The sequence below is a fragment of the Adiantum capillus-veneris genome, chromosome 10 (assembly GCF_014529385.1).
Source record: "Adiantum capillus-veneris isolate H3 chromosome 10, ASM1452938v2, whole genome shotgun sequence".
NCBI classification, from domain to species: Eukaryota; Viridiplantae; Streptophyta; class Polypodiopsida; order Polypodiales; family Pteridaceae; genus Adiantum; species Adiantum capillus-veneris.
Window position 1 is genome coordinate 71,796,964 of NC_140940.1, and position 144,179 is coordinate 71,941,142.

Here is a 144,179-nt window from a genome sequence, read left to right on the forward strand (position 1 = left end):
TGACATTGCCTAAAGACTACCTAATGGACTATGGATGGTTTCGGTAGGCATAGAATCAGTTTCCAAAGACCATCTGCATTTTTCCGTAGAACAACGCAACCGGATTTGACCTACGGCTTGTGTATTTGACGTTTCTTCTGTCCGTTTGACCTACGGCTTGCCATACACGCTCTTGACATTGCCTTAAGACTACCTAATGGACTACGGATGGTTTCGGTAGGCATAGAAGCCATTTCCGAAGTCCGGTTGCGTTTTTCCGTAGAAAAACGCAACCGAATTTGACCTACATGTAGAAGCCGTGTATGAAGTTCGTTTGCATTTTTCTGTAGAGAAACCCAACCGGACTTCAAAAATGGTATGTATTTTGGGCGTTTCTTCTATCCGTTTGACCTACGGCTTGTTATATGCCCCCGCCCAACCTTTTTTGAGGAGGAAGCTTGTCTCTAGGAGCAACGACGGCGCTGTTGTTGCTCCCTAGAGGACTTTCATGTGTAAAGGTGAGAGTTGAGCTTCGAATGTATTTTGAGCTGGTCAAATGAAGTCAAAGAAGCTCAAGAGGAGTGCCACATGTCGGCCAGTTATTAAAAATGCTAGAGGAGAGTGAGAGAGAAGCTCTGTGGAGCGCTGTGATGGTTTTTTGAGCAAGCAATGAGCCACCATCTTTGCCTTTTGTGTTTTGTTGCTCCTCCCTTCCCCTTTTCTTCTTCTATTCTGCTCTCGTACTAGCCGCGGCGCCGACGGAGTGTGTGTATGCCCGGGCCGCTGGTTCTTTGCACGCACACACACACACACACACACACACACACACACACACACACACACACACACACACACACACAGAGATTGTGTGTGCTTTATATGCTGTCACTAAGAATGCCGAATGATGAGTAAGATGCAAACGTTTCCGTTGGTCATGCAGGGCAAGGCTAAAGTGTGGTTCGAAGCACTGGAAGGCAAGCCAAAGTAAATGTGGTCGGCATTACACACGAGGTTTCTACATGACTTTCGCAAGGAAGTGTCCCTGCTCGATATGGACACCAAGCTAAAGGCTTTGAAGCAGGATGTGAGCGAAGATTCAATGTGTTCTTGGATCATTTCGAAGCTTGTCTTCCTTCTCTCTATTTCTCTTTCTTTCTCTCTTTTTCGCTCTCTCTTTTTTTATGTTTAATTTTGTTTCTACTCTATTTTTTTAACTACTTTTTGTTAATGTATTTAAAGCTTTTTTATTTTATTTTTGGATATACAAAACCCTAAAACTAATTAACTTTAACCCTACATTTAATTTCAAGAAACCCTAAAATAAAATTAACAATAACAAATTTGAATATAAAATTAAATAACAATAACAAATTAAAATTAAACAACAATAACAATTTGAATTTTAAAATTAAATAGCAAGTTTAAATATAGAATTAAACCAAAAATAAAATTAATGTATGTGTGTGTGTGTGTGTGTGAGAGAGCAATGAGATTGTGCACTCACATACACTCGTATGTGTGCACAGAGCTTCCGGAGTAGCTTCCACATCTGCAAAAAAAAACACACACACATTGTGCTACACACACACACGCACACACACACACAAAAATAACCAAAAAACAAGAACAATAGGCTTACCTGCAGCAAGTAGAGAAGATGTGATGGTGTTTGACCAAGCCCGTAGTAGTCCAAAGGTGCAGATCTGGCCGCGAGTTGAGCGAAGAGAGAGAGAGAGAATGAGTTTTTGGATACGCACAGAAAATAAGCCCGCGAATTCTTTTTTACCAGTCCGCGTCGGTACACGCTGTTGGATACCCGTCGGTATACACTGCTGGATACGCATCGATATACACTGTTGGCGTCGATATCTGCGTCGGTATACACACTTCTCTCTCTCTCTCTCTCTCCATCTCCATCTCCATCTCTCTCTCTCTCTATCTCTCTCTCTCTCTCTCTCTCTCTCTCTCTTTCTCTCTCTCTCTCTCTCTCTTTCCTACACACACACACATCGCTCTCTCTCTCTCTCTCTCTCTCTCTCTCTCTCTCTCTCTCTCTATCTATCTATCTCTTTCCTACACACACACACACACGATGTAGAGAGAGAGAGGGGGGGTTCGGGGGGGGGGGGGGGGGGGGGGGGGGGAGAGTGACATAATACTTGCGCAGCAGGTTTTTCCAAGATCTGAGCTCACACGTTGCGGGTGAAAATGGCCCCTGCGCGCGGGTTTCCCCTTTTTTCCCCAAAATGTTTTTGCATCGCAATGTGCGTCGATATACCCATGGGAATTTCCGTCGATATAAGCGTAGCAAACCATGCCTTTCCACGCGTATATCGACGCACATTGCGACGCGTATATCGATGGATATATGGACGGGCTGCAATTACGTCGATATATGCGTGGAAAGGCATGGCCGTCGATATATGATGCGTCGATATCTTCATGTTATGTTGTAGTGGATGAAGCTCCACAAACATGGAAAGATTTAAGAGCTTCCATTATGAAGCAGTTTTTGGCTAGCGATGCCAAAGAAAAAGTACTCACCAAATGGAAAATCTTGAAGCTCTCTCCCTATGAATCTATTCACAAATATGTAGACAAGTTTTGGGATTTACATCTCAAAGACACTGTGCACAAAAAGATGGATTTTTGAGAGCAAAAGCAACAATTTTGTGCTGGTTTATCTAAGGATATGGTGGAGTATGTTAACTCCCAAAGGCCTCGCACCATAACTCCCATGGTGGCTTCAAGAATCAACTTCCAACAAGGGGCTAAGAGAAATCTTAAGCCCATGGAAAACAAGGACCATAGTGAGCCTAAGGGGAAGGACAACGTCCAAAAGTCTCCCAAAGGCAACTCCAACAACAACAAATCTAAGGAGAAGGGATTTTATAAAGGCAAAAATACACTCTCTCCTGAAGAGCTAGAGCGTTATAAAAAAGATAGCCGTTGTTTCAAGTGCGGGGAGCAAGGGCATGCCTATCGTGCTTGCCCCCACAAGAATACACATAATGAGCCTCCTAGAACTACCTTGGTCAAAACTCAAGAAGAGGATGCTCATCACAAAGGATCTCCTCTATGTCATGCTTGGGGAAATGTAAGAGAACATGATGCTTTCATTCTCTTTGACCCAAGTTCTACTCACAATTTCATATCCGTAGAGTTGGCCACCAAGCTAGGCATCCAAGCCTATGAGATGGGAGATGTCCTACCTCTCGATGGTGCTTTCAAGGGACAAGAAGCCCCAATCACTCCCTTAATTGGGAAATTGAGACTCCATGTCCAAAGCTATGTGGACAACGAGGATTTATTTAACTATCCTCTCAAACATGAGGATGTAATCCTAGGGTCACCATGGTTTGGTCGTATGGCTGCCAATGTTAAATTCCCTGAAAGACAAATGTATTTAGGTACAAGGAAAAAGATATGTACATAGATGCTAAGGAGTTGGGTAGCACCATACCCATTTTACATAAGCAAGCTTTCATTAAGTCAATAAAGAGCTCTATTTCCGTGTACATGATTTTTGTTTAAGATTCTCAAAATGAACCTAATGTTTAAGTAAAAGAAGATATAAGCAATCAAAAGGAATTATAGTTATCCAATTTCCTCAAGGGATTCCAAGATGTTTTTAATGACAACATCCCTTGTGAGCTACCTCCCAACAAACAAGGGGATGATGACCATGCAATTGAACTTCTTCCAGGAAGCTCACCACCTAATAAACCTCCTTATCAAGTTTCTCAAGCTCAACAAGAGGAGATTATGTGGCAAGTGCATGAGTTGGCTGCAAAAGGCATGGTTAGGCCTAGCTCATGTTCATTTTGTTCACCAATGTTATTAGTGAAAAAGAAAGAACATATCATATATGTGTCGACTATAGAGCATTAAATAGGATCACTATCAAGAATAGGTTTCCCGTTCCACGGGTAGAAGACCTATTTGATAAGCTAGAGGGGTCGACCTACTTCAGTATGATTGACCTAAAAAATGGCCACCATCAAATAAGGATAGGTGATCAAGACAATGTATAACAGTTTGCATTACGTTTGGTCTTTATGAGTACATTGTCATGCCTTTTGGCTTGACCAATGCACCATCTACATCTAACCCTCTGATTGAGAAACTATTCAGGCCTCACCAAAGCTTTACTGGAGTGTTCTTTGATGATATAATCATTTACTCTAATTCATTAGACGAACACAAACAACACCTCCAGGTAATATTTCAAGTTTTACGAGAGAATAAACTTTATATTAATTAAAAAAAGTGATTTTTTTTAACAAGAGATTCAATATATAGGTCACATAATCTTTCAAGATGGCATCCAAATGGATCCATCAAAGTTAGAGGTAATAAAAGGGATGGCCTAATCGAAGGAATTTGCATGAACTAAGGGGCTTTATAGGTATGTGTGCATATTATAGATGCTTCATAGAAAAGTTCTCACAAATCGTTGGGACCATTACATGACCCAACAAAGAAAAACTTTAGGTATATATGGTCCACCAAGGATAACAATGCTTTTGAAAAGCTTAAGGAGAAGCTTATCTCTCAACCTATGCTTACACTGTCGGATCTCTCAATACCCTTTGAGGTCCAATGCAACACTTGTGGTGATTTCCTTGGAGCTTTTTTGCTCCAAGAACAGCACGACATAGCCTTTGAAAGTCAAAGGCTCGACCCTATTGAGCAAGCTCTAGGTATATATGGAAGGAACTCTTAGTAGCTCTACATGCTCTAGACTCCTGGAAGCACTATTTATTGGGGACTCCTTTTATTCTATGAATGGATCACCAAAGCCTTAAGTACTTCATGACGCAGACCAAGATCTCTGACAAACAAATAAAGTGGAAAAATTTCCTTTCGCAATTCCATTTTCATATTGCTCACATTGGTGGCAAGCATAATCAAGTAGCCGATGCACTCTTAGGACGACCGAGAGTGAATGCGGTATCCATATGGTCTATCTTCTATGATAGATGAGTATGCTATCCATCCCAATTTTAAAGATGTGATTTCAGCCCTTGCACTATGGAAGAAGGAAGACCCATTTACCTAACAAGATGGTTATCTTCTCTATGGAAATAGGCTATGCGTTACTAACTCACTACGTGAGAAAGTACTATATGAATCTCATGCTCCTCCGTATGCGGGGCATAGAGGGATTCAATCTACCCTAAAAGGAATAGAAACACACTTCTATTGGCGTGCCATGAAAGCAAACATACAGGAGTATGTTTCAAAATGTGTTGTATGCCAAAAGACGAATTTTGAAAGAGGGAAGAGGGAGGAAACCTAGATTGCTTTAACCTTTGCCAATCCCTAATGCACCATGGGAGAGCATATCCATGGATTTTATGTTTGGATTTCCCAAGTCTATCCATGGGAATATAGGAATATGGACGATACTGGACAGGTTCAACAAACAAGTACATTTCATACATGTCAAAAACACTATCAAGGCCCACCAAATGGAAACCCTCTTTATATCACAAATCTTCAAGTACCACGCCTTGCCAATGTCCATAGTGTGGGATAGAGATCCTAGAATGACCAGTAATTTTTGAAAGGGTCTCTTTGAGAATTTAGGTACAAGGCTAAACTTCTTTGCGGCCTATCACCCACTACCAATGGATGGCCAAAGTGAAATAGCTAACCTAGCAATCCTTGATCTACTAAAAGCTTATGTCACAGAAGTAGATCAAAAGTCCTAATGGGAGAAGTACTTACCTTTAGTGGAGTATGCGTACATTAACATTGTACATACTTCCATGGGAAAAGCACCTTTTGAGGTGATAGAGGGTAGATCGAAAAGTCCTGTACTACGCCAGGTACATGGGAAGATCTTCTCTCTGCAGATGAATATAGCCGAGACCTACAAGAATCTTTTCAAAATATTAAGGATGCTACTTCCATCTCTAAGTAAGAGCAAAAGGATGCTCTTGATAAGCACATAAGATCTCTAGCCTTTAAAAAAAATTATTGGGTCTACTTAAGTTTCCCAAGGCTCGATGAAGGCACACGACAGGCAACAGTCCTACGGGACACCAAAAGTACTATGCTAAGTTAGCAAAAATATAATATGGTCCCTTTCAGATTCATTAGGCCTATCAATGAGATGGCCTATCCACTCAAGTTGCCCAACCATTGGCTCATACACAATGCTTTCCATGTAAGCCTACTAAAGCATTACAAAGGACAGCCACCTCAAGAACCAACCATTGAAGACCCACCGGAGATCGATGACCAAGAAGAGGTGTTGCAACCTAAGTCCATTCTCCAACATGAAGACAAGGTATTGAGAGGCGGTATGACTATCCGTCAATATCTATCAAGTTTAAAAATTATACTTTTGAAGATGCTAGATGGATGCAATGTTAAAGGATCACATAAACCTTGTCAATGCTTACAATGATTCCCTAGAGTAAGCAAATGTAAATATGTGTACAAAAATAAACAAATTTTTTGTCTTATAAGACTCTCTTTTTTAGTTTATTGTGCACAAATGTTAATAAGTATGCATGATTAGGATCATGTTTGTGGAGACGACGTTGGAGAGGGGGAATGGAGGAACACGCCTGGCACAAACACAAGGGCCTCTCTATAGCTCAGGGTATCCACAACACCCCTATCCTCCCGGAAAACACCTGCAAAAACACACTTTACACTAGCACATCACCGCCTGCCCAATTTCTAGTGCTCACAGACTCCACAAACCCACCACACAAAGCACACCTACTGCCATGGTCTGTCTCCACCCTTACACATGCACACAACCACTCAATCTCACTCTCTCACATAAAACACCGTCAGTCCGGGGGGGCACACACATCCGCATTGCCGACATCGAGGAAAAACACCCGAGCAGGAGAAAGAGAATGGGGGAAGGAGAAACAACAACAAGACGGGGTAACACTGGCTAAATTGCACTTCACAAAGCACGTACATAGACTTACACTGCCATCACCATGGTCATTTTCACAAGAAAATACAAAGGGCTTTTATAGGCACACCCCTCTGTCAGAGAGCTCCACTTTGTAGGCTTCAAACGGCACCAAAAGCCAGGAAAAAAGCCCCTAATTTGATGAAAATTTGACTTATATAGGGGGGATGTTCAATTTTGCAAATTGCCCTCTCATTGGTCCATCTGCCATCTTAATTTGGCACCTTTGGGAAGGGGGCAGCACTTTCCTTCATCTGCTCAACTCCTCTCCTTTTTGCACTTGGGGGGAGGCATTAGTGAGGTTGCTATTGCCCCCTAGGCTCCTTATTATTTTATTTTATTTTTCTTCCTTTTTTATCTCTTCTGGGGAGCTTAGCTTACACTGCCATTTTTTGACTTCCCCTTTTGACCACCTTTGTCCGGCTCTCTTGATCTATCCTTCACTAGCCTCTTCTCTCTTTATTTCTCTCTCCTGCTTCACCCTTTTTTGGTGCGGCCTTGCCTTTGCTCTTGCTCTTGCTCTTGCTCGGCCGACCTTGAAATGGCCCTTTGCTTTGCACTTGTACTCCTAGCGGCCCTCGGGCTCTCTCTCTCTCTCTCTCTCTCTCTCTCTCTCTCTCTCTCTCTCTCTCTCTCTCTCTCTCTCTCTCTCTCTCTCTCTCTCTCTCTCTCTATGCTCACTGGCTTGCTGCGGGACACCGCCTTGACTTACATTTTGACTTACATTTGCTCGTGGCTTCATTTCATTGTGGGAACCCTCCCCTAGACTTGCAATAGCGATGTTGCTATTGGGGGGGGGGGGGGGGGGGGCGCTAGCCCTCAAAAAACTGGCCCTAGCGAGCGCGCGCACAAAGCCTTACAGCCCCGCCATGTCATCATTGCACAATGACCACCGGCCAGCGCTCCTCCTCACCTCATGCGGGCACGCCATCGCCCGTGGCCAAAACTGCTTCGCAGCACCCACCAGCGCTCCTCCTCACCTCATGCGGCCGAGCACAGCGGACCCCATAGCCAACGAGAGGGGCAGCTCTCTCCTCCCTTGGTTCATACACGAAATGAGGGCGCCCTCCTCTGGGTCATATAGCACACCAAATCTTCTTGCTTTCCCACATACGGGATTAATGGAATCCACATGGCAGCTCCCAAAGCCTTCAAGCCTTGAAAATTCTCCAAAAAAATTTCATCAACTGCTTTTTTGTCCACCTTCCCCATGCTCCTTGTAATGGCTCCGGGGTCGAATCTCCAAGCCACAAGGCTCAAGCATTTCCACTATGCTGCCTTTGAACCGCCATAGATCCCATCATCTTTAGACCTTGCTGTGGCCTCCAACTAACAGCCCAAAAATTGGGAAAAACATCTGCATTGTCCTCTCTAGCACCTGCCACCAACTTCGACTCGCCATATCTTACTGACCAAGAACCCGATTGATGCGCCGTCGATTTGTGCTAGCTCCCCATGATGTACACTATCACCGAGAACCTTGGCGGGGCCAAAAAAATGCCAAATGGCACATCCTCTAATGTGGGAAAGTGGGCATAGACCCGGCCCCCGGAAAATCTTCAAATAACCATATCTTGCTAACCAAAGCTCCAATCGGCAATCCGAGAAGACAGGCATGCCCCATAACTCGATCTCTACACGTGCATCCACTAACATCATCCTGGGCCATCTGTCCCCAGTTGCCCTGCCCGTCAGGAATCTGCAATATCTGCTAACTTTGAACTACAATATCCTGAGCACCGAGGCTTCGTTTGACGAGCTGTCTGGACTGGCTTCTAGAGCACAGTAAACACTACATTTCAGGACTCCGATAGGGCACTTCGAACACCTTCATATGCTACCCCGACTGAGCCCTCTTTGAGCCTCCTTGGCCTACAAAGATGCTTTAGAGATACTTTTCGCTACCACTAGTCTGCCCAGGACCTTGGTACCTGCTCTAGCCTTCTGCACTGCATTTGCCTATTTCCTGAGCCTGGCATAGACCATTTCCTAGCTTAGAACAACTTTGGCTGCACCATCATTGCCCACCCCCTCGTTGAACACTTATATTCAACCACACATGGGCTTATTTCACTATAAAACTGCACACCAAAAAAAAACTCTCTATACACCACAAAACCACCTAGCATATGTACAAAAACTAGCATCTGCTACCCGCTGCCTTTGCTCATGTGGGTTGCCCAACCCCTGCTTTACCTGTCATCAACCTCCCAGGTCAAACACCTTGCACTGGGCTTCTCCATCCACATGCAGCACCCTTGCATAGTGCCACACCAAGGCAGATATCCAACTTCATAGACAAACTTCCATCATCATACGTCTACCACTCCAAACACTCCTTGGTAAACTGCTACTCGCAACAAAGCTCCTTCAAGAACACCAAATAGAGCACCCTCGTGCTCACCTTGCTGCTCAATTAACACTCTTAACATACCTGAACCAATCTCCCAACCATGTAAAGCTAGATCCTCATCTAGCAGATCCTGCACCTGCTCAACAACACACTCCACAGCTGCTTATATTAGCATCCCCTTCAACCACCACTCAGAGACATGCTTAGAAATCTTGGACACCGTCTTGGAATCCACATCACCTATCATAGAGGGCAATGACTGCACAGGAAGCATCTCTAAATTTGACTCTGCACTGCCTTTCTCACGAGTCATGCACTTAATTCCAGCATCGTCGAGCTCTTCCTCATCAACTGGCCCTTCAAGGTCGATAAGCACCACTTGCTTGTCAACTGCAACTACCTGCTCTTCTACCACTGCATCCTCAATCTCTACCAAGGAAGAGAGAAACTCGTTCTCTATTGCATCACCTCGTCCTCTTCCATCGCACAACTACTTCATGCCTTTTGGCAAAACTTTGCACCTGCTGCACCACTTTTGCATACTCCATAGCTATCTTCACCAACATGGCCATTAGCATGGTACCACATACCAACTTTACCTACACATCATTACATGTAGGCCTTGGCTGCTTCACTTGATCTTCACTAGGCACGTTGTCTTGCACTTTATGCTTCTCCTCGCACATATTCGCTGCCTCTCCACTCACATGTAAGAGGTCGAACTCATCATACTTGGATTGAGATGACTCGGTCTCCCAGCTTGTGTCTACGTCCATAGAGCTATTATCACTCGACTCAACCTCCTCTTCTGTTTCAAGATCAGGAACCTCCTCTAGCTTCACCTCTTCAATCTCATCTGCAAACCCCACTCTTTGGTCTTTACCACACTTCAATGGAGCTTCTACAGTCACCCTCGAACTTGACAGCACCTCCTTTGTCCACTCTGGAACCACCTGCACATCCTCCACAATTGGAACCACTCTAGCCGGCATCTTTGGCATAGGAACCACCCTATCTCTCTCTAACCAAAGAACCCCTGGTTCCTCTTGCACTTGCACTTCTCTTTGCACCACCTGTGGCTCGGTAACCACCACACTACATTGTTTTGGCATCACTGCATTTGGCAAATCCTGCCTAGCCTCACGCTTCTTCAAAATTTTTTTGGTACACCCTCTCGCTAGAGCTACTGCCTCTTCATATGACATTGAGACATCTATTTCCACTTTATCTCGCACTTCTTCATGCAGGCAATCCATGAATTTACTCAATCTCAAAAAACTGGCATTTTTTGCAGCAATCATCTTCATCAATTTTCCCCAAAGGGCTTCAAACTCCCACTCGAACGCTTGAAAATCACCCTCCAAACTTTGCTTCAACCCGCTTTACTTCATCTAGCTGCGCATCCGCTACAAATCTGCTTCGAAAAGCGGCCTCCAGGGCTTTGCAATCTGCCTTTTCTTCTTCACCAAGGCTATCGAACCATAGCCTCACTTTACCACGAACCAGGAGCAGGAACACATGTACCGCACCATCTTCTCTCGATAAACCACTTTCTAACACGAACAAACCATAGTCTTGAAGCCAAGTTTCCGCATCTTCAACCCCACTGAAAATGGGAAATCCCATCCAAGCCATCACTAGCAGTACCTGCTCTTCAAAGTCCGCACCTTTGGCATCACTAAAATGACCGCTTCAACTTCAACTAGGAGCATCACCTTACTCCTTAGTGGGGGCACCAGAAGATGGCAAGGGGGAATGGGGGAATATGCGTGGCACAAACACAAGGGCCTCTCTTTAGCTCAGGGTATCCACAACACCCCCTATCCTCTCGAAAAATACCTTCAAAAACACACATTACACTAGCAGACCACCGCCTGCCCAATTTCCACTTCTCACACACTCCACAAACCCACCACACAAAGCACACTTACTGCCACGGTTTTTCTCCACCCTTACACATGCACACAACCACTCAATTTCACTCTCTCACACAAAACACCATCCGTCTGGGAGGCACACACATCCGCACTGCCGGCACGGAGGGAAAACACTGATGGCGGGAAAAAGAGCAGTGCAATCGGGTGGCCTCTGTACTCGTGCACACTCCCCAAACCACGCCTCATGCAAACAAGCAAATAACAAAACAAAGGGGGCACCACCCTAAATTAAGAGGTTTAGGGACCTCACACATAGTGCACATAGGCAAGTGAGACTTCTAGCATTATGATGGCATCAAAACATATGGCAAAACACATAGAAACGAAGCTTAGGGACCTTATGTAGCATATATATACACAAGACATCAGCTTAACAATACAACGGCATCTGATCATACATAACAAGGATATAGAGAAGCAAGCCAAGGATGGCATAATCCCTTATCAAAAACAATCAACCCAGCAAGTAGGTATGATCCTACTACCAACACATCAATATCTTAGAGAATGATGGCGAGGATGGTGGCCATGGAGCATAAGAGAAGACTCCTTATTTAGGTTTTAGGGCTAGTAATGTAGCATACTAGAGGGAGAGAGAGAGAGGGAGAGAGAGTAGAGCTCCATCCATAGCTCCTCGTTGTGAGCAATGTCGTCATAGCTTCGTTGCTTGGTGAAGTGGGTGAAGTGTTGGTTTTGAGTGAGAGAAGGCCTCCTTATATAGGTTTCTGAGAGGGTTTAGGATTAGGGATAAACATGCTTAAATCCGCCGATTGGGGTTACTTTTTGCTTAGAGTGGTCAACAGATTGAGGTCACCTGATATGTCACCATCAAGATATTCTCTAGAGTGATGTGAGAGGGGAGGGTAAATGTTGATTTTTCTGATTGTGACACATGGGGATAAGGCCTTGACCAGCATTTAAGAGCAGGTAGGTGGCTATTGAAACTGGAGGTTCTGCACATGTTAGGGGGGGGACCTGCTGGGTCCTCCTGAATATCAAATTCTCAAAAAATCCTCAACCATGGCTTCTTTTGACATGTGTTCTTTGAAAAAATCAGCATGTCTCTTTTCAACTTAAAAGTATTTATCCCTGTTGACTCACCTTTACCATAAGATTTTCCCTTTTTCTCCTCCTGTAACTGCATTGTTGATGCCCAATCACTGCTTCTAGTAACAGTGAACTGTTACCTACCAAATACTTGTGGTGCTGTAAAAAATATTTACCATGGGTAAAAAAAGTTACTGTAGATAAAAAGTGATTTGTATTTACCATGTAGGTGAAAAATATTTACTGTAGGTAAAAAATATTTACTGTGGTAAAAAATATTTACTGTCGGTAAAAAGTGAAAACGGAGTATGCTGTGCTGTGAGTCCACACGAACATCCTCGTGTAAATTTCACTAGAAATTCACACCTATAATGGGCTATTCTGTAAGATATAGGTTGTAGGCATGCATAAGAGCTCGTTCCCACGTATCTTCTGTCCATGGCACTTTTTACTCTTTGGTGCTTGTGAAGTAGATTTTTCTTCTCTTTCGAGATTCCTTGGACTAGAGTATCCTCATCTCCCCAACAACTGACTGTGCCTTTATTGCATCTTCAGAAGGGGTCCTAAAAACCATGCATCATATAGCCCTCCCCCTTAAGCTAGAGGTATTTGATGCCTCTAGCTGTAGGTTGTGCTACAATAGGGTTCTCTTGAATACTTACCCACCTGGTACCAATTGAATTTGCCATGTGACTGCTTTCTTGGCTGATGCACCCTGTTTAGTCCTTTCTGATGAATAATTGTATCCATCCGTGACTAACAACTGGTCTCCTAGACCCTTGAAAGCCATACCCCATCCATTGTCAATATCCACTTTCACTGGTAGCATTCTCTTTTTTCTTTTTTTCTTCTCTTTTTTTCCTTTTTTTTTCTTTTCTCTTTTTTTTTTTTGCCCAACCCCTCGTTGAGCATTCATGCTCAACCATAGTATTATTTAGGTAAAAGATGTCTGTATAGAGAGAATTATATAACATAGAGCTATAGACTGTATAAGAAAAATGATAGTATAGTGGCTATATAGATAGGATAGAGATAGAGAAAAAAGCATCTGCTACTGCATCACCCTCCAGGGTCAAATGGAAAGCTCAAAGCTCCCCCACGCATGGTGTAGAATCCACCTGGATCAAAAGTAAAGCATTGCTCATTGCCATCAACCTATAAAACATGTATATCCAAGCCTTCCTTTGCACTTGTAGGCCAATAGACAGGCCACCCTTCCAGCTCTTTATAGCACGGAGCTTCGTCACCCTGCATCCATAATCCTTCGTGTCCACTATAAGCATACTTGCCATCACTTGAGAAACCTGAATCATAAGCAGCTATCCTACCATCTGCTACAGAACCCTCCATGGTATAGTCCACTTCAAAAAAACCTCGCCATTGACACAAAAATATATGTAAAGCAACCTCCAATAACACATGTATCCATAGCATCACATAACATAGCAAGACCCTGCCATTTGCCTCCACTTGCTGCATAGCCAAGCAAACCTGATCACTTTTCAAACCTGTATCCAAACCCTCTGTAAACGTCTCCACAACCATCTCTTTATACTCAGAAACATGACCTACTAGAGCTTCAACCTGTGCAGATACCTCATCACCAACAAGGTTGAGGGCACCTTCCTTTAATTGGATATGGTGTTGGGTTACCGTCACTCCTTTAATGTGCTCGTAATCAGTTATAAAGAGGCCAGCATGCTTCTTTAGTACCTGCAAATAGGGTTCTCTCTCTTCTTCTAGTAGGTCCTTAGCTAGCATCTCCTCTAAGCCTGTGGCTTCTTCCTTGTTTAGAGAGTCTTGACCACCTTCTCCTTCTAGGTTTCGCAGTATTATACCCATGACTTCCAAAGAGCTAGCATCCTCCTCAGATGAAGAGCAGCTGCTTGTGCTCCATTCATCCATAGAAGTCTCCATCTCTAGGTCTTGTTGTCTACCCTGCTTCATGTCATACACAATTTTTTGTTGCTTTCCACCTACCTTATGATTTGGTCGCAACTCAAGGGAACCTCTCTCCCAATCTTTCCTAGCTTTCATAGCCATAAGCCAAGGTCTTCCAAGGATTAGCGGATAGCCCTCCCCCTTAGTTGGGATCACATAAGCATCAATTGAGATTGCAACACCAAAAGCTGAAACCTTCACTCCATTAACCTTTCCCACACAAGCCACCCTTACATTATTTGCCATCTTAGCTTGTAAGGAATTTTGCTCGTTTACTTCCAAACCCAACCTGTGCATTAATTTCTCTGTCATAACACAAATCTCGGCTCTACCATCTACGTACACATTGGAGACTCGCTGACTCTTAATCTCTGCATCAATGACTGGCACGATATCCTTCATGCCTCTTGCACTAATAGACCCAACTGACTTTGCCTTAGCCCTCCTGGTGCTGACCATCTTAGACCAGGTTCTACGCATCTTTGGGGAAAGGTGGAGGAGTTGCTGCCATGAAATCTTTGGTCCTTGCTTACTCACATCTGCTACCAGGTCGTAAGGTATGGATCCTACCCCAAGTGGAAAGTCTTCTACTCCTATGTGCCTCCTTGACCTAATCTTCCTTTTCTTGTCTCCTATCACTTGGGAGGAACCCTCATTCCCTTTATCCGGCTCTGAAGCTTCCATTTCATCAATTCTTTGTCTCCTAACTCTCTTTATTGGCATGGCAACAGCTTCCTCCATTTTTTCTTTCCCTTTTTTGTCAAGACTTATGACAGAGACAGCCCTGTCCTCCCCTCCCGATGGTAGTGGAGGGATCTCTGCTGGTGCTTGTGGTGGTGGAGGGGGTCTCAATATTTGGATTGGTGGAGCCACGTGTGCATTTTGTCCATTTAGTGGCCTAGCTCGAGGAGGAGTGACTTGCTGGCGAGGAGGCCGTCTTTGATTACCATTTCCTTGATAGCGTCGTGGATGGGGGCAATAATACATGCCGTGACCTACCTCTCCACAGTTGTAGCAAATGTACTCACGTGCTTGCCTTTGTCCTTCTTGTCTATTTCGTTCATTTCCTAGCTGGGGAGCCCTTACACCTTGAACCAGATTGATGGACAGGCTCTCTAGTTGATTGGTGATTTGTTGAAGTAATTCTTGTTGAGAGGACTCTTGGTCTGTTACTCCTATCCCTGCTACTACCCTTGCCGTAGGTTGAGCTAGCGGTGGAGGCTCCATTCCCCCTTGTAGTTGAGCTTGGAATTTTAACTTCCTATCCTTCTCCCTTGCATAAGTCATAGCTTTATCAAAGGTATCTGGGAATTTACCTTTTACCTTTTCTCGAAGGATGGGGTAAAGCCCTGCCAGGAAACAGTCCTTCTTTAGGCATTCTGGCGCCCTTTCTCCTTCACCTAGTGACGCACACCATTTCTCCCACAGGTTGGAAAACTTTCCTTCATAGCTTCTATAGTCATTGGGTGATGTTTGGCGTAGCTCTAAGAGCTGTCTTCATATCTCCTCTGGAGGCTCATGGCGGCGAAATTCTTCGATGAAGGCCATCTTTAAGGACTCCCAGTCTCTTCTTTCTTCAGGTGCCAAAGTTTGATACCATAATTTTGCACCTTCCCTAAAGACCAAAGGAAAGGCCCTTAACTTAGTAGCTTCGTCATCCCTTCCCGATACCAGAAAGGCCATTTCCAAATTATCCAAAAAGTCTGGAGCAACCTCCCCAGGCTTACCATAAAAATTAGGGAAGGCCATAAGTGAGAGAGTAAACAATTACACAAACAGCTCCAATTTATTTTAAAATAGAGTATGGTAATTACAATTTGGAGCTTTAGCACAACTTAGCTCAAAATAGGATGAAGATCGACACATCAAAGGAATGGTAATAGTCTGGTAAGGGTAGAATGACAGGATGAGGAGAGCGCAAGATTTCCCCAAGTCTCTCGGCTCCAAACAACAGGGCTATTCTTTGCTGATAAAAGATTTTTCTATCAATACAAATATTCACACGGATATGACGCACAAAATGGAAAGGAAACATGCGGGGATCATCATTCTCATTATTGGCATCCATACTTACACACAAGAGCCTATCTTAGTTGCACCACCTTGGGACCAATGAGCCTGATCATCCACAGAAGGTCAGCACCTTGGATCACTTCGACTCTTCCTGATGCATCTGTGAAGACGTAAGGCGTGATGGCAACACTTTGTACAATGCTGAGCCTTTTAGCAAGCAACAATTGGATGCTATTACCATAATCAGCATGACGAATGAAAGTGACACCATTAATGTGCAGCACATCATCAACTAAGATAGTTTCCTTAGATTGAGATAACTTCTTGAAAATTAGCAGTAAAGGTAGGGCAGGGAGGCTTTTCACCCGGTCTCCAAAGCACTTTGGACAATATCCAAAGTGATCTTCACGCGGACAGGAGGTTGGCTTGGGATTGGTGGTGTCTGGATTCACAAAGTGCACTGGGAGCACTCGCAGACGGGCGGCAATCTTGTAGGCAAGCCTTCGCCTCTTTGCTTCAGGAGGATTTAGGGGTGAGAGTCGTGGTTGCAAGTTGGAGGTTGAAGTTGGTTGCTCACTAGCCTTTTTCTTGCCTGTAGTGGTCATGTAATCCCTTATTAATGAGATTAAGCCAAATGTTACCTTACGCTTGAGCACGCGCTGCGGCCTTGGGCCACTTAGGTGTAGAGGTGATCTTCCTCCTCTTAGTCGGCTCCTCAGGAAAGAGAGGTCTAGTGATGCTTTCTCTTCCCTTAATGTGTGTCATAGTACCTTCGTGTATGTTGATGTAGAATATTTCAAGCTCGTGTGCGTTGGAGGTTTCTGGAGCACTCATAGGTTGAGAGGAGAGGTATATCAAGCTCTTCTTCTTACTCTCCTTCGTTGGCGACGATCACGAACAAGGCATGTAGAAGAACTTACTTCTTGAATTTCAATGACACTGCAACCTGGTAACAAGACCTCGATGAAAGCTTTTAAGGCCTCTAAAGCCTCCTCCTCTTCTGTTCTCCAATTTGCAAACTCCTCACGCCATTCGTCCATGTTGTAGATTGCACCTCTTCATTGCTTGTGGACTGAATGTCTGTGTAGCCCTCCTCAGTGGGGGCACCAAAATGATGGCGAAAAAAAGAGTAGTGCAATCGGGTGGCCTCTGTACTCGTGCACACTCCCCAAACCACGCCTCATGCAAACAAGCAAAGAACAAAACAAAGGGGGCACCACCCTAAATTAAGAGGTTTAGGGACCTCACACATAGTGCACATAGGCAAGTGAGACTTCTAGCATTATGGTGGCATCAAAACATATGGCAAAACACATAGAAACGAAGCTTAGGGACCTTATGTAGCATATATATACACAAGACATCAGCTTAACAATACAACGGCATCTGATCATACATAACAAGGATATAGAGAAGCAAGCCAAGGATGGCATAATCCCTTATCAAAAACAATCAACCCAGCAAGTAGGTATGATCCTACTACCAACACATCAATATCTTAGAGAATGATGGCGAGGATGGTGGCCATGGAGCATAAGAGAAGACTCCTTATTTAGGTTTTAGAGCTAGTAATGTAGCATACTAGAGGGAGAGAGAGAGAGAGGGAGAGAGAGTAGAGCTCCATCCATAGCTCCTCGTTGTGAGCAATGTCGTCATAGCTTCGTTGCTTGGTGAAGTGGGTGAAGTGTTGGTTTTGAGTGAGAGAAGGCCTCCTTATATAGGTTTCTGAGAGGGTTTAGGATTAGGGATAAACATGCTTAAATCCGCCGATTGGGGTTACTTTTTGCTTAGAGTGGTCAACAGATTGAGGTCACCTGATATGTCACCATCAAGATATTCTCTAGAGTGATGTGAGAGGGGAGGGTAAATGTTGATTTTTCTGATTGTGACACATGGGGATAAGGCCTTGACCAGCATTTAAGAGCAGGTAGGTGGCTATTGAAACTGGAGGTTCTGCACATGTCAGGGGGGGGACCTGCTGGGTCCTCCTAAATATCAAATTCTCAAAAAATCCTCAACCATGGCTTCTTTTGACATGTGTTCTTTGAAAAAATCAGCATGTCTCTTTTCAACTCAAAAGTCTTTATCCCTGTTGACTCACCTTTACCATAAGATTTTCCCTTTTTCTCCTCCTGTAACTGCATTGTTGATGCCCAATCACTGCTTCTAGTAACAGTGAACTGTTACCTACCAAATACTTATGGTGCTGTAAAAAATATTTACCATGGGTAAAAAAAGTTACTGTAGGTAAAAAGTGATTTGTATTTACCATGTAAGTGAAAAATATTTACTGTAGGTAAAAAATATTTACTGTGGTAAAAAATATTTACTGTCGATAAAAAGTGAAAACGGAGTATGCTGTGCTGTGAGTCCACACGAACATCCTCGTGTAAATTTCACTAGAAATTCACACCTAGAATGGGCTATTCTGTAAGATATAGGTTGTAGGCATGCATAAGAGCTCGTTCCCACGTATCTTCTGTCCATGGCACTTTTTACTCTTTGGTGCTTGTGAAGTAGATTTTTCTTCTCTTTCGAGATCCCTTGGACTAGAGTATCCTCATCTCCCCAACAACTGACTGTGCCTTTATTGCATCTTCAGAAGGGGTCCTAAAAACCATGCATCAACACCAGAGCAGGAGAAAGAGAAGGGGGGAAGGGGAAACAACAATAAGACGGGGCAACCCTTGCTAAATTGAACTTCACAAAGCACGTACACAAGCTTACACTACCATCACCATGGCCATTTTCACAAGATAATACAAAGGGCTTTGACAGGCACACCCCTCTATCAGAGAGCTCCACTTTGCTGGCTTCAAACGGCACCAAAAGCAAGGAAAAAAGCCCATAATTTGATGAAAATTTGACTTATATAGGGGGGGTCTTCAATTTTGGAATTGCCCTCTCATTGGTCCATCTAGCATCTTAATTTGGCACCTTTGGGAAGGGGGCACGGCTTTCCTTCATCTGCTCAACTCCTCTCTTTTTTGCACTTGGGGGAGGGGGCATTAGCGAGGTCGCTATTGCCCCCTAGACTCCTTATTGTTTTTTTTCTCTTCCTTTTTTATCTCTTCTGGGGAGATTAGCCTACACTACCATTTTTTGACTTCCCCTTTTGACCACCTTTGTCCGACTCTCTTGACCTACCCTTCACCAGCCTCTTCTCTCTTTATTTCTCTCCTCCTTCACCCTTTTTTGGTCCGGCCTTGCCTTTGCCCTTGCTCTTGCTTGACGGACCTTGAAATGGCCCTTTTCTTTGCACTTGTACTCCTAGCGTTCCCCGCGCTCTCTCTCTCTCTCTCTGTCTATCTCTATGCTCATTGCCCTGCCTGCTGCTGCAGGACACCGCCTTGACTTAACTTTGCTCGCGGCGTCATTTCATTGTGGGACCCCTCCCCTAGACTTGCAATAGCGATGTCGCTATTGGGGGGGGGGGGGGGGGGGGGGGGCACTAGCCCTCAGAAAATTGGCCCTAGCGGGCACAGACACAAAGCCTTACAACCCCACCACATCATCACTGCACAATGGCCGCCGGCCCCAGCGCTGCTCCTCACCTCATGCGGGAGCGCCACCGCCCCTGGCCAAAACCGCTTCGTAGCGCCCACCTGGGCCGCCTCACGCCAGCATGCACAATGCCGAGCACCGTGGACCCAATAGCCAATGAGAGGGGGAGCTCTCTCCTCCCTCGCTTCATACACCAAATGAGGGCGCCCTTCTCTGGGTTATATAGCCCGCCAAAGCTTCTTGCTTTCCCACATATGGGATTAATGGCATCCACGTGGCAGCTCCTAAGCCCCCAAGACTTCAAGCCTTGAAAATCCTCCAAAAAACTTTCATCAACTGCTTTTTTGCCCACCTTTGAACCGCCATAGATCCCATCATCTTTAGACCTTGCCGTGGCCTCCAGTTAATAGTCCGCAAATTGGGAAAAACATATGCATTGTCCTCTCTAGCACTTGCCACCAACTTCGACTCGCCATATCTTACTGACCAAGAACCCGACTGACGCGCCATCAATTTGTGCTAGCTCCACATGATGTACACTATCACCGAGAACCTTGGCGGGGCCAAAAAATGCCAGATGGCACATCCTCCAATGCGGGCAAGTGGGCACAGACCCGACCCCCGAAAAATCTTCAAATAACCATAACTTGCTAACCAGAGCTCCAATTGGCAATCCGAGAAGACAAGCATGACACATAACTTGAGCTCTACACATGCATCCACTAACATTAGCCTGGGCCATCTGTCCCCAGCTACCCTGCCTGTAAGGGATCTGCAATATCTGCTAACTTTGAACTTCAATATCCTGAGCACCGGGGCTCCGTTTGACGAGCCGTTTAGACCGGCTTGTAGAGAACACTAAACACTACATTTCAGGACACTGATACAGAACTTTGAAAACCTTCATCTGCTACCCCAACTGAGCCCTCTTTGAGCCTCCTTGGCCTAAAAAGCCGCTTTAGACATACTTTCTCACTGCCACTAGTCTGCCCAGGACCTTGGTACCTGCTCTAGACTTTTGCACTGCATTTGCCTACTGCCTTAGCCTGGCATAGACCATTTCCTAGCTTAGACCAAATTTGGCTGCACCAACGTCTCCCGAACACCAAGTAGAGCTCATCACTCTACTATGAAAGATTGATACAGACAAATGTGCATACATGCTTGCGGCGGCTAAGGCTCTGGAGCACCAAATGGACCAGTCATCCATTTTAGAATGGTGTCATAGAGTGAAATATGGATCCTCTACCCACTAGCAAATAGACTAATGACTAGGCTTTATCTTCTCTACCTCACAGTCAAGGACGACTCTGATTTCAAGAGAGAGGTAATGTCATAAAAACTAATATCTAATTCTCCCAAATGATTTTCTCATGTTAAAATGATCATTTAATATGGGGAGGTACCAGGGGAGTAAAAGCTAGAATATTGGTAATGCTCCCAAATCGGTCTCAACAAGGATCCAAAGGAGGGAAAATAGGGATCCAAAGGGGGACAGTTTGCAAAAGAGCAATGTGCATCAATGGAGATTAAAAGACCTAAGGTTTAGCTCCAGTAATACTTCCATAGGCTAAAGTTCCTAAAAAATATTAAATTGTCCAATGGCCAAAAGTGGGAAAAATTGGATGGTTATGGGAAGACTAAAAAGTCTTCCCACATCCCTAGGAAGGAGGGGGCGGGCCCTAATGGTAGGGGAAGAGAAAGAAACACACACACACACACACACACACACACACACACACACACACACACACACACACACACACACACACACACACACACACACACACACACTCCCAAGCTCTCCCCAAAGGGAAGAATGGACACATGGCAGGCTCCTAGCCCAGCTGCCCCAATCTCCCCTCATGGATGGCCATAGAGGTGGACAAGTGAGAATTAGGCTAGAGTAAAATTACTCTAATCAATTTGAAAATTCTTGATAAAAGAACAAGTAGAAATTAAGCTCCCTAGAAGACTATTGGATAGTCTGCCAAGGGATCCAGTGAGCATCCAGTAGCTCAATGGCTTGTTTGATTCCTATTGGCCGAAAGAATAAAAGGTCCAATGACAGTTTAAATAAATTATTTTAATTACCTAAATCTCTCACAAAATGGAAAAGGGGGACACTTGTCACAAGGCTATCAACTATGCTTCTTAATTGCTATTGGCTAAGCTTTGTAGGAACCAATGGGAAGCTAGCAAGAGCTTTTGGGAAGAGGGGTCGACCAAGAAGAGAGAGGAGGTTGGCATTTTAAACACACTAACTCTGCTTCACACACACACAACTCATTTGTTGAGCAAGAACTCCATCTCCTTCTCCAAGGATTGAGAAGTAGAGGCCTATACCAACAACTCTTGGCTATGGAATGCAAATCCAACCAAGAGCCAAGCTTAAATGGCATGCTCATCTCCTCTACCATGATAATTACTAATCTAAGCTATGCTATTAGAGTGATTATGTGAGGAGAATAATTCTTTTGCATAAGATACATCTTCTTCCTCTCAATCTTTCCTTGTTCCCTGCTAGCTCTCAACATCTTTGAAGGTGTGTGAGGTCTTGGGACTGAGGCTAGGTCCACTAGGTGTGTTTTTCAAGCATAATTTGGTGCATGAAACTTCCATATTCATGGCCCCGATGAGTTTTGTAAAGGAGCACAAAGATTGTATTGTACAAAAGTCTCCTTTGATGGGAGAAGCTATAATACAAAGCCTTCTCTGAGGGTGGACCGGCTCCATGATGTAAATCCGGTTCTCAACTGTTATCAATTGTTCTATTTCTCTCTCTTTTCAAGTATTGTCTATGCCCTAGCTAGGTGTGAATTTCTATGTTGCTTTCTCAAACTAAGTACTCTCTCTATGTTCATTAGGAACTTGTTCTTAATGAAATGCTCACTATGTTATCATTTTCCATTACACACAAGTTACTAGTGCATTAAAAGTTACAACTTCATACATGAAAAGAATTAATCTATAGCCTTTGGACCATACGATATAATTTAGTGAAACAACTCCTTTTCCTATATACTTAGAATTATGTAGATCCTAAGGACAATGGGTGCATTCTATGTTTTTTGGAGCCTTGTTGCCCTTAGACCATAGGGTGGCCAAGGTGCCCATTAAGAGAATAACATAACTTTACATATGAAAATCATCCAATGGCCCCTTGCATAATGGTATACTAAGTGTCCTTCTAGATCATCCATGATGACACCCTTTGGTTGTGGAACCATAGAGGTTACCCTCTATATGATTTTTATGACCATAACAGGCTTCTTTTTTAAATTAAGATATTGTAGCCCTATTTTTAAGTATTGGTATATCAGAACCCTAAGGACCAAGGGCCATAAGGATTCATAATAACATAGATCATAGCTAGACAACCCTATGGACTTATGGCCATAGGGTGACAAAGGTGCCCTTTAACATCCTAATGTACTACAAGAAAAGAGTACTCAATGGTCCCAAGGCCATTGTTGACCTCACTATATTTGTAGGCAATCTATATTGGAACTCTATTGCCAAGGGCAATAGGGTACCCATTGTATGTTTTATGACCATAACATGGTATTCTTTGAACATAATAGCCCGTAGTGTTACATAGATCCTATTTCTCTTTGCTTCTTAAGTGTCACTTGGACCATCACACAAGACACCAAATAAGCTAAAAACATGTGATGTTATTAATACACATCTTGAAGACTACATAAAAAGCTAAACTATGCTACCCTTATGGCCTCAAGACCATAGGGTCCTTTGCAAGTTTATACTATAAGATGAATTTGGAATTGAACAATAACCTATGTACTTATGGAAAGGAAAGGGTACAAATAATACTAACAACAGTTTTTAAATTGCAAAGGGGAGCATTGAAAAGAGAATCAACAATATCTTTGTAGGTGCTCGTTTTAAACAATAGATAGATTGCAAAGTCTTCAATTTCATGTTTTTCTTGAATTTAGAGTCACATGATCACAAAAAATTCTTTTGTATATTATTAAATTCGATAACACATTTATTTTTCTCAATGTTCTTAATAACCACTTATATAAATTTGGTTGTCTGACAGAATCCTCAAAAGTATTGGATGCTAGAAGTTTTAAAAGAATTGAAAGGGTGGAACATCTTTAATATGTTAGAAAAACATCCTCAAGAAAGTAGTCAAGGTCACAAAATTAAAAAGTAACCTTTTTAAAATTGCAAACACATCCACAAAGTTCATTAATAGGTTTAAGGTTTGCGTGTCTTGGATTTAACCACTAAATATACAATTCAATTTACAAACTTAAATAATTCTCATATATTATACAACCATTGCTTTGCAATAAACCTTGATACAATGTTCTAATTGTTGTAATACAAGCTAAAAAACTATACTAGTCCTAGCTTCCCTTTATTAAAACAAATTAAAAATATTCATTTTAATTCTATACATCATCTAGAAGAAAAACAAAACCATAGTTCTGACCAAGATACTCACACACTTTCAATATTTTAATAAAAACATGTTGCAATTGAAGAATTAGATCTTCATATAAACCAACAAACAAATGCTTCATAAACCATGCATGCTTTGATACTTGATGTTCATTGTCTAGGCAAGTACTTGACATATCTAACAAATGTTGAATATATATTTAATCTAGCTATTTGTAATTTTGCAGACAAAAAACTTTTATGGCTTTTTTAACTCATTTTATTCTCACAATAATATTAAAACCTTGATCACAAGCTAGGGAATCTATGTCCCTATTGTATATGACCCCTATGATTCCAAGGCAATAATTTGGAATATCTTCTTTCATAAGTTTGGTCTAGAATCACCACACTATGACCCTAATATATTTAACAATATAGTTAGGCCAAAGGATAATTTTTTTGAGACTCTTAAACAGTCTTTAGTCATGTGATATGCTATAAGGTGTCTCCATAGAGAGACAAGTGATTTTCACCACATGGCCCTAAGGTCGTAGTGTATCCCAAATGCTCATGTGCCCTTCTAGATATTCTATGTCATCACCCTATGGCCTTAAGGTTGTAGGGTAGTCCAAATGCTTTTGGGGGATCATATGGCCCTAAGGCCATAAGGGGACATGTCTACAAAGAACTCTATGATTCTCAAGTCATAGGGTGTTCTAACCAAACCCATAGCTTTATCTGACTCACTATAAATGGATTATAATAAACATCTTATATTCACTTAGCTTCAAAGTACATAATATATCTTCTAACAATATATATGTAGGGTGCTATTTCCCTCAATACACTTTTTGTGAAAAGACTCAAACTCACAAGTCTGCACTTTTCAAATAAATTGAGAAAAAGAACAAACAAAATATCAATGTTTTGAACAACATGTATGGATTTGAAATGGGAAAGATAAGATAAAATTATAAATGTTATAATCTAAGCATCAATGATGTAATATCATGGGTGTCTAGCTTAATCTGTTTCCTCTAGACTTTCTAGAATTGCATCAGCACTTGCATCCAATGGTTCTTCAATTTCTTCTTCCTTTGACTCCTTGGCACCATTTGTAGATATATTCTCACTGCGAAGAGACTCAATGTCTTCTTAATTCTTCAATGCACTTGGTTGTCCATGGTAAAGTGAAATGCAAATTAGAAGTGTCATTCTTTTGTGCAATGATCCATTGCACATATCCCTTGGTGATTTCTAGAAGTGGTTGTTTCTCCTTTGCTTCTTGTAGCTTAATATTAATCCATTGAGTACAGATCGTGAAGATAGATTTGTAGATTTCATCTGTAATGTTAATGAGACTTAAATTCTTCCCATGAGTTAATTTTTGCTAACGGATATAGATCTTTAAACACCGTCAACATTTGAGCCACAAAAACCTTGGTTTGCTTTAAGTTCATTACACGTGAAGAGAGGTCAAGCATGTCTTCTTGATGTGGTTTCCTATCACTATCTTCCAAACCTTTTATGCATCTGAAGGTTTTTATGCATGGTTCTTTCCCACGAGTAGCTATTGCTTGATACTTCTCCAAGATATCTACCCGCTGGTTGTAGATTTCATCATCATACATGACCATGAGTTCTTCCTTATTGGCAAATGATTGATGGTTGAACGTGATGTTTTCCACATTTACAAAAGCCTTCAATTTATTTATTTTTTAAAGAAAATAACTTTATTTCAAGACGTATCTGTAAAGAAAATGAGCATAGGGAAGTGAAACTTACATCCCAAAGTGCTCGCATCACATGACCAATAGGAACTCCTCCCTTGGTTTTTGTTGGTTTAGAGGAGGCAATCCATTGACTACGAACATGCTTTAAGACCTCATAAGGTTGGTGCTTCAATGATGTTATTCTCTCCACGTCCTCCATTTTGGATATTCAAACAACAACCTCTTTGGGAGCATCTACCACTATCCTTGAAATTTTAAACTTGTAGAACTCTTGCCTTGAAGCATACTTAGTGCTCTTGTTGCACAGAAAAGCTCTAGCTACTATGATGCAATGTTGGCCAGAGAGAATCCAATAGTGGTATGTAACCAGCTTGTCTCCATGCACTTCAGCTATTTGGAGAGGCATTTTTATAATTATATTATACGGCATCAGGTTTGATGGAGTGGAGACTGGTCTAGAGTGCCCTACAAACTACTTCAAAAGGTATTTCACATACATATATATCTGACAAGGTTCTGCATTTGTAGGCTTCTAGTGCAAGGTTTCATTGGTCAACTGGGATTAATTGGGTAAATTGCACTCCAAATATAAAATAGTGTGAAATTCCAACATATCCATCCAGCCCACTCTTAGAAGTTTTTGCAACTTCTTTGTCGAGATCTTTTTCTTTTGGTTGGAAAATAGAGTTCAACATAGCTAAGGAGGCTAAGGAGGTTGAGTCCAAGACCATTGCCACATAGGGGGTTTCAATTGTGGGGTTTAAATAGGTATACTAGCATGTCCTTCTTGTTGAGTCTCTAAGGGTATAATTGGAAGATATTCTTGGGCCACATCTTTATTTTTTTCTCCAAGTGAGGGATTCTCACTCTCGTTGAGAGTCTTAGCTTGACTTACTTTACCTATATCGCCATTCTTTCGCTTCTTATTCTTCTTTGTGCTGCTCAATTTACCCAAATACTGAGTGACTTTTTTAAAGCTCTCAATATATATTTCTATGAAGTTCTCACTTGGAGTTTCCTCTGTAAGATCTACCCACCTTGCTTTTGACATTGACAGTCCATCACCTGTAAACTTCACCAAGTCTTGAGCAAAGGCCACAGGCTCCAACAAGTAGGAATCATCGTTAAGTAGATTTACTTTGAGGCATGGAGACATATCAAGATCTAAAAAATCTTTCTTTAGCTCCTTAATAACCCCACAGTCTTTGAAGGTCAATTTCTCTTTATCTTGAAAGAATAAATGGACCCTCTCATCACTTTCACCATTTGGTAAGTGAAAATCTAGATACCAAGAACTTGGTGCTGAGCCTATTGCATCAATTGACTTTGACATTCTCTTAGGTGTCATTTTTTGTAAAATTAACAACATATATTTTGTAAAGATGGATATTAATACACCCCTATGGACCTAGGGACATAGAGTCTCATGTATGTTATTGAGGAGCCTTATGGCCCTAGGTCCAAAGGATGCCAACAAAATGGTTCTACAAGCGCATTCAGACTACCCCATAGCCGGAGGATCATAGGATCTCTTGTGAAATTAAAGGAACCTTGTAGCCATAGGATACCAAAGTAGTAGCCCTTGAATGGCTTAAATGTCTTTATTGGTCAATGCCTATAGTCACGGGTGCGACATATGTGCACACCCATGTCTACATGACAATGCATGTAGTGAAAAAACCCACATTTCCTTCTAGTTTAATTTAAACTTGTGACCTCTACTGTAAGCCTAGACTTACTAGAATTTCAAAAGATGCATCTTAGCTTGGTTATATAGAACTACACATACTAGGAATATATTATAGGTTTCCCTCTATTGTAAAGAGAGATCCTTTGGCCCTAGGGCCATAGAGTGCCCTTTGGTGATAGAGCTTGAAGAGGACATTCTAACATTTGTCAAACCTCCGTCAACTTTGGAGTTTGTTTTAAAAAAATTATCCATGTGCTCGTTTTGGTAGAGAGAGGTAAAGTTAAACTGCTTAAAGGACCCCTTTGTGAGTCCAAATTTCACCTAATGAAACTGGTGAATATACATCATTTTGGCCAAAGACTGTATAGGGAGTCATCGAATGCAACAGATAGAGGAAGACAGAGATGAGTTTCAAGGATATGAAGAATTGAATGATCACTATGTTGGTCCTCAAAGTGCAAGGCCGTAAGAAGCTTTTAGGCCTCAAATTGATGTAAGGAAAGGGATTTTGTTATTGTGAGGCTCGCAGGTCCAGAATATCCGATATGGCTAGAAGTTGCAGAGTCAGATGTTGATGTAGACAACTCATCTCCTAACTACAAGAAAGTTTTCAGCCAATATTGGGCACCAAAACATCGCGGGAAAAAATCCCACAATCCAAGAACAATATGAAGATTGTTGGAAAAAGAATTGGTGTTGTAATCTTGCTGACCCAAAGCATTAGGAGTATGTTTATGCAGTTGTGTGGTCATAGACTCCAAAGGGTGGAAGACTTATAGAAGCAATTAAAATCCCATCCAATGTTGTGGAAAAAGCACACGCTAGCTTGATAGGAGAAACTGAATAGCATTTCATTTTCATATATTTTTTTCTTGTTATTCGTATCTATGTATGATTTTATAAAGTATTAATTAACACCAACATGAAAATAAAATTTTGATAGAACAAAAAAAGGTGTTTCTCAACACCACCATTTTCTTGAGAATCTATCTCTTTGTCTAATGTACAAGTACTCAACAAAAAATGTATCTATAACATTCCCAACTCAAATGAAATTTTTCCAAATAAAATGGGAAATATGAATCCATAGGCATTGAAATCAGTCCCAAAGTTGTGGGATTTTTTCCATTTTATCTAAAAGAGTGTTATTCAAGAAAACTCCTTCAGCTATGATAAAAGTTTCCTTATAAAACTCAACTCCCTCTTGAGAATTCTAGATATTAACTTAAGTATGTCATGTAAACTTTTACACACATAATTTATGCAAATCAAGAAAAAGTTGAGAGCCTTTCATGAGAGCTTTCTTTTGGACAAAGTTTAAAATCTCTTTTGAAAAATAAGGGTAGTTTCAAAAATAATTCCATTACTTAGTTGCCTTTTATTTATGGAATTTATCTTTATAAGAGTAATTTAGGTAGGGAGATAAAGTAAAAACAGGTTCATGCGAGAGATTAAGGGATAATTATAGATATTAGTCACCCTTCATCATGCATATTATTTATGTAAATATGATCTCTAGTCAACTATGGTTAAAGAGAGTGCTTTCTACTCTCTCTATGCCACATTAGTCTGGTAATCTAAGAAACTTGGAATAGCGGAACTTGAAATAACATCATGGTTAGTTGTTAGCAACGTGGCTAGTTATGATTAGTAATGAACCATAGTTAAAAAGAAAGAAAGAAAGAAAGAAATAATATCGTGGTTAGTTGTTAGCAATGTGGCTAGTTATGATTAGTAATGAACCATAGTTAAAAAGAAAGAAAACAAAATTAAGAAGTTGTTCTTCTTCCCAAGCAAGCAAGGGAAAGGCTTTCTTATGGAAACATGAGAACCTAAGTATGAATTTACGTAGCATGAAAGGTAAATCACTTTCAAGCAAGTGTAATAGTCTTCTCCTTGCTTTGGACATTGTCACCTTTCTCTCTCTCTCTCTCTCTCTCTCTCTCTCTCTCTCTCTTCACCTTCACTTGAAGACCAACAATTTCTCTACTTGGATTGAAAGAAAGGAATGAGATAAACGAGATTCAAGATATGAAAAGCTTGAGGGTTAGGAGAGAGGATAGGGAGAGTGTAATGTGAAGAAGAAGATCAATTTAACAAACTTGATTTGGGTTTTGACCATGGCTTCTCTTGGAAAGGATGTGTGTGTGTGAAAGAGGCTTAGCTATGGATTTCTCAAGTTTACTCACAAGTGTGCACCTTGAGAAATGAAGGAAAGAAGTGTAAAATGAGAAGATAAGTCCTCTTTTTATGCACATTTATTATAAGTATCTTCACTTATCTTGACAACGTATATTTCTTATCAATAAGTTCTTTTTACTTATCTTGATAGCTTATAATTCTTTTTAAAACTTCTTCAACAAGTTACTTACTCACCTTATCGTTATCTTCTCTTTTCTTTTTTTCTTATCTTTTTCTTTTTCTTTTTCCTTGTCTTATCTTTTCATTTTATTTTTCTTTTTGCCTTTTTTTTATAAAGATGAAAAGCTAATTTCTCATGCATTGGTTATGCCCATGTTTCCATGGTATAAATATAAAGTGTCTTGTGACTAAACTTTGGAGCTTGGATTTAGCCCGAATCTACTCAATCTTTTTTTGTTTTGAGTCGATGGTTTAGATGCATTGGTTAGGAGTAAGAGATAGAAGGAGGCCCTTACAAAAGCTAACCTGCATCTGATAGCCAAAAGAAAATTACAATTTTTTTGTTATCATATTGCAAGTCTAGCAACCCAAAACTGTTATATATAGTTTCAATAAGTTGCTTATAAAGTTTGGAGTCACTTAGAGCTGATTTGTTGAAGAATTTGCATGTGGACAGGTGAGAGGTCCAAAGAGGAGAATCATATATTTTGGTGGATAGAGTGTACATCGAGTGTCAAAGTGGAGTGTTTTGTGTTCACACAAGATCTTGACGACCTCTTGGCATACCTCCATGCCCTAATCAAGTCACTTGCTTCCTAGGATTATTTTTTTTCTTGGTTCCGTCTCTTTTAGAGATGTGATAGGTGTTGACCCTTGTGGGCCCTAAGACATTGGCGTCATTGTCGAGGAACGAGTGTCTAGACTAGAGTGAACATAGCCAAGTCTAATAAAGTTTCCTTATGTAGACTCTTAGGTTAGATAGGTTACAAAAGGAGATCCGGGTTTTCGTGATTTTGATTTGTGTGTGATCGTGGTGAGTTTCTCGCTACAAAAGTGTTAGACAAGTTAGGATTGGTGTTTTAGATAGGGTTGGAGCTTAGTGAAAGACTTCATTGACTGGTAGAGTAAAGCTTGCACTAAGCGAGAAAAACATAAGAAAATGGAAAAAAAAATCAGAGTTCAACTAGGGAGTGTAGGTCAATCATTTTAAACTTATTTTTTATTGATTTCTTTTATTTTAGGAGTAGGGTAAGTAAGCAATTTTGACAAGTACTCTCAACATCTCATTGGATCTACATAGTATGGAATGGAGATTTTTCCAAAGGTAAAGAAAGCTTAAAGAGGGATAATGCATCCAAGGAAGTGAATGATTCTGAGCATGATTTTTATGAAAAATAGTGTGTGAGTGCTCATCCATAGCCAAAATTCTCAAAAAACTCTTAATCAGCATCTATGAGCAAAAATTGTGATTTTCTTCTACAAGTGAAGCTAAAGGACAAGTTAGTGCATGAAACCTCACCAATATCTTTGACTAATGTGTTTAAGTACTTGTGTGAAGTTTGGTGCAAATTGACCATCAAAAAGTAAGTTTGGGGCCAAGACTTGACCTTTTAAGCCAGAAAAAGTATTAAAATAGAGCTTGAGATCATTTCACTTACCTGGTTGAGGTAAAAATTGACACAAGTACTGAAGAAGGGTAGAACACTTGCAAATTAACTCCGTGCCTTTGTTGGACAAACTTAGTTCTGGTTTGCTCAGAATTAGGTTCAAAAAGTCTTGCTCGGTGTTTGGAATAGTTCATTACTATTAGTGGTAATTTTTAGGTCTGGTTTGCTCAGAATTAGGTTCAAAAAGTCTTGCTCGGTGTTTGGAATAGTTCATTACTATTAGTGGTAATTTTTAGTTCTGGTTTGCTTGGACTTAGGTTTTCTCGAAAAGTCTCGCTCTATGTTTGGAATTTCTCATTATTTGCTTGATAATAACCAAGATGGATACTTTTAGTCAAACTTCGGTTAATGCTTGAATTGCCTAGTTGGCACTTTAGTTCAAGACATTAAAAAAGGATTTCAACCGATGGAATTTTTCCTCTTTACTCTCATAAAGCCATCATATAGAAATGTGATTAGTTATCTAAACATTGTTTACCCAAGTAGTATGTCTGCACAATTTTGGAAAAAGACAAATTGAGTGGAGTGCAAACTAGATGCTCCCGATCCTAAAAAATCTCTCTCTCTCTTAAGCTCTGTGAGGTCCGTGGGCGGTTGCTGAAGGGCGGTCTTTTTCTTATCCAAGGTTGGCTCTCGTTAGCAGTCGGCAGGAGGAGATCGGGCAGGGGCAATAGTCTCTCTCTCTCTCTCTCTCTCTCTCTCTAGCTTAGGAGAATGTTGCATGTCTTCTCTCTCTCTCTCTCTCTCTCTCTCTCTCTCTCTCTCTCTCTCTCTCTCTCTCTCTCTCTCTCTCTCGCAGGTTCGTGACTTGGAGGAGAGGGGGGAGCATATTCAGAGGGAGTATGTTGAGGAAAGGGAAGGAGGTGGCTGGCAAGAACGGTAGGGCTGGGGCAAGAGCAGGGCGTCAAAGCGGCATGAGCAGAGGGGGCACATGGGGGAGGGAGGAGGTGTGTGATGTGGGTTTTTTAAAAGGGGGTTGGGGGGGAGAATATTGGACAAGCATCTAGTAAAGAAATTGAATTTGTTTACAATGTGTCAGTATAAGTATAATAGTGAGTATTAGGTCTCTCCAATCTCGAAAAAGTAAAAATCTTTTCAAAACATCTGGAGTGCATAAGTGAAGGGTGAGTTTACGAAATGAAAAGACCATAGAGGTGGAAAGCCAAAAGATTTTTTGTGTGCATATAAATCGAGATGGTCGAATGTTCTTTATGCATTTGTGCTTTTCTTCTTAGTTTTCTTTCCTCTAGCGTTTTCAAGCCATTACGAAAGCTTTCAATTTTTTTTAGATTTTTTAGAGCCATTAGGTCTCTCCAATCTCAGAAAAATAAAAATTCTTTCAAAACATATTGAATGCATAAGTGAAGGGTAAGTTTAGGAAATGAAAAGACAGATGAAAATGAAAAGTCAAAAGACAGATGAAGGTGAAAAGTCAAAAGACCTTTTGTGCCCATATAAATAGGTCTTTTTCTTTTCTTTCATTATTCTTTTAGCGTTTTCTTTGTGCTCTCTCTCTCTCTCTCTCTCTCACACACACACACACACACACACACACACACACACAATGTTGTATCCGTCCTTTTGAGGTAATATTGTTGCAAATCTATGTGCTTTGTCATTGCCTGTTGTTATGTGCTATAAACTAACGCATCGTTTTTCTTATTGTTGAGAGAAATCTTTGAATTAAGAATACCTTTTAATTTTTTAGAGCCATTAGGAAAGGCTTTTATGAAGCTGAAGTAGTTCCATTACTTCAACTTCATATCTAATTATATATATATACATTAGCTAGTCAGATTGTAGATTGTTTGTGTAGTGTAAGAACCTTGCTTTGGCACTTCATGACTATTTGTTTTCTTGCTTAGGGCTTCATTTAAATCAAACCAATCAAATATGAAATCAAGTAACATTTTAATCATTCAAAGTATTCGCACGTTAAGTTAGTCATCATTTTATATGCACCATATAAACTACTAGGAAACACAAATCATCACAAGAATGCAAAAGAACAAGTCAAATACAAATGGGTTTTTATTAGAGTTTAGTTGGGTGGAAAAAAATCATTCTACTTTTTCATACGCGGTACCGCTCTGGAAAAAAAAGATTGTGGTTTGGATCTAAAGTGCTTGCATTTTGAATAAAAGGAGTAGAGCTAAAAATATTTGTAAAGTAGATGCTCTCTTTATTGTTGCATAACTAGGTGGTGGTGGTACACTTGGGGGTGAAGGGGGGCTATCTGTTGAAGATGGAGGTGATGGAGGAGCCATGAACAAATCACACGATTCACCATTGCATGTAAGCTGTGAATTTCCTCCATACCTACATACATGACATCTCAACCAGATAAGAAACAAGTAACATGAATACCCATATGAATTATTTTCAATGAACAATAAGCATAAGCTATTTATGATACATTAAAAATTCTTTCCAAAAAGAAATATATCTTTATTGATTTTACCTTAACCATCTACAAGTCCTTGACTATCTATAAATGCATGTCATTCTTTAAACTTCTATAGAAATGGACCAAAATCAATATACCTAGCATATTGATTTCGTTTGAATTCTTGTGGGGTGATAATATTAATGTTTGTGTATTCCTTGAGGGATTTGTATTGCTATCTTGGTTTTTATGAGGTAAACTAGTTACAAACGCAAGTTGAGAGGAATAACTTGGAAACAAAGTTCCATATCAATTCATGACTTCAATGCGTGTTTAAAAACAAGGATACATGCCTCATGCAATGCCAAGGGTTCAAACATCAATGCCATCCTCAAAGCAACCTTAAGTATTATTGATTCTCCTTGTATAAAAAATAGTCAATCATCAGCAAAAGATGTTTGCCTTTAAACCGTTGTTCTACCCAAAACCTAAGCATCAAAGCACCTCAATGACAAATAAAGATAGTGGCTATACATTTTAATTAGGCTACAACTATTATTATTACAGTATTATTGTAAAAAATAGAGAACGAGAGAGCTTGAGCCCTTGCAAACACACACACACATACAACCAAGAGAGCACGCAATCGGGATGGAATAAAGTTTCTTCTTGTTCTTCCCTGCTTAGAATGATGCAAAGGTCTACAAAAACAAGTGTGTTTACAACATAATAAAAACATATGTACAACAGTCAAAAAGACAATGACCGAGCTAACAAGATACATGGCAATCACTCTTGATAGGGAGACCAAGTCGGGAAAGTCTAGTTGAAGTACTTTTGGCAATGATCTGCATGTGTGCCAACTCGTGCCTATGATTAATGCACCAAGGGGATTTAGTTTATGAACCACATCTTATTATATGGATATTGACATGACATTATAAATAAATGATACCACATGCAATGAAACCCACAATAAGTGCATGAAGGTGGGTGATTGGGACACTCGGTCTTACAAGTGTGCGCCTACGTTGTTGGACAGTGGCCCCAGCTAGGTGGTGATGTTGGATGGTAGCTAAAGTCGGGTTCGGATGTTTTGTTCCGACGTGTCCCTATAGGTGGTCCTTGTAGCCGGGAGATCCATCTCCTTGTAGCTGTTCCATGACTTCCATCTCCTTGTAGTTGTTTGAAAGGGAGAGGTTTGTCATGACTACTTATTGCATGTAAGGAGTATTCCTTGTTTTTTCATATAGAAGGTATACAAGATACATGAGAAAATGCTACCGACCATCCATAAATAAAGGAAAATGTAGATAAATTGCAATCTCTTCCCAATACGTAGAAATGAACACATCCCAGTTTTATTTTATTTTTTCAACACACCAGAGGGCCCATAGGGGGAGGTGCTTATCCCTTCCAAATATTAGCCATGTTACATGGTCGGGCAAGAGCCACGCGTAGGCATCACCATGGCCACCTAATTGATGCACCACGTGCTGGGAACAACGGAGAGAACTCGTAGCAACCAACTAGGAACCTCCTCTTTTGGTGACCCACCCGAGGAAGAGGATGCACTCCATGATTGGAGAGTGTCTTCCAACTGAGGGCCCATCCCAAGTGCATAGCCAAACTGCACTGGCTTCTCATTCATGATTCAATGATTAAAAGATTTAACAAACTTGGTAGGCTCTTAGGGTACTTGGACCAACCAAGTAACATCTATCCTCTACAACGTTAACACCAGTTGGGCACAAGGTGTCCCTCTAGAGTGTGACCCAACAAGGGATATGAACAACACGCCCCAATTTACTACCCCTCGTTACCAGGATTCGAACCCCTCAACACTGTAGGATTCCAATAGGCCTTTTTGCTAGGCAGGCAGGCCAAACAGATGGACCAAGGAGAATGACTCAAACAAATACATGCGCACACCCTTCTCTTCACAAACCAAACATTCAAGCAAGGTAACTCACGTGAAGTTTAGAGTGCCAGCCTTGAGCTTTGACAAAAGAGATGGTGGTACTTCTCCTTCAAGTTGATTGTTTGCCAAATACCTGCAAACTCCCAAAGGTTGACAGACAAATTAGAAGGAAAAGATGTAGACAGATTTATAGATCATCATATGCCAAGTTGCTTTAGCAAAAGAGACTTACAACTTCTTTAAGCCTGGAAGAGTGCTTAATGCAGCAGGTATCGAACCTGAAAGTCTATTGTTTTCCAGGTTCCTAAACACATGCAAGTTGACAGCATTACTCAGAAAAAGAAAGCCTTACTGACAACTTTTGAGATACAGCTACATCATTTGTGCACACATGCACATGCACAGAGCTTACAGAGTATGTAGTTTCGTCAAGATGGCAAAGTCTGGAATTGGTCCCGTCAAACGGTTCGTGCTAAGATCACTATTTGAGAAAAGAGACAAAGGGAGAGTATAAAGATCAAATCAAGGCATTTGCTTTCCTATTTGTATAGAAAAGAAAAGAAAGAGAGAGACAGAGAGAGAGGGGCAACCCTACAGGACTTCCAAATTACTTAGTGAGTTGAATTCAGGGATCATTCCAGTTAGATTGTTTCCATCAAGATGTCTGAAACAACCAAACTCAAAGCAAAATAAAAAAGCTAGCTTGACAAATTCACGTCTCTCTTGTTTTCTCAAAGAGCTTTTACCATTCCATAACACTAGTTTCACAAGTTTACTTACATTTCAGTGAGGCCTAGCAACTTGTCAAATTGACTGTATATCACACCCTTGAGAGCCCATCTGGACAAGAATCTGAAACACACAAAAATTGTGATTACCTGATCCAATTGCATTCACAATGTTCTTGTGATGAAAATGAACATTCACATCCCATGCCTGCGGTCTCACAAGATTTGATCTAGCCTAGAACCACTCCCCTAGATCCCATGAAGGCGTACACCAAGGCTGGCCATCGCGAATCCTAATTGCCCACAAGAGCAGTGTGGGAGAATGCCTCATAGTGCACGCGGTCAGATCTTTCTTCACGATGGCATGGGATTTCTGAGGATGATAATGATATCGTTTCATATGACCATGATCTCTGCCTTCACGAGCCTACTAGACAATTGGGTGGGCTAGTGAAGTGCTAGGAGGGGGGCAACCTATCCATCTTGAAGGAAGATCTGACGGTGAGCACTACAGGGCATTGGTCACATATAAGTGAACAAAGCATGGGATGAGTGATCAAAGCAAATATCAAAGAATTGAATAGACAGCCTTGCATGGTAACTCCAGCATCCATTAAAACAAAAGTCTGAGAACCATCACTAATTGTACCAGCCATTCAATCTGAGAAATAATTAACCTTTAACTCAAAAGAGACATCATGAACCCAAATGCACCATCATGAATGCGAGGTCACATTAGGGTTTTGATTTCATGATTGCTCAATCTTGGCAGATTTCTTGTCACTACATCTGTCACACTGTCCTGCTTAATAACAGGTGAGAGGACACTCCCAGTTCTTTTTCTGAGAGAGATTTGGACAGTTCCACGGAGTCATGGACAGCCCACACCAAAGATGTCTTGGTTTGCACCCGCTAGAGATCTCCGACTGAGAGAGAGACCTATGTGGAACAACACACTAGTGTAGAGGCCACTGCAGAGATAGATGATGTCTTTCTTTATACCTCAGCAAGATAAGCTGACTACAGGTGGTGCTACTAAACAGAGAATTTTATTTAATAAGGCCATAAATTTACATTGCTCAAGACGCCCAAAGAATTGAAAGAGAGCGTGATACATTGCTATCTGCAGAAAAAGATACAGGTTATGTTGCAAGATTAGGCTCACTTGCTTCTTTGCTATGGAGGAGATAGATCCATTGTGTCTTTTAGGCATGTAGGCCATTTTGACCTTTTGCAAACGTTAATAGTTGCTAGCTACTAGAGATTGCCCTTAAAATTTAGGTGTTTGATTTATACAAGTATTCATCATGCTATTAAAAACACAAGACCACTTACATGGATGTAATTCTAGGGATGCCTTCACTTAGAGAGCAGTAAACCCATGTCCAAGGAAACTTTTCTGGCATGCATGGATCTCCAAATGACCCGTTGATCGTATAATAGTCCCTTATATCACGAATTGTGCGTGCTACAAAAATCAACCAAGTTTTCGTAAGTCGAAATGTAGGTTTGTTAGAGAAACGTATTCTACAGAAGATATAAAGTCAACGACAATAAATACCACACAGCATATCAGAAATCATTCCATAAAACACACGATTTGGAAAAATAAACAAGACTCTCTCAGTCAATACAACATAGCATATCTTTTTTTTTCCCCAAAAAAAAGGTGCTTCCATTAGTTAAGAAAACTGCCCAATGGGCTACAATCTGCCCGTGCTAGAAAAGGTTACATCAACATGTTGGGAGACTCTCCCAATGAAAAACAAGGTATGTACAATGATGGCTAAATCAGGAAATGGGAGGAGAAAACAACCACACTAGTGGACGGTACTGCGGCCTTGGGCACCAGAGTTGCAAGAAAGCCTCATGGCGCTCTCGCATGCGATCAGAGCTGCCCTGGAAACTCTCAAACTGGCCCCTAAGTGTGTGGATCAGCTCGAGCCAAATGTTGCGGGCACTCTCTGCCGGGGGGACAGGTTGAGCCTCAAAGATGCGAAAGTAGCCGGCTCGCCAGATGAGCCGCAGTGTCGGGCTGCAGATGAGCTCTCAACACCACTCCCTATCTCTGCTCCGCTCTTGAGGAATTGACTCGGTGGCTGGCTGGAGTGTAGGCCGGCCCTCCTGTATCACAATCATCCTGCTAATTGAAACCATCTCAAAACAAAGCGTTGGGCATGTAAGTGTTGACCAAGCTCTCTCTCCCCAGTGGGGCCTTCAGTCTCATCCCCTGACGCCCTCCTCAGCCGTAGGGGACTCGACATGCGCCTGCTGCAAGGCGATCTCTTGGTAGTGCTTTCGCTACGAGCCGTGTGGCTCGAGAGGGACAGCCCCACCTGAGGCCGCCTTTTTTGGTGCAGACTTCTCCTTTTGCAGCAGTCCCTCGAGGTTTGACTAGCTTTGACATTCGCAGATGCTGGGACTTCTTCGACTACATCTTCACACGGTTCCTGGGTGACTCTTCTCCCAACGTGGAGTCTTGCTTTCGAGTTCACGTCCTCTTTCTTGCAGCTAGAGGCATTGAGGCTTTGGACACAGCAGTAGGTTTCTCCTTTCCGCTGTGCGGCAGAGATTCCACAGAGTGGACACTGGCTCCAGACTCAGGCGACTGAGTTCTCACACCACACAGGGGATTTAGGGGTGACAGATCTGGTGCAGACACTTTGGCCTCTTGCCAAGTTCAGCGTGACGCCTCCGGATGCAGTGGGTTGCAGGCACATTGTGGTGCATTTGTTTGCTGACACTCAGAGCCCCCCTCCTTGTTATGTATTTGCATGAGGATTCTTAGACAGAGGATGTAGCCCTTCCGGTTGCACGCTCGGCTTGGGCTTGGGCGGGACAGTCACTTCTTTCGCGCTTATCTAGAGGTCGTTTGGATGCGGATTATTCCCCATCCAAACCGGCCTCAAAGATAGCGAGGTTGGCTGCTGTGGTAGCAGCTATTTTCTCCCACTGACTCCATGAGGATTATCTCATGGAATGTGAAGGGATTAAGAGGGCCCCAGTTTCAGCGTCAGAGTGGTTGGCTGCGTCAGGAGCTTCAGAGATGCCATGTGGGTGGTGAGATTGACATTCTTATGCTTACAGGAGCATCATCTTTGTGAGAGCCGCATTAGACAGTTGGTCAGATTTTCCGTGGTCACTATGAGACGTTTTGGTCAGCTGCATTTGGACTTGGAGGCATCCAGGGAGGGGTATGTATGATTATTGCGGATTCTTTGTAGCAGGCCATTGTGGGCAGAGGGATTATTTGTGCAAGGCAGGGCTCACTGGATTACGATGCAGGTTCAAGGTTGCCTCATGGGATTCCTGAACATCTATGCGCCCAATGTGGCGAGTGCACGTACAGAGTTTTGGTCTCACATTGTAGAGTCTCTGCCGCAGGCAGAGCAATGGTGCATTGGGGGTAATTTCAACATGATGGAGGACCCCTCTGACAGGATTGGAGGTAGTCATACTACATACAGTACATGGAGTTGAGTTAGTAGCTAGGGACAGGTTATGTACGACTTTGTGGGTTTCAGATGTATGGCAGCATTCTAGCTTTGTGAGGCCCCCTGACAGCCGGCCTTCTCTCGTTTGAACCGCAAAGTAGGAGGAGTGAATCTATCTCGGATAGAGTGACTTGGGTGGGTCAGTTTGCATTCTGGCTGGGACTTCTTTTTCGGAAAATGCACCAATGAACCTCACACTGACCGATAGGCAGATGAGGGGGAGCACAATGCTTCGCATCCCTGAGAGGGTCTTTCTGGACTCTGCACTCAGAGAGCGAGTGGTGGCTCTTTGGACAGAGGGCTTAGACATGTAGGACTCTCCTGCTGACAGAGTGTCCTCTGGACTTGCTCAGCTTAATCGGCTAGTTCTCCATGAGTCTACGGCCCGCCTGGCTACAACGAGAGCGGAGGAGCAATGTCTCCGACAGGGCGTTGCTTACTTGCAGAGGATGCAGGAGCAGCATCCAAACAGTCCTTGGTTGGAGGAGAAGTTGCAGCAGGCTCGCCCAGGAGCTTGCCAGCACAGAGGAGAGGCGCCAGGAGTTTGCTTTTCATCGACTGGAATCTCAGTGGACCCAGGTGGGTGACAGAGTGACAGGGGACTTCTTTGAGACAGTGGGACCCCGACATGCGCATGCTGGGGCCAGCCAGTTGAGGAGGCCTAACGGGTCAGTTGCTTTAGAGCCAGAAGACATGCGTGCAGTTGCCACGGACTTTTATTGCGACCTGTTGCCAGCAGAGCCTCAATCTGAGCATCAGGATGCATGTAGAGAGCAGTTGCGGGCACAGATGCCTTGTCTTGTGACTGTGGAGATGCGCCAGAGGCTTGAGATGCCTCTTCACTTAGAGGAGCTTCACGCGGCCCTCAGAGCACTTTCCCGTGGTAGCTGTCCAGTTGAGGATGGTTTGACTCCTATATTTTTCTTAGAGTACTCGGACTTGCTTGGCTCAGATTCTGTAGCACTTTTCAGTACATCCTACACACAGGAGAGATGCCTAACAGCATGAGTGAGGGCCTGATTTACCTCATTCCCAAGGAGGGTGGCTCCTTGGATGAGATTCGACAGTGGCGGCCCATCACCATCCTCAACTTAGCCTACAAAATTCTCGCCAAGGCTCTGAGTTTGAGGATTCAGCCACTTCTAGAGAGCATCATACATGGGACACAGACAGGTTTTGTCAAGGAGCGTAGTATCCTTGACAACATCTTCACTTTCTGGGAGGCATCTGCCCTTGCACACCTCCATGGTGAGAATCTGGTGATACTTCTTCTCGATTTTGAGAAGGCCTATGATAGAGTTGACTGGGACTTTTTGGAGGGCACTCTACGCAAGATGGGCTTCTCAAATACATGGATCAGAGGTGTGTCAGCTCTTTACAGACGGGCAAACAGTTAGGTACTTTTGTCAGGTGGTAGAGGAGATCGTTTCATGCTCACACGTTCAGTTAGACAGGGCGATGAGGCGATAAGCAAGTTTTTGGTTTCACAACAGAGTAGGTTGGTCTACGTGGCTTAGCGCTCCCTATTCGGGGAGATAAGCTACTGGATGCTGAGTTTGCATACGACTCAACCTTGTACTTGGAGGGCCAGGAGGCCAACCTTCACAGGTGTGAACAGGCTCTTGAAACCTTTTGTTGTGCATCGGGTGCACTGATCAACTGGAGAAAGATGGTTGATTTCTCGGTTGGTAGTGCTCCTACGCCTGATTGGCTGCCATGGGAGGGTTTCAGATGGATTCCTCTAGGGACTGCACTTCGATACTTGGGTTGTCAGGCTGGCTTGGACTTGTCTACTGAGCAGCAAATTGCTCCCCTCCTCCTGTCCATCAGTAGGAAGTTGTTACATTGGAGTTCTACACGACTTTCACTGGCAGGCAGAGTTGTAGTGGCCAACCAGGCGTTGTTGGCTACTATGTGGTACATCACTTCTTGTTGGATCTTTTCGAGTTCCTGCATTAGCTAGGTAGGAGGCTGATTAGGAACTTCCTTTGGTCAGGGTGTGACACTCAGATAGCCTGGGCCAAAGTGGCTTGGCAAGTCATCATTCGTCCTTGTTCTCAGGGAGGGATGGGATCATAGACCCAGCACAACAGAGTAGAGCCCTTCTTGGGAAGTTTGTTGTCAAAGGATTACTTCTAGGGGAGGAGCCTGGAAGGAGTTTTTGCTTCAGCGGCTTAGTGCTAGAGTACCTCAGGCTGGAGGCCCGTGGCGACCTTCAACCGGATGGATTTTCACAGAGATGCGCAGAGTTGGCCTGAGCAAGAGAGTAGAGGACCGTTTCGCTGCGAGTCTGCTCCGTTCCTGGGAGCAGCTGCGGAGAGGCCTAGAGCAGCATCAGCCTACTTGCATGGAGAAGCGCTTGAGACAGCCCATTGTTTGGAACCCCATGGTTAGCACTCAGAGAGGACACTTGGTTGGTGGTAGGCCTCACGTTTCTTGGGGTCCCATGGCAAAGGGTCCAGCACGCAATTTAGGTGACTGGTTACGGTTTTCAGGCTTATGAGAGGAGCTTCAGAGCATCCAGCTACAAGGCATGAGAGGGGTGCATAGCATGTGTTAGGACATCAGAGAGGCAGTACCAGCTGAGTGGCTCACACCTCTCGAGTCAGCAACCCCCAGGTGGATGGCGGCCTTCATGCGATTGGAGGTTCTCATTGCAGTTCGGGCTTGCTCAGAGACTGTACCCTCCTTGTTTTTCGAGCTATAGGGTGAGGGTCGCTTACACCGAGTCTCGGTAGAGGCCCCACAGGTGGCAGAGTGCTATTTTCAGAGGATCCGGGTTGTGGGCATCTGTGAAAGGACTTGTGTCATAGATCCTGACACTGCAGCTCTTGAGACTGGCCACTGGAGGTTGTGGGCTTGGGAGTGTTGTCCACTGGCACAAGTGTAGTGGGATCTTGGAGAGTGGTTTTGGAGGGATCCTTTCTCCTCACTCGACCATCCAGGTGTCCCTTTCTTTCAATACATTGTTCGACTGGGACGTCACATACTAGCAGCACGGAGAGAGGCCCGTCCTCCTGCAGCACCTCATTGGCAGGAAGAAGGGTCTCAAAGCTGTGTTCTTGTCAGTATCTCAATGGCAGGAGCAGGGTCTCACAACTGAGTTCTTGTCAGCTTTTTAGGAGAGGTTGTAAGACTCTACACAGCCGCGAGGAGTCACCTTGTTCCAGTGGATGGTTGCACATGAAGCTATAGCAGTTTGGAGCTGGCTTGTACACAATGGTCTCTCGCCAACATGCGCATCTTGTGACCATCCTATGGAGAGTTAGCGCCATTGTCTTTGGGATTGTCCTTTGGCACAACAGGTTTGGCTTCATGTCCTTCGGCCAATGCCAGCTCTTTCCACGGCACGGCAGTACACTTGGGGGGTGGCTGCTTGGTCCACTCTCACGGGTTCGGCAGCACTTCAGTTTGAGCTATCCTACACCAGCAGGATGATACTGATGCAAGGGGTCGACCTACACTCCAGCCTGCCTACAGAGCTTACTCCACAGGAGTGGCGCAGTGAGAGAGAGGAGTGTGGGAGCTCATCTACGGCCTGACACTTTGGTTCATCTGGCGGGCCCGCTGCTTTCGCATCTTCGAGACTCCCCATGTACCACCAGCAGATACAGTTTGGGATCTTTGGCTAGAGCTGATCCATACTCTCAGAGGATAGTTCGAGAGACTCTAGGGCAGCTCCGACCGCATGCAAGAGCGTAGAGAGGCTTTTCTTCAACTTTGGCGCCCTGGGCATTTCTTCACCATGGTCTAGGGTGTGCTGAGACGGCACTACCGTCCACCTGTGTGGCTTTTCCCTCCTCCCATCTCTTGACTTCGCCTCATTGTACATATGTTGTTTTTTCATTGGGAGAGTCTCCCCCTTATGATTGTTGTAGCCCTCTCTGCTAGAGGTGGTTGTAGCCCCATGGGCAGTTTCATTAACTAATAGAAGGATCTTTTTCTCGGAAAAAAAAAGTGTTGACCAAGAATGGAAGCAGTCATGCTAATGTACATGGGACTGAGTTGGCTACTTGGGAACGGCTATGTATGACCTTGAGGATCTCAGATGTATGGCAACAAGCTAGCTTTGCACGGCCCTCAAACAGCCTCTCTCTTTTCTGATTTGACCATAGAGTGGGCGGAGTGAATCTATCCAGGATAGATCGCTTCTATGCTAGTAATCACTTCTGTGACTTGGGTGGTTCAGTATGCATTTTGGCGGGGACTGCTTCCTTTGATCACACGCCAGTGATCCTTACTTTGGCCGACAAGCAAAAGAGTGGCAGTGTTATGGTACGCATCCCTGAGAGGATTTTGCTAGATACATAACTCAAAGAGAAGGTGGTTATGCCGTGGACTGAGAGTTTGGATACACAGGGGGACCTTGCTATTAGAGTGGCCAATGGGCTCAAGGAGCTGAGTCGTTTCTTTCTTCAGGAGTCGACAACATGACGCGCAAGAGGAGAAGAAGCAACTACATTGTGGCATTACCTCCTTACAGAGGATGTAGGAGCGACACCCAAGTAGTCTTTGGATGGAGGACTAGATGCAGCAGGCTCGACAGGAGCTGATTGCCATTAAGGAGCGGCGCCATGAGTTTTTCTACCACCGACAAGCATCTCAGTGGACCGATGCAAGCGACAGAGTTACTGGAAAGCTTTTTGAAGTGGTGGGTCCCCGCCATGTGCAGACTAGAGTTCGCCAGTCGAGGAGACATGATGGGACGGTAGCCACAGAGCCTAGAACATACAGGCAATAGCTACTGACTTTTATCGAGGGTTGCTCTCAGCTGAGCTGCAGTCGGAGCGTATGGATGCATGTCACAAATTGCTAATGCGTCAAGCCACTGAAGAACAGAGTGAACTTGAAAATCCCGATTGAGGGGCCTAAACCCTAAGAAGAAGCAAGAAAAGAAGTTTTACCAAATTACAAAGTCTTGCCGAGTGGCCTATTTTTAAAGGAGTGCCCACCAACTTATGGGACCCCGTCCGATGGGGCCCAAATGACATAAAGAGATTAAAATAAAGCACGACCACACTCTTGCATAGAAGATGATGATGTGGCAACTATAAAAACACCCATGATTTGCACTGGCAGTGCCACATGGTAGCTTGTACGAATTTCTGCAATTCGTGCTCACATGCTCACATGGTAGGTGTGCGGATTTCCGTGATTTACGTTGGGCAGCTTTGGACGCTGCTTTTGGGACCAGATGCTTTTGAGTTGAAGCTTTTCATGCAATTGCTTTTCATAGACCAAGGGCCTCCAAATATGTACAGAGGGATCAATCTCTGGTACTCTTCTGGATGAAGGTGCAGAGTGCGAGTACCGGCAATGTACTAAGTTCAAGCAATATAAAGAAATACCGAAAGTGGCGCCAAGGTTTGGGGCCAGTGCTCTCTCACGGTGGAACTCCGCCACTCCCTGTCTCATGTGTCGTGCACTCTCTCTCTTTCTTCAGTTCAATTGTTATTTGAAGTGCTTAAAGTTGTCCAATCTGTTCTTTTCCATTGGCCCGTGGTGCCCTTCCTGTGACAGTGGTATCAGAGCTTCAGGCGTGTGATTTTCTGAAAGAATACCAGTCCTATCAATGAGCAGACGGAGCAAGACGGCGCTTCCAAGTTTTACAAGGATCCCACTCTTACTTCATCGCATATCGGGCGCGCTCCCGTCTTCATCGCTCTGTCCTACAGGAAATAAGCTATAAAGATCACTTACAAGAGAAGGATCAAAGATTTTTCAAGCCGCTGTTTTTCTTAGACGTAGTGCCATACAGTGGTGGATGTCTATAGCTACCAAGCAGCACACTCGAAGAACTTGGCAAGCTTTCACAAAAAATTTTGCCTAAAGTTACATGTCTTCAGACATCTTCCATGGGATTGCAACTTCCAACAGAGTGGGGTCTCCTCAAAGGCTTGCCACAGAAACCCTAGCAGATTAAAACTTGAAATTTATCGACATCTCTAACCAAGCGTCTCTTCTCGAGCTGATAACCTTGGAGGTCCAATGTGATTGCTATGTATTGGGACTACCATCACCACCAAAGGAACACTATCTATCGAGGCTTGTTTCAATTGTTCAAGAGCTTATGAACCATGCTATCGTCGACTACAACCTTATGGAAGAAATCTAACCCTAATCTTGGTGCAAGTTGCAAGATGGAAAGCCAGTCGTCTTTTCGATTTCAATTGATGTCGAGATTGCTTTTTAAGTTTGAGTTATGTTTGAGAACTTGTTTGGTGACCATGTTTGGAATTTGTTTGAAATGGATAGTATCTGTTTTGAACCTGTCTTGGTGCCGATTTGAATTGATTGACTCTAGTTTTAATAATGGTTTCAATGATTGGTGATTTACTCCTGGGTGGAGTAGTGAGAAATGATATTTGAGAATGCTTGCACATACTCATGGCTCGGACCCTTGTGGTTATTTTCAGGGGGAGTCTTGAACATTTGAAAAGTGTTGTTTTTACTCATGGACCGAACCCTTGTGGTTATTTACAAGTGGAGTATTAAGAAGTTTGAGCAGTGGTTAGTCTCAGCACCTCCAAACGACACAGGTTGCGATCTGGGGGCGTTTGGTTGTAAAAGGCCTCTATATCTCCCGGCCCGGACCTTTTTAGGTTATGGGGAGGAGTGATGGGGGAGTCCTTGAACAACTCATGGCCCAGACCTAGATGGTTATTTGCGGGGGGAGTGTTCATCATTGGCGGCTTTATCTTTCTATGTTTTGTAACATGCATATGTGAGCATTTGTGTTGCATTGTGATGTGCCAACCACTAAATTTTCCTTATTGGATGAGATACTTCTAGGAAGTCAATGACCCAAAATATCAAGAGTTTTGATCTGGAATGAGACTCCTTATTGGATGAGATTTTTCTATGAAACCAACAACCCAGGATATCAAGAGCTCCAAACTGGAATGAGACTCCTGATTGGATGACGTACTTCTGGGAAACCAACGACCCAGGATATCAAGACCTCCAAACTAGAATGAGACTCCTGATTGGATGACGTACTTCTGGGAAACCAACGACCCAGGATATCAAGACCTGCGATCTGAATTGAAAAAACTGATTGTCCCTCGGAATGACCCTCGGAAATTTTTTAGCTAACGTGAGTTGTTTTGCAGATATGCTGTAATTGTGGACGATTACTTTTTTCTGAGAAGGGGGGATGTCACAAACTGTTGACGTGTCAAGCCACTAAATAACGGAGACAACTTGCAAATCCCGACCAAGGGGCCTAAACCCTAAGAAGAAGCAACAGAAGAAGTTTTACCAACTTACAAAGTCTTCACATGGGCAATGGTGAAGAAGGGTCTTGTTCGCCAAAGTCGTTAAAAGAAGGCCTTTCCGCCCTCATGTGGTCGGGGCTAACGTGAACCCTCTAAAATGCTCCCCTAAGTGTGCGGATCATCTCTGGCCAAATGTTACTTACAATCTCCACGTGTGGGATGGGTGGGGGGGCTGGGGTGTGGTGGGATTAGGGTACACCGGTGTGGGTTGTGTGTGGAAAGGAGTTGAGGGCTGATGTGTGTAGAGCAGATAAGATTTGGGAGGCGAGTGTGGTCAATGGGTCGAGCCGACAAAACCCGCATGAACCTCTGCTAAGTATATAGGGGCTAGTTCTTGTGGGAACTAGATGGTAGAGTGTGAAGTGGGTGTAGCAAGTGTGTGGGAGATGGTGGCTCCAGTGAAAGAAAGAGAGAGGTAGGCATGGTCGTCTTCGATGGGGATGGGTGGGATAGTGAAAGAGATGATGAGATGTGTAGCCTCCCGAGGTGCCATGATATAATCCAATATACTCCCCCCCCCCCCCCCCCCCCCCCCCCCCCCCCCCCCCCCCACCCCCCGACCCACCTCCCAATCTGTGACTCCATGTAACATGCATGTCAAACCTCCAAACGTAGGCCAAAGTGCCATCCCATTATATATAGCGAGACAGTATTGGGAGCCCAATCTGAGTAAATGGCGTTCATAGGCAGTGGGATGGGTTGCGCCGAGGTCCTCCTCCTCTGTAGCATGTAGTATTTCTTGGTCCTCGAAAGCATAGGTCTCACACTAGTGTCTGCATGCAGGGCATTGAACTCACCCATGAGGAAAATGTCCCTGAGTGCAGAGTACTCCATAATCCCCTCCATCAAGCATGTGTATGGTACCTCCCCCCTCGTTAGTGGTAGCAAATTTGGAGCTTTTGGGTGCAAAGTAACAAAGGGCGATGTATATAATCTGATCTTGTGTAATCTCTCAGTGGATCCAAATGAAACGAGCCTTTGGATCTCGTGTTGCAATGTGCATCATGCTCTACCACTCCTATCTAAAGAGAACGGCCACTCCTCTAGACCCTAAGGAAGTGTCTTGACGTGTATACTTCCCATGGATAGACTCCACCGGAATTCGTGGATCCTCAGCAGGCCACTCTCATTGCTTTCGCATGTCTTTGTCAGTAGGATAATGTCTTGACTGCTCATCACCTCCTTTAGTTGCTCTAGATGTGTCCATAGATCACCATCGCAATTCCAAACCACAAGTTGAATCCCCTCATGTGTGTCCCATAGGCCGTTAGTCCCTATGCAACGACCTTTCCATCAATAATGAGAAAGGCCATTGCAATATGAGGCACTCTTCAATTTCTTTGAGCACCCTAGGCATGCACACCTGTCTATGTTCTACTTGTAGCTGTGTGAGGTCATTGTCTAGGTCGATGGGGGGGCCGTGAGTTCTCATAGAATCACCCTTTTTCTAACGAAAGAGGTCCTTGCCTCTTCGGAAGAGAATTGAAGGATGAGGACCCTCTCTCTCATTAGGTCTTTTCCGGCTCTCCAAAACTTGTTGAAGGAGGTGGCTCTTCTTCTTTGTACCGAAGCTTGGTATATAGTTCTCTACAATTCATGTCGGGTGTGGAGTCTTTCTTCTGTGAATTTTATGTTGAGTCTACGGACATATCGCATCTTCTCCTCGTCAAGGGTAGTGTGTACGAGTAGGCGTTATTCTTCTTGTCGTCCACTTTTAGCCTCTTGCTCCTCCGCCTCCCTGACCTCTTTAATGATGGTCTGCTTCACTACCTCCACCCATCCTTCTTTGGTGGCCTCCATCTTGCCCTTAATGCTCACGGTGATTGCTTTTGTAAGCTCTTCTTTGATGGCTTCTTTGTTCGTCTCAACGATCTCCCCTTCTTCACATGATGGGCGGTCTCAGAGGGAGGCGATCTCCGCCTTGAGTATGTCCATCTCTTCCTTTATTGTGTCTCTCCTTATTCCATTCCTCTTTATCCTTCATCCACACTTTGATCAAGGTCGATTTCTCTTTCCTCCATTCTTCTCTCTCCTTCCTCAATTATTTCATCTCTATTTCGAATACAGAGAGGCGCTTGTTGGTGGCCGCAAATGGTTTCTTTCCTTGCCATGGAGAAGCCGCTTTGCTTGTCATGGAGATTTTTTTTTGGGCTGGGGGGGGGGGGGGGGGGGGGGGGGGGGAGGGAGAGAGAGAGAGAGAGAGAGAGAGAGAGAGAGAGAGAGAGAGGAGAGAGAGAGAGAGAGAGAGAGAGAGAGAGAGAGAGAGAGAGAGAGAGAGAGAGAGAGAAATGAAATGTTATATTAACGTCTTCAAAAGGCCAAAATGACTTATGAGATCAATCTGTTACAAAATAGTGAACCTAATACCATGTCTGGGTACAAAAAGACTAGAACAAAAATAATACTACTACTAGAATCCATCCTCATCTGCCAAGAAAGGAATGAAATGTTATATTAACGTCTTCTTCAGACCAAAATGACCTACATCATGGTGAATCTGATACAAGGATTCAATAAAAAGAGAGAGAGAGAGAGAGAGAGAGAGAGAGAGAGAGAGAGAGAGAGAGAGAGAGAGAGAGAGAGAGAGAGAGAGAGAGAGAGAGAGAGAGAAATGAAATGAAATGAAATGTTATATTAACGTCTTCAAAAGGCCAAAATGACCTATGAGACCAATCAGTTACAAAATAGTGAATCTAATACCATGTCTGGGTACAAAAGAACTAGAAAAGAACTAGAAGTGGAACAAAATACTACTACTACTACTACAATCTAAAACTACGTGGGTGTAGCAGCTGATACAATAGGTACCCGGTAAACTGGATGTAACAGTGTGTGAAACAAAGATGGAAGAAATGGTGAGGATCCATCCTCATCTGCACTCTGGATGTCGAGAGAGTATGGCTCGAATCTTCTGTTGTAGTCTCCGTCGATGCTGTGTAGCTCCTCTCCTCAGTCGCGGTCGTCTGTATCTCTGTAGCTCCAATGCTCGGTCGATGAGAGTGCCAGTAGTGGTCGAATGAGTGTGGGACGAGCTCTGCAGTGGTGGCTGCTCCTCTGGCTGTCCCATATCTAGTGAAAAGAAATCTGTAATGTGTCTCTGGGACTGCCTCTCTCTAGCTCTCCCCAGTAAAGTGTCTCTATACCTGTGTAACTCAAGTAGATATAGTCCAAGACATCTCTGATCCTCATAACTCATGACCCTAGATAGAGGACCAAAACCCTCTCTGAATAAGCAGTGGAAACGCCCCCGTATCTCATAGAACACTGTGCAATGACATATGTAGTGCAACTCTGTCTCTGGCTCTCTCTGGCATAATCGGCATATCCTGCTGTCTGCTGGTATCCCTCTGAATCTACCGGTCTCAATCTCGAGCTGATGTGAGGATGAGGACCAGGAGGGCTTACGATCATGACGTCATTCTTTACCACTGAGATGGTAAAGAGAGCCATTGACAGGATGAGGACCAAGAGGGCTTACGATCATGACGGTCTAGTAGCGGAGCACTTTATACATGCTAGGGATATGCTGATGGAGGTTCTTGCAGTGTTGTTCAATCGTGCCATGTGTGAGGGATTACCTGAGACTTGGAGGTTGTCTACTATTGTGCCTATATTCAAGGCAGGTGATCCTACAGAGCCTGGAAATTACCGCACTATTATGGTTGGACACACACTGGCACGATTGTATGCATCCATTATTGAGCAGCAGTTGAGTAACTGGGCAGAGGGTGAGGGTGTACGGGCAAAGGGACAGGCAGGTTTCAGGAGGGGTTTCTCCACTCTTGACCATATTCTGACACTCAGAGCTATCATTGAGGAGGGCAGGTCACATGGGAGACGGATTTATTGTAGCTTTGTGGATTTCCGCAAAGCATTTGACATGGTACCAAGAGCTCGACTGATGCGCAGACTGCAGGAGATGGGGGTGCCCACAGTGTTGATTTGGGGGATTATGGCTTTATACAGATCAGTGATGGGACATGTACGCACCCCAGAGGGGATATCTGACTTAGTTCACTCCACTATCGGGGTGAAACAGGGTTGCCCATTGTCTCCTACTCTATTTGGTATGTATGTTGATGAGGTGTCTGATTACATTGACAGAGAGGGTGATAGAGGTGCCCAGCTGGCAGGGACGTGGATCCCATTGTTGTTATATGCTGATGATATTGTCTTGATCTCTGACTCACCAGAGGGTATGCAGCGACAGTTGGATGCATTACACAGTTTTGCAGAGGATAGTGGATTGTCTGTAAACCTTGGTAAAACCAAGGTCATGGTGTTTAACACCACACCGCAGTGGATCAGGAGATCGGCACCGACCTTCACGTATGGTCAAGAGATTGTGGAGTATACAGATGCATACACTTACCTTGGGATAGTCTTCACTGGGCCGAGGTTTTCTTTGGGGAGAGCAGCAAAGACTAGACTGACCAGAGCTTATGCGGCCTTGGGAGGCTTGGAGAGGATGTGTTCGCAGGTTCAGTTCCAGGAACCTCGGACAAAGTTATGGCTCTTTGATACTTTAGTAGCCTCAGCTATGATGTATGGGGTACAGGTATGGGGACCTTCTGTAGGCTAGGATGGTTGGAGAGGTATGGAGAGGCCCTTGGTATCTATGATCTCCCGATTGATTAGAGCCAAGGCCTCCGTACCTCACGCGATCATTCGAGCAGAGCTAGCTGCCCCCCCCCTGGAGATTGAGGCGCTTACCAGATCAGTGTCCTTTGTGCACAGCCTATGGGATACTACTAGAGACAGATATGCTAGATTGGCCCTTGAGTCTTCCAGACAGTTAGCTCTACAGGGGGACACTTCATGCTGGTATGCACAGATGACTTCATGGTTATATTAACGTCTTCAAAAGGCCAGAATGACCTATGAGACCAAACTGATACAAAAGTGGTGAATCTGTTACAATGTCTGGGTACCTTAGTACTAAAGTACCAAGTGTGAAAAGTGTGAAAGTGTGAAAATACATGTGAAAAACTAAATACAAAGTATTAAATAAACTTCTTAGGAGCATTCTGGGTGTCTGGCTAGAATGCTTCTAATCCTTTGTTGTAGTCTCCTCCGGTGAAGTGTGCTTCTGCATCTCGGTCGTGGTCGTCTCGATTTCCTAAGCTCAATCGCCTTGTCAATGAGGGTGCCTTTGGTATGAATGTGGGTACTCCTTTGTGCTGGCTTCTGGCCTCTTGCTTCTCCTTCCACCAATGCTTCTCTCGTTCCGAAGAAATCTGTGATCTACCTCTGAGGCTGTAGTGCTCTTTGTCTTCTCATTAGATTATCCCTGTGCCGATGTAGTTCTAGTAGGTACAAGCCTAAGCATCTTTGATCTTGGTATTGCATGACTCTATCTAGAGGTCCAAAGCCTTCTTTAAATAGGCAATGGAAACGCCCACGTATCTCATAGTTTACGGTGCAATGGAATATGTAGTGTAATTATGTCTCCGGCTCCATTCCGCATAACTTGCAAATTCTGCTCTCAAGTGGGATTCTCCTAAATCTGCCAAATTCAATTTCCAGCTGGTGTCAGGATGTACGAATCTGACCAATAGCACATCTTAAACCATGAGACAGGTGGGTATCCATGTAGCTCGGGCAAATCACAAATCCATCTTCAGATAGCTGTAGGAAGTTTTCTTTGTAGTCGGCCATCTTCGTGCCCAATTCTTGTGTAGGGTCTACCCATGTCCTCTTAGTATCCAACTGTATAAGATCCTGACGGATGATTTTATTAATCTCCGTTCGTGTAATTGCCAGTGATGGAGCCTCAAGAGAGTACTGGAAGGGGGCTAATCTTTCCATACTGAACCCATGTCTCTGAAACCACGAGGACAGTTGCGCATACCAGCATGATGTATCCCCTTTCATTGCTAATTGTCGAGAGGATTCGAGGGCCAGTCTAGTATATCGGCAATTATTTGTATCCCACAAACCATGTATAAAGGACACTGATCTGGTAGCTTCAATTTCTATTGGAGGGGCAGCTAGTTCCGTTCGGGTAATCGCGTGTGGTACGGAGGCCTTGGCTCTAATCATTCGGGAAATCATAGATACCAAAGGTCTCTCCATTGACTTCCAATTATCCTAATCCACAGATGGTCCCCAAATCTGGACCCCATAAAGCATAGCCGAAGCCACCATAGTATCAAAGAGCCAAAGTTTTGTTCGTGGTTCCTGAAACTGCACTTGTGAACACATCCTCTCCAACCCTCCCAAGGCCGCAGAGGCTCTGGACAATCTAGCATCCGCTGCTTTCTTAAGAGTAAACTTTGGTCCTGCAAATACCACACCAAGGTATGTGTATGCATCTGTGTACTCTATTGTATCCTGGCCATATGCAAATGTAGGTGCCGATCTCCTAACTCACTGCGGTGTGGTGTTAAACACCATAACTTTGGTTTTACCCAAGTTTACCGACAATCCACTGTCCTCCGCGAATTTATGTAATGCATCTAGCTGCCTCTGCATTCCATCTGGTGATTCTGCTATCAATACAATATCATCTGCATACAACAACAAAGGGATCCATGACCCTGCAAGTTGGGCACCTTTGTCACCCTCTCTATCAATGTAATTTGATACCTCATCTATGTGCATACCAAATAAAGTAGGGGATAGTGGGCATCCCTGCTTTACTCCAACGATGGAATGAACAATGTCGGAATCCCCTTCTGGAGTACATACATAACCAGTTACTGACCCGTATAAGGCCATGATCCCCCAAATAATCTCTTTGGGGACCCCTAACTCTTGCATCCTGCACATCAATCTGGCCCTTGGTACTGTATAAAAATCTTTCCGAAAATCCACAAAGCAACAATACATCCTTCTCCCACTTGCTCTTCCTTCCTCAATAATGGCTCTGAGCGTAAGAATATGATCTAAAGTGGAATAACGCTTCCTGAATCCAGCTTGTCCTGTTGCCCTTATGCCCTCATTCTCTGCCCATCTACTCAATTTTTGTTCAAGAATGGATGCGTACAGTCAGGTCAATGTTTGACCTACCATAATGGTATGGTAGTTCCCAGGTATTATAGGATCCCCTGACTTGAAAATAGGTACGATAGTAGATAATTTCCAAGATTCAGGTAATCCTTCACACATGACCCGATTAAACAGACAAGCAAGGACTTCTGAAAGTAGATCCCTGGCATGGATCAGATGTTCTGCTACTAAACCATCATGATCATATGCTCTTCTTGTCTTCATCTTATCAATGGCTTTTTTCACCATTTCCGTAGTAAAGAAAGTACCAGTAAGGCATGGCTCTAGCGGATCTGGTAATGGAGGCTGTCCAGATACCATATATAATGATGTTACATATTGACCCCAAATCTCAGGAGAAGTAATTGTCGGAGGCGGTGAGTGCTCGTGAAATAAACGCCAGGCCTCATGTGAGTCCTAACTCAAGAAGCGCTGATATAAATCCTTCTCGAGTTTGGCTAAAAATGCCCTTTTCTTGCGACGTACTATATGCCAAAGATCAATCCGAGACTGCTTATATGTGATGATCCCAAGTGTAAGCTCTTTCTGGACCTGGGTTCTCGTCTCTCTGCATTCCTCGTCATACCAACTGTTTTGAGGCATGTTCCCAGATCCTCTCTTCTGATCAGGTTGAGTATGTGGGTATGCCTCTTGTGCTGCTCCATGTAGTATCTCTGTTAACTGAGAAGTAATCTCCTCTACAATATATACTGGCTCCGCTGCCCACATCCTATTATAGATCTTTTCCACATAGACTGAATCAGTCTCTGGCGTGAAAGTATATCTTGTGTGTGTCTTCTTCCTTTGTACTTGAGAGGCATTGTATTGGAAGGAGATTGATAAGGTCAAGAGAGCATGATCCACTACAATCCCAACCGGTCTGGTCCCCACCTTAAAGTCCTCGATACTAGAAATAAAGCTTGGTGAAGTCATGACATAATCCACTGTACTGGCCCCATGCTTGTGCGGGAAGCATGTGAATCCCCCATATAAAGGGAAATTCTCTAGACCATTAAGTATGGCCAAACCATGTATAGTTGCCATCTCCATGAGATGTCTCCCATATTCAGTGTGTTCTTTATCCTGTGAGTTTCTAGTAAGCCCCCTCTGTGATAAATCCACTTCTCTGAGCATTTCCTCATAAGTATCATAGAATACTGCTTGAGAGTTGGCCGTTCTGGCATTAAAGTCTCCTAAGAGAACGATGTCTCCATCTCTAGAGAACTCCCATATGTCATTATTCAATATGGAGAAAGGGGACTATCCTTTAGGTGAGGAGGAGACTGATGTACTTGGAGGGAAGTAGCATATAGCGATATATAGAAATCTACCTGTCTCGGCTCTCATTCTCACCCACATATACCTTGCTTGCTCATCTTTCCTGATAATCTGTAGTAGTAGTTTCAGCTCCTCTTTAAATAAGACTGCTACTCCTCGTGAACCCCGGCTACCCCGTAGAGATCTCTTGTCTGGTCAATCACAGAGAGAGAGAGAGAGAGAGAGAGAGAGAGAGAGAGAGAGAGAGAGAGAGAGAGAGAGAGGGAGGGAGAGGGAGAGAGATAAATGAAAGGAAATGTTATATTGATGTCTTTAAAAGGCCAAAACGACCTATGAGACCAAAAGGTTACATCCATGTGTGACTCTAGTACAAAGTCTGGGAAACATAAAAGTAAAAATAAATAAGGGTACTTGGAAGTGGGTAGGAATGTAAGCCTACCCTACATCCTCATCATCATCATCAGCATCACAAAATACATAATCTCAAAACATATGGAAAGGGGTACAACCACATCATATGGGGGGGGGGAGGAGAGAGAGAGAGAGAGAGAGAGAGAGAGAGAGAGAGAGAGAGAGAGAGAGAGAGAGAGAAGAAGAAGAAGAAGAGAGTTTTAACGTCGTAGGAAACTATCCCAAGAGACCTTAAAGATCTAGCCGACGAGGAGTTGAACTCAAGACCTGTTATTCAAGAGGGAAATGGCATAACCAATCTACCACAATTGGGTGATAGAAAGGTTATACCATTTTCCTCTTTTTATTAGAGAGAACTACAGAGCATCGAGAGTGCTAAAATCAAAATTTCACCTATTGCACAATGAACTCAAGAAGGAGAAGTTGAAGTGCATCACTTACCATCATCACTAGATGTCAAATTTGATAATGGATTTGTTGTGAGAAGGAGCACTTGAATACCCGAAATAATAGGGCCATAGGAGGAGTTTGGAGAGCTCTTGAAGTTGAGGACTATGGAATCATTTACAGGAGTGATGGGCTGTGTACTATAAAGTTCAGCACCTGTTAGAATAAGAAATAAAAGAGAGAATAGTTTCAATCATGAACATAAAACACAGCAATAGTTATTGCAGCTTATTGTTCGATATTCAAAAAACAAAACCTGAACATGTTAATGATACATTAACCTTGGAACCAGAACCAATATGAATACCTTTGTGCATCTAAGCTAACCATGTTATCAAATCTTGTTGCCAAATATTGACTTCAAGACAATGTTGAAGTGTGCCTGCATGCATGTGTGAGTGCACCTCTCCATATGTACTCTCATGAATGAATGGATGAGCACACTTATGCAGAGCTCAAAGTCTATCTTGGTGCAATTCAATGCTCTAAGTGCTGCTAGCTCTATGGGAGATACGTGTAGCTCAAAAAAATCGAAAATATATGATTTTTATTTTTGCCTTTCAGGGCACCAACTCCATTCCCTAACTTTTGGCGTCCCAAACCCAACCCCATTGTTCATTCTCATTCCCTGTGCCATGTTTCTATGTTGTTCAAACTTCCGGCTAGTGCAGTTGAAGTGGATGCTGGTCTGGTCGCGTCATATCCTGAAGCTTTGACGGCAAACCAACCCCCCCCCCCCAACCACCTTTTTTGCGTACCTGCAATGGTTATTTGTTTTCTGTTTTGGTTTCTTCTCTTCTAACGCCAGCTTTGTGTGGATGCTTTGCGTTTGTGTGTGATGCATGTGTCTATGCATTTTTGTGCGGTTGCCCGTGAGTGGTGTGTGCACGTGTATGTTTGCCTGTTTTTGTTGTTTTTGTTGTTTGATTCTTTGATGGAAATAGGTGTTGGCTGGTGTGGCCTTGGGGTGGTCGAGGAGGGAGATTTCAGCCTCGCCTTCGGCTTCTTTGGCAGCTGGAAGAATTTCATAGCCCTGTTAATCATTGACACGGATAGCTAGAGGCTATCCCTCTCCCTAAGTTTTGCTGCACAATCTCTTTGCAGTGGTTCCGTCTGTGGGGATGCGTTGTTGCAGCCTTGGAGATCCGAAGTCTGATATCAGAGATTCCTTGGTGGAGTTTTCAACCTCCTCGTCGAAGTCTAAGTGGTCTCTTTCTACTTCAGCTCTCTGCTGCTTTCCACCATTACTCCCTTGCTTCTAGCTTTTGTAATATCACCCATTTTTTGTAACTCTGTATCACAGGTAGGTTTTCCGATATGGTTTGTTGTTATTGTATACATGGGTTTTTTCACTATCCGATCCCATCATTTTGTTATGCCTACGGGCTGATGTAATGCCTTCGGAATCTCAATTTGATTACAAAATAAAAAGAAAGCCCTCCTTACTTTATTTTCCATGAAAATGTTCAACAAAATGTGAGGAACTTGTCCACAAAGTAACATGTTTTCTGGAAAACATTGCTCTCTAAGAAGTGGGATGTTCTTTGTGCCGTACAGCACAAATATCATGCTCGGGCTGTTAGCATTTTTGTACATAAAGGTTTTCACGTTTTCTTTAGTGGTCCCTACCTCCAAGACCAAAAGGATAATGATGGTTATTTATGATAGTTTTCAGGCTTCTCTTGTACATAAAGATATCGTTGGTAGATTTCTTGTCGTTGAAATTCATTATGAAGATGATTTGTTATGGTTAGTTGGTGTGTATGCTCTTCCTTCAGTGAGAGTGCACTGCTCTCTATGGCAAGATCTCCATAATTTTCCTTAACTTTAATAAAACTTGCTAAATGCATAATTTGACTCATATGAAGTACTTAGGACATGTGCCAAATGCCACCATGTATATGTCTTAAGATGCATCGTTTGGTGAAAAGTTTTGGTTTCTCTTTGCTTCTTTAATAAACTATGCTAGGCTAGTCAAGAAGACAATACCGGGAGAGGTCTTGAGTCTTGTGGAAGAGGATGTGTCCAGACCTATCACACCTAAGTCTCTGCAAGGGAGCAGAGCAGGTTTTCTATGCTAATCTAGGATGACTTGGGTTCATCTCTTGAAGACAAGTTAGAAACATTTACCAAGTTTGAAGGTGATCTTGAGATGCAGGATCAATGCAACATAGGGTAAAGATCCATCATTCTAACAACAAGGACGAGTTTCCCCACACACAATTTGATTTCTTTTCTGCAAGAAGAAGGGCATCCGTCATCAGCTCACTTCCTCATGCAATCCATAACAAAATGGAATAGTACAGAGAAAGAACAGCGCAAGATGGAAATGGCTCATTGTGGCTTGTTGCCTAATACATCGTGCAGGCTTGCCCAACAAGGGACATAGCGATCGGTATAGCAGTTTACAGCCTCAATGTGCTCCCAGCTGAAGCTGTTGCAATAGAAGACTGCATAAAAAGTTTGCAATGATATTAGGTCATCAGTTTTTTCTATATCAATGTTGTAGATTAAAAAAGGTGGACCCCCAAGCAGGGGATGATTTCTAGTGCCTATCGCTCCCAAGCAGCAAATTTCTCCCCTGTAGCAGGGCTACAGTGTCACTTTCACTTTCACAGGACATACAGTTAGTACAGTTGGTCGGGTCTGGTTCACACTAGACGGACTCTCTTAGCTGGACAGCGACACATGGCAGGATACGGACTGTGGCCTAGTGGACATTGTGGCCAAGTCACCACCACTCAGTTTGGGGCTAGACTTAGATGGCTGACATTTATGAGCCGTTGGTGGCTCTCTATGGTTGTACATATGAGTAGTCGTTTGGGGTCATTAGGAGGATTATCTTTATGTAGTCATTTAGAGTGAGTCTATACACAGAGCACATCTTCACCATCCCCGCACATCCGAGCCTCGACACCCCCATTGTACCTGAGAGTCCTGGGCTGGAGCTGAGTGTGTTGCCACACCAAAGTCTGTATCAGTCCTTTGAGATAGTCGGGTCATTTGTTGTGGTCTACTGTTGCTGTGCTGTTGTGTCTGAGAGCGTTGTTGTCTATTGTTTCCTGTCTTCAGCCTGTTTTGAGTGAGATTGTCACGCACATTGCACTGAGGATCACCCACTGTAGAGAGCACGACACACTATCTGCGCTACAGGTGCTCTCATTTTGGCGATCACGGTGGGACCTCAATTGAAGTCTCACTCTTTGTGAAGTGCAACTCTTGAAGCTAGTTGGATTTAACTAGATTCGCCTACTTTGCCTGGTACTGTGTAGCCTGGTGGTCTGTTCCTCTCTCGCCCTGGTCCATTTCGGCTGGTCTGGTCCTATCTCGCACTGGTCCAATTGGTCTGGTCTCTCTAGCCTGGTCCAATCAGTCCTCGTCCCTGGTCTAGTCCCTCCTCGTCCCTGGTCCAACCTGACTCTAGACCTGTCTTCAACCAGTACAAGTTTTCTAGCCCAAGAGTTAGGTTGGATTGGTGGTCACTGCATGACACATACAAGGCGGTCAGTCGAGTGTCAAAGCGCACTACTGAGCCCTCTGAAGCACTACAACAGAAGACTACCCTTGGTACCTAGTAGAAGTCCATCAACCTCATCACCCATACCTCCACATACGACATCAACCATTCCTCCATCCGATTCCACATCTTCCAGATCACCTTCTCCAATAAAGCTCTCTCCTATTTTGCTACAGCAGGCTATTGAGCAACAGGCTCAGCAAGGGGCCATGGAGCCGTTGGCTAGCGTTTTGGCCAAGGTAAACATCAAGTTCCCTACATTCAAAGGACTCTCTTCAGAAGATGCTGATGACCATGCAAGGAGGTTTGTATCTCTCTGTAGGGGTCGTGGTCTTAACAAGGAAGATGCTTATTTGGTACTCTTTCCATCCACCTTGGATGGCTTAGCAGACAAATGGTACAGCCAGTTTGCAGAGAATCATTTTGCAACTTGGGCAGCCTTACGACAACAGTTCTGTGCAGCTTTCAGGCCAGGTGACTACCAGGAGAAGGTGTTGGATGAGTTGGCCAACATGATGCTCCAGCCAGAGGAGACTTTTGCAGAGCTTATGACCAAGACCAAGTCTCTGGTTGCCAAGCTTCCCAAGCAACCCGGTGAATTCATGGTTAAGAAGTGGGTGGAGAAGGCGCTTCCCAAAACATCGCAGCAAAAACTCCGAGAGAGTCTCCGACCCGACTCCACTTTGGAGGAGTTCATCGCAGCTGCTACTAGGATAGAGGGGTCTAGGAAGCTGTTCAACAACTCCTCTCTCATAGAGACCCCCTTTGTGTTTTCGGAAAGTCCTGCTGATCCATTGACTTCTTTGCGTAGGGAACTTGAAGCCCTAAAACTACAACGCGCTCTTCAAGAGGAGAAAAATATCTCTCTTCGCTAGGAGAAACCCCCACATCTAGAGGCTTTGGATCAAATCAAGAGAGAGCTAGAAGAGCTTCGGTCTCAACAGGAGACTAAAGCTATGGTAAGGTGCAACTCGTGTCGCTCTCTAGGACATCCTCCACAAGACTATCCCCTTCGAGCTTATTGCCACTTCTGCGAGAAGTCTGGGCATGAAGACAAGGATTACTATTATATCAAGGGATTACGGCAGATACAACAAAGTCTAGGTCCGTCTCTCCAACAAGGGCTAGCACCTGCATCAAACATGGTGTCACCATATAGCCATCAAAACCCAATGCCACCTCTGCTGACAACATCTCCTATGCAAGGTATGCACAACAACTTTACATCCCCCAGCTTTTATCATGCTAGTACTCCTTCACTTTCCCCCAAAGCTTCTACACATCAGCATCCAGTCCCATGCAGCAACGGCCAAGACCACCTCGCCCCTCAAATAGGCCAATTTTGTGCTACAAGTGCGGAAAGTATGGACACTATCAGAGCAAATGTCCCTTACCGGAAGGGTCCCCTCCTTGCCGACATTGCCCTGAAGCTAAGGATCACTATAGTAAGGATTGCCCAAAACAACGAGCGTCCACATCTGCAAGCACAAGCCAGAACCAGCAGGAGTTTACATTCCCACAGCTTAACCTCATTACAGTTAACTCCATTCCACAGGCCCCGCCTTCCACGCTTGTAGTTGCCTCTCAAGATGGGTTGAAGCAAGTGGAAGAGCTGGTTGGTGTGCTCACACGGGCACAGAGAGCTGCTCTTGGACTCAGCCTCCCTGGAGGTCCAATCTTTCTATCTCCTGTCACACAAATGAGTCAAACTCCAATAATAGCTGACAAACCAGCAGGTAGTGTCAAGAGCCAATCTACCTCGCTTCTATCAAATATTGATGGTGCTTTCATGGAAGCAGTAGAGGACTTGCAGAAGCTTCAGATACCAGAGCAAGATATAATCAAAGGAAACAAGCCCACAGCAGAGTCTATCTTAAAAAACACTTTTCGGCAAGTGTCACTGTACGACATGCTTCAACTTGATGCAAATTTTAGAAGTGACACCCTTTCCATCATCCAGTCTCTGTACCCGGGTGCAGGGCCTAGTGGCGGGCACCTACCTATGCAGCCCTTGGAGTCCTATATGATTTCATATCCAGCTGCTCCCCTCACCGACTACAAAAGTCCTCGTCTCACTGTGTCTATTCTTGGGCATCAATTCTCATGCGTCCTAGTGGATGGTGGATCTGGGATCACTCTGATGCCAGAATTTACTATGTTGGCCTTAGGCCTACAACCTACCCGCCCTGCTCCATTCACTGTTACATTGGCAGACCAGAGGACAGTCTACCCTGTGGGCATAGTAGAGAAGGTTCCGCTAATGGTACAAGGCTTCACATTTAGCTTAGATTTTGTGGTGGTCAGTCTTCCTCAGGTGGAGGGAGGATTTCCGTTGCTTATTGGTAGACCATGGTCGCGGCATACTAAGGCACTGCATGATTGGGGAAACGACGCCATGTGGATACATACTCCTGGCTCCCCCATGCAACCAAATCGGCTCGAAGGAGGTATGGATCCAGTGGTTCATCACAGCTCATTGTCAGTACAATCCAACCCCAACCCTGAGCAGCCCATCCCACCTGACGGGTTTGACGAAGACCTGCTGCAGTGGTTGGAAGATACCGCCTCGATGCCATGCTATGTTGTTTCTATTCAAAACTCACATGTCCCGGTAACACTCTCTCTCCCAACTCCTCAGGCAGACATAAATGTCCCAAGCCCTACAGCAGACAGTAGTCGTACAGCAGACAGTGGACCAGTCGAAGAAGTAAGTGTGTCAGCCCCAAATTCTCATGATTCAGATGATCCTCCTACGGAAGCCCTCGGCCTCGGGGAACCTATAACACATCACCGAAGGGGGAAAAAATCTCCTCTGCATGAACTCACCAATGATTTCCCCCTCCCTCTAACATCTCCCAAGTCAGACGCCCCGCCCCCTCAAAAGCACTCGGTTATGCCTGTGTCTGAAGATTTACCCTTCGAGGAGCTTCCACCAGGATGGTTACAAGAAGAGTATGTGGAGTTTCCAATCGATCAAACACCAGCACATGAAGTCTCAAGGCTCCAAGAGGTAGCTCAGTTCTTAACTTCTGAAGTACCCTCCACTGTTACATCCCCTGACCCTGTCAAAAAAGTCAACCTGGGCGACCCTGACAAGCCTCAGTACGTCCTCTTAGCAGCTTGGTTATGGGAGCATCCCGTATTACGTGATCAGGTAGTTTCTTTTATTCACTCTTTTAAGGATGTTTTTGCTTGGTCCTACAAGGATTTGAAGGGGATCCCACCAGAATTGGGTCTCCACACTATCCCTCTGGTTGAAGGGGCTAAGCCTGTCAAAGGCCGAGCTTATAAACTCAACCCAAAGTATGCAGAGGCTGTCAAGTCAGAGCTCGAAAAAATGCAAGAGGTGGGGATCATTGTACCTGTGGAGCACTCTGAGTGGTTATCACCCATGGTGATAGCGCCTAAGAAGCAGTCAAATAAAATTCGTGTGTGTGTAGATTACCGCGCTCTGAATAAGGTAACTATCCCAAATGGTTTCCCCATACCTTTCAATGAGTGTGTGCTCGAGGACGTCGCAGGGCATGTTTTGTACAGTTTCATGGATGGGTTTAGTGGATACAATCAGTTGGACATCCATCCAGGTGATCAGCTGAAAACGGCCTTTGTGACTCCCTGGGGTATTTTTATCTACACTAGGATGTCTTTTGGGTTGAAAAACGCTCCACCTTCTTTCAATCGGGAGGTATATCTCATCTTTTGTCCTCTGCTTACGGATCATCTTCGCATCTTCATGGACGATTTTTCGACCTTCTCAGGTACTCAATGTTCAACCCCAGTCAAAAATCTAGAGGAACACCTCGCTCAGCTCTCTGCTGTCTTCCTCCGGTGCAGAGAGGCGCGCCTAAAGCTGAATCCTAACAAATGTCATTTTTTGGTCACTGAGGGCACACTGCTAGGCCATGTGGTGTCTGCTAAAGGTTTAGCACCTGACCAGAGAAGATTGTGGCAATCTTGAAGTTACCACCTCCCATCAACCCAAAAGGGGTGCAAAGCTTTGTAGGTCACACACGCTATCATCGCAGGTTTATACGCATGTATGCGCAGGTGGCTCAGCCCCTAACACGCCTAACCAGTGCTACTATTCCCTTTCAATGGTCAAATGCAGAGACTGAAGCTTTTGTATACCTCAAAAAACACCTCACTGAAGCGCCTATCCTAGTAGCTTCCGATTGGTCTCTCCCTTTTCATGTGCATACTGATGCCAGTCAATTGGCTGTGGGTGTTGTGCTGACTCGGCCTAGTAAGGAGTACAACCTGGATCGCCCTGTTCACTATGCAAGTCGCCTACTCACCAAGGCAGAACGCAACTATAGCACCACAGAAAGGGAAGGTTTAGCTATTGTGTATGCTCTGCAAAAATTTCGGCATTATTTATTAGGGGTCCACTTCACAGTTATTACTGATCACCATGCCCTGCGCTATCTGCTCAATAAGCCGCAAGTTGCAGGTCGAGTATGGCGATGGCTACTCCTATTTCAAGAATTTAATTTTGAAGTGGTACTCAGGCCCGGCAAACATCATGTCCTTGCCGACCACCTCTCTCGCATTCACACAGGTGAAGAAGCAACAGGGATTGCAGATGATTTTCCAGATAGCAGTATCTTTAAAGTAGATACCACTCCGGAATGGTACGGCGATGTTTTGCGTCTACTTTCTACTGGCGTGTACCCAGAGAACGCTTCTCCATTGCAGAAACGACGACTATTGTTGAAGGCTAGGCCATTCACACTAATTGGGGGCCAGCTATACAAGTCAAGGCAAGATGGTGTTCTGAGGCGGTGTGTCTCTCCTCATGAAGTGGAGTTTATTTTGGATGATGCCCATAGTGGTCCCACCGATGGCCATTACCCTGGTCATATTACTGCTCAGAAGATTCTCCAGTGTGGCTTATGGTGGCCCTATATTTTTCGAGATGCAATTGCCTATGTAAAAGTATGTGATGTATGTCAGCGCTGTGGTCCCAAACCAAGCAAGCAGTCAAACCGTCCTCTGCAGGTCTCTATGGCATGGCAGCCCTTTGAGCAATGGGGCATTGATTTTGTGGGTCCAATTACTCCCTCCGCCCAACCAGGCAATCGTAAGTATCTACTAGTGGCTACAGATTATGCAACAAAGTGGGCAGAGGTATTGGCAACAACCGATTGCACCAGCACTACTGTAGCCAAGTTTCTCTACGAAAATATCTTGTGCAGGTTTGGGTGTCCCTTGGAAATCACCAGTGATAGGGGTAGTCACTTTGTGAACGAAACAATTTCGACCTTGCTTGCCAACTACAAGATTTTTCACCGAAAATCTTGTTCCTATATCCCTAGAGCAAATGGGCAGGCTGAGAAGCCCTAATAAGGTTCTGATAGCACTTCTGCGGAAAGCATGTCATCTCCATCTTGCAACTTGGGCTCAAGCTATCCACGGCACCCTTTGGGCGTACCAAACTTCTTTCAAAGCCACAACCAATCACACCCCATTTCAGTTAGCTTTCGGTTTGGAAGCAATAGCACCCTTCGAGTTCAATTCAAGATCTCCGCGAGTGTGTAGTCTACATGCCAATGGAGATTTGGGGTCGGCATCTGCCTCTGGTCTTTACCTTCTGGAGGAAAGCTGAAGTTTGGCTTCCCGGGCTCTGTAAGCACAACAACTTCGTCGCAAAGCATAGCATGATCGCCATCTCCGAAAGCCGCAAATAACGCAAGGAGCATTGGTGCTACTTTATCAAGCTAAGTATCTGAAAAAGGCTAAAAAATTGGTTCCACCCTGGCAAGGGCCATTCAAGGTGCAGGAAATTTTGCCACAAGGAGCAATCCAGTTAGTTCTGTGGATGGTATTCCATTGCCTCTGGTAAATGGCTCCAGAATCAAGTGCTATTACTTTGAGTAAGCAGTCTGCAGCGATTTCGCCTTCTGTAGGTTCTAATATCCCATCTCTCTCCTCCCAACTACCTTTCCACCGGAACGGGTGTCCTAATATGTCTCAATCTCTGCTAGGTTTGTAGAAGTTTCCATCTTTCGGCCTAAAGTATCCTTTCTCCACTCAGTCTTGGTACTTGGGTATTGTCATCAACTTCTTACAATCCAATTACTCTTTCTGTAATTGTTCAATCATCAGTGCTATTTGATATTAGCACTAAGGGATTTCCAGTTAAGCTCCTAGTCTCTTTTGTGATAATTTCTTTAAGTTACATGCTTCTCTCTAGCATAGAGTTGTCTGTCTCTATGGTAAACCCTTACCACCTCTACTCTTAAACGCCCTAATCGGGTGCTTGGCATTGGTGATTTCCAAGCACATCCTCTGCTGTCTTTGAGACAAGCTTAGGCAGATACTTCAAGGAGCTATGGTTGCAGTCTCATCCCAACCGACTAACATGACTAACAGGGTCCTACAATCCAGAAGAACAACCCCGCCTGCATGTCAGTCACCCATTCTACCTCTACTCTTGTCACAATGGACAAAATTCAAGGACATGTTTGGACCATCAAGCGAGGGTAAGCTCTTTGGTGTATGCCTCTCTGCAAATATATGGTATCCTCACCCGGCGGGGGCACAACCTCAGAATTTCGTCTTCAGAGTTGATTGCAAATCATCCCATTTCTCCAATTCGTCCCCCTCCCCTTAGTCCCAATTAGTCCCCCCTCCCCTTGGTCCCAATTCGTCCCCCTACCCTTTCTCCCAAATTCGCCACCTCTACCCCCCAACTCGTCCCTCCCAATTAGTTCCCCCTCCCCTCCCAATTCGTCCCCCTCCCCTGTCTCTTAAATTCACCCTCCTCTGCTCTCTCCCAATTCGCCACCTTTCCCAGCAATGAGAAATATTCAGGGGGTAACAAAGGATTCAATCACGGCACACCTGACTATATTGTTTTGGACGCACAGGCAATGGCAACAACGGCTGATTTGCAGAGCTTTGCACTTGGGATGTTGAAGCAGTTGAAATTGCCAGTTCTGCTATTGAAGACTGGTCTACAGAAAGTTGTTCAGAGATTGCCAATTAGTCCCCCTCCCTTGTCTCTTAAATTCGCCCTCCTCTTCTCTCTCCCAATTCGCACCTGCTGTTGCATTCGTCCCTTTCGACCCCCTACCACCCAAATTCGACCCCCTCCACTATTTCCCAAATTCGCCCCTCTGTCCTCCAAATTCGTACCCCCCCAATTAGTAACATCCCCTCTCAATTCGTCACATCCCCTTTCTCCAATTCGCTACAATTCGCCCCTTTGCTGAATTCGTCCATGCCCTGGCCAAATTCCCCCTGCTGCGGAATTCGTCCCTGCCCGAATTCACCCTTGCTGCCCAATTCGCTCCTTCGCCATTCCAATTCGTCCCTTCTCCTACCAATTTCGGCCCCCTCAAATTCATCCCACTCCCTTTCTCGAAAATTGGCCCCTCTCCTCCCTTCCAATTTGTCCCCTACCCTCCCCTACCAATTCGTCCCCCTCCCTTTCTCTTACATTCGCCCATCTTCCCCTTACCAATTCGTCCCCCTCCTTCTTTTCTAAAATTGGCCCCATCTCCCTTCCAATTCGTCCCCTCTCCTCCCTTCCAATTCGTCCACCTCCTCCTAGCTAATTCGCCCACCCTCCCAATCCCTCCCTCCCTACCAATACACCCTACCTTCTGTAAAAAATGACAATACTCAAGCGTGCGAAACGACTGCATAAGATTAGAAAAAATTGATGGGTGTTAAAAAAGGTTGGTAAGGTTAGGGGAAATACCACCAAACGCGTTTCGCTCTTAAGAGCTCATCAGTGGTGGTATAGGTAAAATGTGCTTGTAAGGGAGGAGGAGGAGGTAGGGTTTATAAAGGGTGCTTGGTTAAAGTTTTGAGGGCTAACAATATTTTAGAAAAGAGTGGAATTGAAGACTAAGTACCAAAGTGCATGGGGAGGAGTGGAATTTAAGACTAAGTACCAGGGTACAGGGAGAGGAGTTAAGGGGAGTTAAGGTGATTTTAGGTGTAGGTCAAAATCCAAAGTACTACAGTACAATTTTGAGAGGAGAGTTTTATGAAAAAGAGAGGGTGGGGTAGAAATGTGAATAAGGAGTTTCTTTAGGTGAGAAGTAATAATTAAAGTGGTTAAAGGTAAACTTTATGAAAAAAGGGTCCAAAGGCAATATTAGGGAGGCACAGGTTTTCAGTGTCTCCAAAATTTTGAGATGTATGTAAAGTATAAGATAGGAAAAAAAGTCTGTCTTGATGTTGCAACCTGAAGATTTATAGGTTTGGCAAAGGTTACCATACATGATGGATTTTTTACGAAGGATTTTATTGTTTGAGACAAACCTCAAAGTTAGAAGGGTGTAAGGTGTGACTTGTTGGAATTACTTCTGAAGGATTGTAGGGAGCCCAGAGGAGCATGGTATACTCTTTGCAGCATGGAAATTGGAAATTTGTGTGACTTTTACCTTGGGGGCTTGAGAGAGAGTAGAGTTGAAGGTACGAATCTAGTAGAGGTAAGGTGGGCTAGAGATAAGAAAAATAAGTGTTGTAAAGCTTAGTGTTATTAAGTAAGTAACAGGTGAGTTTGTTTGGTAGTTACAACACATTTATGGGGCAAGGACTGCAATGGATGTACAAGGTTACCCAAACTTAAGGTTAGGTTAAAAAAGGAAGAAGGAAAGTGGTAGGTGTATATGGCCAAATTTTGGTTTGGTGAAAATTTTAGCGAAGGTTAAGCATGCAACGATTATGAGGACAAGGTTAGCTCTAGGAAAAAGATCACATTGAACACATGATTTTCTTGATTAATGGTTGAGGTATTTGGAAAGTTTGCTTCAGTTAAGATTAAGGCTATATGAGGACAAGGTTATCTTAGGTCAAGTTACAACACATTTATGAGGCAAGGAGTGCAATGGATGTACAAGGTTTCCCAAACTTAAGGTTAGGTTAAAATAAGAGGAAGGAAAGTGGTAGGTGTATACAGTTGACATTTGGTATTTGGTAAAAGGTTTTTAGGATAGGTAAGGGAATGTACAAGGTTAGGATGTTGCATTAAGGTTTTGGGTTATCGCTTACATGGCCATTATGGGTCCAATCACATAGGGATTTATTGTCAAGCCAGTCTTTGTGAGGTTAGGTTGATATACATTTAGAAAAACTATATCTTTGAATGCACAGGGAGGTTCACCAATGGGTACATTTGTATGTCCGGATACAAGTAAAAGGATCTAAAACTAGGAGAGTAGTTTGTATACATTGTGTAAAGGGGAGAGACCATGAGGCTTATAGAGATAGTTAAGATGCCAATGGCTAGGGGACTTGCGAAAGAAAAGGTATTTTTGGTCAATGATAAGGAGAAAAAGGACTAGAATGAAGACCACAAAAAATTTTTGAACAACATATGCGTTATGTGCATCCATAGGGGTGATGGCGAAGGAAGCTCCTTTTGAGAAGCATGTGGCAGAGAAATTTAAAATCTAAGAGGAGTTGCAGCTTTGAAGGATCAAAAGCGACTGACCAATACTATGGAACTTACAACCAAGGAGGGCAAGAGGATTGATAATTAGGGGTAGAGCTATATTGCCACAAATTGCAATAAGATGTCTTGATCTAATGGCACTCGATTATCTTGATAGACTAGATTTTTGGCACATATTGGGTCTAGCTTGATGTATCATGGGCAAGGATTGTCAAGCTAGATGTCCAAGGGAGCAGGGAGCCTCAATCGTTGGATGAAGAAGGTTTTGGATGGTCAATAGACATCAAGTGCATTCCTTGGGGGTTCATGACAAGGGTAAGATAATTGGGGTCTTGTTTTTCCAAGCCACCAATTTGTTAAGATTACACTCAACATTGCAAGATTATCACAACCTCCATATTTTGGTCATAAGTTATCTTAGAAGCTACTTGTAGCAATCAGTCCAAGTAACCAAAGTTTTACTGAAGGGGTTGAGGAGAAAATGAAAAGACTGGAAGGGGTTAAATTAGAAGGATTAATATACTCAACGCTTCAATGGGATCAAGGATGAAGTCAAAAATCATTGTTTGTAGTGTTTCCCAATGCTATTAAGCCATGGAAAGTTCTCTGGCAAAATATCCTATGCATGGAGGGAGCATTGTTGGAGGCATTTGGCATAGTAATGAAAGGGAAGAGGGTGTTAGGAGTGCCAAGTAAGGTGACTATGTATTGATGCCAAGATAGAAACACTGTTGATGAAGCATGGCTAAATTCATTTTTGGCAAGTTCTTAAATAGTAGCAAAAGGAAGTTGTGGCTCAGTAAGGAGAGTGCCAGCTAGCCATTAGTGGTATTCATTAGACATGAACACTTGTTAGAAGGAAAAGGGGAGTAAAGGGTTGATACCTAGAGGCTGGATAGTGGCCGCCAGTCAATTATGTGTTACTTCCTACAGACAATCTTCATCAATTGCTACCATTTAGGACAAGGGGCTGTAGACATAGGAGAGATATTAGGGTTGATTTGTTGGAAAGGTTAATATGAAGGAAGGGTTTGTTAAGAGCTACCCATGTTAGCAAGCTTTAGAAACTACTAGGTAGTATGAGGCAAGGGAGAGATCCATGGTTAAAAGTTCTCGAGGCAGGGAGGAGGTTTAGCATCCTGAGGCAAAGGAGAGATCCTAGGGTGTTTGTAGGGCGTCCCAAAAGTGGAGATCTTGGGGGTAGGTGGGTAAGGGTGAAAAATGAATTTGTGCAGCAATTTGGCGTGATTGTGTCGGGGCTAGGTGCCAAGTTTCAAAAATGATTGCAAAGTGGGGAGCGTGAGTAGGACTAAAGGTGTAGGTGTCCGTTTGTGTTCGAGCGCAGGTAAGGAGGTAGAACAGAAAGAAGCCAGGGGTTTGATATTCCTTGGTAGGGGCGGTGGGGTATGAAGCGGCTTGAGTAGGAAAGCTTAACAGCTTGAAACGGGAGTTGCACCAGGGCTTGCATGGTGCTGCCAGCTGATCCATAGTACGACCGTGAGGCGAGCGAGTTGGAGTTGACGCGGGCAATAACCACAGGTGGATAGAGTGCTGTAAGTGCAGCGAGCAAAGCAAGGGAAGAAGCAATCGGGCTTGAGTTAAGCTTTATACACAGGAGAATTTCGTCTTCAGAGTTGACTGCAAATCGTCCCATTTCTCCAATTCGTCCCCCTCCCCTTAGTCCCAATTAGTCCCCCCTCCCCTTGGTCCCAATTCGTCCCCCTACCCTTTCTCCCAAATTCGCCACCTCTACCCCCAACTCGTCCCTCCCAATTAGTTCCCCCTCCCCTCCCAATTCGTCCCCCTCCCCTGTCTCTTAAATTCGCCCTCCTCTGCTCTCTCCCAATTCGCCACCTTTCCCAGCAATGAGAAATATTCAGGGGGTAACAAAGGATTCAATCACGGCACACCTGACTATATTGTTTTGGACGCACAGGCAATGGCAACAACGGCTGATTTGCAGAGCTTTGCACTTGGGATGTTGAAGCAATTGAAATTACCAGTTCTGCTGTTGAAGACTGGTCTACAGAAAGTTGTTCAGAGACTGCCAATTAGTCCCCCTCCCTTGTCTCTTAAATTCGCCCTCCTCTTCTCTCTCCCAATTCGCACCTGCTGCTGCATTCGTCCCTTTCGACCCCCTACCACCCAAATTCAACCCCCTCCACTATTTCCCAAATTCGCCCCTCTGCCCTCCAAATTCGTACCCCCCCAATTAGTAACATCCCCTCTCAATTCGTCACATCCCCTTTCTCCAATTCGCTACAATTCGCCCCTTTGCTGAATTCGTCCATGCCCTGGCCAAATTCCCCCTGCTGCGGAATTCGTCCTTGCCCGAATTCACCCTTGCTGCCCAATTCGCTCCTTCCCCATTCCAATTCGTCCCTTCTCCTGCCAATTTCGCCCCCCCTCAAATTCATCCCCCTCCCTTTCTCGAAAATTGGCCCCTCTCCTCCCTTCCAATTTGTCCCCTACCCTCCCCTACCAATTCGTCCCCCTCCCTTTCTCTTACATTCGCCCATCTTCCCCTTACCAATTCGTCCCCCTCCTTTTTTCTAAAATTGGCCCCATCTCCCTTCCAATTCGTCCCCTCTCCTCCCTTCCAATTCGTCCACCTCCTCCTGGCCAATTCGCCGTCCCTCCCAATCCCTCCCTCCCTACCAATACACCCTACCTTCTTCAATCTCGTCCCCCCTCTCCTGTCCTTTTTCGCCCCTCCCTCCTTATTCGCCCTCTGCACAATTCGCCCCTACTCATATTCGTCCCTCCCTCCCTATTCGCCCTGCCCTCTCCGAATTCGCCCTTTCTCCATTCGGGGCTCCCCTCATATCCACCTAATTAGACGTGCTTCCCTTATTTCAAATTTCGCGCACCGTTCCCAATTCGGAAGCTTCCAAATTCGCCCACCTCCAAACTCGAAACCACGTCGCCTTGACCATCTTTGATCCCATCTCGGGTTCAACCAAATCAAAGATGGTTATGCGACAGTCTGGATATGTAAGCAGTTGCTCTGTATTTGATAAATTTCAGTATCTTTGCACGAGGGTGCACATCAGTAAGTTCAACAAGAATTGCAAGTATCATGGCGGGTACCAGCAAACCCTCAAGAAAAGCAGTCAAGAAACCACCACCTCCGCAGCTGAGTTCTGCTGAAGAGGAGGAGGATTCGGAAACAAACAGCCAAGATGTGGATGACTTCACTTCAAGTGATGCCAACGATGAAAGCTATAAAGCATCCCCAACTTCGGAGTCGGAGTCAGAAGCTGTCTCTGAATCGGATGCATCAAAAGAAACAAACTTGAAGACAGCAGGAAAAAATAAACGCAACCGGGAAATAATCCATCAGGAAATTGCGAGGCCGGCTACATCTAAAAGTAGCACACTATTCTCCTTGGCTGTTTATCTACAACCACCTCGACCGTCTCTCAACCAAATCCTCTCCAAGGACCAGCTACAGATTATGGGTCTCACAGCACTGGCCGAAGATCTCCCAACCACTGTTCCTATCGAGATGATTCATGATCTTCTGAAGAACTTTCCCAAGGTCAGGGGTTATAAACTCACCGCTACAAGGATAGGCCATGCTATGGGTATGAAAACCTTTCCAGCTGTGAAGCCTGCCACTCGAACCTTCTCTCAGCTTTCTAAGGAGGCCACCATTCAGTCATGCGAGGAAATGCTCAGTACAGATCATCCGAACTATGAAAGAAATAAACAGATCTTGGCAATCTTTAGATACTACTTCCTAGCTAGAGATGCCAAAGAAGATAAAGGGAAATGTGAATTGCCCACTACAGTAGCTCATTGGGACGGTCTTTACTGTTTGCTTCATGTCCAACCCTGTGGGTTTCACCATATCCTTTTTTCATCTTTACAGTCTCGGGCCAAAAGATTTCGGACCCAGGTACGATCTGTGCAGCTCAGCTTCAAATGCTTTGCAGGCCCTCTCTTGGCGTGGGTTCTAAGTATTCCTGTTACACCACACCAAGTAGATGATGATACGCAAAGTGGGCAAGGGAAAAGGAAATCACTAAACATTCATGCTAATTCTACAATCCACAAGAAAAAGAAGATAAAAGCAAAAGTGGCCAAAGATACAGCAGAGTCTCTAATCTCTTTACCGATATCGGAGAGCCAACAGACTAAAGTAACACATCTTCCGCGGCAGTCTCTATCTACCAGCCCTCTCTATACGCCACCAGAGGGCTGTACGCCACCATTGTCGACTCCCGGATTTCATGACAAATCGGCAGCATCTCCATCGGAGATTCCTCTACCTTCTTCCCCAATATTCACCCATACGCATCTGACTCCACCTGCAACTACCATCTCAGCTCCTACAACCAGCAGTACCTCCTCATAGCGAGCCACATGTGCCACTTGGAACATCATCACAGGTGACCGACTCCACTTCTCTCATACATCTTTCGGAGAAAGTATTACAAGACTCCAGGAACGCTATCGCCACCATAGAGCTTGGAGCGGAACAGTTAGCTGCTACACACCAGCGCCACTCTGCCATATATGCAGCTATGGCGGGATCTCCGAAGGTGGCCGAAAGTGCCATCTCGGATCGGGATGCTACGATTTTCGCGCTACAGCAAGCTTTGGAGATAAAGTCGGACATCATTGAAGTCCTTCAGGCACAGGTACAAATGTTTAGAGAGATGCTTTTACATGGAGATCGGCAGGCTTCACGCTCAGGCTCAGGCTGGCGGGGGGTTTGGATGGACTAGATCCGGGCCACCAGTGCAGACTGCAAGTCCATCTCAGCACTTTATGGGACTATACACACGGCCTCAACTATACACACAGCCTCAGCCTCCAGTTCAATACTACAGTCCACAGTACCCTCACGGATTTCAGTCTTCATCGTCCCACATGCATAGCGTTCCTTGCTGCGATGGTGTTGCTGGGGCTCACCGCCATGGCTGGGTCACTCGTCGTCCTCAGTTCACTTCCGGACAGAGTTACCCTCTGCCGTGCAGCAGCTGGCGGCTCCTTTCACAGGGAGCCAGGTTATGGATAGAGCCCAGCAGCCTCTACCAGCTCAACAGCCCCTACAACGAAGTTCCACCATTGATTTGATGGCTCCACCTCCGGAGACTGATCCTTTGAGTGCAGCTATAGCGACTACTCTTTCTCTGGAATGATGAGTGACAGTCTTTTCACCATGTCAGTACAGTAGTCATTTATTATTACAGTTCAGTCTTTTAGCAATTTTAGCGGTTCTCTCACCGAGACGGTGAGTGATTTCGTGGCGGGCAACCTGTAGTAGGGCTACAGTGTCACTTTCACTTTCACAAGACATACAGTTAGTACAGTTGGTACAGTTGGTCGGGTCTAGTTCACACTGGACAAACTCTCTCAGCTGGACAGCGACACGTGGCAGGATACGGACTGAGGCCTAGTGGACATCGTGGCCAGGTCACCACCACTCAGTTTGGGGATAGACTTAGATGGCTGACATTTATGAGCCGTTGGTGGCTCTCTATGGTTGTACATATGAGTAGTCGTTTGGGATCATTAGGAGGATTATCTTTATGTAGTCGTTTAGAGTGAGTCTATACATAGAGCACGTCTTCACCATCCCCGCACATCTGAGCCTCGACACCCCCATTGTACCTGAGAGTCCTGGGCTGGAGCTGAGTGTGCTGCCACGCCAGAGTCTGTATCAGTCCTTTGAGATAGTCGGGTCATTTTTTGTGGTCTACTGTTGCTGTGTTGTTGTGTCTGAGAGCGTTGTTGTCTATTGTTTCCTGTCTTCAGCCTGTTTTGAGTGAGATTGTCACGCACATTGCACTGAGGAGCACCCACTGTAGAGAGCACGACACACTATCTGCGCTACATCCCCTCCTCCTATCTACAGGAGGAAGTTGTTACACTGGAGCTCAGCACGACTTTCTTTGGCTGGCAGAGTAGTAGTGGCCAACCAGGTGTTGTTGGCGACTATGTGGTACATCACTTCTTCTGGATCTTCTCGAGTTCTTGTATCAGCCAGGTAGAGAGGCTGATCAAGAACTTCCTTTGGTCAGGACGTGACACTCAGATAGCGCGAGCCAAAGTGGCTTGGCAGGTCATCACTCTTCCTTGTTAACATGGAGGGCTTGGGATCATTGACCTAGCACAGCAGAGCAGAGCCCTTCTTGGGAAGTTCATAGTCAGAGGACTTCTTCCAGGTGAGGAGCCTTGAAAGGATTTCTTGCTACAACGGCTTCGTGCTAGGGTGCCTCAGGCTGGAGGCCCCTGGCAACCTTCGACCAGATGGATCTTCACAGAGATGCGCAAAGTTGGTTTGAGCAGGAGACTAGAGGACTGCTTCGCTCTGAGTTTGCTTCGATCTTGGGAGCACTTGCGGCGAGGCCTGGAGCAGCAACAACCTACTTGCACAGAGGAGCGCCTACGACAGCCCCTTGTTTGGAACCCCATGGTTAGACTCAGAGAGGCCACTAGGTTGGTAGTCGGCCTCATGTTTCCTAGGTTCCCATGGCAGCGGGTCCAGCACGCTCTTTAGGTGACTGGTTAGAGTTTTCAGGCTTGTCAGAGGAGTTGCAAGGTTTCCAGCTGCAGGGCATGAGAGGGGTGCAGAGCATGTGCCAGGACACGCAGTTCCAGCTGAGTGGCTTACACCTCTCGAGTCAGCAGCACCCAGGTGGATGGGAGCCTTCACACGACTGGAGGTTCTCATCTCATTCCGGGCCTGCTCAGAGACTGTTCCATCCCTTTTTTTCGAGTTACAGGGAGAGGGAAGCTGATAGCGAGTTGCAGTAGAGGCCCCGCAGGTGGCATGAGTGCTGGTTTCAGAGGATCCGAGTGGTGGGCATCTGTGGGAGAACTTGTGTCATCGATCCTGACCCAGCAACTCTTGAGACTGGACACTGGAGACTGTGGGCTTGGGAGTGCTGTCCACTGGCACGAGTATAGTGGGATCCTGGAGAGTGGCTTTGGAGGGACCCTTTCTCTTTTGCAGACCACCCAGGTGTCCCATTCTTTCAGTACACTGTTTGACTGGGACGTCACATACTAGCAGCACAGAGAGAGGCCCGCCTCGCTGCAGCACCTCATTGGCAGGAGGAGGGTCTCACAGCTGAGTTCTTGACAGCCTTTAGGGAGAGGTTGTGGGACTCCAGACAGCCGAGGCAAGTCACCTTGTTTCAGTGGCTGGTTGCACACAAAGCTACAGCAGTTGGGAGCTGGCTGGTGCAAAGTGGTCTCTCGGCCGCATGTGCAGCTTGCGACCATCTTGTGGAGAGTCAGCATCACTTTCTTTGGGACTGTCCTTTGGCACAGCAGGTGTGGCTTTGTGTTCTTCGGCTGATGCCTGCTCTCTCCACGGCTCGACACTACACTTGGGGAGCAGCGGCTTGGTCCCCCCTCACGGGCCCGGCACTTCAGTTTCAGCTATCTTCCACCAGCAGGATGACAGTGATGCAGGGGGGGCACACGCCAGCCTGCCACAGAGCTTACCCCACAGGTGAGAGAGAGGAGTGTTGGGAGCTCATCAGTGGCCTAACACTCTGGTTTATCTGGCGGGCCCGTTGCTCCGCATCTTTGAGGCTCGCCCTGTGCCACCAATAGAGATTGTTCGCGATCTTTGGCTAGAGCTGATGCACACTCTCAGAGGACAGCTCGAGAGACTACAGGGCAGCTCCGACCGCATGCTGGAGCGCAGAGAGGCTTTCCTTCGACTATGGCGCCCTGGGCCTTTCTACATCATGGTCCAGGGTGTACTCCGATGGCACTACCGACCAGCTGTGGGGCTTTGCCCTCCTCCCATCTCTTGATTTAGCCTCATTGTACATATGCTGTTTTTTCATTGGGAGAGTCTCCCCATCATGGTTGTTGTAGCCCTCTCTTGAAGAGGTGGTTGTAGTCCTATGGGCAGTTTCATTAACTAATAGAAGGATATTTTTCTGGAAAAATAAAAATCTTCTCCTAGAACTGGGATGCTGTGGCTGAAATCTACTCCTAAGAAACCTAAAGTCAGTGATCTGTCACACCTTTACCCAAAAGAAAGCGAGGGAGAGAGGCATGAAGTGCATTGCCATCTCCATCACTACTATGTGCTTTCTTTTCACAATGTCGTAGATGATGCTAATTTCCTTGGATTCTTTTAGAAGCAAGAAGGCCTTCAAAGGCTAAGATTCTCCTCCATCGTCAGCTCTAAAAAGAGAGACCTGACAAATGTTTTGACTTGCAATGTTTTATCCATGCTTCGAAGTGACTAAGAGCTTCAGACTTTCCTAGCACAGACATATACACAACTGATGGGAGACAAATCTGACAATACAGAGGAAAACGAACATTATACCTCAGGTTTTGGGAAAAAATCAGCAAACAGGGGTTGCTTGAACTTTAGAACCAACCAGGTCTGGATTTATGATTGCTGATGGTAGAACGAAATTGGAGAATAAAAAACGCAAGCAGTTAGGGAGCGATGGGCGGATACATCATCATGATGGGAGTTTGGAGTGTTTTGTTGTGCTTTATGTAACTCTACCAATGGTGATACATCATGATAGGTGTTGTAAGGAGGAGTTAGACATTGCACAAATGGACCTGCTAAAAAAAATTCTCCATGATGGAAACTTAATAAATGTTTAAGAACAGTGAGTTGCTGAAAACGGTAATTTAGTCTATATCACGGAGGTAAACTTGCCCATTCAACTTTAACTTTGCTGATAGTTTTTGCTGTTGCATCAAGATGTAATGGGCCTCAGGGCATGACTGCTAGAAAACACACCGTTCAGCTGAAAATTTGCATTGCTACACTTCATCAGGTAAATGCATTGAATGTCATGTTGTTAAAAATGTATATGGTGCCTCAAAAAAGGTAATGAAAACTGAAAAGAGATGTGCTACAGAAGTGCCACAGTAGAGCAATCAAATTGGTTTATTTCTGCCGGTACACACAAGCACAACACACACAAGTTTTGTACCACTTACATAATTGGACTTACCCATGAATTGTCCACCACTCAAGTTGAAAATATCTACATTTGAAGCCCAGGGCTGAATTCCTTGCTGCCATACATTTGTGTATATGTCAAAGACGCGCTGGCCAGATCCAGTCACATTGGGACTGAATTCTGAGAAATGCATCGTCACAAGGTATTTTGCACTTGATGAGACACTTTGTGTAAAGGAGTAAGACAAATTTGTGCCCGTAATTGCTGTTTGAAGCAGGATAGGAGGAGCAAAGTCCATACTCCTCTCCACTATCTCATGTGTTGTGGAAACAATGCTGCTGCTTAGGGGTGTGTCTGATGACCAAAGCCGGTCCAAGGTATCATTTGGATACCTGTTTTCATGTGATGTTGGAAGACCCCATCAAAATTGAAACTTGCATAAAGAATTGTGACCACTGATATAATATTCAATTTACCTAAAAAGTGCGTTAAAGAACTAAGCTAACTCAAAACTGCACCTTTTGCCATTCTCTCTCACTTGGTGATTGTAGCGCAATATAGATATGTGCAAATCTATTAGTATTAGAAGAAAGAATATAATTGTTTCTTTACCAACGAAAAGTGCCATGTCCCCCAACAAGACCTTCATCCAACTACAAGCAGCCCAAAGGCCTGGAGTCTCTATTCAATAACATTAAAAGGGCTCTTAAATTCACACTAAGGTGTTGCTTGACTCAAAGGTTGCAAGGCTTGTAGCATATTCAAACCTATAATAGGGGCCTGAGCTCACTCATATACAAGAAAACACACGTTCTTCATCCTCACTTTCTATACTTAGACTTTATAGCAAACATGATTTGGAACGGCTGGATCTTTATGTTGATCTTTTTGTTGCTCCTCTTGAGTCTAAAGCCTAGATTCTGAAAATCTTCATGCTCAAAAGCTTTTGGTTAGCCATGTTCATCCCATCCTAGATCTAATTGAAATGTATGTTTTGGAAAATCCATTCACGTGAGAAGAATTGTGTTGTGTGTTCTTTCTAAGTTGGGCCACCAGAAATCTCCCAGCTGGGAAGGCTTGACCGTGGAGTTCCTTTTTGCTTTTCGGAGCATTGAGACTTCACTCCTCAAAAATGATTGCAATTGGTTTTGGGTCAAAATTTCAACATATCATAGCAGCACCATCTTTGCCATACTTGCATGACTAAATCATCTGCACCTGTTGAAGAGGAGAGGGCCTGGTTGTAAGCACAATTGCATTGTCTCAGCCTTGAGACCCACGCCTGTTCTGCAATCATCCTGCAACAGTTCGCACTTGCACACATGACTGGGAGCTTTGAAGGTAAGAACGATGCAAATGAACAAGAAAATTCCTCCCAACTCCGAAAAGGGCACTTTCTATTCTTACAGCAGGATATGGGGCCACATTTGTCCACTGAATCCCAGAACGATATATTGGCACATGCTTCCGACAATACCAATAAGATTTGCAGGTTGGAAGTGGCTCTGTATGGCCTAAATTGGAACCAAGAGCATGGTACAAAAAGATGTTTTCTTCAAGGAGTGTTTCTAATACAGATTGATATGTGCTAAGGAAGAAAGAAATCTATGTCATTGTCATCTTGTATGTAGAAGACTTGATTCTCACAAGTATCCACAAAGAATGCAATGGAGCAACTCAAAAGAGTTTAAGATGACAAACTTGAAGTTTCTAAACTACTATTTGGAGATTGCATTATGGAAAAATTTATCAGCGAAGTATGCAAAGGATCTTGAAAGCATTTGGGATAATGGATTGCAAGCGTGTGATCACTTCAATGGAGGTGAATGCTAAACTTTCCATGGAAGACTCTTCACCATGAATGGACATCAAGACATACAAAAATCTTGTTGTGAGCTTTACTTTCGTGTGTACCGGATACGTCTTTTGCACTTGGAATGTTGAGCAAGTTCTCCAACATAACCTAGATAATCTTATTGGAAGATCGGTATACGTGTTCTAGGATACACCAAGGCTTATTATTTCTCACTTGGTTCAATGGTGCTTTCTTAACACTACTTTGGTACCAAAACAGGACACTTTAAGTGTACATGTCCTTTTTTAACAATACTCGTCAAGTTGACCCTCGTGAGACTGCAATTGACGCTTTGAAGAATTGCCTTTATAAGCTCAAGAAAAAAATGAAGCGACCTTGTAGAAAATTTTAGGTGACTCTTCCACAATTTTGCTATAGATAATTGAAAGTTTCATGTGCAAAAAAATTGACTTTAAAGTATATAAAATAATGAAAAGTTCCATGTGTTTGATATGGTCATTTTAAGCATATCGTTGTTGTACAAAGAAAATTATGGTCATTTCAAGCATATCGTTGTTGTACAAAGAAAATTATGTTTTTGTTTGATATATAAAATAATGGAAAGTTCCATGTGTTTGATATGGTCATTTCAAGCATATCGTTGTTGTACAAAGAAAATTATGTTTTTGATGTATTTGTGAGTTTTAAAAAGTGATACATTGCTTTCCCTTTTCATTGAGTACTCAAGGTGGCAAGTAGAAGGGCTTTGGTATGCAACAATTATTGGATCATTTTAAATATTCAAAACTGCATAAGAGAAAACTTTCATATTTTCATTCTGGAGACATATGCATTCAAAACCTCAAATAATATCAAACTTTCCATGTAAATCAACTAAATGTATCAAATTACGTGATACATACACAATTGGGGTGCCTAAAACCTTGGTTTCAATGTTATTATGGAAAACTCAAGATTTTCAAGAGTTTTTGTACGATAAAAAATTCAAGATAGAGTTCAAGCAATGAGATTTAATTGAGTTAGGGAGCCCAAAAAATACATAGTTTCTTGGTTTAAACATATAAAGTCATTTGTAGTTGTCAAATTGCACTAGAATAGTACCAATTTCATGAGGGGACCTTTGGAACACCAAAATTATACTCTTATTCAACACGTGCTCAAGTATGAAATTATGTCTATAGCTTGCATGTGACTTCAAAACTTATCTTTGAAGTGCATTTCATTGTTTTGTAACACTAAGTGCTAACACTTGGCTTTTATAAACAGAAAAAAGACCATCTCTACAAAAAGATATAATAATTTTATGATTGTTTTTGGCAAAACAGCTTGAAATTTTACTAAAATTTATGTCTTAGAACTTACCAAAATTCTCTGCATACAGGTTGTATTTTGATATGGAAAAAAATCCAGTGTTTTCTTTCCCTCATAACCAATCTATGGTAGAAGCAAGGTGTAAAAAACTTCTTTCTAGCTTGACAAATAAATTGCCAAAACTTGGTAGAAAAATAGGACACTTTAGCGTCTCAGGACACTTACGTGTCCAATTACAGAACTAGTGTTAAACAAAAACACAGTATAAACCTATTTGTTTTGTGCTTGCTCAGCAATTTGGCTTAGGAGAATGCTTAAAATTTTGAGTGTACCAATGAAGACAGAACAACATGTTTAACACAGTATAAACCTATTTGTTTTGTGCTTGCTCAGCAATTTGGCTTAGGAGAATGCTTAAAATTTTGAGTGTACCAATGAAGACAGAACAACACTTCATTGTGGCAACCAAAGTTGTATGATCATTAACAAAAATCCTATTTTCCTTGTACGCACAAACATATTGGGATTCAGTATCATTGTGTTAGAGAGCTTATATGGGATGAATTATAGCATAGTTACCAAGAACGGGAAATCGGAACACGGAACAGGGAGCGGAAACGGGCATGAATCGACATTCTTTGTTACAAATTCTCGTGTCTAAAACACAAAATGGGGATTCAGAGCGGGAAGTTGGAATGGGAACAGGGAATGGAACAGATTTTTGACACAAGAGAGATGCCTGCAACTATGTGTTCGTGACTCATTTCTCTTATACCAAAAAGTGGAGATGTATCGTCCCTCCCACAGTGGAGGCCAATCACTCTCATGTCTTTCCAACATTTACAGCAAAAAGCTTGGCGTAGCTTCTTTCACACACACACACACACAAAGAAATGATATGTTATATTAAACGTCTTCAAAAGGCCAAAATGACCTATGAGACCAAACTAATACAATCTTGGTGGATCTAACCCAAAGTCTCGGTACAAAAATAAAAATAAAGCGAAGTAAAGTGAAAGACTAAAATCACCATCATCATCATCAATGCCCGAGGATGCCCGGCATCGGGCGTTGTCCAAGAAAGTACTGCATCGGTCGTCCACCTCTGTAATAGTCGTACTGAGCACCTCCCATGTCGTGCTAGAATAGTCCCGATCCTCTGATGGAGCCTCCGTCGATGTCGTGGTTGCCCTCGTAGGGCGTCTAGCTCTCCTGAGCTCAATAGCTCTGTCAACTAATGTACCTCTGGCATAAATGTGCTCTAAAGTCTTCTGTGGAGCTCATCTGGCTGCTGAGTCGAGGGGGGGGGGGGGGGGGGGGGAGAGAGAGAGAGAGAGAGAGAAATGAAATGTTATATTAACGTCTTCAAAAGGCCAAAGTGACCAATGAGACCTGAAAGTTACAATGTGGTGGATGAGATCTAGAGTCAGATTAACAAGATGACAAAATGATAAGAGTGATAAAATGGAATCCTAAACTGCTTGGTCTGCCGTAGTGGCCACAGATTTACCTTTTCCTTTTGAGTGCCTTCCTTGCATACCTACATCTACATCCACAGGGCTCACATGGATATTTATTATCCAAGTAAACATCGGTGCTACAAAATACTGAAAGCTCGATTGGACAGATTTCACCTGTGCTCGAAATCTTTTGGCCCTCGTCTAAAAGGATGTGTACAAAATCTGGTGAAACCCACAAGGCATGGTGTGGATCTGACAGTAGAGGTACTCACATCGGGAAAACATCTTGGGCACATTACAACTCTTCTTCAATTCTCTGGCATCTCTGAGTAAAAAATAATACTTGAAGACAGGCCACAACCCTTTGTTCCGCGAATAAGCTAGGTGTTCAGTATGTAGGAACTCTTGACAGGCCTGAACTGTGGCATCTTCGGAAAGATGGGAGTATGTGCGTGTGGTCGGCTACAAAGACGGAAAGGTGGTCATTCCAAGTGCATGACCAATCCGTGGCTATATCAGCTTTCTACATCAGTTGGTTGTCATCCGAAACTCCTTCACTATCTTCTTGGAGTTCCCTTCCCAGCACTAGTCAAGGGCCATCTTGAGCAAGTGGACTGGTTTATATAATCCTTGTCAGCTCCAACGAAGTGCTTTGTTGCTCATCTTGTGGCATCCTCTTGCAGTTTCTTGATGATATTAGTTGCCTCTTCTCCCTCATCTTCGTCATCGACTGCTCCCTCCCTTTTGTCTATCCATTGCCAACTGCTAGCAAATCATACCAATTGGCGAGCAATACCCGGCGTTAGAGCTCTTGCCATTACAGATGTTCCTTATCATTTTCACCCCTTGTGCCTCTTTTGTAATTCATGTTTTTGATATACATTCGCAGAGTTTTGCTTTTAGTGAAAGAGCCTATCTTTGAGGTGCTGCCGTCATCATCTCTCCACTTAGCTTGTAAGGGCACTTTTTACTCTCTTTAGGAGAGGTTTTTCCGTGGCTTTCAGTTTTTTACAATTTGCCATGTGGCTAGTTGTATCCATCTCTTAGAGTTTCTAGATTGTCATCTTTGGGCTGCTTTTTAATCATGATGTACTTGCCCGCAGAATCAGCACCACTTGGGCATCCTGAGAATTTTTCATGTGTGAGAAATCAGCCTCTTTCTTCGGCAAACAAAAAAAGGATATGCCAGATATGCGACTCAGAGCCAGAGACAGAGGACCATGATCTATGCCAGTGCCCAATATTTTGTGAAATATGGGGATGACGTAATTGTCTCTTTAGAGAGGACTTTGGACCTTTGTCTAGAGAGATCAACTTAAGAGCAGAGACAAAGGAGCATGACCTATGTAAGAGCCCAATGTTTTATGAGATATAGGGATGCATTCATTACACTGATCAATGATGCCTTAGGCTATTCTTGCTAGAGTTACACATACACAAAGATCCTTAATTATAGAGTTCCACAACTCTTGCAACGGTCCCATTCAGACAAAGCAGCACCCCTCCGCATGATTGTGGGACGCGTCAATTTTCAGTACATGGGGGTCTCTTGGATAAAGCTGTACCCTCATCCCTCTCGCAAATCTCGTCAACAATAAAGTTACCATTGCCACACGAAGACTCCAAACAATTATTGAGAGGTATTAAGCAGCTCCTACAAGGTTCTTTATAGAAGTGTTTATGTTATAGTGACAGCCTACTCCGTTATGCTACCAGCCAACTCTATTAATCACTTCTTCGTTCACATTTTAAGCTTTTTACACTTTAGAGTCTTGTAGACATTTGGATCATATGACGACGATGTAATTTTTCATCTCATAGACGTAAATAAACATTTCATTTCATCTCTCTCTCTCTCTCTCTCTCTCTCTCTCTCTCTCTCTCTCTCTCTCTCTCTCTCTCGCAAAATAAACATTTTTGGACAAAGATGCTTAGGCTTGTACCTACTGAACTACATCGGCACAAGGATAATCCAATGAGAAGACAAAGAGCACTACAGCCTCAGGGGCAGATCACAGATTTCTTCGGATCGAGAGAAGCAGAAGTGGAAGGAGAAGCAAGAGGCCAGCAGCCAGCACAAAGGAGTACCCACATTCATACCAAAGGCACCCTCATTGACAGGTCGATTGAGCTTAGGAAATCGAGACGACCACGACTGAGATGCAGAAGCACACTTCACTGGAGGAGACTACAACAAAGGATTAGAAGCATTCTAGCCAAACACCCAGAATGCTCCTAAGAAGTTTATTTATATACTTTGTATTTAGGTTTTTTTCACATTAGTGATGTACATGATGCCTACCTCATAAGCTGCCCCTGTCACAAACTGGTGACATGTCAGCTCGGCAATACAGACAGATTGTACGAGAGTCCGTCTTATGTGCTAACATGCTGACGTGGCAGATGTACGGAGAACTGGATTTTTCGTTGACATGCTGATGTGGCAGGCTGTACGGACAGGCCCGTAATTTGCGTTGACAGTTGTACGAAAATTCCGTAAATTGCGCTGACTGCTTTTTGGGCAGTTTTTGGAGCCAGTAGCTTTTTGGAACTTTTGTTTCTGAATTTAAAAGCTTTTGGGATAGCTTGCTTTTGAGTTTAACACCTTTTGGAACTCTGCTTTTGGGCATCTCTATCTCTCTCTCTCTCTCTCTCTCTCTCTCTCTCTCTCTCTCACACACACACACACACAAAACAAAGCAAAGAAGAATCCATCACGCTTGGAAAAAAAAAGGAATACCTGAGAGAGGAAGAGTAATTTGAACCAAGGTCACGGCTGTAGATGCTAAATAGGCCAAACCCTTGTGACAAGGCAACAGTTTCATATGTGGTACCAAGAGGTAAAGGCCGAAGCTCAAGGGCAGAGATGAAAGGGTCACCGGTCAAAGAGGACGACACATCCCGAGCAAGGCAGACGCTAATAGTATCACTTTTTGCAGCCACATACATCTCATAAGTATCATCATCAGACAAGAAATAGGCCAAACCCTTGTGACAAGGCAACAGTTTCATATGTGGTACCAAGAGGTAAAGGCCGAAGCTCAAGGGCAGAGATGAAAGGGTCACCGGTCAAAGAGGACGACACATCCCGAGCAAGGCAGACGCTAATAGTATCACTTTTTGCAGCCACATACATCTCATAAGTATCATCATCAGACACAAGGCTAACCATCACTGTAGCATCCACTATAAGAGAAAACTGAGGCATCCTGTCCTTATTGTCAAAATCTCCATAGTGGAAGGACGCCCTAACTATGTAGGCCTGCCCTTCTTGCGCTGGGCTCAGCTCATAGCAATTCTTTGGTATTTTCTCGGGAAAATACCTCACAGTCTGATGTGTAGTGCTGACATCTGCGGAATCTTTCACTGTTGCTGACTGCCCTGTTGTTACGTATTCTTCATCCGTCACCCATGTTATGTTTGTAATTAGACTTACAAATTCCTCCAAGCCCCCGCAGTCTATACTTAGAAAGCCTGTTGCAGATTCATAAAAAATTCACACACATTATGTACATCTATTGCATTGGGACACCAGAAGAGATTTTAATTGCGCACAGAGCAAAAGGATTTTTGAGGTCAACACCGTACATCCACATCCGATAAAAATCAATCAGTTAATGCATGTCATAAGCCCCCTTACACAGATTTCATTGCAGTTTTTTTTACAACAGGTATTGGCAAATAGCTACTAGTAAGCACTCACAAACCTCTGAAGACTAGCGATGGACCGACAATGCACCTATACTGCATAAAATTACAGACATTTAATCACTCAAGACCCTAGACAGATATAGATCTTCTTTCCATTATAAAGCCATCATGAACAGAGAAGACGTATGAGCCTTGCTTTCTATTTTTGTCCCTCAGAAAGAAGCGTTTGACCCCATCGGAATGCATGTCGTGACTTGCGTCACCTGGTATAACAAGAAGTTTTGGACAAATTCTCACAATAATTCCCACATTGCATTGCGTCGACTTACCTCAACATCATGAGCTTCTGTACGTACACTATGCATGAATATTGCTGTTGTTGCCTAGCTTGCCTCTCTCTCTCTCTCTTTCTCTTCTTCTTCTTCTTCTTTTCTCTCTCTCTCTCTCTCTCTCTCTCTCTCTCTCTCTCTCTCTCTCTCCACAAGCACATAGAGGCTTGACCTGGTTGGGCTGCTGTTGGAGATATCATAATCAACAAAAGCACCGAGCTGAAGACGGGAACAAAGATCAGGATGCTTGAATTGGGAAGACACATTTTACAACTCAGGGCCATGGATGCTCCACACGTCTGTCAATTGATTGATGGAGCGGGGGCTGCAGGTTATCCTCGTCTTGCAAGACCACCTTATAAGTAGGACTGCAGTAAAAGTGACGAGAACTTGTCCCTGCATGTAGCTGCTCTCTCTCTCTCTCTCTCTCTCTCTCTCTCCAACTCCAACTTGGCGTTGTCCCTGCAATGCCCTGCATATAGCTGGTGTCTCTCTCTCAACTTGCCGTTGACTTCGTTTGATTTGTATTCGACGAAAAATCAATGTCCTAATGCTTAAGTCTTTGTGTATATATATATATTTTTTGGTCCAGGTCGTATGCTGAGTTTGCTCTTCTAATAGAATCTTCCTCGCGCTTATGGTTTTTTGTTTTACTTAAAGGGAAAATTACCAAAACACAATTCCTAAAATACCTCTCAAATTTTACAAATTTCCAAAATGCCATTTTTAAAATTCTCAAGAAAAAAAACCCGGTGTGAGATTAAATTTCTCCAGAGATTAAAAAAAATCATAAGAAGACTAATTGCCTATCAATTCAAGATGCTAAAACTAGAATATCAGTTGGTTATGTAGGCTTTGCATATTAATTGCTTCATTGTTTTTAGACATAATTGTCTATGTCTGCGAAGTATTTTGTGACAAATTACATGCTAAACACTCCAAAATGGGTCTCAATTGTCAAAAAGGAAATATTGAACAAACCAACCACAATACATACATACATACAGGGGTATTTAGGGAAATTTTGAAATTTGAGGGGTATTTTGGAACTTTACACAAATTTGAGGGGTGTTTTGGTCATTTTCCCAAAATTTAATTCAAAACACTTAAGACAAGAAAACACTAAAGGAAAGGAAAAAGCCTAGGAGTAGAGACTCGGGAGTCAAAAAAGAGTCAAAGAACATGAAGAATGCAAATGGACGTGCACAAAGTATGCAAGCTCTCACACATGCAAACTCTTTTGACTTTCAAAAACGACTTTCCACTTAGAGCCGAGTCTGGGGCCGAGTCTCGTTGGCTCTTAAATATTAATGGTACTAGTACGGTCGGTCGCGAAGGCGGCCTCTCTCTCTCTCCCCTCTCTCCCTCTTTATCGCGTGCAAAAAGGCTTTTTTTAGTTTTGGACTTTAGCCTTCAAGTCGCAGATTGCGACATGTGTAAAGGGCTCCCCCTTCTGCCGTATTATGTTAGTAGATTAGTTTTACAATAAAATTACCAAAATACTCCTTAATTCGAGGGAATTCTCAAAATACCCTTCAAATTTCAAAAATTCCCAAAATGTCCCCAATATTTTGTCAGAAATTCCCAAAACGCCCTTTGAATTTTCCAAAATTCCCAAAATACCCTTGGTTGTGAAATTAAAGTTCTCCAAACATAAAAAATTTGTAGCTTTTCATAAGAAGTGATTATCTAGCTATCAATACAAGATGCTAAAAGTAGTATTATTATATAGTCTCGCTCGCAGCGAGGGCCTCCCAACCCTAATGCAGCCCTGCGTCGAACAGCTCCAGCTGCTTCTCATCGGGTGGGGGGCCCTTTAGGAGAACAGTCTAGAGGTTTGGCTAAAAGCTTGCATGAGGAGCCCATCATGCAACTGATCGTGCTACATGCTGAGGGGTGGTCGCAAATGGCGTGGGGGCAAGGGTCTGCCCGACTACCCTCTCCCTTCTAGGCTGTTTTGGGAGATGCTGCAAAGAGCCTATTTTTGTAACGTTTGGGCCTGTGGCAGCAGCCCGCTTCTGGTCGAAGTCAAATTAAATTCTTATTCGTGCTTCGCGAGGAGGAGAAAGGGGGCTATCACATTGGCCTTTTGCCTGGTCAAGAGTCACAAGCTCTTCTCTCTCCACCCATCTAATCGTGGTAGTTAGGAGCCACGAAACCGTTACAGTCTTGTCATTTCTCCTCAAAACTGAGGTAGCACCTAGTCTCACACCCGGTTGACTCTCGAATAGCAAGAAGTTGTTCGAGATCTGTCTCATTGCTCAGTCAAATCAAGATTTTATTTCTTGAGCCACCAAAGGCATGGTCAGCAAGACACAATTATCAATTATCATTGATTGTGCCTACTATGCTCTTTTTCGTAAAAGAATTGGTGGCTATTCAGCCTTAACCATTGCAAAAGCCTTAATATGTGGGTGCAGACGTGTGTAACTGCAAAGCTCCAGCTTCATCCGAGCCTGCCAAAGGGAAAGCTCATCCTCATCCAGAACAAGGATGTGCAGGCCAATTGGGAAGTTCTTTCAGGCTGGGAATTTTCCAAGAATGCAAGCAGTAATGCCATCTCATTATCCATCAACATCGCCATTATCAGAGTTGAAGGGCATTCTTCGGAGGATATCGGATCCTCCAAAGAAGGCTTCTTAGAGGATACCATTTGCGCCTTGCCTGCCTAAAGACTCACTCTGCTTATAAGTGTAGAAGAGAGAACATAAAATCGAGGTATGTAAGAAGGTTTCTTAGAGGCTACCATTTGCGCCTTGCCTGCCTAAAGACTCATTCTGCTTATAAGTGTAGAAGAGAGAACATAAAATCGAGGTATGTAAGGATCAATGAAAATGTATCTGTATGTGTGTATGGAGAAGATAAGCTGAAGGTGCTACTAAGCAAAGGATATTTCTCTCTCAAGCCCAGGGGATGCAGAAGGTGGAGTGTCTACTGGTTATACAAAGAGAACATTTGTGTGTGTGTGTGTGTGTGTGTGTGAGAGAGAGAGAGAGAGAGAGAGATCCGCCAACTTATGTAATCGATGAATTACGAATTGCGACTGTGTGTGTGTGTGTGTGTGTGTGTGTGTGTGTGAGAGAGAGAGAGAGAGAGAGAGAGAGAGAGAGAGAGAGAGAGAGAAGAGAGAGAGAGAGAGAGAGAGAGAGAAAGAGAGCATTTGAGTGTGTTGTTAAATGCGGTGCCTTCCATGCATCTATGGCTGGGTTCATACTGAACCGGCGGAAGAAACAAGCCTTCCTAAATGTGCCGCCGCCTAGTGTGAACGGTGTGGAAGAGAAAAAGTGAAAGTGAAGAGGGCTGAGAGAGGCCATCAACTCTTCCGAGGGTGGGGGGGGGGGGGGGGGGGGGGGGGGGGGGGGGGGGGGGGGGGGGGGGGGGGGGGGGGGGGGGTTTGCATTTTTCTTTTGCCGCCTAGTCTAAACCCACCCTATGTAGGCAAACGCAAGAGAGAGAGAGAGAGAGAGAGAGAGAGAGAGAGAGAGAGAGAGAGAGAGAGAGAGAGAGAGAGAGAGAGAGAGAGAGAGAGAGAGAGAGAATTTGCAAAATAAAAAAGGCCCCGGCCCTGCTATTGGAGTTGGACAGTTGTCAATATTATTCTGCGCCGATGCGAACAGCATGACTGGGGCCTTTTTTTTGGCATCAACACTGACCAAGATGTCTCAAACTCAATATTTTTTTAAAGTTCATAATGCACTCTCTCAATATTTCCAAACGAAGTATCATACAATCAAATAAATAACAACAATTTTAGGGAAAATTTAAAAAAAAAACATCAATATCTTGCAGCAGACAGCCAATGGGCATTCGGTTTCAAGGAGTTCGGAATGCCGCTAGAACCAGTCCATGTCCCAGAGAGAGAGAGAGAGAGAGAGAGAGAGAGAGAGAGAGAGAGAGAGAGAGAGAGAGAGAGAGAGAGAGAGAGAGCATCTCTAGCCACGGATCCTGATAGGGTGATGGTGGGCACGTGCAGGTGAGCTTTGATGCCTGATGTCTACCAATCTTGACAGGCTCCCGTGAGAGGTCGACGGAACGCCCGACTGAGGATAGTTAGGAGTGTCATAGGTAGTGTTCGGGAAAAATCATTTTTCCAAACATACAAAATGTCCTTTCTTGAATTTCCGTGAGGAAATTTTAGAAAATTAGGTTTATTTTTTGGGTTTTTACACTAATTTTCTCTATTTTGGGGCAAAATTTCTCCTTTTCCCCTTGCCTTGAACCGGCATTTTTGAAATTGAAAATGGCACGATATTAAACTGAGACACATTTTTCCTGAACACTTGTCATAGTGTTGCTGAGTGATTTGGACATTGGCAAAGGTGATGAGGGATCATAAGGCAACCTATAATAAGCTACAGGGTTTGAACGGGCGAGGCAAGAGCGCCACCCTGCCCCAATTAAGTCCAACTTCCAACCCACGACAACGTACCAAAGACAAACGGACAGGCCGAGAAACCACTTTCGGGTACCGTTACACCTAACTATTGTAACCAACACGCTATTCATCCAAGATGTGAATGCAACCTGCATGGTCCTCCCCCCGGACACGTGTCCAAACCTCCTCACTCCGGCACCTTCAGGCAATGTGGTCTGAGTGAAACAGTGAGTGTGTGTGTGTGTGTGTGAGAGAGAGAGAGAGAGAGAGAGAGAGAATTTACAGCTCTAATATAGATACCTGGACGTTGCTGCCCATAGTCTAATTTTGGCGGCAAGAGCAAGCGCCGTTAAGGGAGCTGCCTTAGCTGCATCAAATCTAGAAATCTCTTAACGGGCATTGCGAGCGAGGGAATCTGCGTAGAGATGAGCTCTATGGAGGCCCATGAGCTTGGGGAAAGTGGCCTTAGAAGAATGAGTTAGTCTTTGCCCCGCAGTCTTGCCAAGCTGGCCAGACGACTGGGTGACGTCCAGGATATAATCCACCACTTGAAACAAGAGGCCTATTGTCCTGGTATAGCTGCACAGAGCTTGGCCATTGGCCTCGCAGTACACTATTTTTCGCAGTACACTATTTTTCTCTATTTTTCTCGCAGTACACTATTTTTCTCCTGGGTGACGTCCAGGATATAATCCACCACTTGAAACAAGAGGCCTATTGTCCTGGTATAGCTGCACAGAGCTTGGCCATTGGCCTCGCAGTACACATTTTCCCCGAACATTGAAGAGACTCTGAGGAACGTTTCCAAAATCAATTTCACAAACATATAAAATTCCCTTTGGGGTAGTTTAAAAATTCAAAGAGAAAATGTTTTCGGTCCCCCCTCCCCGTGACAAGTGGCGGCACCTAGTGGCGTGCACATAAAACAACGAGGGCCAGCCGAGTGTTCTCTATAGCTTTGCACTCGCGCACACACACACACACACACACACACACAGAGAGAGAGAGAGAGAGAGAGAGAGAGAGAGAGAGAGAGAGAGAGAGAGAGAGAGAGAGAGAGAGAGAGATTCTTCTTCTTAGATGCAGGCGGCATATTTATTGCTATGAGAGGCCATGCCGCCCCCCCCCCCCCCCCCCCCCCCCCCCCCCCCCCCCCCCCCCCCCCCCCCCCCCCCCCCCCCCCCCCCCCCCCCCCCCCCCCCCCCCCCCCCCCCCCCCCCTTCCACATGGCGTTATTTCATTTCTCACACCAGTGTGCCTTGCAACAACAAGTCTAGACAGCGACGAGCGTGCGAATGAGAGAGGGTCGGTGACAGGCTCAGGCCCTGAGCGCGAATTAGAAACACACACACACACACACACACACACACACACACACACACACACACAGAGAGAGAGAACGTAAAGAGAGAGATAATGAGAGAGAGAGAGAGAGACTTTTTCAATGGCGGTTGTCCCAGTTGCGTGCGAGCGTCAAGAGCTAGGGAGATGGTTAGTCGTAGGTGTATTTTCTAGGCAATCCACAATGTATCAGAACTAGAAGGGGGTTCCGTCCTTTAGTTTTTAATTAGCGTCTTCACTATGCTTGTAGAACGAGCTCAATGGTAATCGCTGGCTCTCTAAGCATGGCCCGAGACAATTGAGCTGCCTCAGGCTCGGGCAAAGAGAGAGAGAGAGAGAGAGAGAGAGAGAGAGAGAGAGAGAGAGAGAGAGAGAGAGAGAGAGAGAGAAGAAGAAGAAGAGAAGAAGAAGAAGAACACACACTGCCGCCGCGCTGTGTTCGGAAAAAATGTGTCTCAGCTTAATATTTAGTCGTTTTCAATTTCAAAATGAGCAACCTCAGGCCGGGGCACGTGCGTGCGCGCGCCCGCACACACACACAGAAGTGTTAAAGAATATGATGTTAAAGAATATGTCCATTGTGCTATGGGCGGCTGGACACTGACTATACTATGTTGTAAATATACTTTGGATAATAGTTCAAAGAGATAAAGAAGAGAAGAGCAGCTCGTTGAATGGCTGCTGCAGGGTAACGATTGTGTGTGTGTGTCTCGATGTGTGTTGGTGTGTGTGTGTAGTCTTCTTTCCTACCTTCTCCATCACCTGCGCACTCTACAAAGTGGTATCAGAGCTCAGTTTGAGGAGCTACAGTCAATACACAGGTTTTCGCAGCTCTGGAAAACAGCAAAAAAGAGAGGTTTTTTGGTCATAACTCCCTCACCCGAACTCGGAATACAGTCATCCAGGAGTCTATCTTTATGTTTTTGGGCGTTCCGGACGCATTGGCATACTCAGATTTGCCAAAATCTACAATTTTCTGTAGCAAACAGCCAGCTCACACAAGCATAGGAGATGTCCAGTTCTGCACTCGGCAGTAGATTTACAGGTTACAGGTGAAGAATTCAGCATTTACACAGGTTTTGGAGAGCCACATAGAGCTTTTGCATCATGATATTGTGTTATCAAAGATTATGTTTGGTTGTTGTGGGCCCGTTATGGATTGCCGCCTATGTAAGAAAGGTTGTGGGAAGAAGTTGAGGCGGTTATATTGTAAGATTGAGTACTTTGTGGTTATGTATGGATATGCGGTCAATGTATTTTGGAAAACTGCAGCCTTTGTGAGGGTCGAGTGAGGTTTTTGAGATTGTCACTTGAGATATTGTCAAAATACAAACGAAACTCTGCCGAAATTTTATCAAAATCCTTTGGAAGAAATTGAGAGATTGAAGATGGCAGAAAGTTCAACTCAAGTCACACAGATTGTTGGAGAGAAGCTGACCAGAGAGAACTACAGCATATGGTCTTACAGGATGGAGAACTTTATCATGGCCAAAGGTTTATGGGATTACATTACAGGTGAACAAGAGTGTCCCGAGGTTGGTTTGGAACCAAATAGAGAGAATGTTGAAGCACATAAAACATGGCAAGCAGGAGTAGAAGCTTACTAGAAGTGAATCGAGAATTCAAGGAAAGTGATGCATTGGATTTCACTATGCATTAGTGACTTCTTTATACCACATGTGAAGAAGGCTCAATCTCCAAAGGAAGCATGGGAGATACTAGCAAGAATGAACAGCTCCAATACAGAACCACGAAAAGTTCACTTGAAGCAAAGGCTACATTGTGTATGGCGAGGAAATAGATCCATATCAGATTATGTGACAGAGATAAAGCAAATACAGGAAGATCTTGCGAGCATTAATGTTGAAGTTCCAGATGATGACTTAGTTTCAGTGACATTGAATGGTTTGGGACCGGAATACAAGTCATTGGATACATCTATATCTGTTCGAGGACACATGCCTGATTTTGAAGAGTTAGTAAACCTTTGTTTGCAAGAAGAGGTGAAGTTAGGCAAGTCAGGTCCTTCTACATCAAATAACAATTCCAGAGATCAGGTTTTTTACTCTAGAGGTCGTGGAAACAATAGAGGTGGAAGAGGAAACTATGGTCGTGGAAACAATGTTAGAAGAGGTCAATGGCAAAACCAACAAAGTCAAAGTTACAACGATTATAGCCAAAGAGGCAGGGGGAGAGCCCGAACTCGTGGACGTGGAGGTGGACAATTTGTACATCCTCAAAGAGATGGATATTGTAACAGATGTGGCATTTATGGTCACTTTGAAAGAGAATGTTACACAAGGCTAAATCAAAATTGTGATCATGGTGGAAGAGGCCGAGGTTATGGCAGACATGGAGGAAACTTTGTTGGATACAATCCTCATGATCAAAATATATGTGTCAATAGGTCGAGTGGACATTTATTTCCTATGGAGCATGTTGTTGGAAGCATGGTGGAGCCACATCATATAGATGATTGGTATTTAGATACTGGTGCCACAAATCATATGAAATATCATGGTGAATGGTTTGACAAAAAAGAGAAGTTAGAAGAGGATGAGTTTGTCGCTACAGGTGATGATACTATGCATCGCATTACACATGTTGGTTCAGTTCCATTGCTAGAAAAAGATGGGACATACAACACATTGGGAGATATTCTATATGTATCTTCGATCACAAAGAATTTAACATCAGTTGGACAAATGACAGATCAAGGGTTGCAAGTCCGTTTTAATTGTTATGGCTGCTTCATAGAGGAGTTTCACAAAGGCAGACCAGGCAAGATATTGGCATGTGGAAGAAAGAAAGGTCGCTTGTTCTCATTGGAAGCTAGAGATCCATGTTTACACAGCGGTATGTATGCAAACAAATCAGCCACTCAAGATGATTGGGCAGAGTTATGGCATAAGAGGATTGGTCATGTCAATTTTAGAAGATTAAAGCATATGCAATCAAATCAAATTGTACGTGGATTACCAAGATTTGGCAGATTGAATTTTGATCATGTTTGTGAAGCTTGTCAATTTGGAAAGCAATCTCGTTTACCATTTCCAAAGAGGGGGAGAATTAGCAAAAGTCCTTTGGAAATTGTTCATTCAGATATTTGGGGACCTTGTGATCATGCTACGCCAAATGGTTGTCGATATTTTATCACATTTACGGATGATTACAGCAGAATGACATGGGTTTACTTTCTAAAGGCAAAGTCAGAGGCATTTGAAGTATTTTTGGAGTTCAAAGTTATGGCTGAGAAAGAGAATGGTTGTCAAACTAAATGCCTACGTACAGATGGAGGGGGAGAGTACATGTCACACAATTTTGATGATTACTTACGTGAACAAGGCATAAGAAGACAGATTGCTTGCAGATACACACCACAACAAAATGGAGTTGCTGAGAGAAAGAATAGAGTCATAGCAGAGATTGCAAGAGCCGTGATGAATGAGATGAATATGCCATTAACATATTGGGCTGAAGCAGTTCATGTTCATACAACAGTACACATTATGAATCGAACACCAACAGCTGCCATTCATGAAATTTCACCTTATGAGAGACTTTATGGGATCAAGCCAACAGTTTCCTACATGAAAGTTTTTGGATGTGTCTGCTATGTTCATGTGCCAAATGAAGCAAGAAAGAAGATGGAGCCAAAGGCAGTGAAGTGTATATTCTTGGGCTACCCAGTTGAAAAGAAAGGTTACAAGTGCTATGATCCTACGACAAGACAAGTTTATGTCAGTATAGATGTCAGATTTTGTGAGCATGAACCATGGTATAAACCAAAGCCAGTGATGATAGAAGATGAGTATGAAGAGCAAGAGAATGTGTGTCATGTTGTTGATAAGCCAGGACCATCAACAAGAACTATTTCAGGACCACATATGACATAGGAGAGTACAGGAAGTGTCAACCCATGGAGCGGTCGTTTGCGAGATAAGAAGCAAGACGAGAAAGGCAAGAAGAAAGTGGTTGAAGAGAGTTCTGGAGATGAAAGCCTCGATGAAGAGCATGGTTTACCACATTTGAGGACACTTGGCAGTAAGCATATTGAGAAATATGTACCCCCATATGCAAGAGTTGAAGAGAAGAGTGCACCACAATTGAGAAGATCAGAGAGGGTGCGTTATCCAGTTGATAGATTGACATATAACGGTTACATGCGTACACATTATGCATACATGGTTTCACGTGTGCAACATAAAGAGCCTACATGTTTTCAAGAGGCAATTGGAAAATCAGAATGGGAGTCAGCTATGGATGATGAGATGGATGCTCTTGGGAAGAATGACACTTGGGATTTGGTTCGCTTGCCAAGTGGAAAGAAAGCAATTGGTTCAAAATGGGTATACAAAGTCAAGTGCAAGTCAGATGGTAGTGTGGAAAGATACAAAGCGAGGCTTGTTGCTAAAGGTTATGCACAAACAAAAGGTCTTGATTATGATGAAACATTTAGTCTAGTTGCAAAGATGACAACAGTCAGATTGGTAATAGCAATGGCAAGTATGTTCGGTTGGAAGTTACGGCAAATGGATGTGGATAATGCATTCTTGAATGGTGACTTGGAAGAAGAAGTTTATATGATACAGCCAGAGGGTTATCAACATCCAGAGTTTCCATATTATGTGTGTAAGTTGAAGAAAGCATTGTATGGTTTGAAGCAAGCATCTAGAGCTTGGTGTGAAAAGATAACCAGATTCTTGAAGAAGATTGGATTTAAACAATCTACTGCTGATCACTCATTATTTTTGAAGCATGTTGATGGAGAGATCGTCGTTATTGTTATCTATGTTGATGACTTGATTCTCACTAGAAGTCATGCTGAGAAAATTTTGCATGTCAAGAAGAGTTTGTTGAGAGAATTCAACATGAAGGACCTTGGTGAGTTGAGATATTTCTTGGGAATTGAAATTGTCAATTTTTAATCAGGAATTTGGATAATACAAAGACAATACGCGTTGGATATGCTTGAGAAGTATGGAATGACAGCGTGCAAACCGGTTGATACACCTCTTGATCAAAATGTGAAGTTGTTTGATGATGGACATTACATTGAGGATGTCACTATGTATCGCAAGATGGTTGGAAGCCTAATTTACTTGACAATAACAAGGCCAGATTTGAGTTATGCAGTGGGTGTTGTGAGTCAATTCATGCAAAATCCATGTAAAAGTCATCTTGATGCAGTGAGACGGATTATGAGATATGTGAAAGCCACTGTCAGTTATGGAATGTTTTATGAAAAGAATGGGAAGCTTTGTCTTTATGGTTACACAGATGCAGATTGGGCAGGAGATTTTATGGATAGAAGATCTACAAGTGGTTATGCATTTTCCATTGCAATGGTATGATAGGTTGGAGTAGCAAGAAGCAATCAACTGTAGCATTATCAAGTACAGAAGCTGAATATCGTGGAGTAGCTTTGGCAGCATGTGAAGAGTCATGGTTGAGAGTACTTATAGTAGACTTTGGTTATGACTATCTTGACAGTGTCATTATATATTGTGACAATATTAGGAGCATCATGTTGGCAAAGAATCCAATCTACCATGCTCGCACTAAACACATTGAGGTACATTATCACTTCATTAGTGAAAAAGTTTTGGCAAATGAGATTGATTTGGTGTATGTGAAGACAAATGATCAAGTTGCGGATATATTCACAAAAGCTCTTGGAAAGGAGAAGTTTTCCTACTTTTGTGAAGCATTGGGAATCCATCATATGCAAGCTCACTCTGAGCTTGAGGGGGAGCGTTAAAGAATGTGATGTTAAAGAATATGTCCATTGTGCTATGGGCGGCTGGACACTGACTATACTATGTTGTAAATATACTTTGGATAATAGTTCAAAGAGATAAAGAAGAGAAGAGCAGCTCGTTGAATGGCTGCTGCAGGGTAACGATTGTGTGTGTGTGTCTCGATGTGTGTTGGTGTGTGTGTGTGTAGTCTTCTTTCCTACCTTCTCCATCACCTGCGCACTCTACAAGAAGAACACACACTGTCACCACCATATTCGAAAAAAATGTAGCTCAGCTTAATATCCTATCATTTTTCAATTTAAAAAATGTCGGTTGAGGACAAGGGGGAAAAGAAAAATTCCGTCTCAAAGTAAAGAAAACTGAACTGTTTGAAATCTCCTCTTGGCATATTCAAGCAAAGGAATTTTATAAGTTTGGGAAAATGAATTTTTCCGAATTGGCACATATCTATACGTGTATATACATATGTATACATGTATATACATACCTACATATGTATATACATATCTACATATGTGTGTGTGTGTGTGTGTGTGTGTATATATATATATATATATAGAGAGAGAGAGAGAGAGAGAGAGAGAGAGAGAGAGAGAGAGAGAGAGAGAGAGAGAGAGAGAGAGTTCTATTATCGTCCTTGGAGGTCAAATATGACCTATGGGACCAAATAAACATGTCACGTGGTGTGAGTGGAGGTTATAAGTGACTCACATGCTAAAAAATGGATGAAATGAGTGTCGCAATAGAGAGTCCGCATCGTGGTTGGGAGAGGAAGGTATGTAGGAGAGCTCATGGCTGAATATATGGGGAAAAGAGGACCTAATGTGGTCAAAAGCTGAGCACTCAAGTAGTGTGTGATACTCATTTTCTTGCACTTGAGGAGGGCATAAGGTGCAAAGTCAATGAGACTCCTCGCCAATGCCCCAACGTCCTGTCTCGTAGCGTAGAGAATGGGAGCTAAGACGAATGGAAGAAATGGTGCGGATCACACTCAACGGGATGGGCTCAAGGATGTAGGGATGGGTTCAATTACCTCATTCGGAGAAGAAGAGAGATTTATAGTTTGGGGCAATGTGTGTGGAGTAATGGCTAAAGCGAACCTCCGGATTTCTCCCAAGCCATGATACATTCGTGTTGTAATAAGGCCTCATTTAACTTGGGAGTCGATCGACCCATCCTTCACCAAGTGACATGCATCCCATCTTCCAAACCATTTCTTGATGTCAAGCATCCACCCCGGACTTATTATTTTGCTTTTACATGTCTTTTGGACCTTTTGACTTGCTTCATATGCGATTCTAGGAAGTCAATACAAAGGGCTACGTTGTGTCTTAAGCATGTACTCCACAACCCTTTGCATGCCCAAGACCTCAATGGGAAGCTATCCGGACTCAAAAAGTAAGAGCATGTAGGGTGTTTATGTCTTGACTTGGAGAAAGTTGGTGAGAAACACTTTTGGACATTCTCAAACTCCTTCCAAGTAGATTTCTCGATGCTATTACCCCACACCTCCACTCCATAAGGAAGCACCGATGTCACCAATGTGTCAAAGAGGTACTTTTTGAGAGCCCAACACTTGATCTCTCCAGCATTGCACATGTTCTCAAATCCATAATAAGCCCTCTTTCTGGCTTCCAATCGACACATTGCGCAATCCTTCCATTTATGATTGGATGGAACCTCAAGGCCAAGGTACTTGAAGCTATCTATCACTTCAAGTTGATCATTTTTGTATACAATGCATGGATTTTTGTCATTGAGGGTCTTTACAAGCATAACCTTGGTTTTGGATCCATTCACAATTAGTCCGCTATATAGGCAAAAGCATTCCCAGACACTCATAAGTTTTTGTGCATCTTCTAAGGTATGTGCCAAGATCACTACATCATCGGCATAAAGCAAAAGCATGATCACGACATTTCCGACCTTAACCTCTTCTCTATGCCTTCTTGTTGCATAAAATCAAGAACCATGCATTCCAATTCATTAATGAGTAGCTCAAAGAGGGTTGGGGAAAGTGGTCATCTTGGTTTGACACCAATGGTGCTTGCAAAAAATTCTAAAATTCCATCTCCCATACGTAGTCGACATATCACTTTTTGGTAGATGCGAAAGACTGCATTCATAAATTCTCTCAGCACTTGAAGGCTTTGCATACATCTCCAAAGATTTCCTCACTGTACCATGTCAGAAGCTTTCTTGAAATCCACAAAGAAACAATACAACTCTTTTCCTTTCAATCGAGACGCTTCCATAAGAACTCGAAGAGTGACAAGGTGATCAATAGTTCTATGATGCTTTCGAAAACCTGCTTGGCCAAGTGCATGTTTGCGGTTCTTTTCATCCCATTCACTTATCTTCATCTCCATGATACATCCAAATAACTTTGCCATCAAAGAACCAACCATTATACTACGATAGTTGTTCACATTGTTTACATCTCCTCCTTCGTACAAAGGTTTGATTCAATTTGCACTCCAATCATGAGGCATGCCATGTTGAAGTGCAAGGTTAAACATGTCGCATATCCAATATCGTGTTTTCTTGCTTGTCCATTTAATCATTTCAGTTTTGACACCTTGAAGGTCCCCTGCCTTGCGAGTAGCAAGTTTCTCAAGCGTGCAACATACATTTTCAATGGTAAAGAAGGGAGGCATAAATGGAAGGGAGCTAAAACACTCCATCTTATCAACATTGGGTTGCTCATAGAGGTTCTTGCAATGCGTATACATATCCTCAAGAGTCAAGTCACCAAAGCTCTCAACACGCTTGACTTTTAGATTTTGCCAAAACTTGCCACATGGATGTGCTTTCTCTTGCACTAAAAGAAGTTTTTTTTTACTTCCCACCTTCTCTTCTTTTTTTGAACAAGTGCTTTGTATGTGTGTGAACGTTCCAAGTAAACTTCCTTTTCTTTGCTTGCATCCAACCTTAGCAAGTGTTTTGAGGCTTTACTACATTCCATGTCAAACCATTTCTTCTTGGTGCTACCCTTCTTAGACCTTTTGCAAGACATGTGTTTCACCTAAAAGCATTACTTCGCACAAGAGAAAATTACTTCTTTGAAAACTTTCCACTTGCATTCTAATGTTGGGCTCTCTTGTTGCTCTGTCATGCTTAGCATTTGGTCCACCATATCAGCTGCTCGTTTGAATTCTAGACGTAGGTACAAATGATTCACATCATGATTGGAGGCTACATGATCGAGTCTTTTATCACACTTGAGGTCAATACATAACATCCTATGATCCAATCCTGGATTCCATTCACCAAGTGTAGATCTTTGTATGCATTCTAGAGTGGCTTCCAAAACAACATATAGTCAATCACGCTATAACCATTGTGCTTTCTACATGTAAATTCATTGGTGCCTTGCCATAAAGATACACATTTGCAATGATAACTCCAATACTATTGCACATATGTAGAAGTGACTTTCCATAGGGATCCATTTCTTTTGCATCATTAGAACTTTGATTATACATGTATGAGTAATCCATTCTTCTTGAGACATGCGGCATGTCGACTTGTTGTGTGTTGTGTTGTAATATATTTGTGCGATCATTCATGTCTCCAAAGACAATGACTTCACCCTGGTCCTTGTAATGAGCAACATCTTTCTCTAGTTCAACAAAGGGCTGATCTCTATCCATATCCAAGCAAGCATAGAAGCTGGAGTCGTAGTGAGGAATGTAGCAACCAGCCACAAACACGACTTGACCATTTGGTGGGCTGACTTTCAGCCATAAGTAGCGTTGATACTTATCTTCTTTGATAATGGAAACATCTTTCAAACCTTTTTTGATCATACATGCTATCCCTCCTTGGCCTCTACGTTGCTTTGCATTTTGGCCCACATCAAAGAATGCACATCGTATTTGTCAAATCCAAGAATTCATTCTGCGTCATGCTCCCATGTTTTGACAAGAAGTATCACATTGGAGTCATTGGTAAGCTTATCAATGCCAATTACCGCATTCCATGGATACCCGTTACAATTCCAAAGGCTTATTTGCAAGTGTGAATTAGTTTCATCGATCATGTGTCCCTATTTGTTGGGTGGACTTGCATCCTCCTCAAGTGGCTTTTCTTCTTGAGATGACACCTTAACCTTCTTTCTTCTTTCCTCATATGCTTTGCAACGTACATTTTGTTGCATAAGAGTGCAATCCTCATACATATTACAACCCATTCCTTTGAACTAGCTCCAACTATTGTCAAGGATGATCTTTCTCTTTACCTCATCAGCCATGGTACATACAATAGGTCTTTCTCCCGAGCGAGGGACTCCTTGTTTTCCAACTCGATGTGCACCATAAGCCATGATTTCAAACATGCCAAAGTATGTAGCAAAAAACTCTTCAATAGCAACCGCAAGAGATTACGGTGTTTCCTTGCTTTCCTTCTTGATTCCATGAATGATGATGTTCTTTGAGCATTTTTTCCGTTCTTGCAATTCTTGAGTGTCCACATTCTCTACGTTCTTTGCTTGGACACATGGCTTGTGTGATAGGAGATGTAGAAACCACATTATCCCTCAATATATCAGCCCATGACTTAGATGCATTTCTCATCTCACATACATCATGTCACATTGTATCTATCGTTTCCTCTTTGAATACATGATCACTCCCAACTTTGCTCAAGTGCTCTTTCAATTCATTCATGTCAAGGAGATAGCGCTTACATTCTTGAACTTCATTCTCAAGATGCATCAAGTGTGTTGTTTGCATTTCAAGAACCTTCTTGAGGTGCTCATTCTCCACAACAAGAAATCCTAAAGTGCCATTCTCCATTGCAAGTGCGCGCAGCTCTTCAGCTTGCTTGTTGACGGTTTCTTGTAATGAGACCAGGTAACCCATGATCATTGCTTCCATTGTTGTAGACGATGTGGTTGGATTAGAATCCAAATTCCTTGGAGATTTTGCATCATTCTCCATGGCAAGTGTAGATTTTCCACCCTTGCGAGTTTTGTCCGACATTGCCTTCAAGTCCGACATTGCTAAAAAAAATATGTCTTTACATCAATACGTAGAGGACTTTTTGCTCTTTGATTGAGGCTATAGATCACCTAAATCCATGTCCAAATGATGAAGCTATGTTCAAAAGAGTGAACATCTGTCTACTAGGTCAAAAAAAGGCCGTGAGAGAGAGAGAGAGAGAGAGAGAGAGAGAGAGAGAGAGAGAGAGAGAGAGAGAGAGAGAGAGAGAGAGAGAGAGAGAGAGAGAGGTGCTGCAGCAGCAAAGAGCCGAGGTGCAGGTGCAGTTGTAGGTGCACGAGAGAGAGAGAGAGAGAGAGAGAGAGAGAGAGAGAGAGAGAGAGAGAGAGAGAGAGAGAGACGAGAGAAGAAGAACACACACTAGCCGTGTTCGGAAGAAATGTGTCTCAGCTTAATGTCCCGTCGTTTTCAATGTCAAAAATGCCGGTTGAGGACAAGGGGAAAAGGAAAAATTCCGTCCCAAAATAAACAAAAGTAACCCAACTTTTTGAAATCTCCTCTTGGAAAATTCAAGCAAAGGAATTTTGTACATTTGGGAGAATGATTTTTTCCAAACTCACACACACACACACACACACACACACACACACACACACACACACACACAGAGAGAGAGAGAGAGAGAGAGAGAGAGAGAGAGAGAGAGAGAGAGAGAGAGAGAGAGAGAGATACCGATTGGGACAATCGCACGGCCTCAGGCATGGGCTCCTAGGATCAATCGTTGCAGTACCGTAGTAGGTTGGGGGGGCGCCAGCTATGACGTGGCTAACCAGGGTAGGCCAACGAATCAACGGCAATGAGACAAGGTGCACGAACCAGAGAGACAGAGAGAGAGAGAGAGAGAGAGAGAGAGAGAGAGAGAGAAGAAGAAGAAGAAGAAGAAGAAGAAGAAGAAGAAGAACAAACACTGGCCATGTTCCGAAAAAATGTGGCTCGGCTTAATATCATGTCGTTTTCAATTTCAAAGATACCAATTGAGAACAAGGGGAAAAGGAAAAATTCCGTCCCAAAATAAAGAAAAGTAACCCAACTTTTTGAAATCTCCTCTTTGCAAATTCAAGCAAAGGAATTTTGTACGTTTGGGAAAATGATATTTCCTGAATTGACACACACACACACACACACACACACGTAGAGAGAGAGAGAGAGAGAGAGAGAGAGAAGAAGAAGAAGAAGAAGAAGAAGAAGAAGAACATACACATTGGAGGTGTTCGGGAAAAAGTGTCTCGGCTTAATATCATGTTGTTTTCAATTTCAAAAAGGCCGGTTGAGGAAAAGCGGAAAAGTAAAAATTCGGTCCTAAAATAAAGAAAAATAACCCAACATTCTGAAATCTCTTCTTGGAAACTTCCATAGGAAGGTGAGTAAAGTGGTCGACGTGTGTGTGTGTGTGTGTGTGTGTCAAAACACACACACACACACACACACACACACACACACACACACATGTGCATGTGCACGTGGAGTTAGACTAACAAATGCAACAAGGTATCTTGAAGACAATCTTCATTCTTGAAGGTTCATCATTACGTTAAGTGATTCCATAAGTAGATCGAATTTATCAAATTTTCCATACTTGCTCCCCTGACGTCCCTTCTTTTCATTCTCTTTTGCACTAGAGGAAGTTGGCATCCACTACTTCACCACATTTGGAAGCTTCTTACAAAGAAAGGTCTCTTTTATTACTATGATGATATTACTTGCCCACACATTGAAATCTTCGAGCCTCATTTCAAGGTCTACCACATCCACATACTCATTACAAAAAATTAAAGCCTCCTCATTGTTGATACATTGAAATACTCAAGCCCCACCTCAAGGTTTGTGATTGTTGCAAGGTTTTCCATGCTCTTGTTCTCATATGCTTCCCATGCTTTTTGAGTGCTATTGATGATATCCTTGATAGAAGCATCACTAGAATTCTCCTTCAGTTTTCCATCTAGCACGATCTTCCTAGGATGTAACACTTGATCCATAGAATACATTTGGGAAGACAAAAAGCATCATCACTAGAGTCTAGAAGGTAACTTATTCAATGGACGCAATGTCAAAGGAATATGGGACATAGCATATAGGTCACAAAGGCATAAAGGGTTTCAAATATTGTGTGACAACTGTGTGTGTGTGTGTGTGAGAGAGAGAGAGAGAGAGAGAGAGAGAGAGAGAGAGAGAGAAAGAAAGAGAATGTTTGTAAAAACTAGATGGCCCCTTTACCTTTAACACTAGAATGGTAACCTAACAAGACATAAAAGTGTCCTTTCAGGGTTTTGGGAAAAAATTCCAAAACCATAGTACATCCACTTACTTTGAAAAATCCTTTCATGAGCTTATAGTTCAATAACTACTACATATGGAAAAATGAGAAACTTGTAATTTTTCTCATCCCTTGGTCACTACAAGCCTCCAAAGTTGATGGACCAGTGCATTTTGCCCAAAACAACAATTTCTTACGGTTGATTGCATATAAATAAGAGTGGGGATTTTTGTAGGACATGAGATAAAATGCCCTGTTAACTTCAATGGGTTGGTGACCAAAACATATGGTTGTTTTTACCTCACTAATTTTTTTTGGGCAAAAGAAATAGGTACAAAAAGTTGCATTTTTGTCATTCTGCGGACCTATCATCAAAGTTTCTATAGTCACGCTCAATACAGATACTATATACATGTTTTCTTAGTCCCCTTTGGGCCTTTGGATTCAAAAGGAGCCATCGAGCATGTCAAAAGGATAGTGGATCTCTTACAATTGGAACCTTGGGGGCAATGATAAAGTGCTAAATACAGCAAACATGAAAAAACTGGGTTTAGCATTATGACCTCTAGAAACCCATAGAAACTACTCAATATCTAGCCAAGTTTGTAGTCTATGATTAGATATGGTTACTACCTACAAAATACACACAATGGGCCTAAGAAACTAGCAATATTGAGAAAGTTATACTTGCTACTCTAAAATGTATCGTATTCTTCAGCAATCAAAAAACTCAACCATCATCATATACTATGCTATATAGCATATTAGGTCCCCCAAAACTCAAGGAAGATTAGCTTTATGTTATACATTACACTCACACAATCAAAATTGAATTTGGATATCAAGAAAGCCACCAAAAAAATCATAAAAGTGCTAATTTTGGTAAAAAAACAGGATTATGCAATTCTTGTAAATTGGTCATAACTTTCAATTTTAACACTTAGCTCTCCCTACAAGTATCAAAACATGTTGAGAACTATGAAGGCCTAACCTCTAGCCATCTAAACCTCACAAACATGAAGTTTAGAGTGGTATAGTTGCCAAAAATTGAAAAAAAACCAAAAATAGGACCCGTTTTTTCACACAGTTTAGGTTCAAAAATGTTGTGCAAGAGTAAGGTTAATGGTGAGATCGATACCCCTAATTATAAGTTTAGAAGGAGACATTATTAAGGGCATATTCATAACCTAATATGTTATCTAGCTAGCTATTTGAAAACCTCTTTGCACTCACATGATATGATAATTTTTCCATGGTCGATCCTCTTGGGCATGCCTTCTCCATCCCACAATCCCCTATGCTAATGCCGTTTACAAATTTCAGCCTTGCATATTTTGTTGGTGCTACATCTACCAAAAGAGAAAGTACCTTAAATTAATCCATGTTGAATTTGTGAGGCCTCTTCCATACATGTATGATGTCCATGTTGTTAACGACAATTTGTTATGATGTAGCCGCAACTCTACCCCATCAAAAAACTATTTTGAATTTGAGCAATTTTATCACTTTGTAATTTAGTTTTTATTTTTATCACTTTGTAATTTAGTTTTTATTTTTATCACTTTGTAATTTAGTTTTTAAAACATAATAAACTACTAATGAAAATTACTTTATCTGCACATATATGTTCCCTTTCAAACTCCCAAAAATCAAGCATTTAGCCACTTTCACCAAAAGTCGTGTCCACTTGACATGCCTTACAAATGGCCACAATTACCTCAAAATTGTCCTTCACAAGAGATAAATCATACATGTGACGCCAAAATTGTAATATGAATGACTAAGGTCACTTCTTAAAGATAGAATGTCACAAAATCCTACTACTCCAAGTTGGGGTATGCTCGTTGCTATGAGGAATTGTGTTATACAAATGCACTTCACCCAAAAATGGATGGTGGATAAAAACATGTGCTCATCCATGCTTAGTCCTAGCACATGCAATAAGATTATTCCTTGCTTACAAGCATCTATACTTCATCTTATTAAGCAAACTACTATCTCTTCCATGTACTAATCCTTTGACAAATCATTGTATCATTGTATCTCATGACTCCTTTGACAAATCAATGCAAAGAGACAAGCGAGAGAAAGGAAGAAATAGGAATCAAATGTTTCTACCAAGATTTGGAAGCCTAAAGACAAATATGGCTACCATGGTAAGAATCAATTATCTCCTAAAGATATAGAGTATTATTGTTAAGATAACAAATGTTTTAAATGCAATGAGCAAGGCCACTCTTATGTGCATGCCCTCAAAAGTATGCAAAGAAGGAACCCCCTATAACTGCTAGGGTACCTTTTCAATAAGAGGGTGGTCATCTACTTGGAAGTCCATTATGCCATGCATGGGGCAAGGTGAGAGAACATGATGCACTCATTTTCTTTGATTTTTGTTACACACAATTATATATCTATGGGGTTGGCATTAAAGTTAGGGATGCATGCTCATGAGATGGGCAAACATATGGTGTTGAAGGACCCTTTGAAGGCCAGAGAGTCCAGTCACACCTTTGATTGGAAAGCGAAGGTTTTATGTGAAAGGGTATGTAGACAAAGAGGATTTTCTCATCTCAACAGTTGAGAATAAGGATGTGTTACTTGGAGGATCTTGGGTTCAAATTTATGACTGCTTCTATCAAGTTTTTAGAGATGTTGGTAGCATTTTAGTGCAAAGGTAGAAATATCACTTTGCAAATCGCAAAGGGGCACTCTATCCCCATTTTATCTCATGAATCCTTTGGCAGATCACTGCGAAGGGGCACTCCATCCCGATTGTATCTCTTGATTCCTTTGCCAATCAATGTGAAGGGGCACTCCATACTCATTGTAATCACATGTATATGGCATAAGTGATTATGTCACTTGTAAGATTCTTCCTTGCTTGGATAATCAATGATATCATCCCACCCTTCTATGGAATGAGTTAGCTCTTCCCGTCAGGACCTCAACAGTCAAGATCGGTGTTGGAATGGGTCCATTGGTTTCTCCTTCTTGTTTTAATATTTTTTCTTTCTCTAGAATGTGCTTCCGTTAGTCAGATAGGGATTTGCTTGGCTTTGACTTGCAGCATCATTTAAGATGGCCACATTGGTCAGGTTGAATTCTTGTACATATACATTTGTCCATTCCTGTGAAGGAATGGTATATTGGATTTGATGTAGTATAGGGGAAAATCTATCCATTTCCTTCCATTTGAACTGGAAAAAACCATTGCTTAATGTAATAGGCAATAATCTATCTAGAATTTCATTGCCAATGATCATATCATAACTTGGTTGGGGACAGAGGCAGGGAAAGAAAGGTATTTTAGTTGCTCCAAATGGTAGCCATATTTTAGCTTGATAATTTATCAGTTGCTCTGCTTTGTTAGCACAATGTATGATGATAGGTTCATCAAGATTTTCCCAAAAACATTCAGGAATGAACCTTTCATTAAACATTGACAAGATGGCTCAATTATCCAGTATAACATTTAGGGAATTCTGAAATTCCTCATTTAGGATCATAGAAATGGAGATTCCTTTTAATGGTGAAAGATTGGTGTCTTCATTTATTGGTTCCTGAATTTCTTCTTATTGTGACAAGATGAATTCTTCTAGATGACTTGCAATCTTTGTGATGCCTTGTAGATTTTCTATAATTAATCTCTTGATGTGACATACTTAGTTTCTAGAGCCATCAACTTCTTCTGAAAACCTTTCTAGTTGAACAAGGACCAGTCTTGTATCTTCATGAATCCCTGATTGGGTGACCATTGGGTAGAACCTATCTTCTTCTAGTTGTTTTCCTTTTCTTATACTCTATATAGATGATCCCCTTTGGATTTGATCTTGGATTTCCCATTCATCTTTTGCTTCAAAAAAGGTTTGAAGCTCTACTGAGTCATTAATCCAATGTTGAATTTGTCTTGTAGCGCAAAACCAAGTCATGTTTCTGTTAGGTTTCCAAGCCCATGGGAACAAGCCTCATAAGGCATGCAGATAAAAGTTCAGTCTATGTGGAGTTTGCATGGCTAATCTCCTTTATATTGTAAGGTTTTTACATAGAAAAATATACAATTAGGAATAGCGTTATTTTTTCACTGCTCTGTCAAATCTCTCTTTCCTCTCTCGTTCTCGTTCTGCACCTCCCTTCTCACTCGCCATGAGTCCTGCACCTACACTCGTCAACCGTAAGGTTTAGGTTCTCTCACAACCAAGGATTTTTGGTGTATCCATAACCTGGTGCTATGATAGTAAAAACCCCCCCTCGAACAGATGAGTGTAGGTCACAAATTAGCTACCAATAAGTGGAGTTTTTGGTTCACTCTCAAACCTTGGGTTTAGGTGTACCCAATAGCCTCATGAGAAGTGGTAAAAACGGGCTGAGAACAAACAAAAGTTGGGAGGTCTTACCATTCATGGATGGCAGTGTCTATATCCCGTACAAATTTTGACATGGCTGTGATTGATAATTTGATAGTCTAAAAACAAAGCTTTTGACAAAATATAAATGATAGTTGGTAAAATTGATTGTCAACTAAGAAAATATGACCTCCAATAGGGTAACAGACTTTTGAAAAAATATTTTGATGTATCTAGTACTCCAATCAAACCGTTGCATGAGTCTTCACTTACTTTATGTCTGCATGAGCTTTGAAGCGAATATCCATGCATGACAGATGATGCTTCATATAAAAAACATAGCTCCAAAATCTCCGCTTCTTCATGTGCCTCGAGCACAACTCATATGTAAACCGAGAAATTTCTGAAAGAACCTTCAACACATACAAGGCATGTTGTTTTTGCCAATCTGTGAAGTCTTTTTGGATATTTTCCAAATCCTCCTTTGCATCCATTCCAAGTTGATGGCGCACCACAAAAGCAAATATCTCTAACATGGGGTGGTGATACTTAGACATGGGATGGGTGTGTAATGTTAAGTTGATAAGGACTGATAGCTCTTGCACTTTCACAACAAATAGTTCTTCAAACATCTTGATGAAAGAGAGTTTCTCATGTAAGGGAAACTCGAGGTATCATGAGAGTGACCTGTCTAGTTCGGGCTTGAGGGGGGGATTGTTAGGTTTTCAAGCCCGTGGGAACAAGCCTCATAAGGCATGCAGATAAAAGTTCAGTCTATGTGGAGTTTGCTTGGCCAATCTCCTTTATATTGTAAGGTTTTTACATAGAAAAATATACAATCAGCAATAGCGTTATTTTTTCACTGCTCTGTCAAATCTCTCTCTCCTCTCTCGTTCTCGTTTTGCACACCTCCCTTCTCGCTCGCCATGAGTCCTGCACCTCCATAGCTTGGCAACACCAACCGTTTCTTGATACCCTTACTTTTGACCTTTTCATTTATCTTTGATAAAGCCTTATCTTGCATCTGTCCATAATGTTCCAATCCAACTGAACCTCTTGTAATTGTAAGAGCCTCTCTTTGAATGCATCACTGGACTGCCCAAGCAACTTTTCTAACATCTTGACCACATGCCAACTCTACTTTCACAGGAAATAGTGCTTCCTTTCCATTACCAAATGAAATGGATTAAACCCTCTACCTGTCTTCACCGAAGTACGGTAAGCCCATAATGCACTAGGCAATTCCAAATCCCAATTCTTTCCTTGGTGCTCTGTCACTTTCGAAAGAATTTGTACCAACTCACCATTGAATATTTAATTTAATCCATTACATTGTGGGTAATAAGGAGTGGTATGCTGGTGCCTAATCTTCATCTTCGCGCATAAAAAATCTAGCAGTTTAACTCTAAATCCTGGCCCCTTATCCGAAAGTAGCTCGAGTGGCACCCCAAACTTGCAACATATTTCATCGTACACAAATTTTGCCACATACTTTGCAGTGATTTGTTTTACTGCTATAGCCTCTGCCCATCTAGAGAGATAGTCCACTGCAGTCAAAATGTAGTTTTTTCCCCTGCTTGTGATAGGTAACAGGTCTATTGCATCAATCCCCCACTTTTCAAACACATCAAATGCCATAATAGTTTTTCATAGCTCTAGCTTTAACACTATCTTCCCAAATGCTTGACACCTATTGCAAGAACTACACCAATGGTGAACATCCTTGTGCAAACTAGGCCATACATACCCCTCTTGCAGAATCTTATGCAAGGTGATCTTTAGAGCAAAATGTCCGCCACATGGGCCTTCATGATTCTCTTCCAACACTCTATAAAGCTCCTCCTGCCAAGGTACACGTCTCAACAAAAGATCATCCCCTTTCATGTATAAGACATCACCAATCAATTTTTATTTAAAATCGCTACGCACAAAACCATACTTCTTAGACTTGTGAATGTCCTTTGGAATGATTCCTGTTAGCAAAAACTCCTCTTCTTGATCCAAACTCTCTCGGCCATGATAAAGAGGTATATTGGTACTTAACACAAATAGCTCCCCAATCATGCTTTGAGTTGCTTCATGTGCCTCTCCATTTTGAGCACGTTCAATGTGTCTAATGCTCCATGCTTCAAACTTTTTTAACAGGCCTTTAATTTTGAAACACATTTTCTTCAATGAGGTGTTCTTGCTCTTCCACACACCCAACACTTGCTTCACAACTAACAAGACATCACCTTTTATGCTCAACCAATCCCATGCTTCAAAAAAATGTGTAATCTGGCTTCCAACGTAGCATATTCAGCCTCATTGTTACTATATGCATCCAATTTGAACCCTCTCTTGCATACTAGCATCCTCTGTGGATCATAAAGTGCTATACCCCCTGAAGCTGCATCATGGCTCTTTCTGTATGAGCCATCAAAGAACAACACATGTGCATTGCTGATCTGTGGCACTTCTTCAACTAGTCTTCTCACCACCTCTTCCTTAACAAGAAGAGGATTCTCCTTGTAAGTCAACAAATCAGCTAGGGTAGCTCTTGTGTTGTTTTCCACTAAAAAAGAGAACTCAAAATCTTGCAGCTCAATTACCCATTCCTTGACCACATTTGACATGTTAGTGCCATTAATTAACTATGCAAAAAGGTGAAACTTGTTAAGAAAACAAAAGGTCGTGGTAGCAAGTAATGACGCAATTGTCGACAAGAAAATATTACACTAGCCATCACTACCTCTACTTCTGAGAATTCTCTCTCTGCTACCAACTTCACTCGGCTTGCACAGTACATTGGCCTCATATAATGGCTGCCCTTCCCCTTTTGCAATAGCATGGCTCCAATGGCATCATCCCCTACTGATGGATTTACATAAAACACTTTCTCCCAATCAGGAGCCTGCATGGCTGACAGCCCCCCTAACACCTCTTTCACCTCTTGAAACACTTCTTCACACTTGTCATCCCATTGCAATGGATCATGCTTTGCCACTTGTTGTAATGGATAAAGGAGCTGTGAAGACAATGGAATAAATTGTGCCATGTACTTCACTTTGTGTATAAAGGTTGCCAATTGCTTCGTACTCGTAGGTGATGGAAGAAGAATGATAGACTTAACCTTGTCTGGATCAGCCTCAATGCCATTCTTTGACACCATGTGGCCCAATAACTTCACCCTTGGCTGTGCTAGATGACATTTCTTTGGATTTAATTGTCCTCCACATTCATCATATCAAGTCAATACCATCTGCATCTTCTCATGGTGTTCATCCCTACTGCTATAGACACAGAAGTCATCCATAAACTCTTTAACACAACTACTAGTGAATGGTCCCAATATCCAATTTACTCTCTCTTGATAGAAAGATGGTCGATTTGAAAACCCAAATGGCAATACTATGTAGCAATAACAACCCCATGGCATAATGAAAGTTGTCTTTATTCAGCCTTTAAAAGAAATCTTCAATTGAAAATAGCCTGAAAAACCATCACACACATTGTATCTCTCATAACCTACCACTAAATCCAAGATCAGATCGATGAATGGGAGAGGATATGGGTTCTTCTTAGTGGCTGCATTCAAGGGTTTAAAATCTACACAAATCCTCCACTTTCCATCCTTCTTTGGGCTGACTACTACTGGACTCACCCATTCTATGGTTTCCACTGGGACTATGAATCCTGCCTTCAATAACTTGTCCACCTCTTCCCGCAAGGCTTCCATTTGCTCCTGACCCATCCTTCTTAGCCTTTGTCCCACTGACTTAGCACCTTCCATATATGCATCTCTTCTCCTTCACTACAACATAACACCCAGATTTCGACGCATGACATTTCGACGCACCATACCTTTCCACGCGTCTTTTGACGGGCATGCTGCTCGTCGATATACACGTCGACAGGGACGTCGAAATGCGCGTGGAAAGGTAAATATTACCATGCGTATTTCCACGCGTACTACGATGAGTATTTTCGACGAAAAAAAATTGGGGAAAAAAGGAAATTTGTGTGCAGGCGGTCATTTTCACCTGCGGCGCGCACAGATCTGCTCTTGGCCAAAACCTGTAGTGCAGGTATTATTGAGCTCTCTCGCCCCCCCCCCCCCCCCCACCCCTCTCTCTCTCTCTCATATCGTGTGTGTGTGTGTGTGTAGGGGGGGGGGGGGGGAGAGAGAGAGAGAGAGAGAGAGAGAGAGAGAGAGAGAGAGAGAGAGAGAGAGAGAGAGAGAGAGAGAGAGAGAGAGAGAGAGAGAGAGAGAGAGAGAGAGAAATGAAATGATATATTTACGTCTACAAAAGGCCAAAATGACCTATGAGACCATCACGATTACAAAATGATGTATCTGATACACTGTTTGTAGAACTGAAAAGATGAAAAAACTATGAAAGAAAAAACTAGACTGAAAGCTGTAGTGACAAGCTAGGGGGGGGCATTGACTAGAGACTCTCTAGCCAGTACAACAATCCAATGATACAAAACTCATGCACATGAAGAAACTGAGGGTGAGGGAGCATCTGCACATCAGGGTCCCAAGATGTCCAGCATCGGCCGCTGGCGAATCTCATCAATGTCCTCCATAGTAAGCACTAGAGAGAGAGAGAGAGATAGATAGATAGATAGATAGATTTTATTATCGTCCTCGGAGGTCAAATATGACCTATGGGACCAAAGTTACATGTGATGTAGTATGTGTACGGTTGATGAGTGACTCTCGATGCTCCAAAATTGTAGTGATGAGAGTCGCAATGGAGAGCCCACACTTTGGCTGGGAGAGGAAAGTGTGTAGGTCTAAGTTATGGCTGAAAATGTGAGAGAAGCAAGTTCGGATGTGATCAAAAGCTGAGCACTCTAGTAGTGTGTGGTACTCAGACTCTCGAACTTATAGTGAGCATAATGTGCACAATCGATTTGACTCTTCTCCATTGCCCCAACGCCCTATCTCGCATCGAAGGAAATGGGAGCTAAGCCGAATTGCTGCGATAGTGCGTATCGCGGACAAGGGAATAGGCTCAAGCATGTAAGTGTGAGTACGGTTTCCTCTCTCAGCGAAGAACATGGTTTTGTAGTTGGGGGCAATATAGGTGGTGTAATGTATGAAGCGTGACCCACCGGATTTCTCCCAAGCCGTAATACATTGGCGTTGTAGAAACGCTTCATTCACTTGAGAGTCAATTGAAGCATCATGTAGCAAGTGTAATGCATCCCATCTCCCAAACCACTTCTTTATGTCTTGCATCCATCCCGTGCTCAAGATCTTGCTTTTATGCGTCTTTTGAACTTTTTTGCTTGCTTCCCATGCAATTGTAGGAAGTCGATGTGAGGGGTTTTGACGCATCTTTATCATGTACTCCACAACCCTTTCCATGCCCATAACCTCAATTGGAAGAGATCCCGACTCAAGAAGTAGGAGCATATATGGTGTTTGTGTCTTAACTTGGAGAAAGTTTGTAAGAAAACGCTTTTGGACATTCTCAAACTCTTTCCAAGTAGACTTTGAGATGCTCCCACCCCACACTTCAACTCCATAAAGAAGAACCGGTGTCACCAATGCATCAAAAAGATACTTCTTGAGAACCCAACACTTGATGTTTCCCGCATTACACATGTTCTCAAATGCATAATATGCTCTCTTTCCCGCTTCCAAATGACGCATATCACATTCATGCCACTTGTGATTGGATGGAACCTCAAGGCCAAGGTACTTAAAGCTCTCAAAAACTTCAAGTGTCTCGTTGTTGTACACAATGCATGGCTTCTCCTTATGGTTGGTTTTCACAAGCATAACCTTTGTTTTGGATTCATTTACAATCAGCCCACTATGCAAGCAAAAGTTCTCAAGGACAACCATAAGCTTTTGTGCATCTTCTAAAGTGTGGGCTAGAAGCACTACATCATCCGCATACAACAAAAGCATGATTACCGCATTGCAAATAGTGACCTCTTCAATGACTTCTTCTTGCATAAAGTCAAGTACCATTTGTTCCAATTGATCGATGCATAGACCAAAGAGAGTTGGTGACAATGGACATCCTTGTTTAACCCCAATAGTGGTTACAAAAATTTCTGAAATTTCTCTTCCCATGCGCAATTGACAAATCACCTTCTCATAGATTCGAGAAACCGCAAGCATAAACTCCCTTGGCACTTGGAGTTCTTCCATCCTTCTCCACAAATTGTTACGTGGAATCATATCAAAGGCTTTCTTAAAGTCCACAAAACAACAATACAATCGCTTGCCTTTCAACCGACTTTCCTCCATGAGAACACGAAGAGTGACAAGATAATCAATGGTGCTATGGCATCGACGAAAACCCGCTTGTCCCTTTGCACGCTTGTCATTCTCTTCAGCCCAATCACTCAATTTCATCTCCATTATGCACCCAAATAACTTTTCCATAAGAGACCCAATCATTATAGTCCGGTAGTTGCTTACATTCTTTACATCCCCTCCTTTATGCAAAGGCTTAACCCAATTAGTACTCCAATCATAAGGCATACCATGTTGAAGTGCAAGGTTGAACATATCACACATCCACTCATGGGTAAAATCTCCCATCCATTTGATCATCTCCGGCTTGATACCTTGAAGATCTCCCGCTTTGCGAGTGGCCAACTTTTCAAGCCCACCGCATACATCCTCAATAGTAAAAAAAGACTGCATACATGGGAGTGAACCATAAAATGGCATTTTTTCAGTATTTTCTTGCTCATATAATTGCCTACAATGTGTGTACATATCCACTAGACTCAAGTTACCAAAATTCTCAACCCGCTTGCCTCTCATGTTTCTCCAAAATCTTCCACATGCATGTGCCTTTTCTTGGACTTGAAATTCTTGTTGCTTTACTTCCCATCTTCTTCTCTTCTTTTGAATCAATGCCTTGTATGTATGCAAATGACTTTGATAGTTGTCTTTGTCCATAGTTGCATCAAGCTTTATCAAGGACTTTCGAGCATCTTGACATTCTTTATCAAACCACCTTTTGCGTGATCTATCTTTGTTGATACCATGGAGATGCTTTATGGCAAAGCATTCTTCCACACAAGAACAAATAGCTTTCTTGAAAGCTTCCCATTTAGTTTCCAATGGTGCATCACATTGAAGCTTTTTCATCCATAATTTTTGCTCAACCATTTCAATGTACATTGGTGCCCGTTTGAAATCCATACATAGTGATAACTTCTCTTTCCTTTGGCTGAGATTATCATGCTTAGTTGCTTCTCCACATGAAAGGTCAATACATAAGGTGCGATGGTCGGATTCCAGGGTCCATTGACCAAACATAAAAATCTTTATGCGATACATGATGGCTTCAGAGAGTAGCATATAGTCAATCACACTATCCCCATTATGTCTTCTACATGTAAATCCATTGGTTCCACTCCACAAAGATACACCATTGGCAATGAGCATACCCGTGCTATTACACATGTGTAAAAGTAACTTTCCATAGTGATCCGGCTCTTTCTCATCCATTGAAGTACAATCATACAAGTGAACTTCCTCCAACTCCCTTGAAATGTATGGAATATCAAATTGTTGAGTATCATGTTGCAATGTTTTTGTGCGAACATTCATATCCCCAAATACAATAACATCACCTTCACCTTTGAAATAAGCAATGTCCTCTTCCAAATCAGAAAATGGTTGATCTCTATCCATGCAAGCATAAAAGGGAGAATCATGATGAGGAATGTAGCAACCGGCTACCAAAATGGGTGCTCTTTTTGGTGTCATAATTTTCAGCCATACATAACGTTTGTACTTGTCATCTTTCACAATTGATACAAAATCTTCCAATCCTTTCTTAACCATACATGCTAACCCTCCTTGTCCTCTTCGTTGCTTGAGATTCTTTGACCACATCAATGAATGTACATTGTAATCCTCCAAGCCGTTAATCCTTTGTGTATCATGCTCCCAAGTTTCAACAAGAAGTACAACATCGGCTTTGCTTGTTAGTTCATCAATGCCAACCCCCACATTCCATGGGTATCCATTACAATTCCAAAAGCATATTTTCAATTGTAACTCGGTCTCATAGGTCACGCATCCCTATTTGCTTGAGAGACTTGCCTCCTCCTTGGGCACATTTTCTTCATGAGAGATTTCCTTGTTTTTATTATTCTTTTCCTCATATGCCTTGCGACGCATATTTTGTTGCTTAATAGTGTGATCTTCACATACAAAACATTTTGTATCCCTCAAATAGATCCAACTATTATCAAGGATAATCTTTCGCTTGGTCTCATCCGGCATGGTGCATACAATTGGCCGTTCTCCCGAGCGAGGAGCTCCTTGCTTCCCCACTCTATGTGCTCCATAGACCATAACTCCGGACATGCCAAAGTGGGTTTTGAAGAAATCTTCAATAACAATGGCAAGAGAAGGAGGTGTCTCTAACTTCTCTTCGGGAATTCCACGAATAACAATGTTCTTGGAACGTCTCTCCCGTTCCTTCAACTCCTCCACATCTACATTCTCAACATTCTTTGTTTGAACCATAGCTTGCATGAGTGAGGAATTAGAAACCACATTGCTACCACATACATCAGCCCAAGACTTGTTTGGGCATACATTTTTCATGTCGCATACATCCCGGCTCATAGTGTCAAATTTCTCCTCTTTCAATACATGGTCATGCTCTACTTTTCTCATCCACTCCTTCAAAGCATTCAAGTCCACAAGAGAGCGTTTACATTCCTTGACTTCCTCTTCAAGTTGCATCAAACGTGTTGAGAGAGAGAGAGAGAGAGATAGGGAAATAGAGAGAGAGGGAGAAAGAGATAGGAAATAGAGAGAGAGAGAGAGAGAGAGAGAGAGAGAGAGAGAGAGAGAGAGAGAGAAAGAGATAAGAAATAGAGAAAGAGAGTGATATATATAGAGAGAGAAAGAGATAGGGAAATAGAGAGAGAGAGAGAGAGAGAGAGAGAGAGAGAGAGGAAAATAGAGAGAGAGAGAGAGAGAGAGAGAGAGAGAGAGAGAGAGAGAGAAAATAGAGAGCGAGAGCGAGATCGAGAGAGAGAGAAAGAGAAAGAGAGATAGCAAGAGCGAGAGACGCGAGAGAGAGAGAGAGAGAGAGAGAGAGAGAGAGAGAGAGAGAGAGAGAGAGAGAGAGAGAGAGAGAGAGAGGTAGAGAAAGAGAGACAATTAACTAGAGATAGCTACGGAGATGGATAGAGAGAGAGAGAGAGAGAGAGAGAGAGAGAGTAGTAGATAGATGCGAGTCGGCGTGAAAGACTTAGCTTGGCTGACCAATTTTGTGAAAAGGACAGAAACTCTCTCTATCTGTCTCTCCCTCTAGAAGAAACTATGGAACTAAAAGAGGCAAAGGGGTTTTGCCTGCTACATGCATTGTCATGTACACCTGGGAGAGCACGTATGTGTCTACCCATATAGGATTTGAGCAATAAAGACGAGATTTTGACCCGGTGGTCCTGATCTCCGTACACCTCTGGACCGAGGTGTACAAAGATCGGGCAAGGCTAGAGAATGCGAGGTAGTTTACATTGTGAGGAGTATATATATTAAAACAACATTCATAATCATTGTAGATGGCAACGTCATCAACTAACATGGAGGAAAATATTGCATGCTCGTGCACGTTCTACAAGTATCAAATCCTACGCAAGCGTAGGATATGTAATGAGCATGTGCACAAGTATAGAGAGTTTGCTATAGAAATCGTACAGAATCTACGATACAACTCCTACGGAACGGGCATTGATTTTCGCGACAAAACACCTACATCTCAGAGAGAGAGAGAGAAAAAGGATTATGCGTGAAGGTCCAACCAATATAGAGCCAAGGGTGGAAGCAAAAAAGGGCTTACAGAGAGAAGACGATGGCATGGAGGAGATGCTGGATGCCTTCTTCCAGACAAGCGAGGCGAACGCTAACGAAGCAGCACTAGAAGCCGTACGCCAATCTCCTGAAGACATGTTGAGAAAGTTGGCATGTCAACCAATCTATGAAGGCACCAAAATATCTATGCTTCGTACTTGTTTGACGTTTTTGAATCTGCAGTCAGTGTACGGGTGGTCAGATGCAAGCGTCATTGCTTTGTTTAGGTACGTAACTTACAAAAGAGATTTTGCGATTGCAAAGGTGATGTGCTTGGAGAGCTTTTAATTTAATGTGGCTTAAACAGGTTGTTGCGGGAGCAACTTCTCTCGGGCTGGCAATGAAATGCCCCCCTCCAGGCCAGGCGCAAAGTGACTATTGACCTCAGTTGGCTTGGACTACAACAAGATTCATGCATGTCTAAATGATTGCATTCTTTTTCGCAGTGAATTCGCAGATTGTCTATCGTGTCCTAAGTGCCGAGCAATGCGCTACAAAGAAGATGCGGTTGGCGAGTCAGTGCGAGCTACAGTGTTGCGACATTTCCCTATTATTCCGAGGATAAAAAGCATGTTTTGTTGTGGTTCCATTGCAAAGTTGATACGATGGCATTCTACGAATAGATCCACTGACGCAACATTTAGGGTGCCCGCTGTTTCAAAGGCTTGGAGGCACATTGAAGATACCTAGCCACATTTTAAGAGTGAACCACGCAATTTGCGTTTGAGCATGGCAATGGACGTAGTCAAACCATTTGGCTTGAGAAGCTCGTCATGCAGCACTTGGCCTGTGTGCCTTATCAATTACAACCTCCCGCCATGGCTTGCTATCAAGAAGGGTCATTTGATATTAGGCTTGATTGTACCTGGTAAGTTCAAGGCAAAAAACATGGATGTTTATCTAGCTCCATTAGTTAACGAGCTCCAGGTGTTATGGCATGGGATCAACATAGCAAATGCAGTCGAAGCAGCAGGACAACATCATGCAAGGATCCATGGGCTTCTTATGTGGATTATGCATGATTGACCAGGATACAGTGAAGCTTCTAGTAATGGTTCTTGACTTAAAAACTTCTCGCTATTCGCAAGCACTTTGCCTTGACCTAAATCATGCTTTAATATATGCAGGGCTTACAACTTCGGGATACAATGCATGTCCAATTTGCATGCCGTCTTTGGATGTGCGCTATTCTGCCTCGCTTTGAAAGACAATTTATCAAGGCCACCATCGTTATCTTCCAGATGGCCATCACTTGCGCGAAGGTCAGCTTGGTCGCTTCGAATGTTGTCCTATGCATGTACAAGAGTGGCATCGCAGATAGGAGCAACATGAGGGAAACCTGTTCCAGGAATGAAACGTTTGTCCATTCTCCATACGTTGCCGTACTGGGGTGATCTACTAATTAACCATTTGCTGGATCCAATGCATATATTCAAGAATGTGGGAGAGCTCCTCTGGAAGACAATCATGGGAATGAAAGACAATCGAGCTTCATGAGATGATTTGTAGTCAGTTGGAAAGATGCCAGAGCTGTGGCCTTTCACCAATGCATCTGGCCAATCAAAGCTTCCAAGAGCGCCATGGGTATTGCTAAAAAGCGAGGAACGACAAGTCAAAAGGGTGATTTCAGAGTTCAGGACGCCAACAGGATATATGCGATGTCTCAAGACAACATTCACCTGTGACGATCAACTGTCAGGACTGAAATTGCACGACTGGCATAAGTTCTTGCAATTTATTCTTCCAATTGCGATCAAGGGGTGTTTAACGGAGGAAGTGTGGTCCTGCATATACAAGATTTCAGACCTAGTGTGGTGGATCTCTTCCAAGGAGATACGAGAGGAATCCATTGCAGTCGCAAGGGTTAACTCCATTGAGGCAGTTTGAATGATTGATAAGTATCTACCCACGAGCTGCCTAACTATCCAAATGCACTTGCTTGTCCATGTAGTAGATGAGGTTGCAGTGGGCAGGTACAGTCCACAGCCGTTGGATGTTCTTTCTAGAGCGGTTCATGAAAACACTTAAGGGTTTTGTTCGCCAAAAAGCGCGTCCAGAGGGGAGCATGGCAGAAGGATGGCTGGTGCAAGAGTATCTTGTCTTGATGACCAAATTTCTATCCGTTTGTGACCCAGAAATGCCTCGACTATGGAGCGATGAGGAGGATGCAAGATTGGTGGGAGAGGAGCCGCAGGGGTAAGGGGTGCCAAAGAAAATGAACGATGCCATGTGAGAAAAGATCATGAATTTTTGTATACTAAATTCAGAGCCGATGCAAAAATGTCTTGAAAGGTACAAAGAAGAGAAAGAGAGACCCAATAGGGAGCGACACGATTTCAGGCGAAGCCGAACGACTAGAGGATTACCCTTGCCAGACTATCTTGCTCCTCTACCTGAATTCCCTACAATTGGCATGGTTGGACAAGATAGTGAGAGCAGCTCGATAGATCGGAGAACCCATATCTCTAGAAGAGGAAGAGCTGGCTATTGGATGTGACTAGAGGTATCATACATGCATGGCGCTGTGATCGCATGGAAAGCATTTCAGAACACAACAAATTGACAACAGAAGACACACGTTTGACAGTGGGGTAATGGTTAGTTTCATGCAAAAGAGCAGGGTCAGTGCCAGAGACACGAAAGAGAGCACTAACAACCTAGATTATTGTGGTCTGGTGTCAGATATCTTGAAAGTCATCTTTTGGCGGTTTGAGATGTTTTTGTTGGATGTGAAGTGGTTCAAGGTGATTACTTCTGGTCACAATGCAACGGTACGCAAAGATGGAAACAAGCTTGTGCAGATAGATTCTACAAAGGTTTGGACAGATGCGAGCGACACGTTTGCTCTCCCTGAACATTGCGAGCAAGTGGTCTTTGTACCGGACCCTTGAGAGCGAAAATGGTGGTTTGTGGTTCAGGTTGCTCCAAGAAATAAACAAGTATTTGAAGCGCGAGAGCTCCTGGAGGAAAGTCGGTCAGACGACGCAGATACTACCGTGACATTAAATGAGATGGACGAAAGTATGGCAGAGGAAGCTGACAAATACACGAGGGATGACGTAGACGAGGCAGATATGACACTTGTAGATGAAGATTCCATGGATGAAGACAATCTACTAGAACGAGTTGGGGCAAAGTTATGTCTGCAATTAGTGATAGACGATGATAGGGTGCAAGATCTTATCGATGATGCCTCACTAGTCGAGGCCTGTAAGTGTTTGTGTGAAGACGTTGATTTAAAATTAAGCTTAAACTTAATTTAAACAAAGGTGTTCTGACGCTTTCTTTTACTTTCTTTATGCATGACTTTAGTATGGTAGAGCAATATCCAGATCCCGCTTCTATGAGTGCAGATGCATGGGCTTCATCACACGGATGACGCCGAGTCACATGGCAGATGCGTCTCAGTACTGGGTAGCTAGAGGCACGGGTACCACGCCTCCGAGCTTCACACCCGAGGGTCCGACGCCTATGGGGGGGAAACCTATGTGGGGGACGCCTATGGGTACGACGCCTGCGAGGTCTCCCATCACGGCCGCTTCGACACCTAGGGGTACGGCAGAGGCGGGTACGTCCTCATCTCCGCAACACAGGTGCACTCGCCGATCTCAACGATCGTGAGGTGGAGGCGGTGGTTGCTGTGGAGGAGGGTCCACAGATGCTTCGACCCCTCCTTGCTCATGACCCCCGTCCTACCCAGGCACACCTCTCGACACACCTGTTAGCACACCTCGGACACCTTGGGGTTCACACGATCCTATTGCCTCCAAGCTCTATACTGTACGGGCAGATGGTTCTGTTGACATGGATATAGTCGGGACTGAGATGAGACAGCGGGTTCGCCAGCTCACGGAGCTACAATTTTTGACGAGCATTCTGACGCCTTGGCCTGAGCAGGATCGCAACAAAATCAATTATATAGTGGAGACCATCATGAGAGAGTATCAGCCTGCTCCGGGTTCAGATGATCTTCCGAGGAGGTGGATCAAGGGTGTTGCACGGGACACCGTGAAACATCGTCAAGATGCAGCTCGTCGGGCTTTTAGGAGCGGTTCGCCAAAGCCTTCGGGCATCCCACACGAGACGTGGCAGCAGATCAGGGAGGATGAGAGGACAGGCGGTTCAGACAGCAGCGTCATGCTGTGGAGGTACGACAGATGACCAGGGAGACATCTCATCTTGGCAGCGGAGGCTTCGACACCTTTCACTATGAGTTTGTGAGTTTCCAATCCAATCCTAGCTATGGCGTTTTTTTAAAAACGCGATGAATCATGTATTCTGAATTACTTTGGTTTTTGTATAAACGTAGAATCTTGCAATGCATCGAGCCCCGAAACGCCAGGAGGAGACAGATGGATATCGGAGAGGTATTTATGAAGTATTGAATGATCTTGCTGCCGCCGCGCAGGAGAGCCTGTAGACTGGGAGGCCTTAGAGTCTCGCTGATCGATTGAGGTGAGACGTTAATATGTGTGAGTTGATTTAATTAAATAAGTATATGTGAAGTAATATCAATACTAATTTTGTGACTTGTCCTATGTGCAGGTTGTGATGCGTAGTCATCAGTGGATTCTATATATGTTTGGGAGACACAGACACGCTTCTGTGTCTCTTTTTTGTATATACATGGTTATGGTTATTGTTCAGACATGGTTATGGTTATTGTTTAGACATGGTTATAGTTATTGTTTTCTTTATGGTTATGGTTATTGTTCTTGTATAGACATGGTTATTGTTTAGTTTATGGTTATGGTTATTGTTTTGTTTATGGTTATGGTTATCATTATGGTTTTGATCAATATGGTTATGGCCGGTTATGGTTTTAATTTGGTTATAGTTTTGCACAAAGTTCGTTTCATTTCTTTCATTTGTCTTAAATCTCATGTGAGATCCTACATGGATATCATGTAGGAGGCGTATACATATGGTTTTTTTTTAAAAGTTAATGTTAAAACTAAGGAAACTCTTGCTAAATTTCTACGAGAGCACGGTTGATTTTGGTGCTGCTCGCTTTCTTGGGCAGAGGACAGGCACTTTGGCTGTGGCTGTGTCCATCTTTTCACTGGGCACAGGCCAGGCTGCTTGTCCTCTGCTCAAGATTTTTTTATATGTTATGGTCGTCGAAATACACGTCGATAGGGACGTCAAAATACACGTCGAAAACAATGCCTTTCGACACGTATATCGACGTTGTATTTCGACATTTTCACAGGGACGGGTATTTCGACGCACTTTTTGATGAATTGCATCGAAATCTACGTCGAAGGCACCTTTTTTGTGTAGTGCTTTGAACCCTCTAATCTCTTCATACGAAGTAATGAAGAAATGAGGAAATCTAGCCAGCATGTGCAAATATATCTCCTTCTCCATAGCTGCGAGGTCTCCACTAATCATTTGTGTCATCAATTCCTACTTATTTGACAATTCAACCTTGGTTTGCATCTGCCCTTCAATCACTTCAGAAGGCCCTTCACTTTCATATTCAATCTCATTTGCAAATGCAACTAAACAAGACTCCTAGATTTATTTGTCCATAAGAAGAAATACAACATCAACATGCTCATCACTGCTAGTAGTACTATCACTTTCCTCGTCAGTCACACTGTGGAATAGTCTTCATCACTAGACTCATCCTCATCTTCATAAAGCTCCTTCAATACTTTCCTCGTGTCCATATTATATAGCTTCTTGGCACCTATCTTTCCATAGAGGCTAATCGTACCATGTCTCCAATCTTGAACAACTCCCACTGCATGTAACCATGGTCTACCCAGTATAATAGGATATTCTTCCAACCCCACTGGCATCTCATTAAAATCAACCACCACCTTTGCATCATACACCTCCACTTCTAAGCTCTTTACAACACCCAAACATTTTACTTTTTGATGGTTTGCCAATCTGATCCAAAAACCTGACACCCTAGTCACTCTAAGACCCATCTTCTCAACGCATGAGTGTGTTATGACACATATTTTGGGCTCCGCCATCACCATAACCTTGTCCTAGATTTTTTCTTTTGTGCCACACATCTACTATTGGGCAAATGTCTGGTATCTCATGCATTGCCAATACCTTCACTGTACCTCTCTCTGGTCCTTTCTCCATTGGGTTAACCATCCTCTTCCACTGTCGCTTTAGATTATGCACCATCTCTACAAGCTGCCCAAAAGTAACAGTTGCTTTCTTGCTTGTCAAATCCTCCTTCAAGTCATAGCTTAATTGGCCATCCCCTAGTGGAAAATTTGAAACATGAAACTTGCGACGAGCCCTTCTTTCCCTCTTGGCCTTGACATCCTAGACTTCATGGCTCTTTTCCTTCTTCTTATTAGGACCTGGGGCACTTCTTCCTTCCTTATCCTGTGTGGTCCTCTTCCCAATAGGCATCACTAATGTATCCTCCAGTTTTACTGCCTTCTCCAAGGTGACCACACTTATCACTTTTGTCTTTCCCTTTTCCTCTTGGGTTAATCCATTGGTTCCTTCTTCTCCCTTAATTTCAATGCCATAATCATTTGACCTAGCTAGAACCTACCTTGGCAATGGATACATGTCTCCCCCATCCTTGGTGGCTTATTGCATTGCGAACTAATGTGGCCCAACTCTCCACAATTATAACACGTGGGCGTCTGCCTCCAAAACCTACCATTAATTTTCCCAACACCATTCCTGGGTTTTTCTTCACCTCCTGGATGATTTGCAAACCTCCCCCGACCTCGATTATTTCCCACGTTACCTAGCATGTTTAGGCTGAGATTCTTCATTATATCTATCACGTGCCTCATGTCTTGCCTTAGCTTATCATCTTGCACTGCTGTAGTGACCACTGCTGGCATAACTTGAGGAGTAACAGAAACCACTGGTTCATGATGAACCCCTGGCATGCGACCTTGCAAAGAATCCATAGGCTGAAATTCAGACCTCCTAGGCAAAGACTCTACTCCTAGCTGACTCATTCTTCTTAGCTTACACTCTTTGTTCCTCACCACGTCTAATGCATCTTCATATGTTCTAAGCTTCTTTAGCTCCACTTCTCACGTATATTCTCCCAAAGACCAGCCAAGAACCTGTCCTTCTTCATCATGTCAGGTGGAGGTACCTTTGGTGCTAAGGCCTTGCACATCCGCTCCCATGCCATTGAAAACTTACCTATGTATGCATCTACTGGCTCACCTTCCCTTTGCACCAAACCTTGTACTTCTTGCCTCACTTTGTCAAGAGCTTCAGTCTTCACAAACTCCACTTCCAATCCATGCCTTAGATTGTCCCAACTTAATCTCACAGGTGGATCCACCGCATGCAACTCCTCTTCAAATGCTTTGGACCAAACTCGTGCATCACTCTTTAAAACATTTTGGAGAAGATGTAACATTTGTCCAGGATCGTGAATATGATTGCGCAACCTCCATCTTTTAAAAAAAGTCTTCCATATCTTCATCACTTCTTCCATGAAATTTCGGATAAGAGAAAGCCATGGCTACCCCAGTTTCAATGCTTTGAGAACCCCTTTTAATACACGTGCAAGAACCCAAACTTTTGTCTGACTCAATCCCCAGAAACTTCAATGGAGCTCATCTTTAGAGGACAAACACATGCACATCAAATGAGTTTTCATAGTTAATCATCGGAATTACAACAGGCAAAGGGGATTCCAATATCTCTCTTAATCTTCTTGGCTCGAACATAAAGACTATGCACTGGAAAAAAATCTTCCTAGACACGAACATTTATCTGGATTCTTTGTGTTAAATGAGAAGGAGTGAATTGAGGTCTGTTTTGATCATCCATTAAAGCCAATCATGCAGCTCCCAAGAAGGCACACCTGACTTATCCTTTGATTTTGCCAGAATTTTAGCAACATAATAGCATAAATGGCTCAAAAGACCAAAAAACCAGCCATCACAACTTGGAAAAATTTTGGCAGAGTTTCCCCAGAGGTAGAGCAGTAAGAACCCAAAATATAGACTGTACATATCTGCATAACCTGCCAGCAATAGAACCTGAGCATCAAGTAGGAATCACTAGTACATAGCCTATGGCGAGGTCATGAAAAGGGTGTTCTAGCCACCTATATCACCAAAAGGATCTCACATTTGAGAATCCCCCAACTCAATAAAACCTCACGCTATTGACCCTCTCACAAAAGCTTATGCAAATCTCGTATAGTCAAGTCTCAGAAATGACTATCTTCCAGACCAAGTCTCACAAACGGTTGGGACTGCCAAATAAAACCAAGTATGGCTCCACAAAGGCGTACAATGGTAGTATCCACAAGTAACGTGCAATACAAAACAATGCGCTCAAACAGGCTCCAATTGATGTATATCCACGACAACTGCAAGTGACTTCCACTTGCCAGCATATCACTCTACTCTAGCTACCTGTATGTGTGTGAATCACCTGTACCTGTACATGTAACCTGTAACCTATAATCTGTAATCTGCAACCTGTAATCCTGAAGCTGAAGGTACTCAAAGAAGATCCTCTATGGGGGTGCTAAAAGAATGTGAGCGGGATGGAAACACACACAAAGCCTCTATAATCACCCTATACACACTCTTGGAATCACACACACACACACACACACACACACACACACACACACACACACACACACACACACACACACACACACACACACACACACACACACACACACACACACACACACACACACACACACACACACACACACACACACACACACACACACACACACACACACTCTATGGGGCACCACGTGGCTTACTCAACCCACTTGGCCGAGACAGGGAACACACCGATGGAGTGAGAGGAGAGAGACTATCCATTTGCCCACTCAACACAGAGGCACACACACAGACACATACCCAAAAAACTCAGCTCAAAAGAGAAATTTTTTTTATGATTAGATACAATTGAGCTTGGGCCAACACCAATGGGGAAAATAGCCCACACAATATGGATGAAATATTGCCAGATACAATCACAAATTGGAGCAGAGACTTCGCTTCACAAGAGAAACTTACACAGACAAAACATCAGGAAAAAGTGAGGAATTTGGAAAAATGAACAGCAGCATTGTGTCTGGAGTGGAAAAAAACCCCAGTTTACAATATCAAAGTGCTCAAATTCGACCTCAGATGAGCAGTTTATGGCCAAAACAGACTCCAAAAACAGCAAAAACTCAGTTGCGGCTGTTCTTCCTCCTCTCTTCACGTTTTTTCTGGTCTTCTCTCAAGTTTTTCAGTGTTCACAATTCACTTTATCACTTGGGCACCTTTGGCCTTTTGATTGACCTCAAACGGATCCCGAACATGCCAAAAAATGGCCACGCAGTGCATTTTTATCATTCTTCTACATCCATCCGCACACCTGGCACTGAACTTTTTCCAATAATACATCTCACAATCACGTGAAGTGGCCCCCAAATATAGTTTCATGATGACCTTTTTGCATAATTATCACAAGGAAACACCCACGTCGTGTTCGTACTTATCCACATGCAAGTCTTGACCTCATTCGACTTCCTGACGCCACTGGAGGTCATTTGACGCACCTGCTTACCTCATGGCGTGCGCCCGCTGATAGCTTCCTCGAGAAGTTTTATGTTCCACATACAAGGAAACACCCACGTCGTGTTCGTACTTATCCACATGCAAGTCTTGACCTCATTCGACTTCCTGACGCCACTGGAGGTCATTTGACGCACCTGTTTACCTCATGGCGTGCGCCCGCTGATAGTTTCCTCGAGAAGTTTTATGTGCTACCAACTCCTCATTATTCTAGAAAAAACACACTGGTACTGCTGATAATGAAAATCAATGCACTATATACAACTATCCTACATGTACACATGTGGGCCCCACATAACCACCTCGCTCTGGAAAATGGTCAATTCTTTATTTAATGCACTATGCATGGGTATGTACATATGCGCAATCACTTCTTCCAAAAAACTCCTAACAACGCTTTGAAAATCTTATGATAAAAGCTGGCTACTTGATGGATGTAGTTTGAACATCTTTTGGAAAGAGTTGGTTACCTGTTGTAGATGCATTTGTGGGATGTTAATGTTGGTGGAAGAACTTTACCTATCGTTGTTCAAATCTGGCTACATATTGTTGACGATTGTAATTTTTTACCTATTTCACTCCCCCATAGTGAGTGAACCTTGAGATCTGCTTTACCTATTTCACCCCCCCATACCTTGAGATCTGCTTTCCGTCAAAGAAGCACTTCTTGTTTTTCAAGACGTTCTTTGCATTGCTTAAGCTCTTTCTCCTTTTGAACCAATTTGTTATAGGAGAAATTGGATGGTTGTTGTGAAGTAGAGGAAAGATCTGTAGTATATTTCCTATCTTCATTGTCGAAACTAGAGGAAGAGGAAGAAGGTTCTCTTCTTGGTGGTGAATCATTTAGTGATCTAGCACAACTGTCACTTATCAAATTACTATTGAAATTGGTATCAAAGAGACATTTATTGTCTTTGTTTTTTTTCATCTTCATTATATTTTAGACTGCATGATATGTTATTCATAAAACATTTTAAACATGAATAATGACCATAAAACATGTTCAATCATTTAAGTCAAAAATATTATATGATGCCACGTTGTCATGCATTTTTTGGATAAGCATGAAGTCACTAAGTCATGCCAAAAAGCTTGCCCACTAGCCTCATGTATATGCGTATGTACATAGCTTTGCAAGTTTTGGAAGTGGCCTTGTAAAAATCCATGTACAAAGGTGTGACTTTGCCAATCTTGAATGCTGATGTTTTGGGTTTTTCAAGACTCCAAAACATGGTTTTTAATAAGTATTTTCAGCCGTGCTTTATAGCTTGTGAATCGGACTTGTACATCATGAGTCAGCGGGCGGTCGCAACTTAGAAGGTGATTGCAGGTGCACGGGAGAAGGGCAACTAGGCCAACTTGGGTGTCTAAGATTATAAATACTGAAGTTTTATATTTTTGGAGGTAGCCGAGGTGATGTTCTTCGAGCTGTGTGTTACAGTGCATCATTCGGTGATCGGAGCAGCAAGGTGTGCCTCGGGGAAAATTGTCCGAGAAGTCCTCTCATGCTTTGGGAGAAACTGGGAATTTTTGGAAAAGTTGGGAAGCTTGGGGAGAGTTTCCATGTGGCATGTAAGTAATCCCACATGGAAAGAGGAAAGAGGAAAGTGGAGGGTACATAGGGCACTTTGGGAGCCCATTATGGTGTATCAAAGGTGAGAGGAGCTCTCTCAAGGCTTGGCTATGGGAGCTCGTGGGCCTCTGGGGAAGGGGATGGTGAAATTTTCAGTCCACACCAGTTGCCCAAGCACCTGGCCACTTTTTTTGGTCCCCGGATACTTGCCCCCACCCCGTTCCTTGCTCAAAGGGTCACCGACAAGTCATTTTTCACCCAAAAAAGACCAAAATGACCAATTAAAAGGTGCCCAAGGAGAGAACCATGTCGGCTAAGAGGAGAGAGAAAATCCCTTGGGATAAGAGCAAGAAAATCCCCCTTTTTAATAGTTGAAATTCTCTACAGACCTACAAAAACTTCCAAAGAGCTCATTTTTGAGCAAGAAAAAGGACACCTCCATATTTGAGCGGCCGTAACTTCTTCGTTTCTTCTGTGTTTTTTGCCTATGGATACTCTATGGACATCTCCATGAGACGAGATTTGTCATGATGTCCTTTGTTTCCCATGATTTTGAATGTGTTCCATGCTTCGAGGGGTTTTCATAAATCTCTACAGGTGTTTATTGTAGGTGTTTTTGGTCGCGCAATAGTTCTTTGTTCCTACGCTGTAGCTTGCGAAGGCTATAGGGGAATTCATTTAATTTCTTGTTTGCACGCTAACATTGTTTTGGTGCCTCCATTGAGGAGCAAGTGCTCCTATGCTCCAATTTTCCTGCGAAATATTACTATTTTGTAGGCAGTGAATGCAAAAGGGATGTGGGTCCTTATGGACAACCGCCTACGTATGTACAACTTGTGGACAACACTTGAGGTGGTCGTATAGTTGGATTGCAGCCTTTGGAGGGTTCGTGAGGTTTTGTGAAGCCAAGCACTGGGGGACCGGGTTACCCAGTGTGAGGTGGATTGGGTACTGGAGCAATCTATCGACATCCCTTGAGTTTTCGACGTCACATGTAAGTGTTTTTGTGGCAATCAAACATGGCAGACGAGTTCCCACAGTTCCATGGATTGCATAATGAAAATGCACAGATGTTTATTGAAAATTTGGAAGTCAATTGCTTACTGTGCAATATACTAGAATAAGCTATATTGTTGCGGCTGCTGCAATATAGTTTACAGGATGAGGCAAAAGTTTGGTTACACATTTTTGAGGAGTTAATGCAGGCACAAAATCCAGGGTGGTTTTGGACTACAATCGTGTGAAGCAAGCTTTCCTGGCACAATACCGATCCATCGAAGTACCTGATGTAAATTGGCATGAAATTCTAGGGTACACTCAGAGGGCTAATCAAAGTGTTGATGATTTTGTCATGCAGTTCACCCGTTTATGGGATAAATGGGCCTGGGATTTGGGAAATGAGATCTCTCCATCCATGTTAAAGAAGGACCGTTTTGTGGCAAACTTAAAAGAAAGTATGAAGTTCAAAGTTGAGCTGAAAAGGCCCGCCACCTTCGAGGAGGCAGTCGCCATTGCCAGAGAGAAAGAATGAAAAGCTCAAAGACTTAATGAATATGGAAAGCGGTCCCTGAGCAAAATAATGATAGCCAATAGGAGGATCATCGAACAGAAGCTGGAGGCAAACCTGTTCAAAGGGCTGCTAATACCGAATAGTTACAACAAAATATGCAAGACATGATGACCATGATGCAGGAATTATGACTTAGTGTTCTTGGTGGTGTAGGTGGTCGTGGTAGAGGAATGGCTCAGGCATGTGAAGCTCAGAATTCTGGTTGTGGACAAGGCGGTTTTGAGCCGCAAAGAAGGTTCATCTCCACTTGTTATAATTGCGGTGAACTTGGTCATATTAGCAATTATTGTTTAAAGCCAACAAGGATGGGAGGGGATATGTTTCCACTTCCTCAACAGATTCCTAACAAAGCTAATGATTATGCATTGGATATATGGGGAGATCAAGGTACTGGATAGGAAAATCAAGACTTAACCTCTGGTGGTCATGTGGGAATTGTGCGAGTCAAAAAGAAAGAAGCAGATATGCTACTAGTAGGCAAAAGAGAGAGGGAAGGCTATACAGCACTAGGGCCTAGTAGAAAGAAAGGAAAGGAGAAAGAGAGTGAAGATGTGAAAGTCAAGAGAGAGTTACCTGACATCTGTCCAGGGGTGAACGCTTGGCACAAAGGTGTGAGCATGGGAGAAGCCTACATTGATGGAGGTGCTCAAGTTTGTGTGATCACACAGTCATGTGTTGAGAGACTGGTTTTGGATTCAACTAGCAAACCATGCCAAAGTGAAATGTTTGGGAATGATCAAGAATTTGGAAGTCAAAGTCTTTAACGTGAAGGTTATGATAAACTTTCATGTTATGCCAGCTGGTCTGGGAGCCTTTCCTCTCATTCTGGGACGACCTTGGTTGAGAGCAGTTGGTGCTATGCAAGATTGGGTCAAGGGCACAATCGGTGTGCATGGCAAGAAGGGTGAAAAGAGAGTGTTTGATATGACTACCAACAACCTATGGCACTTGAAGATGTGAGTGAGAATGATGAATCCGAAACTACCAGCGATGATAGTTCTGAAGACTCAGGAAGTAGCACTAGTTCCAATGACGAGGGTGAAGTGTCATTTTTGTTGTTGGACGAGGAACATAGAGAAGTTAGTGAAGTGTTGGAATTATCAGGGAATATAAATGCTTCAAGCCGTTTAGAGAAACTTGAAGAGTTGATGCAACCTAAACAGGAATTGCCAGTGAAGGGAGAGTTGATTCAAAATGTGCTGAGTACTGATTTGACACAAGGAGAAAGAAGGGAGTACTTAGAAATGTTGCACATGTTTATAAATCTTTTCATCACTTTACACCAAGAGATAATGGGTTTTGTTGGAAATCCTGTGAAGATCGAGCTAGTGGAAGGGGAAAATCCAATACGACTGAAATTAAGAAGGATGGGTAAGGAACATATGAATGCTTTAAAGGAAGAAGTGGATAAACTATTGGATGCAGGGTTCATTGTGCCAATTGATAATGCTAAATGGGTGAGCCCTGTAGGTCACTCCGAAGAAAGATGGGCGTTGGAGAGTTTGTGTTGATTACAAGCCATTGAATGTAGAGACCAAGAAAGACCCTTACCCTTTGCCTTTCATTGATCAACTTTTAGATGTAGTGGCTGGTTTTGAAAGATACAGTGTTTGTGATGGTTATTCATGATATTTTCAGCTTATCCTTGCTCATGAAGATAAAAGAAAGACTGCTTTTATTACGCCATGGGGTTGTTTCTGATTTTGTTGCCTTCCTTTTGGGTTGACAAATGGGCCTGGAGATTTTGAAAGGAAAGTGGATACCCTCCTTACCCCGTTCCTTGGGAAGTTTGTCAAAGGGTTCATCGATGATTTTTGTGTATACAGTTTAAGGAAAGAGCATGTTCAAAAGCTTGAGATGACTTTTGCAAGGTATGATGAATGCGAGGGTCAGCTCAATCCTAAGAAATGTCATTTGGCACAGCCATGGGTGAAGCTTCTTGGGCATGTGATTTCAGAAAATGGAATTGAAGCAGATCTAGAGAAAGTGGAGGCTTTGTTGTTAGTGTCATCTCCAAAAGATGCCAGACAGTGGGCCACTTGCATATCACAGCTATTATATCCATTGCATCAAACAGTTAAGAATGATCCCTTGGAATAGTCTCGTGATTGTGATGATGTATTTTACAAAGTTAAAGAGGTTTCGAGTACGTTACCTATTATGCAAGCTCCTGACTGGGAAAAGGAGTTTTATGTTAACCCATCAGTGGGAGATGATGCCATTGGGGCCATGTTATTACAAAAGGGGAATAAATCTCAGTATATGAAGACTATTCAGTATGCTAGCAGAGTGAAGACTCCTCATGAAAGAGATTTTTATGAAATTGAATTGGTGATGAGTGACCAGTATGCTTTATGCTTGCAAGTGATTCATACACTACTTGCTGCAAAAGTCATTCACCTTTCTTACCAGTTATTCATTGCTTCCCCAGCTATTCAATAATTCAAATATATCAAAAACAGTGATGAGATGGGTTATTGAGCTCCAGGAGTTTCAATTCACCTTTTTGGTGGAGGAGAGTACTCGCGCTACCCTGGAGGCAGATTTACTCACTTATAAAGACACTCTTGTTTTGGTTAAAGAAGAGGTGGTGCGGAAGAAGAAATTCATGACTCTTGACATCTCTGATGCTTCACTGTTATACTTCGATGGTTCTTACCGAAGAATTCATGATGCTGCTTCAGGAGGCATTGTCATATATGATGCACAAGGGAATATTGTAAGAAAACAAGGGCTGAAACTTGATGCAAAGAGTAACAATGAAGCAAAATACACGGTTCTTGAAGGTGGTTTGTATATTTGCTTACAATTGGGAATTAGATGCTTACAGATCGAAGGAGATGCCTTGTTGGTCGTAAAGAAAGTATTGGGAGTATGGAAGAATAAGAACCCTAAAATGAAGAATTTATGCTTCAAAGTGAAAGAGTTACTCAAAAAGCTTGAAGCATGGAGTTTCTAGCATATTGAGAGGTCTCAAGTTGAAGAAGCTCATAATACTGCCCAAGAAATGATCACTTGTGTGTTTGTGCTAAAGGCAGATGCTCCTTTTTATCATGGAAGAGAAGTCTTATCATAGGAGATGGATTTTTTGTTGACAGGTATCCTACCTGAAGGTTTACCATCCTCCAAAAAGTATGCACTTATAAGAAAAACTAGGAAATAAAAAATGCTTGATGATGTGCTTTACATGAAAGGAAGTGATTTAGTTTTGCGTCCTGTGCCCTAGAAAGAGGAAGTTTAGAAGATTTTGGAAGAAAATCATGAGGGATCTTGTGGATGCCATTTTGCCATGAAGATCATGTTGCATAAATTTTGCAAGAGGGCTATGTATGGCCAAGCATTCAGCGGGATGTTAATCATTGGTGCAAGTCGTGTTTGCCTTGCTAGACGATGGGAAAGAGAATTTTAAAGCCCGAATTGCGACAAATAATTCTAGCTTTTGACGTGTTTGAAAAATGGGGTCTTGATGCTATTGGCCCCTTACCTATGACTAGCAAAATAAATACTTACATCTTGACAGTAGTAGATTATTTCTCACGATGGGCAGAAGCCAAGGATGCCAAACAAATTATCAGTATGGAGATGGGGAAATTTGTTTATGAGCATATATGCTGCAAATTTGGTATGCCCCTAGAGCTACTTTCTGATAGAGGACCAGGATTTAGAGGAGAGTTGTTTGATTAAGCTCAATATACAGCACAAGTATAGTTCTCCTTATTATCCACAATACAATGGTCTCAATGAGAGATTCAATGGAGAGTTGGTAAAGATCTTGACAAAGATGACCCAGACACATGGGAAAACTTGGGATTCAGAGTTGCCATGAGCATTATGGGCCTACAAAACTGCAATCAAAATGAGCACCATATTTTCTCCTTATCACTTGGTTTATGGCAAGGAAGCTCTATTGCCAATTGAGGTGGAGATTCCTGCACTCAAGTTATTGTCATTGGGAGATGAAGAGCAAACAAATGCTTGACAGAAAAGACTATTGGATTTACAATGTTTGCAATTGGACATAGTTTTAGCTTTGAGCTATTGTGAAGAAGTATCAAAGAAGGCTTGACTAAAATCCAATGAATGCGTGGAGGACAAGAAAATTGAAAAGGGTAATTTGGTGTTGCAATACAATAGTGAGGTGGACAATACCTTTCAAAAGAAGTTTCAAATTAAATGGGAAGGTCCTTTTACTGTTGTCAAGAAGTTTGATAATGGCACATATCAGTTGGCTGTTTTGAGTGGTGCACAACATAAATATCGTGTTAATGGTTATAGAAATGGATGTTTTGAGTGGTGCACAACATAAATATCGTGTGCTAATGGGAAGGTCCTTTTACTGTTGTCAAGAAGTTTGATAATGGCACATATCATTTGGCTTATTTGAGTGGTGCACAACATAAATATCGTGTTAAAGGTTATAGACTAAAGAAATACTTGGCATGTTTGATGAAAATTGTGACAGATGAGATGCTATCAATAGAGGAAGACACTGTGGAGACATCTGAGAATGTAAGTGAGGTTTCTAGGGATGAGATGCAACGGTTGTTCACCCTAGGAACCTCTGCTTGTCATGAATGATCAAGCAGGCAAGGGGAGGTTGGCAAGCTATGTCATGCATTTTTTGGATAAGCATGAAGTCACTAAGTCATGCCAAAAAACTTGCCCACTAGCCTCATGTATATATGTGAACATAGCCCTGCACGTTTTGGAAGTGGCCTTGTAAAAATTCATGTACAAAGATGTGATTTTTCCAATCTTAAATGCTGATGTTTTGGGTTGCTCAAGACTCCAAAATATGGTTTTTAATAAGTATTTTCAGCCGTGCTTTATAGCTTGTGAATCGGACTTGTACATCATGAGCTATAAGCATCCAAAGCGGGTGGTCTCAACTTAGAAGGTGATCGCAGGTGCATGCGAGAAGGGAAACTAGGCCAATTTGAGGATCTTAGATTAGAAATACTAAAGTTTTATATTTTTGGAGATAGACCGTGTGTTACGGTGCGTAATTTGGTGACCGGAGCAGCAAGGTATGCCTCGGGGAAAATTGTTCGAGAAGTTCTCTCATGCTTTGGGAGAAGCTGGGACTTTTTGGGGAAGTTGGGAAGATTGGGGAGAGTTTCCATGTGGCATGGATGTAATCCCACATGGGAAGAGGAAAGGGGAAAGTGGAGGGTACATAGGGCACTTTTAGAGCCCATTATGGTGTACCAAAGGTGAGAGGAGCTATCTCAAGGCGTGGCTATGGGGCTCGTGGGTTGTTGGGGAAGGGGACGACAAAATTTTCAGTCCACACTAGCTGCCAAGGCACCTGGCCGCTTCTTTTGGTCCCCGAACACTTGCCCCTACCCCATTCCTTGGTCAAAGGTTCATCGACATGTCATTTTTCACCCAAAAAAGGCCAAAATCGGACCAATTAAAAGGTGCACAAGGAGAGAACCATGTCAGCTAAGAGGAGAGAGAAAATCCCTTGGGATAAGAGCCAAAAAATCCCCCTTTTTAATAGGTGCAATTCTTTGTAGACCTGCAAAAACTTCCAGAGAGCTCATTTTTGAGCAAGAAAAAGGACACCTCCATGTTCGAGCGACCGTAACTTCTTTGTTTCTTCTGTGCTTTTTTGCCTATGGATACTCTATGGATATCTCCACAAGACGAGCTTTGTCGTGAGGTCCTTTGTTTCCCATAATTTGGAGTGTGTTCCATGTTTAGGGGGTTTGTCATAAATCTCTTTAGGTGTTTACTGCAGGTGTTTTTGGTCGCATAATAGTTCTTTGTTCCGACGGTGTAGCTCGTGCAAGGCTATAGGGGCATTCATTTTCCTTCTTGTTTGCATGCTAACAACGTCCCCAGGGAATTCACTGTGTTTTTCCGTACGGTACCACGTGAGTGTACAATAGGGGGGTTTTTGGATTATTGTACATAAGCGCATACAATAGGGGTAGCCCCTCATTATTTCATACTCATACCGTACACATAAGGGGGGGGGGGGAAGGAGGGTGGTTATATTGGGGCTACATTCAACTACCTGAGCCACCTTAAAAACATTAGTAAGCCTCTCTCTCTCTCTCTCTCTCTCTCTCTCTCTCTCTCTCTCTCTCTCTCTCTCTCTCTCTCTCTCTCTCTCTCTCTCTCTGCATTGATGAATACTTTCATGATGTGGTGAAAGTAAGGGCAAACTTGAAATTTTCTCGTTTTTTTGGTCAAAATTAGAAGCTTTTGTCGGTAATTACACTAAAACTTATGAAAATTTCCTCGTTTTCTTAAAGCAAAGCTCAAACCCCTCTAATTTGTCAAAATTCCCAAAATACCCTTCAAATTTTTAAAATTCCCAAAGTAGACATGTATCTATTTTGGTTGGATTGATCAAGATTTTCTAATTTTTATTTCTTTTTGACAATTGAGATGCATTTTTTAGTGGTTAACATGTAGTTTGTCACATATTACCTCACAAAACAGGCGGCTATGTCCACAAAGATAACACATAAGTGTAGTCATCAAAATGTCAATCATCTATCTTGCCACACAGTGGCAAGAGAGAGAGAGAGAGAGAGAGAGAGAGAGAGAGAGAGAGAGAGAGAGAGAGAGAGAGAGAGAAGAAGAAGAAGAAGAAGAGAGTTTTAACGTCGTAGGAAACTATCCCAAGATACCTTAAAGATCTAGCCAACGAGGAGAGTTGAACTCAAGACCTGTTATGAGAGAGAGAGAGAGAGAGAGAGAGAGAGAGAGAGAGAGAGAGAGAGAGAGAGAGAGAGAGAGAGAGAGAGAGAGATGGAGAATGTTAAAGCTGGTATTTATTATGCTGGTTTAAATGTAGAAATGACACATCGTGAGAATATAGATTTTCACTCTATATTTGTTTCACCACCTTTCATGGAAACATGATGGTGTTCAAGCATCGTCTACTTGCACTATTTGAACATAGGGGATGCACAAGATTGATCTTTTCTATCACCGCCGTTTGAATATGGGGCCAACACAAGATTAATCCAAGCATCTCTCAAGTGCACAATGTGAACATAGAGAAGGTCGAAGTCACCTCTAGCCCTTCTATCACCGCCGTTTGAATATGGGGCCAACCCAAGATTAATCCAAGCATCTCTAAAGTGCACGATGTGAACATAGAGAAGGTTGAAGTCACCTCTAGCCCTCTTCTTTCATTGCATCGTGTGAATCAAGTCTACGTCTAGAAATATTCATGCAACAATTTTTTTTTCCCAACTTTTAGGCATTTCCAAATGTTGGTCCTTCGTTGCAGACAATGAAGAGGCTTTGTACGACATAAGAAGATTTAGAAACTTTCTCATGTAGGAAAACGAAGTTCTTCTCAATGTTTTTCATACAATGCATAACATCATGAGCTTTTGCTCGAGAGGCACCGCATACCTAGCTAGGTATGTGGTGCCTCCCTCACAAAATCTCATGATGTTGAGATAAGTCACAATGTGGGAAATATTGTGAGAATTTGTCCAAAACTTCTTGTGCGAGTAGGTAGTACCTAAAGTCGGTAGAAGGAGGGATCTTAAAAACAAACCAATAAATTGTGATGTGGAGCCAGTAGGTGGACGAGTAGGGAGCATTATTTACACACACACACACACACACACACACACACACACACACACACACACACACACACACACACACACACACACACACACACACACACACACACACACACACAGTGTCATAGGCTGCTATTGGGTGGTTAGCGAAGTGGGCACTAGGGTAGAGGGGCCGATAGTGGACAACCTAAGAGATGGGAGTGCCTGCAGGGGCTGCGGCTCACCATTTCTAGCACTGAAGGATGCAAATGACAGCTAAAGAGCTACGTAACCTTGAGCTGAGAATAGAGCATCACCGACGAAGCACATATGACATGCACATGAAAACGATTATCTACGTGTAACAAAAAATGGTATTAGTGGGCCATCGCTGTTGTTTAGAAGACTCGAAGGTGGGCTGTCAGTGGGCTCAGGGTGGGAAAGGCCACTTAGGAGTTTAATATTACAATGTATAAGCTTGAAGCTTGGAGGTGAGGGAAATTTGAAACGCAGGGGACAGTGAGGAGTTCAAGCTGTTTCACCAAATGGGGGCGGGTATGGGCGGGGATGCAGAGACCGTGCGGGTGCTAGGTTTTCGATCGAGAGAGAGAGAGAGAGAGAGAGAGAGAGAGAGAGAGAGAGAGAGAGAGAGAGAGAGAGAGAGAGAGAGAGAGAGAGAGAGAGAGAGAGAGAGAGAGAGAGAGAGAGAGAGAGAGAGAGAGAGAGAGAGAGAGAGAGAGAGAGAGAGAGAGAGAGAGAGAGAGAGAGAGAGAGAGAGAGAGAGAGAGAGAGAGAGCTAGCAGCCTAGCACCATGAAGGTCACCCTCCTCGCTTTCGCCCTGCTCCTCTCTGTGCTCTATGTCACCAGAGCCAACAACAACATCATAGACATCCTTGCTTCTCACCCCAGCCACTCCACCCTCACCAGGGTTTGCAAGGAAACATGGGTCGCGGCTGCCATCTTCTCTAGGAGTACCATCACTGTTTTCGTCCCGCCCGACTCGGTTCTTGACCCCATTGTCCAATAGTACTCCTCCGACTCCAACACTGTGTATGATGTTGTAAGCTTCCATGTCCTGCTCGACTACTTTGACACTGCCAAGCTCAAGGCCATCACCAAGGGCACTACATTGAGCACCACTCTCTATCAGACCACTGGGCAAGCTGCTGGCCAGGATGGCTTTGTCAACATCACTGTGAAAGGCAGCACTAATACATATTGCCCACACAAATGGTGGCATGTCCACTCTTGTCCAGAACGAGCTCTGCAAGGTCCCCTATAACATCAGCGTTGTTAGCATCAGCACCGTCCTTATCCCCAATGGAATTATCACATCGGGTCCTGCCGCTGCTCTTGTCAATTTCATCGAGATCTTGATCCAGATATCTGTTGCAACCCTTATGTGCATGCTTGATGTTTGGTATGTGGGTGTAATGTGGAAGGACTTGTGCATGCAAAAATGTTTCACACACCAGCATTTTGGATGTGATGTGATAGTTTGCATTTGCCTGCAAGCATCGGGGTTTACGAGGAATGGAAGGTTAGCATTTGATATTATCTTTTACATTGTTGGACTTTTGGGTAAAGATTTATGCACCTTTTATGGATGTGTTTGGATGTTTAAGGCTTTATGGATATTAGCATTGCATAGGTGTTGAACGAGGTGCGGAAGTTTGTCCCCCATGAAATGCATGCTCTCATGTCATGTGGGAAGATGGCATGCATGTATGTATGGATGTACATATATGTATGTGCATGTCGATAAAAGGCATGCTTATGATGGTATGCATCATTTAGCTAGAGCATCAATTCTCCTTCAAACCCCGCCTGTGTTGTGCCATATTAGTCCATTCTTCTCCATGATAGTTGTTAGAGCTATAACTTGTTTTAACCTTGATGCTTCTCACTTGTTTTTCTGCGAAATCACACCAAGAACTACAACACTTTCTTGAGTCTCATCAAAGCTACGGGCGTGGATTCACTCCTTTTGAAGCATGATACTCCACAGCCATTCTTAATCATTACGATTGAAGTATTGATTATTAGTGGGGACGTAGGAAACTTTTTTCTCTTGCTACGATTGAAGTATTTCTTTATATGAGTTGTAGGGAATGGGTAAGACAATTGTATTGCTATAAGATAATTAGATGGTAAAGCAAAGGAATCAAAAGCAAGACGTTTTCAAAATAGTTATGGCCTTCTTTTCAGCTTTGAGTAAAATGAGGACAAAAAACTGGCAGGCTTGATTTCATGGCAAACAAAGAAGAATGGCGGAAGCTGGCGGCCTTGACCTTAGGGCAGTCCGAGTGCACCTCTGAGCTCTCTCTCGATCTCATGTGAAAATAGACAAAAAAATGAGTAAAAGAGGACAATAAGAAAATAATAGAAGTTATTGCTAAAATATCATTGCACCCAATATTGTAAGCCAACATACAATCAAGATCAACAGTGAAAACACCAAAGAAACGACGGAGCAACTCTTGACAATTTAAGATGCCGGAGCTTCTCATGGCTAGGTGAGGAAAGCTTGAGGTAGGCAATGCACAAAGTCCACGTGGTCAAGGTAGCCTATGCAAATGAGCTTGCCAAAGGCAGGACCTATATGATCCACATGGTTGCAAATGCTTGCAGCCATGGGATCATAGGTCCTTCCCCATCCTTTCCCTACATTGCGTGGCGTAGGACTATAGTTAATGTGGCCTTCCCCTGCCTTGCATGGTGTATATAGTATTGTAGCAAGTGAGCAATTTTTTATTTGCAGACAAGCATGGTGTCCATGTCATTACAGCCGTACATATACAAAAACAGTCCTATAGTCCAGCCTTTTATTAAGAATTTTGTAGGTCATTTTTCATAAGTTGTTAGGCCCTCTAAAATTAGGTAAAGTCCAAAGTCATGAGGTAATTTGCAGATGTCTTTTAGGTTTTAGAGTTGTGCCTCTTTTTACGATAAAAAGCGTTAAAGTTTTTAAGAGTGTTAGTTTTTTTTCCATGTAGTTACAAATTCTATTGTCTCAATTTCCCACATGGTCATATGGCTTGATTGGGTGTGTTCTCTTGAGCTATAGTTTCTTGCCAAGACATGTCTAGCATACCTTGGGTCTATGTGTCACACATACACAATGTCTTTATTTTTTATATAATTACAAATATAGTCTCAAATTGTCACATGGTCATATGGCTTGACCGGGTGTGCCATCTTGAGCTATCGATTTTTACCTTCAGTTCTTCTAGCTATCCATATGGCTTGACCGGGTCTCTTGAGCTATCGATTTTTACCTTCAGTTCTTCTAGCTATCCATATGGCTTGACCGGGTCTCTTGAGCTATCCATTCTTACCAAATGTGTAGTTGTGTCTCAAAAGCATTAAAGTTTTTAAGACTGTTAGTTTTTTTTCCATGTAGTAACAAATTCTATAGTCTCAATTTCCCACATAGTCATATGGCTTGATTGAATGTGTTATCTTGAGCTATGGTTTCTTGCAAAGACACGTCTAGCATACCTTGGGTCTATGTGTCACACATACACAATGTCTTTATTTTGTATATAATTACAAATAGTCTCAATTTGTCACATGATCATATGGCTTGACCGGGTGTGCCATCTTGAGCTATCGATTTTCACCTTCAGTTCTTCTAGCTATCAATAATGCTTGATCAAGTCTCTTGAGCTATCCATTCTTACCAAATGTGTAGTTGTGCCTCTTTTTACAATAAAAAGCATTAAAGTCTTTAAGTCTGTTACTTTTTTTTCCATGTAGTTACAAATTCTATAGTCTCAATTTCCCACATGGTCATATGGCTTGATTGGGTGTGTTATCTTGAGCTATAGGTTCTTGCCAAGACACGTCTAGCATACCTTGGGTCTATGTGTCACACATACACAATGTATTTATTTTGTATATAATTAAAAATATACTCTCAATTTGTCACATGGTCATATGACTTGACAAGTGTGCCATCTTGAGCTATCGATTTTCACCTTCAGTTCTTTTAGCTTTCAAAGTGAAATATGGTATACCAATGTGTCACATTAGGTTAATGCAAGAGCTTCGATGTGATAGTTTGAAATATAATAAAAAAAAATATATATATGTAGGTTGACTTGAATGCTTATTTTTTTAAGAGGATATCTATATAGTCATTATGACAGAGGGTAAGAAGAAGGCATTTCTTCAGTCTCTAAGGTCAACTCTTTGCAAGGTGATTAGTGAATTGTCGAAGAAGCAGGTGCAAAGTATCGTGCAAAATGAGATGCTCATAGACAAAATGCTTGAAAAAGCAATTGTAAGTGCGGTCTCCAAGGAAACTTTTGTTATAAGCAAAGACAAAG

At 43.1% G+C, this 144,179-nt stretch overlaps 1 protein-coding gene across 1 annotated transcript; it reads right to left on the reverse strand.

The window, feature by feature from the left end:
• Positions 1-33,336: 33,336 nt before the first annotated feature.
• Positions 33,337-87,053, reverse strand: LOC147449044 (putative LRR receptor-like serine/threonine-protein kinase At1g67720). The gene is made up of 12 exons (XM_086522514.1): positions 86,872-87,053; positions 85,803-86,193; positions 85,460-85,636; positions 78,184-78,524; positions 56,295-56,456; positions 37,739-37,871; positions 36,456-36,527; positions 36,271-36,339; positions 36,088-36,156; positions 35,908-35,979; positions 35,728-35,808; positions 33,337-33,687 (listed from the first exon to the last, which is right to left on the reverse strand). Exons 1-12 carry the CDS (start codon positions 86,981-86,983, stop codon positions 33,486-33,488), a joined length of 1,881 nt encoding a protein of 626 aa, XP_086378640.1. The 5' UTR covers positions 86,984-87,053; the 3' UTR covers positions 33,337-33,485.
• Positions 87,054-144,179: the final 57,126 nt, after the last annotated feature.

Excerpts from the sequence above, each read along its gene's own strand:
- LOC147449044 (XM_086522514.1), bottom strand. The coding sequence starts at position 86,983 with ATGGCCCTGAGTTGTAAAATGTGTCTTCCCAATTCAAGCATCCTGATC. Across the intron at positions 78,525-85,459 it reads AATTACTCTTCCTCTCTCAG|GTATCCAAATGATACCTTGG; the intron begins GTATTCCTTTTT and ends ACATGAAAACAG. Across the intron at positions 36,528-37,738 it reads ATCCCTAGAATTACATCCAT|ATTCTTGTCCAGATGGGCTC; the intron begins GTAAGTGGTCTT and ends TGTGTGTTTCAG.